The 132,790-nt window shown below is 41.7% G+C and overlaps 3 protein-coding genes across 10 annotated transcripts in view; 2 read left to right on the top strand and 1 right to left on the bottom strand.

Moving 5' to 3' along the window:
• Positions 1-41,385: 41,385 nt before the first annotated feature.
• Positions 41,386-101,800, top strand: LOC308101175 (uncharacterized protein). 6 transcript variants are annotated; one of them, XM_080450540.1, is made up of 29 exons: positions 41,386-41,516; positions 42,256-42,600; positions 46,502-46,672; positions 46,973-46,993; positions 47,102-47,125; positions 56,635-56,685; positions 58,680-58,721; positions 61,295-61,357; positions 61,699-61,740; positions 65,409-65,450; positions 68,219-68,260; positions 78,641-78,690; positions 78,894-78,999; positions 79,385-79,889; positions 81,613-81,758; positions 83,675-83,724; positions 83,928-84,033; positions 84,408-84,912; positions 85,993-86,132; positions 89,230-89,276; positions 89,485-89,590; positions 89,968-90,472; positions 91,607-91,743; positions 95,074-95,120; positions 95,320-95,425; positions 95,802-96,306; positions 97,429-97,568; positions 100,345-100,394; positions 100,734-100,870. In XM_080450540.1, exons 1-29 carry the CDS (start codon positions 41,408-41,410, stop codon positions 100,737-100,739), a joined length of 4,209 nt encoding a protein of 1,402 aa, XP_080306666.1. In that variant the 5' UTR covers positions 41,386-41,407; the 3' UTR covers positions 100,740-100,870. The 6 variants fall into 6 exon arrangements, with proteins under 6 accessions (XP_080306666.1, XP_080306667.1, XP_080306668.1 ...); XM_080450541.1 differs by lacking the exon at positions 56,635-56,685; XM_080450542.1 differs by lacking the exons at positions 97,429-97,568; positions 100,345-100,394 and having other exon boundaries at positions 100,734-101,800.
• Positions 101,801-111,135: 9,335 nt separating this feature from the next.
• On the top strand, positions 111,136-113,148 carry LOC308101184 (nucleoporin 88-like; the record flags this gene model as incomplete). Its single annotated transcript, XM_080450562.1, has 1 exon — positions 111,136-113,148. One exon carries the CDS (start codon positions 111,136-111,138, stop codon positions 113,146-113,148), a length of 2,013 nt encoding a protein of 670 aa, XP_080306688.1.
• A 12,162-nt stretch (positions 113,149-125,310) lies between these two features.
• LOC308101180 (phosphorylase b kinase regulatory subunit alpha, skeletal muscle isoform-like) overlaps positions 125,311-132,790 on the bottom strand; it is a 32,797-nt gene continuing 25,317 nt past the window's right edge. For 2 of the 3 annotated variants that reach the window (XM_080450553.1, XM_080450554.1), the window contains 5 exons: positions 132,538-132,696; positions 131,404-131,533; positions 130,417-130,513; positions 128,888-129,003; positions 125,311-125,448 (listed from right to left, as the gene is read on the bottom strand). In XM_080450553.1, coding sequence (XP_080306679.1) covers positions 128,991-129,003; positions 130,417-130,513; positions 131,404-131,533; positions 132,538-132,696 — 399 coding nt within the window. In that variant the 3' untranslated portion in view covers positions 125,311-125,448; positions 128,888-128,990. Of the gene's footprint in view, positions 125,449-128,887; positions 129,004-130,416; positions 130,514-131,403; positions 131,534-132,537; positions 132,697-132,790 lie in introns of those variants that run through there. The other variant, XM_080450555.1, reaches the window with a different exon arrangement.

The following is a 132,790-nucleotide window of genomic DNA, read 5'->3' as shown; positions in this document are numbered from 1 at the left end:
TGATTTCTGCTTATTTATAGGCCTATAAGATGGCCTTATCTTATCAAGGAATGAATAATATTGTAGCACCGTTTTCTTGAGGAAACTGACCGCGTGTTTTTCTCCATTGCGGCCAGGCAGATGTAGGCTGCTGGTCGAGTTGTCCGTGAGCAGGGCTTCCCCGCACGGCAATGTCACATTGTGATCCGTATTGAACGCAGTTTGTTGACTAAAATGCAGATTCGGGGGCTTATTTTCTTTGCTGGCGCATACGATTTACACAGGGTCCCCACCAGCGCCAATTTACCGGTGTTAATTTAACTCAGAGAGGGTACAAATGGAACCAAATGGACCCATAAGCATCCATTTCCATGCATTTTACGCTCTCGGAGCAACAAAAACACCCAAAATACACAACAACAACAACAAAAATCTGTTGCCAACGCACGACCCCAACGGCACCTTCCTACGACCCCATTTTGGGTCGCGACCCATAGTTGCTGCATTAAACAATGAATGTGAATTTTGGAAGTACATTAAAGTCTGTTTGTTTTTCCTAATTTGCAGAATAATTAATTAAATTTAAACCATGTTTTTATAACAAAAGTAAGCGCCACATTAATGATTATTTGTTTAACTTTAGGCAACACAAGCTTCTATGGTGTAATCAAGCACTCTGATGTCTATGCAAATGGTACAGTATATACTTTTTATTCATCCAATCTAATTACTTTAATTTCAGTTAATTTGGTTTTAATGTGGAATATTTATGTCAGGAGTGTAATTTCTTCAGACTCAGAAGCATCACTTTATTTGTTAGAAATGTTTTAGCCCTCCCTGCTGAATAACTTGGTGGTTTGAGAGGGTGTGCCTCTCTGTTAATTGTCCTGTTCACAGGACAGTTATGTTTACTGTCTGACAGTGAGATTGTTCGGTTACGTTGTAACCTTTGTTCTCTGAGTCAAGAGACTATCTCTCCACCTCGATGTCGATCATGTAAAACCAGTGTAATCACACACACCTGGGCCTTATATACCCGTGCGTGCCAGTACAACTGGTGTGTCTTAAAGAAATATCCACGTCAAGTGAGGTGAGGCCATACATATGAAATATGTTGGGTGGAGAGAATGAATGATTAATGATTGAGGCCAAGTGGATGTTGAGGGAATTTCCAGTGAGATACGTACTGTTGAGCTGAGCATGACAATTGTACTGAAAGAATGACAAAATTCTGACAAACTGAATGAGGGTGCGGTCACAGCGAACTTTGATTCTGCCAATGTGGCGGAGTCTGACAATGCTTTTCAATGGGAACGGAGCGTTTTTTTTGCAACAAACCGCTCCGTTCCATTGAAAAGCATTGGCAGAATCGCACCCTCAGAGGTGAATACATTTTTCCCACATTCCACATTAAGGTAAAGCAGTAGATAAAATGCCAGACTACTGCAAGTTCAATGACACTGTATCCTGTTTTAAATGTTTCCTGTACCTTTGTTTCAGCTACAGAGATGTGTAGGACAGCCCAACAAACATGACACGTGGATAAACACAAATGGATCTTCGCCAAGTAATGCAGTGTAACATTATATAATTATGTTACCATACAAATAGATCTTAACCAATATATGCAGGTAAAATGTAGGGCTGCACAATACTGGAAAGAACTTGCATTGCGATATTTTGTCTGCAATATACAGTATATTGTGATATTAAAAATATATCTTTTAAAGTTTACGAACTAGAGCTGCACGATTATGTTAAAAAGTTTAAGCACAATCTAATGATTGGTCAATAAATGTCTATCTAATATTTTGTGGGGGAAAAACTCTTTCTGTCCTTATTATTCTTATAAGCAAAAACAATAATAAATAGATAATGGAGTTTCTTCTACATTATTTTTCAACTGTTTCTGCTTATATGTTTTTCAAAGTATTATTTTTTAGAATAAATGTTATTTTGCTTCAGTTTGTTAATACAAATGTTATAAGGGCACGGTCACGCCACACTTTTATTCTAGTAGTAGTTTTTTGCAGAAATCCGCAAATGGCAACAAAACGCTCCATTCCCATTGAAATGCATTGGCAGAATCCGCCCTAATAGGTAGAATAAAAGTGCGCCGTGACCGTGACCTAAGTCTTGTATGAATGATCTTTGAATCTGAATAAGGTGCATCAGTTCTCTGCTTGTATCTGCAGTTCAATTAAAATCATTTTGCTTGTACGGTATCTACAGTTCAATTAAAACAATTTAGTTTTCAGGCTGATGCGTAAACTCCTTCCACATACCATCCCAGGACAGTCATGCAATGTTCCCTCTAAGTTTCCAATGGTCTGAGCAAACACTCAGTCCACTGAGCAATACTACTGTGACTTCAGTTATTTTAGTTATTTTTTAAATACTCTTTCACTGGTGTATTTTGGATGCAAAAATGCTGATCCACGCTTTTGTCTGATCACGGCTCGACTATTGCAATGCACTTTTTTTTTCTGGCCATCCAATGAAAAGCAGATTGCAACTTGTTCAGAATGTGGCAATAAAAACTAAGATGAGAGAACTACATATCACTCCAGTTTTAAGGATGTGGTCACACCAAACTTTAATTCTGCCTATGAGGTCGGATTCTGCCGATGCTTTTCAATGGAAACGGAGCGTTTTTTTGCGGAAATCCGCAAATGGCAACAAACCGCTCCGTTCCCATTGAGAAGCATTGGCAGAATCCGCCCGCATAGCAGAATCAAAGTTCGGTGTGACTGCACCCTTAGGGCGCGCTCCCACCAAAACATGGTCGGCTGCTGTTAAACGCAGGTTGTGCGCGGCCACAGTTTTTTGCAGCCAGCGGATTAAAAAAAACGGGAGTGACGCACCTGTCACTCACTTTCAGGACCCTCCCCGTAGCCCGCACCGCCTTCTGCCTTGAGCCATAGACATATAAAGGTAGACGCCTCCTCTGGCTCTGTCAGCTGAACATTTCCGCGTGCGTCACAGAAGGGGGCGTTCAGTAGGCCAATGAGAGGCAGGTGGGGGCGGGACAACTAGATTCTGACAAGTCCTGGAAAAGACGCGCTGTGATTTGCCAGTGCCCGTTCCCCCCATTTCCGGGGGGAACGGGCACTGGCCAATCACAGCGCGTATGGCGGCCACCATACAAAACAGGTCGCTCCAACGAACTGCAGAGGCCAATGAGGTATCTAGGTTTCTATATCTATGCCTTGAGCACCATGGTGCTTCCTGAGTCTTGGGACGGTCCACCTTCGACTCACCCGATTGGACAGAGGGGGAAAACTAGCTCCTGCCTCCAGTAGTTATATGCTTCAAATGGTCAAGTCGTGTAGAGCAGATAAACGCAAGGTCTGCGCGACATGCGGAAAGATCCGCTCTTGCGTGAATCCACGCATTTACATTGACAAAGCATTGGCAGATTCCACCCCAGAGGTAAAATAAAAATGCGGTGGGAGCGTCCGGTGGGCTATCTGACACTTTTCCGGAGTCCCTCCCCCAGAGGTTATAAAACAACCCGGAAAGCGGATGTTCGTTCTCTTGGCTTCCTTCTGCCAACGATGAAGGAGCTTCACACGTATTCAACAAGAACACGTTTCTACAAGATCGAGGTCTGTGGGTTCTACTAACTCTAAAGCGACGGGTAGGATTCTCGGTCCATTGAGAGTTCCCCGGACCTCCTTCTCTCCCTCCTATCCCCGCTGTGCTTTTCCGGACGAGGAAAACACAGCATTCTACGGACGCTAAGCTAACCAGACTAGTTACCTTGGCCTAGCTAAAACAGCTTTAGCTTAGCCTGGCCTCTAGCTAGCTCAGTGGCCTTAGCCTAGACTAGCCTAGCCTAGCCACCAACGTCCTCTACGATGGCTCGACGAGAGCTCAACACTACCGCCGATCACCGCAACCGGGGAGCCAGCGTGGATCCCCCCCCGGCGACGATGTGGCACCCGTTCCTGCTCCCAGCCCCTGGATGAGTGGGACACACAGTCTACCGCACGCGCCATCGTGGACCACCACTCACAGTCCTCGCCACCTTCCCCTTGGGCTCCCCAGCCCTGGAAGAAGCCGCGACACCTTCCCCTTGGGCTCCCCAGCCCTGGAAGAAGCCGCGACACACACACACACACACACACACACACACACACACACACACACACACACACACACACCTGGCTGAATGTGCATGCCCTTGTGTTCCCTATTGTTTTTGTGGCTCGAAATGTTTTTCCATGACAAAGTGTCTGTGTATTAAAAAAAAAAACTCGAGACCGGAGACGCCGCTTACCAGCGCTAGCTGAGATGCGACGCCTCACATAGGAGATCATTCTCCTCAACAATTACTCGGCAGAATGGGCTGGTAGAGTACTCGGTTTGTGCGTCACCCATGGAAGGGCACGGTGGTTCACCACAGATCCGGCAGGTAGGTCCAGCTTGCTTTTCCCAGTCTTCCTCCGCCCCACCCGCTGCCAGCCAGAGGCGAGCAGCGCGACCGGAGGGACAGCGACCGCCTCCCCGCCTTTCAAACCCCACCAAAGAGAGGCCCCTACAGGGGTCTCCCCCGGGTCCCTCTCCTCCCAGACGGGGGATTTGCACCTGGACAAAGTGGCCACGGGCCTCAGTTCCAGGACGCCGAGGAAGAGACAAGGCCTCCCCCGGTTCCCTCTCTCCCCAGACGGGGGATTTGCACCTGGACAAAGTGGCCGCGGGCCTCAGTTCCAGGACGCCGAGGAAGAGACGAGGTCTCCCCCGGTTCCCTCTCTCCCCAGATGGGGGATTTGCGCCTGGACAACATTGGAGCCGGTAGGACGCAACAAGGACCGCTCCCCGAGCCCTGGAAGATGTTCGGACACACACACACGCACACACATGTCAGGGTACAAGTTTACATGACCGTGCATGCCTCTGTGCCCCCCTGCTGTTGTTTGCTCGACTTGTTTTTTTCATGACCAAGGTTTGTGTATTAAAAAACATGGAATCGCAACGAAATACAGCAAAGTCTTCACCGGAGCCAGCGGAGACGGCGGAGGATCGCTCCCCTAGCCCCTGGAAGAAGTTCCGACACACACACACACTTTCAGAAGTACAAGTTTACTTGAACGTGCATGTCTCTGTGTCCGATGTTTTTGTTGCTCAGAATGTTTTTCTATGACAAGTGCTTGTGTATTAAGAAACAAATTGCAACAAAAGTTACAGCTGAAATGAAAATGAGCCAACGATCACCAGCCAATGGTTGGTGGTCGTTGGACGGAACGTAGGCATAGTGACGGGCCTAAACCGTCACATGCTACATGGGTCACGTCAAAATGTTCCTTGGAATATTTTCCTTGGTCCACCAAAGAGTGCCTTACGGTAATACCAAAGATTGTTAATTTAGCAAGAAACACATTCTCCATTGGAGCCACTAGAGGCGAAGTAGTACACAAATCCTACAAATGGTCTCCTAAGTAGGCGTGGTTGTCTTCTCCCCCGACCATCCCACCACCCTCTCCCTCCCCTCTCCCTGGCTGACAACGTCATGTGGATGAACAATGTTTTGGTTGTGCGTCCCATGTTATTGGTAAGGTATAGCGTTTATAAGTGCTGTACGGTGTACATGTCGGTATTTTTAGATGAAGCATAGTATTGATAGTATAGTAAACAAAAACAAAGCGAACAGTGGTGTTTGAGTGTCATGACAAAAGGGCATACTGTAAATGTCTCATTTTAAGGGTTTGCCTGAAGTTGTGCAGGCCTTCAAATTGGAAACAAGTGGACAGGGAAAAAAGAGACATTTTCTACATATTTGGAATGACCAATTTGCAAAGACAATAACAAAGACTTAAAGGGGAAGACCACCCATTTTCAATATTTAACTATGTCATTAATATAGCATAAAGGAGTTGTGTGGAAATAAGAAAATTTTTAAATGTTAAAAATTTTAAATGTTAAACCCAAATTGATTTTGGGTTTAACATTGCAAATTACACCATGATGAGTCATCACGGTGTAATTTGCAATGTTAAACCCAAAATCAATTTGGGTTTAACATTTAAAATTTTTAACATTTAAAAATTTTCTTATTTCCACACAACTCCTTTATGCTATATTAATGACATAGTTAAATATTGAAAATGGGTGGTCTTCCCCTTTAAACAAGTTTCAAGAGGATTTATTTGCCCCATTTGTGTCACCAAAACTGATGAGCTGCCAAACGTTGTTGTGGCAACAATACAATATCAGTGGTGGAAAAAATACTCAAATATTTTACTTAAGTAAAATAACCAATACTGCAATGTAGAAATACTCTGTTACAAGTAAAAGTTCGGAATTCAAAATGTACTTAAGTAAAAGTACAAAAGTATTGGTATGAAAATGTACTTAAAAAATTATCAAAAGTAAAAGTACTTGTTACGCAGAATATGCCATTTCACAAGTTTTCAAATGTAGAAAATCCATACAAATCATTTGGAAATAGCAGATCTGCAAGGCAAGCTCAGCTATAACATAGAATCGCTGTTGTCAGGTGTAACAGCTAATAGGGATCCTAAATAAACTCTAACTCATAGTGATGGTACTGAAATAAAATAAAGAAATCAATATACAAACACAACTTAAATCGTTCATTTGTCTGAACCAGTGAAACATTTCAGTTTCCTACTAGCTCGTGTTCCCTCTTCCTTCAGGTGAACGTTAATTTGACGCAACTCTGCTCCTATCTTGCACATTATACATTTCTCTGTAACTTTTTCTTGCAGAGCAAAGGCATGCTCTGGGTGTGCATGTGTGAGGCCGCAGAAAACGTCAGTCTCTTAGTTCTTGCCTCAGAGTGCTGAAGAGACCGCTCCCCTAAAATGCCATCAAACTCAGAAACAAAATGTACTCTGAGTTCAGGAAATGCAAAAATGTGCAACTACTTGAAAAATGCAGGAAACAACGAAATGTAGTAAACAAAATGGTCAAAACTGCCAAAAAGAATTTCTTAAATGAAAGCATTGAGGCAAACAAAAGCCACCCACAAAAGCTGTGGGAAGCGCTACAGAAATTGGGCTGCAACGACAAAATTCAAACCAAAACTACAAACATCTGCATTATTTCAAGTGGCGTGCTCATTACCGACAAGCAAGCGGTAGCGAACTGTTTTAACAGCTTTTTTACCACCATTGCAACCCAGTTGGTAAGCAAACTTCCTCAGCATTCAGGTTTGTACGGTTCTGACCACATCCATGCTCACTATGACAAACTAGGGGCTAAAAAAGACTCATTCTCATTCAAACCAGTAAATGCTGATGATGTGCAGAAAAAAACTATTCGCCCTCCAGCCAAACAAGGCCACCGGCCTTGACAATATCCCCACCAGATTCCTCAGAGACGCAGCTACTGCTATTGCCCCCATAGTTGCCCAAATCACAAACCTATCCATCAGCCAGTGTCACGTCCCACAGGATGTCAAGTTGGCAAGAGTAATCCTTCTGCATAAAAAAGGAAGCAAATTAGAACCTGGCAACTATAGGCCTGTTTCCATCCTTTGTTCCATCTCAAAGGTTGTAGAGCGATTAATTCAAGAACAAATCAACAGCTACCTCAGCGAGCATAAATTGTTGTTTGACTTCCAATCGGGCTTCAGAACCTCCCATTCCACTGACACATGCCTACTGTATTTGACCGACTACATCAAACGTGAGGTAGACGCAGGCAAATACTGCGGCATGGTCATGTTGGACCTCCAAAAAGCGTTCGACACTGTAAAACCATTCAATCTTACTTGATAAGCTGAGGGCGATTGGTTTTGATTGCACATCACTAAACTGGATGAGATCTTACCTGGAGGGAAGAGAACAAGTGGTTGACATCAACGGAACCATGTCCTCATCCGTCCCGGTGAGCTGTGGGGTTCCTCAGGGCAGCATTCTAGGGCCGTTACTGTTCCTTCTATACATTAACGACATGAATGCTGCCTGTAACTGCAAATTGTTCCTGTTCGCTGATGACTCGGCACTCCTGATCTCGGGAGAGGACAAGTTGCAAGTTGAGGAGGCGCTCAGCTCCGAACTCTCAAAAATCCGTACTTGGCTTACCGATAACAAACTGTCACTACACCTTGGGAAAACTGAATCCATTCTCTTTGGGACCAAACATTCCCTCAGACAGATGGATGTAAATGATTTCAAGGTCAAAGTCGATGACACAATTATCTCTAGCAAAGAAGAGATTACCTATTTGGGTTGTATTCTTGACAAATACCTGACAGGTGAAAGCATGGCGACAAAGGTGGTCAAAAGAGTAAACCAGAGAACCAAATTTATGGGCACAGTTTCCTCTTTTGTCAACCCTCAGGCCCTCAGGCCCTCAGGCCCCTCTCAGGGGCCCTGTTTCAGCCACTTTTTGACTATGCCTGCACCTCTTGGTACTCCAACACCTCAGTGTCACTGAAGTGAAGACCAAGCTTCAAACCTCCCAAAACAAACAGATTCGGCTACTCCTCGGACTGGGGCCCATGACCCACCTTTCTCCCACCCATTTTGCCAGCCTAGGCTGGCTCAGGGTGGAAGACAGGGTTAAACAACAAAAAATGGGACTGGTATTCCCCCTATTCCAGCATATCTGAGTGAATACCTCCAAAAGGTTAGCGACACCCACAGTCACAATACCAGAGGGAGCGTTAACAACAATTTGGTACCACCTACCCATAAAACAAACATGGGCAAATTCTCCTTCTACAGCACTGCCACCCAGGATTGGAATAGTCTAACCCCATCCCTCAAAAAATGCAGTTCACTGGGCTCATTTAAAAGAGCCTTAAAAAAATCACCTTTCAGGAGGCCAAAAGAGGAGGTAGTACCATTTCCCGTTAGTCAGCCGCCCCCCCCCCCCTGTTCTGGTTTTTTTCTTCCCCGTTTTTTTTGTTGTTGTTGTACATAGTGTTATTTTTGTTTTGTATTGATATTCGAACTGTGGTGCCACTGTATATGTCTATGAATTGAATACCAAGGCCCTCATTGGAAACAAGTCCACAAGGACTTTCATGAACGGACCTGTTAGACAAAGTATTTTTAATGTAACTGTGTTGTTTTACATTTTTTGCCTAATAAAATATTTAAAAAAAAAAAAAATCCTTCCAGTGAAATTTAAAGGCTTCGGTTACCCTGGACTCCATTTTCTAAATTGTTTCTCTGAACAGTTTGGATGGTTCTATCAAGTTTGAATCATGTGTGTATCTTTTCCTCTTCAGAAAAGAATTGGAGTCCCCAGAGGTTGCAGAGAGAGAGAGAGATAGTACTCATAACCTGTCAGATTGACCCATCAAATGACGTCACAGCTAAGTCCCGCCCCCCTACCCTTATTTTAACCCCGGAAGTCCCGCCCCCTATTCAGGCGGGAAAAGAAAAGTGCGGGATAAAAAGTGAGGGAACCTGTCAGACCCCCTCGCGTTTGACGACATCAGAAAGCCCTCCCGCTTTATGACTGGCCTTAGTGAGCATCTCTTTTAGGACGGTTAGTACGGCGGGAAAAAAGAAGAGGGTGTTGGGGGGGTGAACACACAGAAACGTTTTACTTTCCCAGCCGGGTCTGATGGTAAAAAAAAAGTGCGGTATAAAAAGTGAGGGAACCTGTCAGACCAGGCGGGAGAAAAGAAGAGGGCAATGGGGGGAACACACATGTATATTTTACTTTCCCAGCCTGGTCTGGAGGGAAAAAAAAAAGTGTGGGGTAAAAAGTGAGGGAACCAGTCAGACCCCCCTCACGTTTAACGTCATCAGAAAGCCCTCCCGCTTTATGACAGGCCTCAGTGAGCATCTCTTTTAGGACTGTTAGTACGGCGGGAAAAAATAAGAGGGTGTTGGGGGGCAACACACATGCACGTTTTACATTCCCAGCATGGTCTGATGGAGATAACAGCTTGACTACATCCTGTATTTATATTAAACATACATTAACAAGGATCAGAGGGTCTCGCCTGTGATTAGAAACCCCCCGGTGTATTGTAAAGCTCTGGCTCCTATAGTTCATAGCTTTTATTTTTTTTAGAACTACCTCATGGCACGCACCTTGATAACATCTGAGAGGGTTGTTAAAAGGTATAAAGGTGGAGAGACCCAGTAGCTTAGAGTCCGTCCGTGGGAGAGGAGTCCTGTTGATCTTCAACACTTGTACGAGACCTCGGGGGTAACCGTCTATCAACTGATCTTCGACTTCTAGAACATCCTCTGGCATGGCAATGATGAACCAGCAGCATTCTATGTATGTATGTATGAATGTTAATGTTATATCATTATGATTATTATTAAAGCACCTTGTGTATCTATGCATGTGTATATCGGTGGCAGTTAGAGGTTGGAATGTTAATTAGATCATGTTACTGTTTTATTTATACAGATATATGTATTTTTTTTTTTCTTCTAGTGACGCAAACCCTGCATCGCTTTTCCACGCACCGGTAAATCATGCACAGGTTTCCTGCACACCAGTAAACCCTGCCGGGATTTTCCACCTTCCAATAAATCCTGTACGGGTTTTACAGCCATCGAGAGCTGGCTGTTATGGTAAAATAAATGTGTTTATTTATTTATATTGAAAACTCATGATGTTTAAAAACGTGTGATGTTTAAAACACAGTGTGTTTAAAAACTCTCTCAATGTCTCTATATATAGATGGTGTGTCCTCTCTAGCAGCATCGAAGATACGGGTTAGGGTGATTGACCCTAACAGGGAGTCTGTCTTTAAGGCCTTACAACCCCTGGGTCCTTGTGTGGAATCACAGTCCGGAGCTTCTGAAGGTAAAAAATATTAAAAAATATATACCATAATAATGTACATCGCAGACTCCTACGGATAGATATATGTTTTGCTTTCTCTGTGTTTTCTCAGACCTGCAAGCTGTGGATCTTACACTGCCCGTTTCTAACCGTGGTGCTCAGGGTCGTGGCCAAGAAGGTATGTCGGGTTAAATACATTTTCACAGTTAGCTCTCTCTCACTCGACACACACACACACACACACACACACACACACACACACACACACACACACACACACACACACACACACACACACACACACACACACAACCATTTCCTCTGTTTACATTGAAAGTAATTATGCTCTATCTCTCTCTAATGCAGTCTTGGAGACAGCAGTACGGCGGCAGACAGTACAGGCCCAGGTCCATCGCCCTGCGGCCTCAACGGTTGAAGACTACGATGTGTCTCTAACTGATGATGATGAAGCGTTGGCAGAATGCTGTGACCTGTTTGAACAACAAGATATAGTGCAGCAGCCGCCTGCAACAGCAGGCCCAGAGCAACAGCTGCAGCAGGCTGAAGTACAGCAGCACCAGCACCAGCAGCAGCAGCCCCCTGCACCACCACTAGGCCCTGAACAACAACTCCAGCACACCCCTGCACCACCAAGACCTCAGCAACACAGGCAGCGGCCAGCAGTACACGGCCTAGGGCGAGAGAGGCAACGGCGGGCTCTGCAGCAACGGCCACAACCACAACAACAACAGCATCAGGTTACAATCTCCCGATCTGCTAACCCTGCACCCCGTGTAATTACTATAAGTGATGCCTTAAAAATAGTTAATGAAACTTATTATGCCTTCCACAATGCCATGACAATCGCAACTGGCCAGGTGTACCACGACTACCTTCACAGTTTAAACAAGCGGCTGCGTCATTGTACATCCGAAATAAGAACTCCCCCTAGAGCTGGAGGTTCTCTTAAAAGAAAGAAAAAGCAATAGAGAAACAAAAAAACCCACACTGTGACACCGTCCCAATCATATGTTAATAAAAATTAATCATGGAGCATTCGTCTCCTGATATACCCCGTGCATTATTGGATATTATTGATAATCTAAATAGATCTGGCAATGAATTGGCTAGTGAGCAGTCAGAACAGCAAAACTCTCTTAATAACCCGTCTGCAGCATCTGAACCCCCGGCTTGGTTACCCTTAAACAGTGATGAGCTAGAGGCTGTGTTAGAAACAGATCATCTAGAAGCATCTATAGCTCATGCGGGTGGGAGTAGGGATGGAGCTGAAACCTTACAATTAGACACAGAAGACAGCATAGAACTGGGAGATGTTGGGCTTGACGGTGTTGTAGATGAAGAAGCGCATTTACAGGCAGGGGGCGGTGGGGGTCTGGTTGAAAGCACACCCTCACAGAGTACTAACGATGAACATAATAACATGCAGGTCATTCAGCGTGAGGCATTTAACAATACTGAGATAAGACAATTTCTCAATTTCCCACAACCGGGAAATGTTGCAGATTTTGCTCAATTTTATGCTAGTGTGACAAATGGTTTGCATGATTCGATTACTCTAGCTTTACAGAGAGCAGGGGTCAGGAGGAATGACAACTCTCTGATTCAGGCGGAGCTGAGAGCAGACAGTTTGCAGGATGATGTTTCAATGATTTTACGTTATGGTGAAGCAGATGTCTCTGACTTCCAACAACTACTAGACAGGTTAGTCCAGAGTAATATGTCTGTTTTTTCAGACTCTAGCCTACAGTTGATTATTCAGGTAGTGAGGCCTCAACAGGGGGGTGGAGGTGTTACTAAAAGGAAATTCGAATCGTATCTGGCCTCCGAAGTTATACACAAAAAAGCACGGCATCTATTTGTAATACCTAATAACAACAAAGCCTGCTTTTCTATTAGTCTAGCCGGCCTTATCAACCCTAATCAGACTGTAGATGAAACATTAAAACGTGGCCATGCAATTCACATACAAGCGGGGTTGAGTCTTGACACCCCTGTCACAATGACAACTGGTGATATTGGCAGATTCGAGCAGCTGTTAAACTGTAAAATTGTCATTTTTTATCGACCTACTGGGGAAAAAAATCTGACCCCCTGGCATACAGACAGACGTCAGGGAGGTCAGGGGGAAACCTTTTACCTTCTCTTACACCAGGATCATTTTTACGGGATCATAAACCTGCCGGGCTTGTTGGGAGTCAGCTATGTTTGCGGTTCATGCTTTAAGGGTTATTCATGTAAAACGCGTCATAGATGTCCCGGGTATTGTAGTGTATGCTTTACAGATTGTCAGAAGGCTGCCCCATTTGAATTAAAACCATGCGCAGAGTGTAATAGAAATTGCAGGAATGCGATCTGCTATATGAAACACAAAGAGCAGACATGGCGTCCTGTAGCTGAAAAATACGCCAGCAACTGTGATTTGGATAAAAAATGTGTGCATTGTAATCGTCTCTACTACACATCCATGACAGACCCAGAACCTCATATATGTGCAATTCAATGCTGCAACATCTGTAAACAGCCCCTTAAAGCTGAAGAGGCTCAGGATGAAAACAGGCCTACAGATGCAGATGCAGATGCAGAGCCCGAGGCTGAACATCAATGTTTCATGCAGCCTCAACCGCAAAAACATGGGGATGAAATGAGTAATAGTATTGTTTTCTATGATTTTGAAACATCCCAAATCAACGGCATACACGTGCCTATTTTTGTACATGCCATATCCCTGCGGGGAGATCCGCCATTCAGTAGGCGCGGTCCTAACTGCGCTGTGGAGTTCCTACAGTATTACAGAAAAAAACAATACAAAGACACGGTATTCCTGGGTCATTATGCAAAAGGCTTTGATCACTATCTTATACTGAATGCATACCTACAGGAAGGGCAAGACCCTTTCATTATAGCACAGGGCAGTAAAATTGTATTGATTAAAGACCAGACATTTGGGTTAAGGTTTTTGGACAGCTACTCATTCATACCAATTCCACTAAGGGAATTTCCTAAGGCTTTAGGATGTAAAACAGAGATGAAGAAGGGATATTTCCCCCACCTCTGGAGCGATATCTCGAAATTTGGCTACAAAGGCAGCATTCCTGCTGTACATTTTTATGGAGCAGATCGAATGTCTGTAAAAGAGCGGGAGAATTTTCTAGAGTGGTATGAGAGTGTTAAGAATGATGAATTTGATTTCTTAAAAGAACTCACGGCTTACTGTGAAAACGACGTTAAGATATTGATGGAAGGTGCTAGTAATTTTCGCAATGAGTTCATAGCCACAACCGCCGTTGACCCGTTTGATTCGGTGACCATAGCATCCGCCGCAATGTCGGTGTATCAAACTAAATTTCTAAAACGTAATACAATCGCAATCCCAGATCCACGTCACTATCGGAATCAGTACAAATCGTTCTCAAATGCATCCATACAGTGGCTTGAATTTACTGCTCGCTCTCGTAACATCTTCATTCAGCATGCTTTGAACTTAGGGGAACGGAAAATAGGCCCGTACTTTACGGATGGATACAGTGATATAGATGGCCATTGCACCGTTTATTCGTATGCGGGGTGTTTTTTTCACGGATGTCCCGAGTGTTTTAACCCGCATGAGACCTCCCCTTTAACCGGAACCTTGTTTGACAAACTGTACGGGGACACTCTAAAAAGGCTTGAGATTCTCAAAACAGAGCACTCAGTCAGGGTTGAGGTCATGTGGGAGCATGAGTGGGAAGATTTGAAAAAGCATGACCCTGAAGTGAAGGCCTTTATAGCCCAATATGTACAACCCTCCGTTACAGATCCACGAGCTGCTCTATTCGGAGGAAGAACCGCTCCCTCACGTTTGCGCTACAGTGTTAAGCCAGGTGAGAAAATTGGCTACGTAGATTACACCTCACTGTACCCTTATTGCCAAAGTCAATTTTCTTATCCTGTAGCTCACCCGGAAATACTCTTCCCGCCTTTCAAACTACCTGTCTCTAGCTATTTTGGCTTAATTCATGCTAAAGTATATCCTCCCCATGACCTTCTATTCCCTGTACTTCCCACGAGGAGTGCTAACGGGAAACTTATGTTCACTTTATGTCGTACATGTGCCGAGATCAACAATCAATCCACAAAGTGTGACCACAACCCCGAGCAGAGATCTCTTACAGGCCTGTGGGTCTCAGTAGAACTGAACGAGGCCTTGCGGCTGGGTTACACTTTAGCCGAGACGTATGAAGTCTGGCACTTTAAGGAACAGTCAGATAAACTTTTTAAGGAGTATATTCAGTGTTTTCTCCAGTTGAAACAGGAAAGTTCAGGTTTTCCAAGTTATATAAATGATGCTAAAGGCAGACGTGAATACATTGAGAAATATGAAGAAAACCAAGGCATCCGTTTAGACCCTGAAAAAATCTGCCGCAATCCTGCTAAAAGACAGATCGCTAAACTTCTGCTAAATTCTCTGTGGGGTAAAATGGCTCAACGTTCTAACCTTCTCACTACCACTCTAATCAAAACCCCCAAAGAGTTATTTGCCTACTTGTTCTCAAACCAGTATGAGATTTCAAGTTTTCATTTTGTCAATGAAACAGTGGCATTGATCCAATGGCGTCATAATTCGAGCTGGGTGTTAAAGCCGGGCCAAGTTAATATCTTCATAGCAGCGTTCACCACTGCGTATGGCCGATTGATGCTTAATCAGGAGCTCCAAAGGCTAGCCGGGCGTATTATTTATTATGACACAGATTCTCTACTCTTTATTTCTTCCCCTGATGATCAATATGAACCTGAACTCGGGGATTACCTGGGGATGTTGACTTCCGAACTAGATCATGACGAATATATAACCGAGTGGGCATCGGCTGGTGCAAAAACCTACACATACCGCACTAATCAATCTAAAGTGTGTGTAAAAGCCAAAGGGATTACACAAAATTATGAAAACTGTGAGCGTGTAAACTTTGACAGTGTCACACAGTTGGTAGAAGGATATATCAAGAACCCTAAAACCATGCAGACCATACCTACACACTACAATAAAATTACGCGGGATATCAAATCATTTGATCTATACACCAAGCAGCGTGAAATTAGATTCAGGGTGGTTTTTGTGTGTTCCAGTATATGGCTCAGGGTTTCTCACTCTGAATGGTCTCCCCATGCTTTAAGAGCTGACAGGCCCTAGATCTAAAAATAGCTGGTGTGTGTGTGGGAATCGGTTGGGAGGGGTGGGAGGGATTGGGTGTGAGGGAGCGGGGACCTGGAAGCCTGTGAGAGGCCACGGGTGGGGGCTATGTGTGTGTGTGTGTGTGTGTGTGTATGTGTGTCTGTGTGTCTGGGTGTTTGAGAAGAGCTTTAGGTTGTCACACATATATATATATGTATATTTAAACCCTTTTATAGTTAACCAGCAAAGGGCTTATGTGTGTGTGTTAAATTAGCTCCCACAACAGAACGTTATGGCTTCGAAGAAGGTTGAACGTGTGATGAAGAGGGTCTATTATGAACCCTCTGATCCGGGGTCATATGGAGGTGTTGAAAGACTGCAAAGAGGTGTACAAGAGCAGACTGGAAAAAAACCTAAACTTGAGCATGTGAAGGATTGGTTGTCGGGTCAAAACGCTTACACCTTACACAAACCTGCTAGAAAAACATTTCCTAGAAATAGAGTGTTTGCTCCGAGACCTTTGTATCAATTCCAATCAGACCTCTGTGATCTCACCTCGCTATCAAAGTATAATGATGGCTATAAGTTTTTACTTACAGTAATAGATGTTTTTTCGAAGAAAGCCTATGTAAGAGCTTTGAAAAATAAGACCGGGTTACATGTGTCACAGGCATTTGCCTCTGTTTTGGCAGAAGCCGGAGCCCCTTTAAAACTGCAGACAGATGCTGGTGGAGAGTACTACAATAAACACTTTGATGCCCTTATGAAGAGGCTTAATATTATTCATTTTGCTACAGGGAGTAATCTTAAAGCCTCCGTGGTTGAACGCTACAATCGGTCGTTTAAAGGGATTATGTTTCGTTATTTTACAGCAAAAAATACACATAGGTATATAGAGGTCCTTCAAGATTTTGTTGATAGCTATAATAACAGCTATCATAGCAGTATCAAAATGAAACCTAATGAGGTTACCCCTGAAACGACCAAGCAGGTGTTTCAGAATTTATATGGCAGCATCCCTTTAACAAATCTATCACCCCGCTATAAATTCAAAGAAGGGGATGTTGTACGTATTTCAAAATACAGAGGGGTCTTTGATAAGATGTATGAGAAATCATACACAGACGAGCATTTCATTGTTACTGAACGCATCGCGCGACAACCCGTTGTATACAGACTTCGCGACGTTAATAATGAGGTCATTAAAGGGACATTCTATGAGAAGGAACTGCAGAAAGTAAAAATTTCTCCAAACGAGACATTCCAGATAGAAAAAATCATAGATACTAAGATAAGGAATGGAGTTAAAATGTTCTATGTCCGGTGGGTCGGATGGTCAAAAAATTTCGATAGCTGGATACCAGCTAAAGACATTATAGATCTTGAAAAGAGGGAGAAGAAGCGGAAGAAGCAGAAGGGGGAAAAAAAGTAACTCCGAGTTCATTATCAGTCCCTATGAAAATGCCGTGCAGACCTAGTCATCTAACAGACTGTTTGAGACGGATCAGAGGAAAGCATGGAGGGGGAACGACGGTCTTTTTATCTCACACTACCATCAAACGCCTGTCATGACATCTTTCCACACAACACTAGTTCTGATTATGCAATAACATTGTCACAACCAATTGAATTACATGGTTCATATGAGGTGGCGTTAGCTGAAATGATGTACTGTCACACATGGAATAATATTGTGAGCCTGGAATGTAGCTTTCATGTCCTAGACCATGGCATCGAGGAACAGCCTCCTCTCTACCTTAAAATTAAAACGGGGCATTATGACAGCATAACGCAACTGGCTGATGAAATGAATGCAGAGTTTAAGGCATCCAGCTTGAAGATACGCCTCGAGTATAATTCAATCCTTAAAAAGGTCGTTGTGCAGGCCACAAATAGATATTCTTTAAAGTTAAAGGCTCCTATGGCCTACATGCTGGGTTTCGAACCGGATGTCTGGCAGAGGCTTCAGAAAGAAACCATAGCAAAACTACCCTCTGACATATATGCAGGTCAATACTGTTTTTACGTGTACAGTAATATTTGTGATGTTCAAAATTGTGGGGAGTTTCAAGCACCTCTTCTGAGAATAGTTCAAAAGCAGGGGTCATTCGGTGACCCGGTCATTGTATCATACAATAAGCTGCACTACGTTCCGGTGAACAAGAAGATTCTCGACACCATTAAAATTGAAATAAAAAGCGATCTGAACAAGTTGATTCCCTTTGCCTATGGGAAAACCTACTGCAAGCTTCATCTACGTCCTATAACAAACTCAATATTCTAAACAGCAAGAATAAAAAATAAAGCAATAATGGACCAGCAAAGATTTGTTTCATATTACACAAGTCAAGCAGGCCATGGCCTCCCGGGTTTCAGCGGGACCCCGATGATGTATGGCAAAGGTTTAGGCTCAATGCTTAGCAGAGCGTTCAGATTCGTTCTACCATTTCTTAAACGCGGTGCGACTCTCGCAAAGCCTCATTTATCTACAGCCGCGAAAGGAATCGCCTCGGACGTCGTGTCGGCTGTAACAACGCGCCTGATGAGAGGATCGGAGCCTCGACAGGAAGGATCTGGGATAACCCAACTATCACGCAGAAAGCGGAAAAGGTCTCAGAGTGCTTTACCCACCGGAGGGCATAAAAAGCGTAAACGCGGAAAGTCTACATCACACTCTCGGCGCAAGACCCGTAAAGGACACGGCAAACACCCCCGAGGAGGAGTCCATAACATATTTTAAACAAAGTCAAGATGGCTCTCGCACACCCTCTATCAACGGAGTGTACAAAATCCGAATTAGACATCTTTGTCGCCCCTATGACACAACTCTCCATAGATCAAACTAGCTATGTGGAAATTACACCTTTAAATGCTATCACTGATCAAGAAGTTCTGGAGTTTTTTATCCCCGGCACTGGTGATCGTTATCTTGATCTAAACTCAACACTGCTCTATCTACGTCTTAAAATTACACATCAGGACGGCAGTGCTCTCAAGGCGGATGAGCCGGTGGGAATTATACAATATCCTCTTAATTGTATGTTCTCTCAAGTAGATGTGAGTCTGAACGATGTGCTTGTAAGCTCCTCTTCCGCTACACATCCCTACAGAGCGATAATTGAAACTCTCTTGAATTTTTCACCGGAAACGTTAAAGAGCCAGTTTTCGGCAGGGCTCTGGTATAAGGATGAAAAGGATATGGATTCTGTCAACGTGGCCGCGGCAGGGCCGAACACCGGGCTGGTTAAACGCGCAAAGTTCTGTCAAGAATCAAATGAGTTTGTCTTAATGGGCCCGTTGCATTCTGATATATTCTTCTCAGAGAGGCTTATGCTCAACAATGTGGATGTTCGTCTGAAATTTGTAAAAGCTAAAAGTACATTTACACTGATGTGTCCTAGTGATAAAACGTATGAGATAAAAATTCTATCGGCCAGCATTTTTGCGAAAAAGGTTGAAGTTTCTCCACCGGTCATGCTCGGACACTCAGCGGCCCTCATGAAAACCAACGCGCTGTATCCTATAAGTCGTGTAGTTGTTAAAAATTACACCCTCCCTGCCCAGTCAAGAGTGTGTTCGCAAGACAACTTATTTCTAGGGCGTCTTCCTAGATATCTAGTAATTGGATTAGTGGATCATGCTGCATTTGTGGGAGCCCGCGACCTGAATCCTTTTAGGTAATTACATTATTTCATATTTAAATTAACTTCATTTTACACAGGGTATAAAAAGCTAGTTCATAGCCATAAAAAATAAAATAAAAAATCACTGTTTCATTTTCTCTTCTCCAGATTTCAACACTACGACTTGGAATATCTGACTCTGAGTGTTAACGGACAACACATCCCTGCTAAGCCATTCCAGCCAAACTTTCCCCTGCACCACAGTGCTCGAGAATTTTACAATCTCTTTCTGGCTACCAACAGACACATGAAAGACTCAGCCCTCTGCATTGATCGTGAAGATTTCGAAAATGGATACTCCCTGTTTGTTCTAAATTTATCAAGAGATGATGAATTAGATAGCGAAGCAATTTCATCAGCTGTCAATGGCACCTGTCGCTTAGACATGCGCTTCAGAACCGCCTTACCACGCACCGCGAGCCTGGTCGTATACGCCTGTTATGACAGCATGATACAGATTAACTCAAGAAGACAAGTTCTGGTGGAGTTCTGATCATCATATAAAGAGGGGAACAGCGAGAGAGGGAGGAAGAGACAGAGAGAGAGCGAGAGATGGATAGCTATCAAATAGAGTCTATTTTAAAACCTATTATAGGTTCTTCTTTTGGTGGTGTTTGGCCATGTGACTTACTACCATCTAAAATTGACAAGCGCCCCTTGTATCTAGTCGTCAACACGGATCCGAAAGATAAACCCGGGCAGCATTGGGTAGGAATAATCTTGGAAACGGATGATGGCAAGGCGAGCTTCTTTGACTCATATGGTCATGCGCCTGATGCTTTTTTCTACCCTCAACGTTTTATGAGCTTCCTAGCGCGGCATGCATCTGAGCTAAGATACAACAGACTTCAAGTGCAAGACGATTTTTCAAGCACCTGTGGAGCCCATGTCATATTCTTCCTATGCCAACGTTTCAAAGGACTCTCTTTTCAAGAAACGATGAGACTCTATTCTGTTAATTTGAGAAAAAATGATCTGTTAGTCAGTCGCTTTATGAAAAAGTTTAGAAAATGTATTAGTAGTTTAAGCTTTGTTAAAACCCCAACTCAGAACGCATGCTCTTTAAAACTATTTAAGGAATGTCACGACTGCGTGTGAAATGAATACCATATACTCTCTTTTGAACCAATAAAGAATTATTTTATTGACACTCATATCATGTGTACAATGCTGTATTATTTTCATCATTCACTGAACTGAAGCCATTGTTTAGGAGACATTGATGAACGCCAGCGGGGGTATTCGGACGCAGCATCTGTAGGGGGTGTTTCAAAAACGGAGTTCACATTTACAGAAGGTGGCGCTGTAGCGTGGACTCTGTCAAATGGATAAGGGACCTCCGCGGAAAGCTTCCGGGTTCCAAGCCGTTTAGTTTTCTTTTTTCTCAGTCTATTCGGAAGTGTTGGAGTTAAGATGCCCAATGGGTTTTTTATATCCTGGAGATGTTTCCGGGCATCAACGTTAGATATACTTGTAAGAGGAATATTTAATTCGGAAATAATATTTAAAAACGCATCCCAGCCTGTTGGGAAATTGTCACCTCGTGATCTCGGCTGCGATAAAGTCTTCATTAAATCCAAAATATGTGATCCCTTAACAACGTGTCCTTTTATAACCACTTCTCCGGCGGGGTTCCATCTCAAACCCCCAGACGAATCTTGAAGCTTTTGTAAAATATACCCGGCGTTTTTCTTATTTCTTGGAGCAACCTGTTGTAGGATTTCATCAATGCTGGCGTCTTTTCCATCAGGCGTCTGTGCGCCTTCATCCTTCTCATCCTCTGTCTCAATCCTCTCATCCATAGAAGAATCAGACATTTTTGTAGGTAATTTCAATACTATTTCACGCTCGTCCTTTTCTCCTCTTCGAATCAACGCTAGTAATTTCTGCAATAGTATATTATAGCGTTTGGCTTTTTCATAAGAGCTGACAGCCGGTTCATTCAACACCCGTTGCATTTTCGTTTCTAGATCATGTTGGGCCGTCGCGCCGATGGTTTCAGATTGTGAGTTCTTCTGGATTAAATTGTCCAGCTGCTGTGCAGAGACCATGAACATTTTGTTGAAACTGGTCATGCTCTCCGCCCCGCGATTAGACTGACAATGAACGGGATCGCAACACTGAGCAATGGGATTAAGAAGCCACCACTTTGTCTCACAACCCGACGTTTTTTCTTCACACTGCTTTTCTTGTCCGCAAAAAGCTTAATAAACTTTTTCTGTTTCTTCAGCCTGCTATATTGCGTTGTGTTCAGAGGTATATTGCCCTTCAATACATTTAAACATATCTCGCATAGAGAAAGTATGAAATCATCAGAGCTATGAGATATAAAACCTCGTCGTTCCGCCGGCCGTAGTGTTGGTAGTGCTTTTAAAATGGCCAGGTTGCGTTTCACCCTTTTAGACATCTTAATTTTTAGGCATGTAAACAGTAGGCCACTCAGACGGGAGTATACCACTCCTCAAGCGGAAACGTTCTGGACACTCCGCCCTTAAATCTATCAATAAATAGGAGTGTGGTTCTTTTGTGGCATCTTCATAGCTTTCCAAAAAGAATTTTTTACGTCCTGGGAACATTTGTCGTGCCAAAGTGCACAACTGGTTCTTATCACGGGGATTCTTAAAAATCACCATGTAAGAGGCATTCAAACTGATCGTTCGTGAGTGTTTGCCTTGATTAAAGAGGTTTTGAACCAGATATAAAACAGATAGGTTTCTATGATGACGATATTGTGTGAAAGCCTTTCCAAGTTCATCACTATTCGAACCAGCGACCATGGAATCGTCAATAACTAAAAGGTTATGTTGATTTGGCGGGAATAGATCCACATCAGTAAAGTTCAATGGAAGACCCTCTATAAATTTTATATCTAACTGTTGTGTCAGTTCATCATACATCGGTTGATAAGATGTATAAGACCAGACGATCCTCCCGGGTATTCTCGAAAATACATGATCCATATTCTGCAGCAGCCTCTTCACAAAATAAGATTTGCCGGAACCGGACGAACCAATAACCATGCAAGAGAACGGTAGCTGTAGTCTAGGGTCGAAATTGACTTCATCCATTTTCAGCGATGGCGCACAGCTGGTTGTATGGTTGTATTTATTATTATTTCTAAGATATATATAAAACAGAGAATCTAGCACCTTTATTATGTCATGTGCCACTATATAATGTGGGGGTTAGAATAGGGATTCAGCACCACGGACAGCACTCCACTAAGGATCAACAGGGTTACTGACTGTGTGGCTTGCTCGGTTGTTCCTTCTAAATGATGCACACACACTGTGTTTATTTTATTTAATTTTATTTCTCCTTCAGCATGTTCATACATGTTCATAGAATTAAAAAAACAATATAGGAGTAACACGGAATAAGATAGCAACACCTTTATGGTTTATAATATGCAAATGCACTACATTGAGTATATGTTCAATATCGACAGTATGAGATCGATTTATCTTATAAACAATAGCATCTACTAGCAGTGTATAGAAACAAAAAAGATAATTTATATTAAAAGCTGGATGCATTATTATCTCGTTCAGAATCACACACACACATTTCTCAAAATCATGAGCTGTGGCTAAATCTCTCACCATTGGTGCCCACTTATACACAGCCCCCTCTCTCACACAGGTTATAACCTTTTCAAAACATAATACACGTTCTGATCTGACTTTACATAACGTATTATATAAAGTTACATCAGCGACCTGATTACCAATTGCATACTTTAACAATGAATTGATATGATTGGTCAGAAACCCTCCGAAAATATAGACCCCAAATGTTGAAATGCAGTTCCCCATAGTCTTATCAATTTGTAGAATCGCACCCTTCTTCTTCTTCCTCTCTACACCCCTTGTACAGCCAGAAGCAGACAAAGTTGTTCATCTCATCTTTCTTCTCCTGGTCTTCACCGACCAGCTCAGCCAAGATCTCGTTGATTTTGTCTTGAATATCAGCGGTGTTCTTCAGTTCGTAAAGAAAAGCCTCGCTCGCTCCTTGGACACGACAGGCTGATGTCAAAAAGCCGCGTGTTTCCAGAAGACGGACAAGGGCAGGGATGAAACGATCAGTCCAAAGTCTTTTCATCAACTCTCTGAACCGGCTGTTGAAGTGGTACGCTGGCAAAGGGTAAAGACATTCATGCTGGGTCTGGCTGGGGTGGTCTGTTATGCAGCCATAACAGTCTTCTTTCAGCTGTTCTCCTAGCACTGTAGGTAGGAGTGTAGCAATAGCGGCTTTTATTGTATCCAGAAAGAGCGGGGCAAGCAGGCCTTCAGGATGATCCAGGGTAAGAGGTGAGTTTAAAGGCGAGGGGATAGATTTAAAAACACCCCCGCTGCTATCAGGGATTTCAGAACTGAGCAACGGTGACGGGAGCTGTCCATTGTAGTCACCTCGTTGATAAAAAATAAGACCGGGATCGTATAATGGCTTGAAAGCCGCTGGAGCGCTAGCTAGCGTGTAGTATATCTGCTCCCCAGGTCCTTCAAGACATGCCTCCTCACTGTAGATGCTCGGCTTCTCCATGTTGAAAAGTTTGGATGTCTGCTTGTTGGAACTCTGGTGGGTATGACTCTCTTATATAGCATAAGGGGGAAGAAAAGAGGCGGGGTCTAAAGCCTGATACGAGTGTTGGGAGGAGCGATGAGGCACAGTCTGGTTCGCTCAGGCTCGATCCGGTTCTGTCTAGTTTGGACCATCAATTTCAAGACCGTCAGAGATAACTATAGATGTTGCTGGAGACCTTGAGAACAATGTTGCACCCGGCGGGTCAACACAGACAGGTTTACACAGACGCACCCGTCGTGCTCTCTTTGGAGGAGCCACAGTGTCGCCATCAACTTCCATAGGACTTAGAGGCGCCATGATGAACCGTTTCTCCAACAGAACCATTTTCCGGATGCTCTCTCTGCGCTCTTCAAAGTAGACCTCAAGTTCTTTCATTAATTGACGGACAATCCAGATGTCATCGAGGTGAAAGGCCAGCTGAATAGGGTATGACTTCTCTTTAGCCATGACTGTTTTGGGGACACGGTCAGAACCACCACCATCCTTCCTAAATCTGACCAGCAACCATCTAAGAGACCTGGAACAGTCGATGAGAAACGCAGGGTCGCCTGAGACACGGGCTGGAGCCTCAGAATCCGTCTCCACCATATCAGAATGTTTGAATTCCTGCCTCAGGAGCACTCTTCCCGCTTCCATGTAATCACAGAACCCGAGGACTGATTTCTTGAACGCTTCAAACTCCGTAGCATACACACGCAGCTCGCTGAGATTTTCATCAAACATGCTCTCACCCTCTTCAAGGGTCTGCAGGGTAACCCATGGAGATCTAGAGTAGAATTTCATGTAATGGCACAACAGTCTTCGCGATTTGACCAGTTGCCATATCTTCTTATCCTCGCCTCGGAAGAGCAGACCATTAGACGACATCTTCTCTCTTATTATTCTGTTACTCCCAGGGTGGACTGTTTCAGACCTTGCACCATCTAGGCATCAGACAGCCCTATTTAAAGAAAAGTTGCCTGAGGAGGTGGGGTTTTGAAAAAAGGTGGAGCTCTGTAAGGGGGACGGATGGATGTGAATGTTTGAATTCTTAACTTACCGCCAAAATCTCTGGCGCCTGATTTTTAAAATCCTCCCGCTCTTTTTACCACACTTTATCCCGCCTTTTCAAATGTTATGCTTTTCTTAAAGAGTATTTAGCAACATCTTTACTCGCTCCCGCCTGCATCTGCCGAACACTGAATCAATGTGGTCCAACATTTCACGAAACTTTGACAAGTCCCCTGTGTTCAAAGCCAAATGGATTGGAAAAAATATTTCTTTTTCCACCGCATTTCGAGGCTCCGACCCCCCTCCATAATTTTTAGATGTATCTCCACATATACGGATCAGGAACCATGTTAACCCACGATCGCCGTCAATCACGTATGAACTGACCCCATCACCACATTCACCACCGATGGAGTTCAACACACAGTTCAACCAGCGTGGTGATCTTACAGTCGTCATATAATCTATAAACCTCAGACATGCACTATAGAAGGAACCATAGCTTTTCTCATCAATTTCAATCTGGCGGAGCTCCGTCAACGGCCGTTTCTCCTTAAACTGCACTGTAGAGATCGTAACCTTACAGCATTTCCCCTCGTTGAAGCGGACACTAATTTGATCAGCTATAGGACTGCTCTCCGACAGAATCCATGTACGTTCAGCAGCAGCTAAATCCATTTTCTTAGATAAAGCCATTTTCTATTGTAACACACGGTGGAGATAACAGCTTTATATACTTTAATGCTTCCCGCTTTTTTAAACATGACATAATGGAACAGCCTTGTTTTTTAAATCCTCCCGCTCTTTTTATCCCGCACTTTTCTTTTCCCGCCTGAATAGGGGGCGGGACTTCCGGGGTTAAAATAAGGGTAGGGGGGCGGGACTTAGCTGTGACGTCATTTGATGGGTCAATCTGACAGGTTATGAGTACTATCTCTCTCTCTGCAGAGTAGTTGTGGTCACTGGCATTGATATGAACCAGCAGCTCCTCACATTTGCAGCAGGACAAGAGAAGTGGGTCTTGCTGCACCTGTCTGACCAGCCATCCAGAAATTTATGTTAGCACATTTTTGATGCAGTCTGAAGCTACAGTCTCCACACTCACCGCTGTCAGGTCTTCACACTCAGGAACATACTGTAATATAAGCACAAGTTGAAACAACTTGATGAATTTAAATTGTCTGAATGGACAGCAAATAGAGTTAGGTGATTCGTTTTTAAATGCATTAATTTCTTTACTTGACTAGGAAAGAACGATTGAGTGTAAGAAGCCCATTTTCCAAGGAAGACATGCACATTTGGCAAATATAACAATTATGTTCACAAAATACATCACCATATTTGGAGTCTGCCATAAACAAATCTGTATGTTATGCACCCAGGTGAAAACAGTGCAGTGCAACAAAATACATGTTGCTGTTGCCAATTAGTATTTTTCAGTATGTCCAGTAAATGCAATTGTAATTGTCTCCGCCAGGCCGAAAGGCATGGCGAGAGAGTATGTTTTGCCCCCTGTCCGTCCGTCCGTCCGTCCGTCCGTCCGTCATTCTGTCTGTGGACAGCTAATCTCCGGCACCGTTGGCTTGCTCGCAGTGAAACTGTGCACACACACTTCCTGGATGCCACAGCAGAACCTCTGCCCCAAATTTTTCACATGGGCCTTTTATAGCGCCACCAGGAGGCCGATTTGTGCAAAACATATTTTTTGACAGTACTCCTACAGATTTTGTCCAAAAATCCCGCAAATCGGTACACAGTATCTCTGTAGTCATTAAACAAAACGGGTCTTTCGGATTTTTCATATTTCATCCTGATTGGCTAAAAATGGCTTCCAAAGTTTGCAGGAGCGCTCCGTTTTGAACAAAATGCCTCAAATCATGAACACAGCATGCAATTTCCTTGAAATTTTGCACGCATATTTCCCCTATGCCGAGGAAGAAATGCCACTTGAACATTTTCAAATCAGCCTCATGGTGGCGCTATAACAGGCCGATTCGTGTTTTTACCTATAACTGCACCGATCTGTGTAAAACTTTGTAAGCGCACTCCCTAGAGGTCAAGGAAAAACCTTTGCCCTGCATTTTTCACATCTGCCTTTTATAGCGCCACCAGGAGACCGACTTATGTAAAACAAATTTTTTTATATTACTCCTTCCGATTTTATCCAAATTTCACGCAAATTGGTACACATGATCTCTGTAGTCATGTGATCAAGATGGATGTGTTTTATTTTTCATATTCCATCCCGATTGGCTAAGATTGACATCTAAAGTTTGCAGTAGTCGCTTGTTTTGAACAAAATTCCGCAAATCATTCTTTTCACGCACATTCACACTATGTTGAGGAGCAAATGCCACCCTTTTAACATTGGCCTGTTATAGCGCCACCAGCAGGTCTAAATTAGCAAAACATTTTTTTTGATCAAATGCCTCAAATCATGAATGCAGTGTCCGATTGCCGTGCAAGGCCTAAGAAGAAATGGCACCCTTTTCACATTGGCCTAATATAGCGCCACCAGGAGGCTACAATAACCTACCTGACCTGGCGGAGACCTGTGCTCCGAGGAGCACTTTTTCTAGTTTGTCAATTGTATTTACACTAGGAAGCTGTATATTCTGCCAAAATTCTAACTTAAGGTGAGCAAATGTCCAAATTTATTTTCAACACTCACGTCGCAGGCAGCATACACAATTGATTTGTGTTGATACACACCTTTGAAGTAGATGCTGTTGGGGGGTTGGAGACATCAGACTGGTCAGTACATGGTGGATTGATCTGTTCAGCACTGAACAAAGGGACGTCATTATCCATGAGACAGTTGCTTCCCATGCTGTTTGTCAGACAAGCAACAGAGGCACTTTTGAGTGCTGCAGCAAACTCAGTGCTCGTGGGATTGTACCGATGTTCACCCTTGCCACGGATCACAGAGAACTAATTCTGGGGGTGGGGGAGACATGAAATGGCTTAGAGTAAAATATTAATTACCATGTTTATTCATAATGTTATTCTTACTTATGTTCTTACCTCGAGGCAGTCCTGATTTAGCTTGGCTGTGCACAGGAATTTTATGTCTCCAAGTTCATTCACCAGATGCTGCACAATGTGGAGGACACTTCGGATGCTGAGAATTAAACCTCGCTGGCAAGGGGGAGTGAATCCTAGCCTGGGACCAGACAAATCTGCGAGTGCAAAAAAAATTGCACTCTGCGATTTGGGTCTGGCACCGCTCCATAGAGAATCCATTTCCTGCTCCAGAAGACGTGGGTAACCAATCAGGGCCCAGTATTCGAATATGGGAGACTGTAATTGGTAGTTGGTTGTAGGTCTAACCAATTGCGTCGAGGGCCATTGTTTTGATCCCGCCCCTTGGGAAAAAAAACGTCCTCATGGAAGCACCAGACTCATATCCACGCAGTGATATAGTCTAACTACGCCAGGCTAAGTGAATCCAGGCCTGTATAGTAATATTACAGAGAACTCAGTGATCTATTGGATGAATGATTATGATGATGGCATACTGTCAATCAATCACTGTACAAATCTAGATGTGTCCAATACTCTGAGGACTATTTCATGGAAATATACTGCATACTTCCACTTACTCAGAACATGCAATTGATAAATCTTATGAGAATGAAAGAAAAATTACATTTGTCCATTGCCTTTTTCTGATCACACCACATGCAGTGTGTTCTAACCAACCTGAAGGTCCAAGAATAAATCCATTGAAGGCTGTCCGTGAGGACCTTCATCTGTTCATCATCACCTCTTTGTCGGAGGGGTCGGCACCAAGGGTTGGAATGAGAGAGGCTTCTGAAAAGTGTTTGCTGATTAATAAAGATATCAAATTTCACCTTCATTGACTAATATTAATAAAACAAACAATACAAATTTGTGATGATCAGTAGCCATTTAAAATAGAGTCAGAATTAGTACCTTGAATTCAGTATGTCAAATAACCTGTTCATGTCCTCAAAGAAGTCTGCTGTCTCGTGTGCCTCACTTGGTAGCCTTTTTAAATCAATCATGGTCTTCATCCCTATGATTGTTTGATTATTACATTATGTCTTGTAATACAGGTGAATGTGTTCCAAACTCAAACTCATCTGTACCCAGATGCATCATAAATTGTTTGTCGATTACCCACCTGCAGCCACAGTGTGACTGAAAACTTGAGTTGCAAGTCGAACACGCATGTTGGTGAAAGGTGGCAATTCGATGTGTTTCTTTGACAACTTTGGAGCCAGGCGGACACAGTTCTGCTTGTCCTGAGCATAAAAGTCTTCCAAGTGTTTCCACTTGACTTGTTTTGTGCCCATCTGTAACACAAGATGGAAGTTGATGTGATACATGTGGTTCTTAGCGATTGTCTTTACTATACTTCAATTTCATTACAGTGCCAGGAATGTCTGTGACATCACCATGGTAATTCAAATGTACTCAATTTATGTCCAACTTGTATTCCCAGTAATACCACAGTAGGTGATAAACAGGTCTGGGAATTAGCTGAATCATGAATTGTATTTGATAATGAAACTAACCTGCAGGCCATGTTTTTTAAGGTTGTTGCGAATTGACCAAGATGAGGCACATCGAATATAAGTGGAATTATTTTCCCCTCCACTAATATACAGTGTGCCACATATGTTGCATCTGCTGAATCCAGGCTGGCTCCCAGCAACTTCAGTGTCTTCATATTTGTTGAAGATTGGTCACAGACCACAGAAATGACCTGTTGTGAGACACACAGTGTATGTTAACATAATCTATGTAACATTTATGTGGAGTATATACATAAAATGTAAGTATCTACATAATATGTGAAAGACTTACTGTGAAACCAATTGCTGTTAGGCGCCTTACAGCCTCTGGCAATATTGCTGCCAACTCTTCTCCAGAGAGAGCAGTTTTGCCAAGGAAGTATCCTATGGTCTGCAGTGAGTAGATGAAGTGTACTGTATATTAATTTGTCCTGAACACACAATCATTCCATAACGTCTCAGCATACTGTCTCTCCAATAAAATGAGCCCTTTCAGTGAAATTAACTGTATCTTGTTAGTGGTCACTTTCTCTAAGCAGTATAGAATTAACATCGACTCACCTGCTTCCACCTCGAGGCCACTCTTCGAGCCATAAGTACCATGGCTTCGTTAGCCAGCTCTCCTTTTGCTGTGAGACCATTTACACAATCCAGTGCCCTATTGTAGTCGACATGTTGTTTTATTGCCATCTCATCAAAAACAAGGGAAACAGCAAGCTCACTTGGCTTTACCATTTTCCCTAGCTTTTCCATGTGGATGAGGACAGCATCAAGGAAACCTGGCTATAAAATGAAGGAGCAGTAGCATGTTAGTGTAATGGAATGACAAAAACATCTGGAAGGTCAATGCAGGAAGGACACATTTTCATAGATGTGTTATGGCTGAACAAAAGCACAGCAATACTGGATATGTTATTATGAACTGCAACACACATAATTTTGTCATGATCCATTCTTGAACTACTTACATGGAAATGGCTGAAATTACTATTTATGAAGCATCTCAGGGTTGTTGGACATGTGTGTATGCTGTAGGCATTGGGGCTGTGATGCAGAATCTTCACACCCAGCTGTTTGACAGATGTTGGGAATGCCTTTCCTCTCTGGTTTCGGCCACAGGTTTTCAATTGATGGTCTATGAACTCAGCAGTCACTGGAGGAAGAGCTTTCAGGGCATAAGAGACCTTCTTTTTCGCTTTATAGCCTTTTCAGCTGAAAGCCTTGAGAAAAAAAAAGGTTTTCTTTTTAAAGACAGGAGGAAAGTTAAGATAAAAGGTTAAGATAAAAACACACAAAGCACATCAGCTCTACTGTAAAGGAATGCCTTCTGTGCTTTAAGGCTTTTGACTTTGGCTTGCAGTCTCTTTTTGCTGGCCTTTTCCCGATTAAGCTGTGCTCTGTGCTCTCATCCTCCTTTTCTGCTGTATTTCTGTGTTGACTTGTTCTTCAAGGACAAGTCTTCGCTCCGTTTCCAGTGAGAGTTCTGGCCGTTGCTATTGTTAAGAAAGGAGCATTGAAATCCATCTTACAAAATAGCAATCTTAATTCTAGTGTTATACATTGTATTCTTCATTTGTAACACCATTAAATGGCAATGTTTAGTATTTCAAATGGACTTATTTAACCACCTTACCTCAATCAGTAATTCTTCCTGTATTGGCTCCTGTATTGGCTCCTGGATTGGCGCCTGGATTGGCTCTGGGTTCCCAGGTCTGGGGCAATTTAAAATAAATAATGCTGATAATAAGTAAAGATGGCAAGTTCACCTTTATAAAACGGCATGGGTATAATGATGTTTTTTCTGCGTTTGTATTTTTTACAGGTGATGCCAATATTGGTCTGGCCCACTTCAACCCTTAGGTCCCTAAAAGATGGAGATAGAGCCTGTACTCCACCTAATCTATTGATGTTTGTAGGAGCCATGAATTGGTTTATTGTTATTATGATTATGTTTGGTTATTGTTATTTATATATTTGGTCAATGCCCTGTCACTGGTGTGTATGAGTGGATGATTGAGTGACGGGCATAGGGGAGGATACCTGGTTACCTCAAAAGCACCACCTGACCACCTGCTGAGAACAGACAGAGAGAGAGAGGGGGTGTTTGGGAGCCTACTTTTTGTTGACCGCTTTATACTTTATTTTGCTTTATTGTTTTGATTACTGTGATCGCCTTGTTATGAGTTTAAGCACCTTTAATTACGTTCTTTTTTGTTGCTTTAATAAACCCCTTAAAACGCATCGTTTGGATCCAGTGAATCTCCTTTTGTTTGTAGCGCGTCACACAATAGACCTGGCCCATCTCATCGCCTCTCGCGACTTATTTTAGTTGATTTCTGTGCAGTCGCATACATTGTCAACAAAAAACGGTAATATTGATAGCATCAAACAGCAGAAGACGCACAGGATCAAGATCGGATCAAGTGGACATGAATTAAAGACGATCGGAGACACAGACGGAGGACAACAAACATTTCATGAGTCACGGTCAAAGTCAACCTCAAAGTCAGGTACGATTGCGGGCTGTATAATAAAGGAAGGAATACAGTTTGCATATTCTTTAGTCCATTGGGGACGATGGAATGCCTGCTCACAGGTTGAGTTGACAAAGCTAACTGAATGATAATAAGGAGCCGCCCTCCGTGCTGCGCTGTCAATAAAGGAATCTCCGCTGGCCCTTTAAATCCGCTGCTCCGTCTATTTAAAAATGCTGCTGCGCTGCTGATGTATGAATTGAATAGGCTACATACCATAGGCGCCGGAGGCGGGGTCACACGGTCCTCTGTGTCCCCCCACTTTTCAGCTATCGACTTCTTTTTTTTATATATAAAAAAAACTTTTGAAAAAAAAAAAAAAAAAAACATTGTCTTTTTTTTTCTCTACCGGCGCAGTAGCTCCGCAGCCTCCGCCCAGCCTCCGTTCGCATTGTCAAGCGGCCCCAGCCAGACATGCTAATTGCCTCTAATAAACAAGTCTTGATCACTGTGGCTGTGCTAAACATGTTCTGCAGGTTTTGGGGAGGGTGTCATTATTGTCATTATTGAAATGAAGGGTCGCTATGCTGTGTCCCTCAACTCCCTCGTCCTGTGTGCACTAACAGTCACTCACTGCATGCACTGAATACCAGTGGTGGAAAAAGTACTCAAATGTTTTACTTAAACAAAAGTATCAATTCTGCGAAGTAAAAATACTCTGTTACAAGTAAAAGTAAGGTATTCAAAATGTACTTGAGTAAAAGTAGAAAAGTATTGGTATCAAAATGTATTTAAAGTACCAAAAGTAAAAGTAGGCTACTCATTATGCAGAAGGTCCCATTTCACAAGTTTTCAAATGTGAAAAAAAAGTTTTCTAACCCTTGATACTTTTACTTAAGTAAAACATTTGAGGATGGGACACACTGGGATGGGTAGAGTGTTGTTAACTGTTTTATGGTCATTTCATGAATTAATTAAGCAAAAAAAATCGCGTACATGCCCGCAACGCAGTGGGTGGGGGCGGGGGGAAGTCATGACGTCGTCGCTGTCCCCCCACTATTTAACCCCTTCCGGCGTGCCTGCTACATACCGTAAATGTTTTCTGGATAAGTTTCCTTTCAATCTGTGGAATGTGGATGTGTTAAATGGCACAATTAATTGAGAAGGAAAATTAAAAGGAAAATGAGTGATTTAAATACTGAGGAGGTTACCAGTTCTCAATCTGAAATGGAACGTGGGAAAAGAGAAATCACACTCACGGCAAAGGCCATGCTGAATAAAATTGAAAAGCTTGAACGGGAACGTTCAGTGTCTGTCAATAAGATGAAAGCACTCATACCGCAAATAAAGTCCTTAATGGAAAAAAGGGGAAATGTTTTGCGAGTGGAATCTCTACTGGTGACTTTGAATGAGCATAATGCAAATGCCATAATGTCTCATAATGGGTTATTGTCTATATTACCCGAAGAGGAAGAGGAAAAGGAAAGACAAAACGAATGGTTTTCCAGCATTTCAAAATACAGCAATTTATTTAAAGGTGAAGTGGAAAATTGGTTGAATGAATCAAATGAAACAGGACATGTGTCTGGTGCGCAAACTCAATTTGTTCCTGTTGAAATGAGTTCACAGTTGGAAGTGGGAAATGTTGGACTGAATGAACAGGTGGCCACTCCCACAACAGTGGATAAAACTCACTCGATAACACAAGCTGTATCAATAATCATGACACATGACCTTCAAGATGATGTGCATCCAAATGACAGTGTGTCAAACTTGGGAAGGAATTCCAGGACGCAAAATTCTGATACAGGAAGGAAATCAACTGCTTCTAAAATTTCCTCTGCATGTCTGAAGGTCCAAGCTGACTTGGCAGCACTACAGGTCAAACAAAACCTATTAAAGGACAAACATGCACTCGAAGCTGAGGAGGAAATGCTGCGCAAAAGAAAGGAGCAACTGAAATTGGATGAGGACATTGCAGCACAAATGGCAAAATTAAATGTGTTAAAATCTCAAAGTGTCATAAGTGGGAGATCCTCTAAAACAAAACATGCAGATGGAATGAATTCTTATGTGGAAAAAATGCAAGGAAAAGCACAAACCCTCAGTGCTAATGCCAATCCATTTACACCAAGAAGGTCACAAGATCACGTGGACACAGGAACAAAGCCTAAAGACAAAAATACCTCTCAGTTCATTCATTCATTTCATTCACAATCACAGCCTCTGTCAGTTATGCACTCTGGACCTAAGCCACGCCCACTTCAAAGCAATCATGATAATACACCAATGCAATATGTCTCAAATGTAACTACCACTCATCATGGAAATGCAAATGTTAATTCTGACAGTGTTAATTCGGGAAATGAAAATGCAAATAATGGTCAAAATGACATGCTTGATATTATGAGGAAACAGAATGAAATAACCACACTGTTAATACAGCAGCAATGCATCTCATCTTTGCCAAAGAGAGAGGTACCAATCTATGATGGGGATCCATTGAAATATCATGCTTTTATAAGGGCTTTTGAGAATGGAGTGGAAAATAATACTCAAAATTACAGTGACCGTCTATATTACCTGGAGCAGCAGACAAAGGGTCTTCCCAGGGAATTGGTTAGGAGCTGCCAGCACCTGGACCCTGCAAGAGGGTATGCTAAAGCTAAGGATCTATTGAGAGAGGAGTTTGGAAACGAGCAGAAAATAGCATCTGCATACATGGACAAGGCTCTTTCATGGCAACCCATTAAGAATGAAGATGTGAAAGCTCTTCAAGAGTACAGCCTTTTTCTTAAAGGCTGCTGTAACGCCATGGAAGAGGTGCAATATTTACATGAGCTGGACATGCCTGCAAATATGCTGACCATTATAATGAAGTTACCATACAAATACCGGGACAAGTGGAGAAATGTAGCCTGTGACCTACAGGCAAGGCACAAACGAAGAGCTACATTTATGGACATCACTGATTTCATTGGGAAACAATTGAAAATCTTAACTGACCCAGTATTTGGAAACATACAGGATGTTCCATCACTAACCACAACTAAAAGTGTGAGCAAGTACACTCCACAACCTTGTTCCGGAATGAAAGGAACTAGCTACGCCACTACTGTGACCCCTGTAAAACCTATGAATCAGCTTGGAGTGGAAGAGAAGGAACATGTTCAAGGAACAATGGAAACATGTCTTTTCTGTGGAGAAGGACATATGTTGGATTTGTGCCCCCAGTTGGGAAAAATACCACACAAAGAGAAGATAGGCTTCTTGAGAGATAACCGTGTCTGTTTTGGCTGTTTGTGTATTGGACACATAAGCAAAGTTTGCAGAAAACGGATTACCTGTGAAAAATGTGGTCTCAAACATCCAACTGTACTTCACATCACTTCAAAAGAATGGGACAGAGAGTCTGACCAAGCTGAGAGGAAGTCAGGGATATCAGTGGATGGCACAGTAGTATCGAGTGGCCTTACTGGGGCTGGTGACAATAACTGTAAACTGCCTATTGTTCCAGTACAGGTTAAGTCCAATAAGGGGAGCAAGATTGTTACCACCTATGCTTTCTTGGACCCAGGAAGCTCTGCAGTATTCTGTACTGAAGCTCTAATGCACAAACTGGACCTTACAGGGAGGAAGGCGCATATTCTCTTGAGGACAATGGGCCAAGAGAAAGTAGTTTCTAGTCACATTGTACCAGGACTGGAAGTCGCTGGCTTGAATGAGAAGCGCTTCTGTAAACTGCCCAAGGCTTACACACAGGTGTGCATGCCTGTCCATAAAGGGAACATTCCCAGACAGAAGGATCTTCAGAGATGGCCTCATTTCACTCATATTCATCTGCCTGAGATTGATGCTGACATTGAGCTGTTGATAGGGACAAATGTTCCTGAGGCTTTAGAACCACTGCAAGTCATTAGCAGTCTAAATAATGGTCCTTATGCCATCAGGACGATGCTGGGCTGGACTGTGAACGGACCGCTAAATGGAGGCAGCGATGATTTATTAGTGAATAGGGTGTCTGTTGTGAACTTGGATGAACAGCAGTTTAAGACAGATTTCCCCGAATGCAGTGCTGATGAACAAACTGGCATGTCAAGAGAAGACATGGAACTGGTCATAAAATCACCTGAGAGTGAGTGGCCTGTCAATTCTGATGATGCTCATCAACTACCATCAAATGACCCGGAGGTCAAGAAATCTGTTGCAGTCAATGCTGTACAGGCCGGAGAGGAGGTTGCTGCAGTGATTCACATGATCCATTACTTGGACTCTTGGACCCGTCTGATAAAGTCTGTATCTTGGATCTCGAGGTTTAAGACCTGGATCTTGTCTCTTTGTGAGAGGAGGAGGCAAGTGAAAATCAACCAGTCTGACTTGGATGTGGACAAAAAGAGCTGTTCAATGGAAAAGGACATGGAAACCTTGAAGAGGAAAACCGTTTCAAGTTGCCTGTCAGTGGAGGAGCTTGAGAAGGCAGAACTGGAAATCAGGAAGTTCAGACAACTGAAGAGGATTCCAGAGGACTTCTCCAGGCCACACAAAGGCAAAAATGTGAAGGAGGATAGTCACATCCACCTACTTTGCCCACTGATGGAAATGGAAAATAACAAAGAACAGCTGCCTGGATCGCCCAATAACCAAGAGCTGCTTGATCCAGGAGGTCGAAGAGGACTAATGCTTGGACAATGTCATGACCTGTAGGATTCAGGTTGAAGATGGATTACAATTATTTCTTGGATTACAATTATTGCTTGGATTTTGACCTTTTTGACTTTTGACCCTTTTGACTTTGCGACGAGAGTGTTTACTCTGAAAATGACTATTTGCGCGGGAACATCTGGCCTTACGAACAATGACTCCTTTCGCGATCGGCTGAAAGAAGATTTTGTATTATGTGAAAAAAGAAAAAAGTTTGGGACTCTGATTACTGTTATTTATTTCATGTTCTCCTATTATGCATTTTGATGTAATTATTAAGTCATAACCTAATAATTAGGGGCTGGCGTGTAGGAGCCATGAATTGGTTTATTGTTATTATGATTATGTTTGGTTATTGTTATTTATATATTTGGTCAATGCCCTGTCACTGGTGTGTATGAGTGGATGATTGAGTGACGGGCATAGGGGAGGATACCTGGTTACCTCAAAAGCACCACCTGACCACCTGCTGAGAACAGACAGAGAGAGAGAGGGGGTGTTTGGGAGCCTACTTTTTGTTGACCGCTTTATACTTTATTTTGCTTTATTGTTTTGATTACTGTGATCGCCTTGTTATGAGTTTAAGCACCTTTAATTACGTTCTTTTTTGTTGCTTTAATAAACCCCTTAAAACGCATCGTTTGGATCCAGTGAATCTCCTTTTGTTTGTAGCGCGTCACACAATAGACCTGGCCCATCTCATCGCCTCTCGCGACTTATTTTAGTTGATTTCTGTGCAGTCGCATACAATGTTATTACTTGCATTTACAGAATCTATACTAGAAAGGAGATTAAATTGTTTTACTGTCACCCGTTACCTACCAATGCTATGGAGGAGTCCACGTAGCACACGTCTACCAGCAGCTGATGGTGGAGGATCGGCACAATTTAATGTTGGGGTGGCATCGTCTGTGAGACGTTTTCTCACTTTCTGCAAAATAATATTCACATGAGGACCTCTCGTCTTCACACTAAATATTCTTCATTGCACTATTCCATTCCCCCCAAGAATGATTGTAGGATATAGTGAATATATAGTGAATGTACCATTTGGACAATCATGTAATTTTCAAAGTGGTCCTCACAGACTCCATAGCCTCCTTTTCGGAGGGCATCTGGAGACAGGATGGACAGGTCTGGTCTTCTGATGTTGACCAGCCATCTCTTTCTCCTATGTAATTAGATAAGATGGTATGGTAAGGAGAAGTTTTTGTCTTGCATAATGTCACCTATCTTACTTTGCTCATCATGTGCATTTGTGTATTTTCTTCATTAAAGAAAATAAATGCTTTACATGTTTGAAAGTGCAGTTATTGGCAAATATGCTTTTAAGAAAACCCCCACAAACACACATGTATTATTCAGTCTTATGCTAGATGTGCTCCTGTTTCTGCACATTGTAACAGGGCCTTTTATTTATAATGTATATATTTAACCACTATAGACTATAGTGTGTTTAGCATGTTCATGAGTAACCCCTGTTGTCATGGAACATAATTCATAGTTCATTCAGGTCTACATATATGCAGCTAGTATGATGTGACAGTGGCCAGCTAATTTATTACTTACCTGTCAGCCTCCTTTGGGAAGGAAAACACAGATTTATTTCTATTATTACAACCTACTGCTGCACAAAGTTTTGGCATTGTGACTGACTGAACAGAGACTTGCATGCTGACAAACTTGTCTTTATATATAAAATCTCGCGAGAGTGTGTTGCATGGGATAGAGAAAAGTCGATAACAAAGTAGATTTTTTCCTAATTTGTGTCATTTTAGTATGAAAATCGTGCATATTGTGTGTCTTGTGACAATCGGGTCCTTTAGTTCAGTGACCATGGAGCTAAAGAATAGTTCAGAAGCTGTGTTCACGTTCACTCTTCCATTGGAATCAATAGACTCCAACTTGCTTCCTGTCTCCTAAAAAGGTGTCCACCTACGTCACGCAGAAACGGGAAGTAAACCGGAGAATGCGACTCCATTTCCCTCTCGTCGTAGTTGCGTTTTTGCTTCACGGCGGCCTCCTGCAGCTGTTCCCGGGCGAAGCGATGGGCTGAATCCAGGCGGTCCTGCAGCTTCCTGGCATACTCCGGCCCTGCAGGGACCGCCGGAGCATCAGGTGGGCGACCGAAGATCAGCTCGGCCGGGGTGCGCAGCTCTCTTCCGAGCATGAGGAGAGCCGGTGTGCACTCTGTAGACTCCTGTACCGCAGAGCGACATGCCATAAGCACCAGGGGCAGGTGTTTGTCCCAGTCTCGCTGGTGTTGGGAGGTGACAATGGCCAGCTGATCTCCCATGTTCCGTTGGAACCTCTCCACTAACCCGTCACTTTGAGGGTGCAACGGGGTAGTGCGGGTCTTGTGTATGGTCTTGTGTATGGTCTTGTGTATGCCCTAATTTTGTGCGTTCGCACATAATTAGTCCCCCTGTCACTTTGGATGGATTCCATTACTCCAAACCGACTTATCATGCCCCCCACCAGGGCATCAGCGATCGTCTCCGCTTCTTGGTTTGGGATGGCATATGCCTCCGGCCACTTAGTGAAATAGTCAATAGCGGAGAGGACGTAGCAGTTGCCCCCGTCGGAGCGTGGGTATGGCCCCGTAATGTCAATCCCCACCCTCTCCATGGGGCACCCCACAGGGAACTGTTGGAGTGGTGCTTGCGAGCGCCCAGTGGGGCCTTTGTGGGCAACACAGAGGTCACAGCGGCGACAGAAGTCTGCAACGTCCCTCTTCTGCCGCCCCCAGTAGAAGCTCTGTCGCAGACACCGAAATGTTTTGGTGACCCCAAAGTGCCCAGACCCGCCCGCCCCGTGCATGCATGGCTTTCAGCACTGCATCTTGCAGGCCCCTAGGGACCACCACCTGCCACTGCTCCTCCCCGGTGGCTGCTGTCTTGAACGCCCGCTGCAGCACCCCACGGAACAGCCACAGTGAGTCAAACATGGCCCACAGACCCTTTGTCGCCTTGGAGAAGGGCGCCACCACCTCCTATGGTGGACGCTGCCGGGCCTCCACCCACTGCAAGACAGGCTGTAGATCTGGATCGCCCTCTTGCTCGTGTCGCCATTCAGCGTTCGTCACTGTCTGCAGCTTTGACCTGGAGAAGCAACAGCAGGAACAGCTGAGACAGCTGCTGGTGGAGTTCCAGGACAGTTTTGCAAGGAGCGAGAGTGAGGTGGGGAGGACTCACATGGCACAGCATGTGATAGACACTGGACATGAGCGGCCCATCAAGGGCCACCCACGTCGCGTCCCTCTCGCTCGTCAGCAGGCATGTGACAAGGCCTTAGATGACCTGCTGCAGGCAGACTTCATTGAGCCGTCCGACAGCCCCTGGGCGGAGGGGACATGGGGCAGGTCTCATAGGGGTAATAAAACATTGGGGGGAAAAATCACTTTGGACCACTTTTTTTCTTGGGATCATCAAAATCCCTATATTAGAGGTCCTATGGATGCCAAAAATCAAAACTATAAAAAATTTAAAAAAAAGCAGTCGCGCGTGGACCCCTCCTAGGGCCTCTTGGTGTCATTGAAATGTAGATACATTTCTGCCAGTGTTGCCAGATTTTGCAAGAGAAATAAGCAACTAGGTCTATGAAAACAAGCCCAAAAGAAGCGACTATAGGCCACATGAGCATTTGAAAATAGCAGATCTAAGTGTTGTGAGCTTGTAGATCTGCTATTTAAAAATAATATATATATACATATATATATGAAAAAAGTGAAATATTTTGAATATTTTTTTGAAACATTCTAACAATACAAATCTGGTGTAGGGGTCACAAAATACTTTTAGATGGAGGGGTCCGTGGACAAATACATATTAATCTGGGGGTCCTTGACATGAAAATGAAAAACAACATTAGGAGACAGATATATACTTTATTAATCCCGAAGGAAATTTGTTTTGTTCAACAGCTCCAGTGCAATACATTCATACAGATCGATGGCAATAAAAATAAGCATGATGAACCTTAAAAGACAATACATCAATGGGAATGAAATGCAATACAGGAATAAAAAACTATCAGTTATAAGAAGTTAAAAACCTAGGTTAAAAAGAGAACATAGCTACTCACAACTACACAACTTTACATAAAAACAAGCCTTCTAGAAGTAGAACACATTAAAACAGCGCAGAGCCACAGGGACCTCTACTGGAACACAATTGAATAGCCTGGGATCAATACCATTTTCGCGTTTCTGATCCGGTTTTGAGCGGAAATAACTTTACGTCATCCAGGAACATATGATCAGAACAACCGGCGCCGTGCATCTCCAAAATGATTCCCCAAGTTTAAAATGTGTTTAGTTTGGTATAATCGTTTTGTTTCTTTTGGTATAATAATGGTTTGGTATGTCCACCTTTCATTCTAACTCGTAGTGAGACTAGCGAGACTAAACGAATTGATTAGCATTATTTGGCGAACAACAACAATGCAACACCAACCGGACACACCACCGGAACACGATTCTTTTTTTCTAAACGGGATCACGCGAGGTTACAAGTCAAACCGAAAGTAACTAACTAATGATCTGAAGAAGGAATTATGTCGGCTACAGATTTCCAAGTCAGTGTCTTTACTGTAAAGTCCTCTCTGTGGATTTATTTCCATGTATTCCTGGTATGGACCAGCTGCTACATCACATCTGTGACAGGTAACATTAACGTTACATTGATAACTTATAAACCTTTATTTACTGCGGAGTTACCGACGGGTAAGGGTGGGGCTGCAAAAGTTGAATGCTGGGAGTGAGTAGCTACTATAGCTAATAACTTTATGATAAGTTCATCCAGTCATTTTCTTATATATTATATATTATATATATATATTAAAAAAACGTAACTATACTCGTCCAGGAAACTGTACAGTTAGATGTAGGCTATGTATGTTAATTTCCGCTTTGCATTAGTTAAGTGAATGACAGATGGAGTTAACATAAAATATGTAGGTACTTATCATGCTAGATAGAGTGTTTGTTCAGGGTCTCCAGCACTTTAGTAAACAGAAAATGCATTACCAGGTCAATCAGGAGAGATAACTCATACAGAATACAGGATAAACAAGAGAAATTGGAAGACATGGGGGGAAAATACTGACAATTTTAGAACTGGAATAGGGCAGGCCTACTATAAAATTGATGCTGATGAATAGGTACTCTCCCAATTAGCTGAAATTGGCATCATGCCTGAAAATGTATTTTCAAGAGTTGGATTGATGGGGAGACACCTTGTTGTTGAACAAACACTCTATAGCAGTGATTACTATATCAGAATATAGAGATTTAACTTTTTTTTAATGAAAGAGTTAGTTTCAAAAAAAAAAAATCACTTACACTACCTTTAAAGATTAATATCACTATAGGCTACACTAAAAATATTTTGTTTTATCTTAAGGAGACGGAGAGCAGGTGATAGGGTCATCCCAGGCCGTGCTGGCCAAAGTGGGGGATGATGTGGTCCTTCCTTGTCACATTGAGCCCTCTGTCAGCGCAGCCAGGTTGACAGTGCTGTGGTCGAGACCAGACTTGAAGTTGGATTTCGTGCATCTCCTCCAAGATGGACGTGAGCAGCCTGATGTTCCGAACCATTTTTACAAACGGAGGACGTCCCTGTTTGCTGAGGAGCTGCCTCATGGCAATATCTCACTGAAGCTGTCCAGGGTGCAGCTCTCAGACGAGGGGACGTTCAAGTGTAATGTTCCGACCCTGAGTAGCAGCAGTTTGATTCAGCTCACTGTTGGTAAGTTGTAGGAAGAAGTAAATGATGAAACCGTTTTTTGATATGCCAATACATCTTTTTAAAATGCTAAATCCCGGACCCTTACACATCGTTGTCATCTCTGTATGACAGGGCAGGTCTGACTTCACTATCCCATCGTAGAAGGCCTCATTGGCACATTTTCCTTTATAAGCCATCATTGGGCTACTCCCTTGCTATCTAAACTGCCTTTTTAATTTAAAAGATAAAACAAAAAACCTTACAATCTCCGCTTGTTAAATCTGCCACTTTTTACCATCCCTAACCCATCAAAGACATTTGGGAGGATGGCTATTAGTTAATGTTCCATCGCTCTTTAATGCCTTCAGGAACCTCTGTAAACATATCATACTGTAAGACTGTATTCAGTCTATACATTCTGTACATACTCCAGTGAAAAGAACTAAAAAGACTAATATTATGGTGCATTAAAGTAGAGTATCTATTATTATTAGGGGCTGTTCATTATTTATCAAAGGGGAGGATGGTGCTAAACAGAAGTTTGTATTTAAAAAATATTTAGTTTTTCATACGTGTTAATACTCACCTATGTTCTATATCAAGTTTACCCTAATCTGAGTTCCCAGAAGTTTTTCGCCTCGCATACAAACGGGAGCGGCGAGGAACTTCTGGGCCAGAGCGCTGGTATTTGTGGGCGGGATGTAACTTACGCTCAGAATCTGAGCGGACACGCCTCTTACCGGTCTGAGAGCTGTGCAACTCGTCTAAAAAGTCAGACGAGAGGCAAACAGCAGTACACAACAATGGCGGCCGCAATTTCTCAAGGGGAAATTGCTTCCCGTCGCTCCTATTAACATGCAACACCCACTGCATGTGGATCCCGCCCCCTTTTCTTCATTGGCTGTTGATTTGAATCAGAACTCAGTGGCCGCGCCACTGTTGTTCAGGCTTTGAGCCGAAGCCTCCCAGACTAAGTTTACCCTGGCTTGTATGGGGATTTGACTTGGTATTTCCCACTTCTGTTTATGAAACTTTATGTCCCACCAAACCGTTCATTCATTGGATGCAGTGAATTAAGCAATATTACACGAGAGGGTGTGCTTTACCGTCATTATTGGCACGCCAGTGATGCGGTCAGGAACGAGGTGAAGCCGAGTTCCGCGAGCATCACTGAAGTGCCAATAATGTAAGGTAAAGCACACCCTCGAGTGTAATATTGCGATTATACAACAGTTACCAACAAAACACATCCGAATGTATTCATATTGTGGGGCAATTAATAATAAAAATGTTTAGCTATTATCCGTTTCCCTGTAAAGAGAAGAGTTTTTGACTGAGAGACATTAAATAGTCCCTGTAGCAGCGCTTTGAGTTTGAGCCACCGTCTCATCAACACAGCTGAGCTATCAATGCTTGCGCAGTGGAATGAATTCCAGTAGGCTATATGCTCCGTCGTACGACTGTGTCACGTGGCCAAAATAACTGATCTACAAGCTGACAACGCGTCGCGATGGCGACGCGTTGTGAACTTGTAGATCGGCTATTTTCGCCGTGCGATACCTTCGTACGATACCTTCGTACGATAAAGTATAACATACACTGGACTGTTAACGAAATGGGAGTAATTTTACTTTAACACAGGAGGATATTTATAACCTTCTAACCATTGATCAACCGTAAGTCCACCAAATAAGTCAAAATTAACAACATAGTCCATTTTGCATAGCTGTTTGTTCTCCGGTGGCGGCAGTGGGTCAGGGCCAGGCTACTGTGCCATATATGGTCTATTCAGGTGCGGACTGCAGTGCGGAGTGATTTATTAATGTGATTAGGCGTGGTGATGCTGGTTTGAAGCACGGCTAGATAGCTATTTCAGCCAATCAGATTGCTTGGTCGGAACTACCTGTTATATAACCACGGTTAACGTCAGTCCCGGGCTCATATTCTTCACAGTCTGTACAGGAAAGACACCTGCCTTTCATGGGAACACTCATTTGGTTTTTCGGCCCACCCCAAAAATAATTAAAAAATAAATAAATACATATATATAATTTTTTCTTTTATTTTTTAATATCATATATAAAAAACGCTAAACACCGCAAATTCGTGCATGCGTGCCCACACGCCCCTGCCTAAGCCCAGCCTATGCTAGCGTTTTGGTTACGCCACTGCAACGATGATTACATTTCATGAAAAGTAGAACATAGTTGCTCAATCTTTCTTTTGTTGGGGATGTTTTTGTAACCTAAAGAGGGCACATAATGGAACCAGATGGACCCCCAACGTCAAATAGTGTGCTAATTCACCTATAATAAACGTTGGAAAAGAAGTTGGTGTGAATATAAAAAAATGGTTTATGGAGGTCAGGGGGTGGAAGGGGGGTCAAGGAAGAAAACAAAAACCAAGTCACATCCGCACCATACCCCCCCTTAAATAAATAACAAGCGGTCCCTTGCTGGTGAGTTTCTCAATGGTGAATACACAGCAACACTGTCTGACAACAGGAAGTATGTCTACTTTAACACAGCGCAATGTTACTATTTTTAGCCTCTATAGTATTGTTTGAAACTTTTGTTAGTTATTTAATGATGCAGGTTTGTGTTCTGTTCATTGTGATAAGGAATGTGTCATTACTGTAGCAATATTTACATGCAACCATTTTGTAGCAGAATCAGACTTCAACTTTATATTTACATCACAGGTTTAAGTGTAAAGAAGTGGGTGAAATTAGTTTTTGTGCAAGCTCCATTGTTTTGTTTTTTTGGGGGTTCTTTTTCAGAAAGAGAAAAAGAATGGGGGGGGGGTGGAGGAAGAGCGAGGAGGAAAACTATCAAACAGTAGATAATGTCAAGGAGAGGCAAAAATGTAAACACATTTTGCCTGCTATTTTTGCGTATTTGTATTTAACATTTAACAGGTTCAGTTAGCCATATAGCATCTGTCACTGCCATCCCTTGGGCTTTAGTTGTACTGCAGTTATGTACCTTATCACATTTGTTCTGCATCCTTTTTGTCATGCCCAAAATGGAAATAATGTTTGGTCAATATACATGTAACTGTACCCACGATTGTCAACCAGTAAACCATTTGCCAAAATTATGTGCTTGAACCTTGGCTACGTACAGTAGCCATCTTGTCAACACGTAAATAACATGCAACTTACTAGGGCCAGGTGATGACTTCAAATCCATATTGCAATTATTTCTAAACTTTTGCTTGGATTAAGATTAATGAATTTAGACACTTTTTTTACACTGCACTCTCTGACAAGGTATGTACTGTAAATATTATAAGTGCAACAGTTAATCACACTGTATTGATTTAATCGATTTGAATGAATAAACGGCAAGACTAGCAGATCTACAAGCTCACAACACATCACGATGGGACGCGTTGTTAGTTTGCTATTTTTGCACGACATCGTTGTACAACTAAGGGCTAAAGTGGTTAATCAGACTAATTTAGTTTTGACTGATTTAGTCTATCATTAAAATATATTAGAATTTTTTTGTCGATTCGTTGATATACAAGAACAAGAAAAAGCTGCTCCTCGATTATTCAATAAACTGACATGAGCAAGATTAAGTCAGTGAGAGGTTCTAATTCTAAATGTTGGTTTCTATACATTTTAGGTTAATTGCCCAACTTACAATGTCAACAACTACGTCAGGTTGTCATCTCATCACATTTCATCTACTCTGGACTCAGAACAAAGGAGAAGGATGTGTTTCGCAGGGATCCTTGATAAGCAAAGAAAATGTACATTTAACCAGTGTGACTTACTGTACCGTGTAGGACTCATGGCTGTTAATGGGGACCAGGCAGGACTTCGGACAGTGCCTAGAACCATTTAAACACCACTGTTGATTTGCTTTATTTCATTTTATAATGTTGATTTTTGTCATGTTTCACTGTCTTTCAGAGGATATCACTGGAACCGGAAAGTATGACCATAAGACAGAGGGTGGACTCACTGGAGGAGCGAGTGCAGGGATTGCGATTACAGTGACTGTCTTATTGATGGCAGCAATACTGGGATATTTGTATTGGAAAGGCTGTTTGGAGTTACCTTGGAAAAAGCAGAAGAAACCTGGTAAGTCTTGAACTGATTTCTCAACAAATACATTTTTCAAATGTATATTTTGTTATATGCATCCATGTTTCTATAATGACAACAATGTGAAGATCAAAATGATAAGTGTCTCCACACTGATAAATCTCACATCTAACTAAGCCAAAGACAAGTGTGTGTGTGTGTGTGTGTGTGTGTGTGTGTGTGTGTGTGTGTGTGTGTGTGTGTGTGTGTGTGTGTGTGTGTGTGTGTGCATTTGACTGTGTGTGTAATTGCATGAGTTATACACAAGCATGGTATTATAATTCCATATTGTTTCAGGTCAAGAAGAGGAAAACCTGGGTGAGAGACTGTTACTTCAATATATTGATTATATTGATACAAAATGTGTTTATGCAAAAAAGGGTAGATTAAGAGAGTTAACATTATGTGTAACATTTCCCCCTACAGCCATGATTGAGGATCAGCGTGTAGGTAAGTAGAACATCCATGATGTACTTATATGCTGTAGCAGAGTTCCACTGTATGCACTGCATCTGCCATTGCTCTGGTTAAATAATGGTTAAATGATAAAGAAAAAAAAAAAAAAAAAAAAAATATATATATATATATATATATATATATATATATATATATATATATATATATATATACACACACACACACACACACACACACACACACACACACACACACACACACACACACACACACACACACACACACACACACACGTACAGTATCATCCATCCATCAAACGTCCATCCATGTTCAAACGCTTATCTGGGTCGGGTCACGGGCGCAACAGTATCAGCAGAGAGTTCCAGACTGCCTTTTCCCGAGCAACATTAGCCACTTCCTTCTGGGGAATCCTGAGGTGTTCCAAGGCCAGTGTGGAGATATAATCCCCCCATCTGGTCCTTGGTCTGCCATGGGGTCTCCTCCCAGTGGGACGTGCAGTGAGGACCTCCCTACAGAGAGACGTTCGGGAGGCATCCGTACTAGAATTCGGTCACCCTCGCGGATGACCGAATTTCTCACCCTATCTCCGGTCACCCGTCCGAAAACGAATTTGGTCCGCTTGTATTCGCAATCTTATTCTTTCGGTGACCCACACTTTATGACCATAGGTGAGAGTAGGAACAAATATTGCTCGGTATATCGAGAGCTTTGCCTTCTGGCTCAGCTCTCTTTTCGTCACAACAGTGCGGTACAGCGACAGCAATACTGCTCCTGCTACTCCGATTCTCAGGGTGAGCCTACCCTCACTCATGAACAGTGTTGGAAAGTAACTAAAGTAATATGTAACTTAAAGTAATATTATTACTTTTTCCCAGTAACTAGTAACGTAACTAATTACTTTCACGTTTTGAGTAATATTATTACCTTTACTTTTTTCCAAAAAGTAATTTATTACTTTTTTTCACGAGCCTTGGTGGTACTCTGGGTTTGAGTGTGTGTATTTGATCCTGTGTTGTTTTTGGTCAATTGATATAATGGTAGACTGGTTGGGATCCAGTTGCTATGCAGGCTGCTTGCTGATCCGGTCTAGAGCGGATACGGAAACGTTGCGCACTTGTCTATGTGTGAATTATCAGCTGCGGAAGGGCGGGCCTTAAACCGGATCAAACAGTGTTGCCATGTCTGCTTATTATAAGCGACTTGTTAACCAATGAAGACGCGCCGTAAGCTTGTAGGTTGGCTATTTTCAATATATATATATATATATATATATATATATATATATATATATATATATATATATATATAGAGAGAATACATTTTGTTTAATAAACAACAGAAGTTGTTCAAAGATTGTGTCTCATGATGAGTCATTATCTGTTTGAGCCCAGGTGTTTGAATTTGAATATTTTTTTAGGCAAAGAAATACATGAAATACATTTAAAATACTTCCAAAAAAGTCCTTTCGGTCTTGTTTCCATTGAGGTCCTTAGTATTCAATTCATAGTCAAATGGTTTTCATTTAGTCTGTAAGTTATGAATTCATACACAGTAAAAGTCTTAGTGTTAATATAATTGAAATGAGTGTACAAATAGAACCAAATGGACCCGTCATGTGTACAGAACACTTTTCAGAGTTAAATCAACAATGAGGATTTTACAATGTAGGCTGCAGAAAAGAGAAAAAAAACAACTGCTAATGTTGAAAATGCAAAGTCAGACTTTTGGGGAGAAAGGATGCAATTACTGGGGGCGAGAAAAAAAAAGTAACTAAGTAATAAGTAACTAGTTACTTTTGGCAGGGAGTAATAAGTAAAGTAACTACATTACTTTTTAAACAAGTAATATGTAATAAGTAACATATTACTATGTTGTAGTAACTATTCCAACACTGCTCATGAACAAGACCCTGAGATACTTAAACTCCTTCACCTGGGGCAAGTCTCGTTCCCTACTTGGAGTGCACAATCCATTGGCTTCCATCGGTGCCATAATAAATATATATATATATATATATATATATATTATGGCTGTCAAACGATTAAAAATTGTAATCAGATTAATCACAGCTTAAAAATGTATTAATCATGATTAATCACCATTCGAGCTATGTCCAAAATATGCTCTTTCTATATTCTATAATATTTCTTTCTGTATATTGTTGTGGGAATAGAAGGATAAGGCGGATATAAACATTTAACATACTGTATCTATGTATGTATGTTTCAACTCCATAAAACCGTCTTTGTTTTGGTGAGTAGCGAAAGTGTATTTTTTATTTTTTACTAAAGACGAGAGGCTGCACAGCCTGCGCTACCGGGGGTGTGCGTGCAACGGCTGGAAAGTAACATAGCGTTAAGGAGAACTCCTAAGTTCTAGGCCGTTTCAGACGGGGAGCGAGTGACGCGAATCAGCGGGGATGTATGTAGTGCCCGAGTCCTATACTTCATGGGTTCCCAAACTTTTCAGCCCGCGACCCCAAAATAAGGCGGCCATTGACTCGCGACCCCACCTAAACCTGGAGGTAATTTATGCACATAAACTTGCACATTCGGTGCGCATTTGAAATGTATTAAAATTGTAAAATGTACTATTTGTAATCATTTTAGGTTGTATTTCATCCATTCTGTTGATTTTTTTTAAATTGGGGAACCCCTGCTATACTTGAGGTACTACTGGTTGCAGAGGAAGTTCAGAGGTGTGCTCAAATAACTGATGTCCAAAAGTGTCTGTTGAGTTCATAAACAAACAATATTTATTCTGTAGCCGATCTGTCACTTCAGCATACAATAAATACATAAACAAATAAACAGTCAAAACGCACAGGATACATACCACCAGCTCTCAAACAGTCAAAAACTGTTTGTCTCTGCCACTGGCAACACCTGTGCCTGATTAGGGACAGGTTAAATACCTAGGCAACCTTGGCCTTGACCAAGTCCTGCAGTGACGTCATCAAATAAGAAACAACAATCATATATATAGCCCATATAGCACACTAGCCCCAATATGCTACTGGCAGAAAACAGAGCAATTCTTAAAACATAATAAAGAGCCATAAAAACGAAACAAAATTGAAATACAAGCTATTTTCAGCTATTAAATAACTCAGGCAATATATTATATTCAAAATTGCAAGACCAAATTCAAATTGAATCTGTACCTTGACAAAAGGCAGATTTTAGTTACACGTCTTTCTTCAACCCACATTTAATATTTGTTCTCCCTTCAGTTTCCTTTTCGTTAGTGTCACTGGCACTGTCGTTTACTAGAGAGGGGGAAGATAGTCAGAGACCTGTTTAAGCTCCTCAGGTGTCTTCTGCTTTTATCCTTTTCTTTCTTGAGCTCTGCCATCTTCCTTTCCTCCTCTTTCTTGAGCTCTGCCATCTTCCTTTCTTCCTCACCTTAAAGCTTTTAGCTGCTACCTTCTTGACAGTAGGCTTTTTGTCTTTCTTTGCTGTCACCTTCTTTGGCTTTTTAGGCACGGCAGTTTCTTTGTGCTTTTCTGCACTGAGTGGCTCTTTCACCACTCTGTTCAGTTTGGGAGAGCCAGATGCGCCAGTACCTTTGGTCTGAACTAGAGTGCCTTTTGCTACCAGGGTCTTGACGGCGACTACATAGTAGTCGCCGTCCTTCTCTACATAGTAGCCACCTTCTCCTTCTCTACATAGTAGCCACCTTCTCCTTCTCTACATAGTAGCCACCTTCTCCTTCTCTACATAGTAGCCACCTTCTCCTTCTCTACATAGTAGCCACCGGCAGCCAGAGCTTTCTTGACCACAGCCAGGGACACACCGCTCCGTTCCTTGGAGTCGGACACGGCCTTGACGACAAGCTCAGTGCCGCTAGGGCCGGTCTTCTTGGGTCGTGAGTCGTGGAGCTGCTGCCTTCTTCTTGGCGGCCTTGGTGGTGCGACTTCTACCTGCATCTCCTGCTTCCTCCTCAGAGCCTCAGCTCTCTCCTCCAAAGCATGCACCTTTTAAAGCGCAGCAGCACGAGCCATGAGTGTGGCTTTATCCACCTCTGCTTTGATTCGTGCAGATGACCTTTTGCTTGCCTTTGAAGCAGTGGATCAACATCAGGGCAACTTTGAACATAGAGCTACCTCATTTCCTCAATAAAACCATCAAAACTTGCTTTGTACCATATTTGATGAGCATTTTTGGCCTCATCATACACACTAGAGATGCGCGGATGGCCTCTCACGTCATCCGAATCCGCATGAACAAATTAATTATCCACCCTTTATCCAACCGCAATAATTATATCATCCAATTTAAATATCCGCACCATCCGCATTTTCTGTATGTCAAATTATTATTATTATGTTCTGGTATTCCCCGTTAGTTTTAGTCTTAGTTGTGTGATGCATTGATTTAGCCTCTGGAATGTCGTTGCGTCTTTTTCTCTGCTGCGCTGAACATGCAGAGGCCACTCTAAACCTATTAGACTATCAAATAGGATTCTATAAGCGCAGCAAGGCACAAACAGCTTAATTTCACTGACTGTATGAATTTAAACATTTTGCTTAGAAGAACACAGTAGACTGCTAGAGGTATTCCCCGTTAGTTTTTTTCTTTTTTTTTAACCGATGGTGCTCTTCTGCGCTGAACATACAGAGGCCACTCTAAACCTATTAGACTATCAAATAGGATTCTATAAGCACAGCAAGGCACAAACAGCTTAATTTCACTGACTGTATGAATTTAAACAGTTTGCTTAGAAGAACAGTAGACTATTAGAGCACCCATGAACTAACTGTAGATCCAGGCCGATCATGTCATCGATGAATATCATGTTGCGCACTTTTCACAATCAGGAGGACATTTCTATCGTAACCACATGAGAATATTATACAACACAGAAGTACTCTGGTTTTAAATAAACACATGTTTATTTATTCAAAGTGATTTAGTTCAATCAAAATGGCAACAGACGTAGGCCTATGTCTCTAAACACAGGCTGGCATTTTTTTTAAATGTAGGCCTACTACAGCTTCTCGTAAAACAGAATATTTTCCACAAATAACTTTGCCTAAAATAAAAAATGTCATTCTGCCGTCCCAAGTAAACACAGACTGGCATATTCAAATATAATATCTCTTCAAACAAATAATGTCACGGCACAGCATTATTGCAACTTCCCGAACACACAAGTGCCGTGACTTTCATTAATTAAAGTGCCCAGCCGTTACGGCTTATAAAACTATTATAATAGCCTAGCCTTCCTTAACACAGGCTGACATCAATACTGAAATAGGCTATCATCACTGTCACTGCAGCTTATCGAACACAACTTAACCTAGACTAGTAGGCTACAATTGTCACACACAAAATAAGGTTTGGCTGATGCACAACATAAATAATATAATAACAAAAATTACGGTATTGTTCACCAAAGTAAAATAAAATGTCCAATGTCACTGCAACTTCCCGCACAAAACAAAATCCAGTGGCCAGCATTAACAAAATAATATGGACAAAATTGGGCATATTAACTGCTCAGCGTTATAGCTTATGACGCAGCTTAAAACCAAAACTGGTGCCTGTGCCTATAGTGGTCTATTTTTTAACAGACATTGCCTTCTTCTTCGCACTGTGCAAAAATAAGATCGCATCCACTGTGCCTGGATTGAGACGATTACGCCTCGCTTCTATTATGCGCCCTGCTGCACTGAAGCACCGTTCACTCGCAGCACTTGTTGCAGGAACGCAAAGGATTCTCTTAGCAAGCCGCTGCAGTCGAGGGAATGAGCGGCCTTGTTTCTCCCAGAAAGCAAGCAGGTTTTCATCTGACTCCGTCAGTTGAAATGTTGTGGAGCAGTATTCATTCACTTCATCTGTGTCTGTGGGGGTGTCGTCTTCCCATTCGGAGAACAAGTCCACCTTCTGTTTTTTTGCAGACAGCGGACAGCTGCCAGGTCCACCTATAACAGGACAGGCTCATTAAGGCACTGTGCGTAATTACGCGCGAGGCACAGCAGCATGATTTAATCTATTTAAATCTACAACACAGCAACATGATATGTTACACGCTTCCCAAAATACTAAAATATGTTAAATGTATTATTTACCTTGTTGTGCTGCTGCTGATGGCTCGCTGTCTGCCACTGGGCCCGGGGTTTCTCCATCTCCTACATCCTCCTCGCTGTCGGTGACGGTGTCAGCAGTAGGACCAACACATTCACTCAGAAGGCCACGCACTTGTCTCATCACCTCCTGTCTGTCCGCTGGAGGCAACATCTTCAGAGATTTAAATCTGGGAGACAGAAACGTGGCGACCTTGTGGGTGGTAGACAGGATCATCTTATCCTGAAGCAGGCTCGCTGCACGAACACGGAGGAGGCCCATGTATGGTGGATCTCCAAACCTGGGCTCGCAGTGCTTCTTGAGCTTGAAAAACCAGAGTGTCACTGTGTGAATTGTCGGATATTTCTCTCCTTCTAGATCGGTAATGGCAGATCTGAAAACTGCGAGGAAGTCGATCAAGTGCTTCATTTGATCTTGGAAAACGCCCTCCATTCGATCCAGCTGATCTTTTTTTTCCAGAATCTTCCTGATTTCACTGTACTGTTTCAAAACAGATTCAAGCATGTTTATCTTGCTGTTCCAGCGAACTTCACATTCTTGCATCACAGTATTGGCTAAAGACGCAACAGCCCCCGATTTCTTCAGATATGTGACAAGACTTTTACACTTATCCAACATTTGCACTACATCTTTGATCGGTTCTGGTGCATTCTTCTCAGAGAATGTATGTCTCAACACTGTGTTAAGAATGTGAGCAGAGCACGGGAGCCACTGGTAATGTTTAAGTGCAGCCTTAACGTTAGGACCAGAGTCGCTGACAAAAACAATTTTCTCTGCTGGTATGCCATAACCTGTCAACACAGTGTCGATTTGATCCCGAATATTATCGCCTGTTTTTTTTAGGTTAGGATCGAAATCAACCGTAGTCAAAATCCGACTCTCGAGGTGCCACTCCCCGCTGTTCTCATCCACAGCCACATAGTGACATGTAAGGACTGTATATGCCCGCTGATTAAACTCATCTGTCCACATATCTGTGGTCACTGCAAGTCCTCCGTCTTGCATCACTTTCTGGATGTCTTCAGAGAGTTTCTCTTTATCTTTCGCAGCCTGATCCTTCGCCCTGTCACACACAGTTTGCCGGTGGGGTATGATGGAACCCACGTCAATAGCTCCGTATTTAGCTCCAATGTTGACAAGCGTCTGAGCCACCTGGGTGAATCCTGTGCCGCTGACAATGTCAAATGGCCTCATGTCCACGCAACACAAGTCGACACAGTCATTGACAAACCTTGATTTAACATCTGATGGTACAACTTTGCTGTCACGACGAACGAAGGATGTTAAGGTGTTTGTCTGTGCTGCTGCCTGGATTTTCCCTTTAGCACACAAATGATGCACCATGTTTGAAGTGCCGGTTTTGTGGCTATCGTATATATAAGCCGTCCCGCAACTGTTGCAAACCACATATCCAGCACTCGAATCATCAGCATGAACCACTTCGCTGAACTTGTCCCATGCTGCACTTTTACTCCCTTCCTTTTTTTTTTTTTTAATTCACCGCTTTTTAGTTTCTCTCGCACTTTGGCAAGTTTAGCTGCTTTGCTTGCCTCCATTGTTTTGAAATGGAAGGACCCTTGTGATCAGCGTTGCCATGTCTGCGTATTATAAGCGAGTTAAAGCGACGTTGCTTCCATGCGTTGATAGCTGCTTATTTCTCTCGCAAAATCCAAACACTGGCAACGCTGGGCGCAACAGTAGGTGCCGGTGGCTAATTCTGCACTGAAAAATCACGTTACGTTACAAATTATACAAAATAACACACTGACACAGAGACAAGCACGCAGACATTTTGCTATTTTATGGAAAGATATATTATATGTCATTAATTTATTTACCAAATTATTTCACCCGCGGTTTATCCAATATTAATTTATAATGATATTTGATTGACCCAAATCCACCCAAACTGCGGTTAACTGCGGCACCCGCGGCTAAAACCGCCATCCGCGCATCTCTAATACACACCCATCAATTCACAAAATGTACCTTTTGCCTCATTTAAATATCGTTCATCGTTCATCAAGGCAGCAATGTCTATGGGGTTAGACAGCTTATTCAATTTAGCTTTTCGCTCCCTCTCCAAACTGTCTATTTTGTCCAACAACGCTTTGGGTGTCATTTTGACCATGCGTTTTCCCACAGCCCCATCGCCACCAGACTCAAGTTCAACCTCTTAATCAGCGCAAGTTTGCGCCTCCCCTTTCTCCATAAAGAAAGAAAGAAAGTCAATGTTCCGTGTTCAACCCGCAAAACAGTCTTGGGGTTTGGCACCCACACCCACTGCAAAAAAATGTGGCCGTGCACAACCTGCGTTTAACGCTAACCGAACATGTTTTAGTGGGAGCGCGCCCTTATTCTGGATTATGTGGATTTACCTATGAGAACTGTGGATTTACCTTTCCTTCTTGCACAAAGACCTATGGGCGCCTGAGTTTGTCTTTGCATAGGGGTGCACAAAGAGAGTCACGCATGTGCACCTTTTTTATAAAAAAATAAAATAACATTTTTATTCATTCTTATTTTTGCCCTCAAAATATAAAGTCGGGTGTCTTTGCGCGATTTCACGTTGGCCACGTTACCCACCTCCAGCCAATGTCAGTCAGTTCTGTTCATAACCAGTGGTGGAAAAAGTACTCACATGTTTTACTTATATATATATATATATATTTATTTATAGTAAAAAATATCAATACTGCAATGTATAAATACTCTGTTACAAATAAAAGTCCGGAATAAAAAAAATATTTGAGTGAAAGTACAGTGTTGGTACAAAAATGTACTTAAAGTACCAAAAGTTAAAGTTCTGCATTGTACTTTTACTCACAATTTACATTGCGACGCATTGTAGATCGGCTATTTTCAAATGGCCGAAATGTATATAGGGCTGAAGATCTACAAGCTCACAGATCTGCTATTTTCAAAAGATTTTTATACATTTGAAAACTTGAAATGGGACATTTTGCATAATGAGTACTTTTACTTTTTATACTTTAAGTACGTTTTATACTTTTGTACTTTTACTCTTGTACATAAGGCACGGCGGCCAATTCTGCACATTGATACATACATTACTCACCATACTGTAGATGTCCCTCCAACGTCCAGTGCTACGTATGTCTTTATGTCCCATAACAGATACCCTGCTCTAGTGAACTACACCTGCTGTTACTTTTAATCTCACCTCATGGTGGCACGTTTATGTACACATATGCATGACACTATTGTTTTAAACATCATGTACATGCCTGCTACTCCACATGCTATTTGTATACAGTATATGTATATATAGTTTTTATTATTTGACCTGTTTCTATCCTGTTTTTCTCCTGCTCCTACTCTTAATCTATCTCTATCCTCTATTTCATCTTCTTTACACCTGTAATCCTGTGATGTGACAATAAAGTTTTGATTCTGCTTCTGTTGTTTCAGAAATGACACTATTGATGGATGATTCATCCACCCAGCCTCCGGCGTCTTCAGGTGAGTCTTTTGTTTTATGGATGAACAGATATTAAACTAAGAAAGGAAAATTCGAATTGTTTTAAAAAATAGTGAAAATAGCCATCTACAAGTTCACAACATGTCGTGATGCAACACGTTGTGAGCTTGTAGATCGGCTATTTCCACTATTCGTCGTACAAGGAAGTATATAGGACATAAAGGAGCACTTCACCCATTTTCAACCTATCTTCCTAAGTAATTGGTCCACCCATAAAGAAAGAAAGTCAATGTTCCGTGTTCAACCCGCAATACAGTCTTGGGTTTTGGCACCCACACCCACTTTTGAGCAGATTTTCTGTCTAAAATGAGTTAACTAGCAAAATTGGAGACAGACACAGCCCCAGCACAAGTATGTCCTGCATTTTAGATCATGCACCATAAATAATATACATAAATAGGGCTCTTAAATGTTCTTCTCTCTCTCATGTACTATCAAGTGCCAGAACACCTGATTTCCAGGCTGGCCTGCTGCACTGGAATACTTTCCCTTATGTTGGACTAGTCTCATTATTCTGGATTATGTGGATTTACCTATGAGAACTGTGGATTTACCTATGAGAACTGTGGATTTATGGATTTACCCTATGTGGATTTACCTTTCCTTCTTGCACAAAGACCTATGGGCGCCTGAGTTTGTCTTTGCATAGGGGTGCAAAGAGAGTCACGCACGCGCACCTTTTTTATAAAAAAATTAATTACATTTTTATTCATTCTTATTTTTGCCCTCAAAATATAAAGTCGGGTGTCTTTGCGCAATTTCACGTTGGCCACGTTACCCACCTCCAGCCAATGTCAGTCAGTTACAGTTCATAACCAGTGGTGGAAAAAGTACTCGCATGTTTTACTTAACACATTGGGTGCCCGAATTTTATAATAACAGATTACGTTCGGCGCCAGAAATCTCACCGTTGCGCTGCGCTGTGCTGTTTAAAGCTGTAGACTCCACGACGAGCAATCCATGAAAAACAATGCATGTGTGAAGGGTGCGCGATGGTCCTGGCTAAAGCCTGGAACAACAACATGTCACCGTTGCAGAGCGATCGCGCATCGAGAATGACTCGTTTTGCCCACTGTAAAAAGTTAAGGAGATAGAGGTTTTTAGCAAGGAGATAGAATGGAAGCGGATGGGAGCCAGATTTTTTGGCACGGTGATCCATCTGTCCCTTACTTCTTAGAGTGTTCATGGGTGATGATTCCAGGGCTGCGCTAGCCCCCCCCTTGTGGAAAAGAAACGATTGTATAAATACTCAAATAAAACTTACAAATAAAAGTCCGGAATAAAAAATGGATTTGAGTGAAAGTACAAAAGTGTTGGTACAAAAATGTACTTAAAGTACCAAAAGTAAAAGTTCTGCATTGTGAGTACTTTTACTCACAATTTACATTGCGACGCATTGTAGATCGGCTATTTTCAAATGGCCGAAATGTATATAGGGCTGAAGATCTACAAGCTCACAGAGCTTGTAGATCTGCTATTTTCAAAAGATGTTTATACATTTGAAAACTTGAAATGGGACAGTCTGCATAATGAGTACTTTTACTTTTTATACTTTAAGTACGTTTTATACTTTTGTACTCTTGTACTTACGGCACGGCGGCCAATTCTGCACATTGATACATTCTGTGCTCACCATAGATGTCCCTCCAACGTCCAAACATCTCCTAAATGAATAATTTCCAGTTGATAACATGCTATCTAAATGCTACTGCCAGTGCTACTGGCAGAGTACGATTAGCAAAATGTGACAAAACAGAATAATAAACTCTATCAATTTAATGCTTCGTGGGGTGAGTAGGCCTAACTGATGGGGGGAAAAAAACATTTTGGGGTTGAAATACTCCTTTAATATAATGATTCTGCATTTTATTCTGTGTATCCAGTCTTTTACATTTTCTCTTAATGTGTGGCCTCACTCTGTTAATATTTAAGATTATTTAACTGACTATTAAAGTTTTAATTCATGTGATTACAGCCTTGCAGAAGGAGGTGTCGGTCCTGAAGACAGATAACTCAGGTGAATTCATCTCACATAAACTTTAATAAACATAAAACAAAAAGTTCATAAATGTGTAGGATTCCACTCTAACAGACTTTGGTTACTGTAATCAGTGTACCACCATGTACCGTCACCCCTTTTACCCCCATTTACCGCCATGTACCCCCAATGTACCCCCATGTACCCTCATGTACCCCATGTACCCTCCAGTACGCCATGTACCCCCTGTACCCTCCAGTACGCCTTGTACCCCATGTACAATGGGGACCTGGGTTAGGAAACTCAAAACAAAAGTCAACAACAATAAGCGAACACACATGTTTCATGGACACAACCCACACACTCAGCTGTGCTGCTCATTCCACAAACGGGGCCATTACAAATGAGGCTCCATTTAAAAGAGAAAAACTATTTACAATTTACAATATAGACATTTAGCAGACGCAAACTATTTCACTGCCAGACTTATTTCTGGCTGCGTTTGCCCACTGCCAGCAATTTTCGTTTTTGTATCCTTTCAACTGGCCACAGATTATGATCGCTTGTCTGACTGTCTGTAATCACACACGGTACGCGTGTGCGTCGCCCAGAGAAAGATATTCCATACGGAACATTCCCTTCTCCTGCAGCAGCATGTTGAAAATAGGATTTCTCATGAAATACAGGGGGAAAAAAAGTCAACTCATGATAGAGCCATTTTAATGAAAAAGTGAAACAGGAAGTGGAAATCTTCGGATGACGTTATTTCCAGATCCGGGTGAGTGGAAAGTGAAACTGATCACTCGGGTGACAGAGAACAGCGCAATCTTTTATAAAACGATTAAAAAACAATAAGTTGTCCTTGGCAGTGAGGGCGTTTTGCGCGATGTCTCGTCATAAGTCGTCCTTGGCAGTAAGAGAGTTAATCCAGAGTGATTTACAGTAAGTAAGCCAACAGTATGAAAGCACCGGCTTCGAATGCTATCAATGCATTGAATGGGAGATTATCACGTTTTATCAGACCATTGAATGGGCGAGAAGGCGACGAGTACGATATACTGACCTACCCGCGATTTGTCAGACCATTCATTGGGCGTAATCAGGAGCTACTGACCTACTTGGAGGCGGAGCAGTCCCCACAACATTATTTACGATTCTGTGCCTATCGGTACATAACTCCAACGGCGCTGAGTAGGCTCAGGCGAACGTCACACCATTCAAGACGGCAACTCGGTCGCTTTAGCTCCCTCGGTGGTCCTTCACGGGGTTCCAGTTCGCCTGAGACTGCGCGCCTCCGTCATGGTCCGAAACCAAAACCAAAACCGAAACTGAACTATTTAAAGGTAGGGTAAGTGATATTTTTTGGTTAAAACAAAAAGTATTTTGTTAAAATGTTAAAATACTATATTCTGATAGTAATCATTGCTATAGAGTGTTTTTTCAGTAACAGATGTCTCCCTGTCTCTCCAGCTCTTTAATAAACAGAAAATACATTTTTCGGTAGGTGTCAAAATCTCAGCCAATCAGGAGAAAGTACCCATTCTTAAGCTTAATTTGTTCCAGTTCCAATTTTGCCTGCTCATTTCTTAGTGTCATCACTTCCAATTTCACTTGTTTAATCTGTATCCTGATTGAGTTCTCTGTCCTGGTTGGATAAAATTGGAAATGAAACTGAAACTGAAACGAAAATGCATTTTCTGTTTAATAAAGAGGTGGAGAGACAAGGAGACTCCTAATACTGAACAAACACTCTATAGCAATGAGTACTATCAGAATATAGAGCTATTTAACAATTATTTTAACCAACGCAAATCACTTACCCTACCTTTAAGTCATCTCCGTTGGTAGGTCAGTATGTCTTGATAACACCCAATGAATGGTCTGATAAATCGCGGATAGGTCAGTATGTCGCCTATTTCGCCCATTCAATAGTCTAATAAAAGGTGATAATGTCCCATTCAATGCATTGATAGCATCCGAATCAGGTGATGAAAGTTACTACCAAGAAGCATTGTGTTACACCATAAATATTATCTCCCAAACCTTTCGTTTTATGTGTAGATGGTTCTGTTGAGAACAACATGATGTGTATCCAGTCCAGTGGCATCATGCCCTTCAGAGCCGTCTGGGAGAAATGCGGGGCCCGGTGCGAAGTCGCGCGCGCAGCGCGCGTGCCCGCGATTTTTTGGCGGTTTTGGGTGGATATTTCCGGTTATTTCTTTTTATAACTCTTAATAAATGTGATTCTGTTCATAAAAAAAAGAGAAAAAAAAAGAAAAAAAAACGTTTTTTTGCGGGGCCCCCCCAAGTGCGGGGCCCGGTGCGGCCGCACCGCTCGCACCACCCTTCCTGCGGCCCTGATGCCCTTTGACACTGAGGGGGAAGGTGCCCATGACCCCCTGATTTTTGGGCTGCAACTTTATTTATTTATGTTTTTATTTATCTAATTTTACAGTAGGCTGTATTTTATACGTGGTTATGAACATTTTATATCATCGTTCAAACGTACCCCCCCCCCCCATCCAGTATATATCATCTTCCTCTTAATGTGTGGCCGTGCTCTGTTTGTTTGATTTAAATGATTATAAAAGTTTTAATTCATGTGATTACAGCCTTACAGAGTACCATTACAGCATTAAAGGATGGTGTGTCTGCCATGAAGAAAGAGAACTCAGGTGAATTCATCTCACATAAACTTTAATAGATGATTCTGCTGAGAACAACATCATGTGTATCCAGTCTTTTTGTCTCTGCCAAAACGTGGCAGAGTACGATTAGCAAAATGTGACAAAAAAAAATAATATATTCTCATAAATTCAATGCTTCGTGGGGTGAGTAGGCCTAACTGATAGGGGGGAAAAGTCATTTTGGGGTTGAAATACTCCTTTAATATAATGATTCTGAATTATATTCTGTGTATTCAGTCTTTTTCATTTTCTCTTAATGTGTGGCCTCACTCTGTTTATATTTAAGATTATTTAACTGACTATTAAAGTTTTAATTCATGTGATTACAGACTTGCAGGAGGATGTGTCGGACCTGAAGAAAGTGATCTCAGGTGAATTCATCTCACATAAACTTAAATAAACATAAAACAAAAAGTTCATAAATGTGTAGGATTCCACTCTAACAGACTTTGGTTACTGTAACCAGTGTACCGCCATGTACCGTCACCCCTTTTACCCCCATTTACTGCCATGTACCCCAATAGAGCACCGAAGTCCTGATGTCACTCGTTCATCCCCAGGTTTGCGGAAGTAATTTCTCTATGGAGAATAACATTGGGTCATCTTAGAATCGTCTCATATAAGAATTGTGGTCCAAAAATAAACACCGCGTGTCGGCGTTATTGTCAGGGAGGAGGTTCTGTATCGTTTATGATAGTCAGTCACTTATATTTGATACAGTCTGTTTCTGGCGAAAATGTAACTAATTCGGCGGAAGTAACATTAGCGTTTTCTCACCGTCAGTTGATGCTTCATATCCATAAGAGTCAACCCGCCGGGGTCATTTGTTTATTTTTGGAACACAGTTCTTATTTGACGCGATATTAAATACGTCTATGGGATTCAGAACGGGGGTGGAAAACTGCGAACCAGGTAGACAAACAAAGGATGTGTAAATGACGTCAGACTTCGGCGGTCTATGTACCCCCATTTACCCCCATGTACCCTCATGTACCCCCATGTACCCTCCAGTACGCCTTGTACCCCCATGTACCCCCTGTACCCTCCAGTACATCTTGTACCCCATGTACAATGGGGACCTGGGTTAGGAAACTCAAAAAACAATAAGCGAACACACATTTTTCATGGACACAACCCAACCACTCAGCTGTGCTGCTCATTCCACAAACGGTGCCATTACAAATGAGGCTCCATTTAAAAGAGAAAAATTTACAATTTACAATATAGACATTTAGCAGATGCTCTTAATCCAGAGTTATTTACAGTAAGCAAGCCAACAGAAAGTTACTTCCAAGAAGCATTGTGTTACACCATACATATTATCTCCCAAACTTTTTGTTTTATGTGTAGATGGTTCTGTTGAGAATAAAATGATGTGTATAGCATGCTCTATAGCAACAAGTATTGCCAAACAGCGCCCAATAACTGCTATGTTTGTCCACTAACACGGTCGCGGAGGCTCTGCTTTTGCCCAATGACCAATTTTAATAAGCTTCGCTGGGCTTACACACCTGAAGCAAACAAATTAACGAGTGGAGCAACACGCGAGCACTGCCGAGCAGCGCTCGGTCGCAACGAGACACACTCAGTCTCAGGCACAGACTGGCACAGAAAATCGGCCCTGGCATTTGTGATCTTCACCGGCCCATAGCGGGGCGCCGAAAATAGCGGGGCGCCGAAACCCCGCACGTGCGCGAAAAATTGTGGTTAATTGGTGGATTTTGTTAGTTTCTTTTCGGTTTCTGGTGACTTTATTTCGGTTTTAGGGTTAGGATTAGGGTTAGGTTAGGGTTATGTTATTTAATTCTTATTTTTGCCTGATTTTACTTTATTTGTTCTACTTTATATTTTATTTTAGGCCATATAGGTTTACTGTTTAAATAACATTGCAACAGTAATACTAGTGTGTTCTAAATATATATAAGACAAAACGAAAAATATAATTGTGTTAGTTGTATTTTGATTATTGCTTGTCAAACGTTTTAGCTAGCCTATCCTGATTAGTTACTAGACCAATTTAAAATGGTAGATGTTTTTCTTTTGAAATAATCCATGCTAATTATTATTGAACCATTGTAGATGTTCATATTTCACGAATATACATAGGAACCTATTCTTTACTATTACTCCATTTATAGGTCACGTCGTCAGTAGCTCCATTTTACGGCGATCTAGTCACAGTCCAAGTTTAATGTCATAGTGCTCACTTGTCTATCAAATGATCTACACATTGCATATATGCATACGATTATTTGTTACACTTAATATACAGCTTCACACTCCACAGAGAAACACGCAAAACCAGCCACCAACAACTGCCCGCTGCGGGCAGTGTTGCCAGGTTCTATGAGAGAAACAAACAACCAGGTCTAGGAAAACAAGCCCAAAAGAATCGGCTATTTGAAAATAGCAGATCTACAAGCTCACAACGCGTCACGAATCACGATGCGACGCGTTGTGAGCTATTATATCTGCTATTTTAAAATAAAATCTTGGGGAGAACTTAATAAGCCGACCTGACAACACTGGCTGCAGGCACCATAACTCACATCAAGCTGCAGCATCATCAAATAAGGCCACACCGAATAGTTAAACTCTTTAGTCTATTACAACCAAATTCACCCTGAGACAAAGAGCAGGGCACGGCGGCCAAAAACACAATAACTGTAACGCACACACCAACATTGCACTGCGTAAAGACGCACAGCAGCAGCTGCCCAATTAATTGACCAAAGCACAATAGAATAGAATAGAATAATAAACAAGTACTGTAGGCTATGTTCTACCTTATTGAATGAGGAGCTGTCGCATCAGTGCGCTTTCGGTCGATGATGCAGTCCTTGTCCAAAGACCCAAGAGTCTCTTTTTCAATTGCCATCAGCATAAAGGCCTCGAGGTGTTCCTGTGATGCTGTGCTCCTCAGATGGTTTTTGATAATTTTTTATATGGGAAAGCTTCGCTCACATGTAACTTGAGTCACATCTTCGGTAGCAGCGGTGCTACTAGTGCTCGCACTGACAGCAGCACTATGGACCGACATTAACACTATTTTCAGCAGACTGCTGCTGGGCAAACATCTTTGTTATTTTTAAACATTTCCCCGCATCAGCCTCCAGACATTTTCATTTTTTAGCTCGTACTTTCTCCGCAGAATCCATCTGCTTACATTCTATTGACGTATTCCCGCCCGGCTTTTTTTGAAGTGGTTTACGTCAAACGTACGGAGCAAACCACTTGAGCGGGGGCCGGGGGGAACAAAGTCTCCACCTCCCCTCCACCAAAGTGTCACTATCACTTCAACCCCCCTATGACAATGTAGTGAATGGACCGGGCCGGCCAATTTCTCTTAAAGGGCCGGTGGGCGGTGGCCCGGTGCAGGGCTGGGTGTTTTTTTTGTCTTTCCTCTTTTAAAATTTGTTTAAAATTATTTTTTGCTTGGCTTGGCTTGGTCGCGGCCCGAGACTGCCCGGCCCTTCTGGCATCTGCCAGAAGTGCCAGACCGTCCAATCCGGGCCTGCTCAGTCTCTGTCTGAGTGAATGAGAGGCAGCGCGCACGTCAAGGTCTGAACACCATGTGAAACCCGACACCTAACCCCCCCCCCACCACCACCCCACACACACACACACACACACACACACACACACACACACACACACACACACACACACACACACACACACACACACAACTCTTGAGTCTCAGCAGCGAGACACAGAGGCAATCATTGGCTGTTCACATCGGCGCAATTTTGATATCGGACCGATACCGATTAATTAAAAAACAACTATATCGGCCGATATATATCGGTTGGCCGATATATCGCACATCCCTACTATCAATTCAATGCTTTGTGGGGTGAGTAGGCCTAACTGATAGGGGGAAAAAGTCATTTTGGGGTTTAAATACTCCTTTAATATAATGATTCTGCATTTTATTCTGTGTATACAGTTTTTCATTTTCTCTTAATGTGTGGCCTCGCTCTGTTAATATTTAAGATTATTTAACTGACTATTAAAGTTTTAATTCATGTGATTACAGCCTTGCAGGTGGAGGTGTTTGACCTGGACGAAGAGAACTCAGGTGAATTCATCTCACATAAACTTAAATAAACATAAAACAAAAAGTTCATAAATGTGTAGGATTCCACTCTAACAGACTTTGGTTTCTGTAACCAGTGTACCGCCATGTACCGTCACCCCTATACCCCCATTTACCGCCATGTACCCCCAATGTACCCCCAATGTACCCCCAATGTACCCCCATTTACCCTCATGTACCCCATGTACCCTCCAGTACGCCTTGTACCCCCTTGTACCCCATGTACAATGGGGACCTGGGTTAGGAAACTCATAGCCTCGATCTCCAGGCTTTTATTGTTTAGTGTTGCTAAAAAATAAAAGCCTGGCCCAGCGCGTCGGTGTACTCGGTATGAGGAAGTGTTTCACTTCCCAACCAACCAGAGTGCAGTGGGCGTCGCTCGTAATGTTGTGTTAACGGGGCGGGGGTTGACGGACAGATCGGTGAACCAATGGGATCAGCCGCAATCTCTCGCCGGCTCTTTACACCCGCCCCTCTATACACGAAATCAGGAGCGTTGGGGCAGTCTAGGAAACTCAAAACAAAAGTCAACAGCAGAATCAGCGAACACACATGTTTCATGGACACAACCCACACACTCAGCTGTGCTGCTCATTCCACAAACGGGGCCATTACAAATGAGGCTCCATTTAAAAGAGAAAAACTATTTACAATATAGACATTTAGCAGACGCAAACTCTTTCACTGCCAGACTTATTTCTGGCTAAGTTTGCCCACTGCCAGCAATTTTCTTTTTTTGTATCCTTTCAACTGGCCACAGAAAATGTATATCCCTTGTGATCGCTTGTCCGACAGTTTGTAATCACACACGGTACGTGTGTGCGTCGCCCAGAGAAAGATATTCCATACGGAACATTCCCTTCTCCTGCAGCAGCATGTTGAAAATAGGATGTCTCACGAAATACAGGGGGAAAAAAGTCAACTCATGATAGAGCCATTTTAATGAAAAAGTTAAACAGGAAGTGGACGGAGGCGGAAATCTTCGGATGATGTTATTTCCAGATCCGGGTGAGTGGAAAGTGAAACTGATCACTCGGGTGACAGAGAACAGCGCAATCTTTTATAGAACGATTTAAAAACAGTAAGTCGTCATAAGTCCTCCTTGGCAGTGAGGGCGTTTTGCGCGATGTCTCATCATAAGTCATCCTTGGCAGAGTTAATCCAGAGTGATTTACAGTAAGCAAGCCAACAGTATGAAAGTTACTTCCAAGAAGCATTGTGTTACACCATACATATTATCTCTCAAACCTTTCGTTTTATTAGTGTGGTTGCAACCAGACTATAGTACTCTTCCCTCTTTATTCTTCTTCTAGATAAACTTTATTTTGGCGCGCTACTCCTCCCACAGTTTTTTTCCCCAATTTAGTGCTATATGTCAAAATGCTAAGAGATTGGTTGCATAGTTTAATTGATATTGATTTATTAGTGCATTAAATTTCCCCATCCACTTTAACGGGAAAATGAAAACTTGATTTCAAGTATTTTTTTCTCAGAAACCGTAAGGGCTACAGTTACAAGACTTGGAGGGGAGGTTCATAATTTGGTCCGAAATTATCAAAAAAATTATTACACCAGTCGGCCTCATGGTAGCGCTATAAAAGCCCCCTTTACGTTTTGGCCTATAACTCTTGAACCGAAGGTTGTAAAATAAAAATCATTTTCCCCTAGATTCCTTGGGTCAAGACGCAACTCCCAATATAGGCCACGCCCATTTGCGTCAGATTTTCCGCCATTTTGAATTTTCTTCAAAACACACTTTTAGCTCCTCCCACATATTTTGTCCGAATTTCATAAAAATCGGTACACATGATCTCTGGGCCGATGCGATAAACAAATCCAAACGGCATTTTGATAGTCCTTACCGTTCGTCTGTAAATGGCTTCCAAAGTTAGTGGGAGGGGCCCGTTTTACCAAAAACGCCAGAAATCACGAACGAAACGTCCGGTCAATCCCAAATTTGAATCACATGTCAAGGGTGGTTTACTCAACGAATAAAAGCATTTCCACTTTGATCCATAGGGGGCACCACAAATGCACAAAACGTAACCGTTGGATGCAAAAACATGATTTTTGGGGGGATCCTCTCAAAATGAAATAAAAGCGATATCAGGAGTGACGTGACAATATGATTGGCCCGTTACATGTGTGGGAGGGGCCTATTTATTTAGTGGGAGGGGCCTATTTCCTAAAATCAAGACGGCACGTATCACGAAAGCAGGATCCGATCGGCACCCGATTCGAATGGCACGTCGCACGGCCTCCGACGGTATTCCTCCCGGCGTATCCCTCGAGTCCCGGCGGCCGCGACCGGCGTCGGCGCAAACACACTTTGCAATTTCCCAGAATTGCGACGCGTCTAGTTATTATTACTGTCCTGAAGAAAGAGAACTCAGGTGAATTCATCTCACATAAACTTTAATAGATGATTCTGCTGAGAATAACATCATGTGTATCCAGTCTTTTTGTCTCTGCCAAAACGTGGCAGAGTACGATTAGCAAAATTAAAAAACATATTCTCTATCAATTCAATGCTTTGTGGGGTGAGTAGGCCTAACTAATAGGGGGAAAAAGTCATTTTGGGGTTGAAATACTATATAATGCTTATACTTAATATAATACTTTAATATAATGATTCTGCATTTTATTCTGTGTATTCAGTCTTTTTCATTTTCTCTTAATGTGTGGCCTCACTCTGTTTATGTTTAAGATTATTTAACTGACTATTAAAGTTTTAATTCATGTGATTACAGACTGGCAGGAGGAGATGTCGGACCTGGACGAAGAGAACTCAGGTGAATTCATCTCACATAAACTTAAATAAACATAAAACAAAAAGTTAATAAATGTGTAGGATTCCACTCTAACAGACTTTGGTTACTGTAACCAGTGTACCGCCATGTACCGTCACCCCATTTACCCCCATTTACCCCCATGTACCCTCATGTACGCCTTGTACCTCCATGTACCCCCTGTACCCTCCAATACGCCTTGTACCCCATGTACAATGGGGACCTGGGTTAGGAAACTCAAAAAACAATAAGCGAACACACATGTTTCATGGACACAACCCACACACTCAGCTGTGCTGCTCATTCCACAAACGGTGCCATTACAAATGAGGCTCCATTTAACTCATTGAGTGCCATTAACGTATTTCACGTGTTTTAGCGCTATGGTGTGTCAAAGGGGAATCTGTACTGGGTGCTCAAAAACATAAATACATAATGAGGCAAAGGCAACAATTCAGAATTCCAAGTATGAGAGATTTTACTCGAGTAAAAGGAGCAAACTTTACACAATAGCATCATGCAATGGAAATCCAGTTTGGCTCACTGAGGTCATATTCTACCTCTGGTTAAATAGGCCTGTTTCAGACACACCCCCTCAACACCTAAACACAGACAGTTTTCACATAGAGATGTTAATTTAGTCAACAAACATGATGACAAAACAAAATAATTTAAATGTTGCATAGGTGCCAGCTTGTCTCATAGAAGCAGGGTGGGGTCAAGCAGAAGAACATTTTATCCCATTAGTTCATTTTAAATGTTTATCTTCAAATATCCTTGACATTTCCCCCATTTTAACATTTAAAAAACCCTTACACAACAATACTCATAGCATATCGCAGGAATAGGCGAAAAACCCATATTCAACTTCACAGGAAAATTCCTATCCAGCCCAGCTCAATTAGCCACGACCACCCTTCCGGCCAACGACATGTAGAAGTTCAACAAAACAAAAATGCACAGGGAGAAAGTCCATTCATGTACAGAAAAATACAGTTACAAAATACAGGTACAGATCATAAAAGAAATAAAGCTCCGAAAAGGTCCTTCTTCATGGCCTCAAAGTACCATAGTCCATTGTTCCACTAAATCTTGTTTCACCAAAGTGATAGCAATGTCATTCTCTTGCCGTTAATGGAATGGGCATCCACAAAAAGAGTGATGCCGTCAACTGTAGCAAAACTAATTATGACAACGCCAGGATCCGGATGGCGAATGTCCTGCGGTGTCCTCTCAGAATCCTGCGTAGCTCCTCGTTCTTTCATCCTCCCGTGGCGTTTGCCCCGTCCTGCAATGTGAAGCGTGGTTCCAGGTCGTTCCTAGTCCAGAAGCCGGTCCTCCTGTTCAGAGTGCTCTTTCCTCATCCACTCAGCCAGTCCATCCCCCGTTGTGAACACCAGGGCTGAAGACTCCATAGGATCCTTAGCAACACCATCATACGCCATTCTTGAAAAAGAAACACAAAACTTGTATAAATAATCTCATCAAGGGTTCAAAATGTAAAATCACAAAATTCATTAAAATCACATACAGCATACTTTAAAAATTTCGCCAACATCTATCATATACAGGAATACATAGGATTAGATGAAATCTTTTCAAATAGTGTAGCTATACACATAATGTACCTATATATATATCATATGATATTTGACTCTGCATATGGAAAAACAAATATCAATGTTTTATAGCAAACCACGATACTTAATACCACACAAGCCGTAGAGATATTTAGCACGTTGTCATCATCTGTTATTCCTCCTCTCACAAAACAGTTCCACTGCAGTTCATAAGTGGACCTGAGAATAAACACTCACAACAACATTATGTAACACACCCTAACTAAACCACATGTATGGCATTTAGTCATATATGGCACTTAGAGGCACACCACTAGCTATAGTAAACTAATCTTACTGTCATGTTTAGAAATCCATTCTCAAACCAATTATACTAGTTACCAATTACCATAAAATTCACTAGATTAATATTGCTATTTAGTGATGTGGTCCTGCAGTCCTGTGTCTGTGTCACTAAGAGAGAAGAAATCATTTACTATAAAAACATCTTAAAAAGAAACAAAATAAAACATGACATGAATTAGCATCATTCAATACAAACCTAAGCACACACAGAAACCATGTGATATGTTTACACAGCCCTTATGCTCAATTATTCAGTAGGAAAAGCACTAGGATACTTCAGATCAGAATAAACAATTGTAACAATCAAAATCAGAATAAACACCATACATTACCCCCCGTGTTTCGGATTATTGGACAATCCAGTGTTCCCGGCTACCAGAAAAATTGAAAGTAATACATTCGACGACGCACGTCTCAATAGGTCAGTTATCAATTAGTTTGTTAGTCGTGCTATTAGTCACAAAATACACGTGGGATAAAACACACTCATTATACAACAACATGAAATCACATCAAAACATTATGTTAGCCTCCCATAGAACGACACCGATCCTAAAAGAAATTGGGAAGGAAACAACATTATCGAGAGTAACTTTCCCACAAGCCCAAAACTCAGAAAAGAAACCCATATTGGTATTGTCGGATTCCTGCTGCCATGGCGTCCCAATGGAGCAGAAATCCTCAACCCAGACCCTGAAATCACATTTTCAATCACTCATCCCTAAAAATAATGGCACTTCCATTGTAGTGTCAAAAGGAATGGTTAATCAAATCACCATAGTAGCCAAGGTACAGGGCTTAATCCAACAACACCTAATTCCAAGTGTCGACCACCTGCTGTGAGGGAAAGAAACTGAAACACTCGTAGATCTCTGTGCTTTTACACACTACATAAGTATCTTACAATCAGTAGGTTTTACTGGTAGCAATACCAGATTCACAATCTCCTAAAATGAACCACAAATGTATTATTTTTTGAAAGTAATGAAGTAGTTCACACACTCTATTTGAGCAAACATGTTGTCTCACTTTCCTTGAGTACCTGGCAGTAACTTGTCAACAGACCACAAAACTCAGACTGGCGACTGGTGTATCAATGGGCTGATTTGAATATCTACACAGGTCTAAGCCCAGTCCTTTCAAAGAAAAACTACAGGTGCCAGTTGATATGATGACAAAACAAAATAATTTAAATGTTGCATAGGTGCCAGCTTGTCTCATAGAAGCAGGGTGGGGTCAAGCAGAAGAACATTTTATCCCATTAGTTCATTTTAAATGTTTATCTTCAAATATCCTTGACAGGTGCAACGTGCCATTAACGTGTTTCACGTGTTTTTGAAAAAAATCGAAGAAAAAAAAGAAGAAAAAAAATTTAAAAATCTTTTTTGAACCCAAGATATTATTATCTGAAGATTTGCAGCTCCATCCACTCCTTGTTTAACTTATAACTGAAAAAGGCTGTATCTCGCTTCCTAAGCACCTTTTTTTTACTTTGAAAAAATAAAAATCGTAATGGCCAGAAATAGATAATAATAATTTGGGCACTCAATGAGTTAAAAGAGAAAAACAATTTACAATTTACAATATAGACATTTAGCAGACACTCTTAATCCAGAGTGATTTACAGTAAGCAAGCCAACAGTATGAAAGTTACTTCCAAGAAGCATTGTGTTACACCATACATACAGTATTATCTCCCAAACTTTTTGTTTTATGTGTAGATGGTTCTGTTTAGAATAACATGATGTGTATCCAGTCCAGTGGCATCATGCCCTTTGACACTGAGGGGGAAGGTGCCCATGACCCCCTGATTTTTGGGATGCAACTTTATTGATTTACGTTTTTATATATCTCATTTTACAGTAGGCTATATTTTATACATGGTTATGAACATTTTGGTCCACTCATTATGAGATGGCACCAGTTCTGTTTATTCAGTCGGCTGTGGACAGTTCATAAACCTGCCTACAATCATCAATAGGCAGGTTTGGTCATTTTCAATCTGGGAATCTGAATCTATTTCGAGAGATTAGGTCATTTCAAACAAGATTTTAAACTTTGTATTTATTTGTATTTATTTGTATTTGTGCTAACTTGACTGCAGCTGTCATCTTCTCCTATGTGAATGTCTTTTTGGGGTCTTGGCGACTCGTGTCTGGCTAGGTAACAGGTAATTTCGTACATGAACTGCGTTAAACATAGTTGTTGTAGTTATTATAGTGTCCTGCACCACAAGGTGCCCAGCCTGTAGTTGTGTCTGTCAGTATAGCATGCTTATAGACCAATTATTTGTTTACCAACATTGAGACTGGATGCACAGGTGATTGTTTCATGCAATCAATTCTCAACCTGTTGTTTTGGGGTGCGCTTGTTTCAGCACACCCCAACCCCCTCATGTGTGTTGGCTAGTGCTGCGCGCCCTAGCGAGACCTGACAGAATGGGTTTCATTTGCAACCAGTATGATGCTTGCAACCAGCGTGACGTCATCTGTTAAGGGGTCTATACTTATGACCATTTAGGGAAGACTTCTTTGTGTATAAAATGGCAGGGTCCCCACGGTCATGAAATTCTTGGAAATAATATGAAATTATAAAAAACTGTTTCCAGTCCTGGAAAAGGTTTGGAATTTATCAAGGGCCCTGGAATGTATCAAGGGTCCTGGAGAAATATTTGGCTATTGATTTTGTTAATAAAAAACATTTTCCAAGGCCCATATACCGGATGTGACAAAAATAACAGATCTACAAGCTCACAACGTGCTGCTGCGTGATGATACGTAGTTAGTACATTTGGCACGAAATTTGGAATGGAATTATACAGTACCATTCTATATTCTATGCTTTATATTTTTGCACCCAACTGATCATTACACCTCGTTACGTTAGCGCTGTGCTTCTTTCCACTTTGTCACAGATACGATCTGTTCCTGTTTTTATAGTTAACTAAATAATATCTAATCTACTCCATCATGCAGAGATGTCGCTTACCAAAAAACAACTGAATAAAGTGGCCGTGAGTGAACTGAATATGCAACCTTAATATGCAAAACCTACAGCTTTTGTTTAGTTTTGTTATATCCACGACCCAATATCCACGACCCATACGAGTTTGGGTTTTGACGGGTTTTATTATCGTCAATTGGGTCCGGCTTGAGCGGAGACTGGAGACCCCGGTTCTGTTTATCATAACACCTGAGCAAACCACCCGTACGCAGCGATGATTAAGAGGAGACACAGCTGTGTAAAGCTTCATTTGTGCTTCGCCGTATATCTGTGTTGTTGCGTATCGAAAATAGCAGACATACAAGCTCACAACGTGGCGCGTTGCGACGTATTGTGAGCTTGTAGGTCTGATATTTTCAACGCGCAACACCAACTTACTAAGAATAGGCTGATCTATCAGATAACTGCAGTGCAGAGCGCACTGTCTGAGGCACAGGAGCAGCAGGCTGTCGGGAACCCACACTGACATTGTCAGATCATGATAAAAACTTTGATTATGATGGGTTTTAATAGTTGTACTACTTTATCCAAATAATAATATTAATAATAGGTTTAAATTATAAAATTGCCTATTAATAGCATTTTCCAGGTGGCCAGTGATGTTTTTAATTAACGGCCAATTAAACATTTTCAATGGCCGGTAAATACCGGCTAACGGAAACACTGCCGCTGTCACTGCTCTCAACTGTTACAGTGTGTATGTATCCTGTTGCATTTAGTTGCCAGTCCCTGACAACGACACCCTACAGTATGTAGCAGTTCTTCTGGCAGCCTTCGGCACATCGACATGAGATTGTCTTGTTCATCGACACAGGCTAGGCTGGCTGTGTAGATGGAGCTGGAACTGCATTTCCATTATCCACAGACCTTCCACATTCTGTGCATGAAGGAATTTGTGGCTTGTGCATTCTTGTCAATGATGGATGCCAGATCAGCCCTTTTCAGGTGCTGGAGAAATGCTTTCTCTGTTGGGGGTAGCTTTAGAGCGTTGATCTGTTCAAGAACTTGCTGTCAGTTTGCCCGGATCAGATTCCTCAAAATGATCAGCTGTCTGTGAGTAGCGAACGTATAAAGTTTATTTTGACAGTGTAGACATTGTGCACCCATTCAGATGGGAAAAATACACGTACAGTACAGTCTAGGGGTTTCACAGAATAGTCGAATATTCAAATATCAAAAATCGATGGTGTATATTTTATTTTTTGTTTAATTAACTAGTAGCAATATATCTACAGCAGACATGCAGCTGTGAGCTCTGGTGTTGGTAGTTCTCGTAATCCATTCATGGTCAATTTGTCAAATAATTTCAAACTGTGCCATATCACTCAATGTAGTTGGGGTGCTAAAACAGCAGCTAAAGAAGCAGAAAGAACATGGCTCTATGCTCAATGCTGACAACAGTGTGTAAATACTTTACTTTACTTACTATTGGTGAGTTTATTACTGTATTAGATTGGAGACACACATGCCGTGACGTCCAGGGTAGCCAAGTGGTACAGTAGCAGTCACTCATTCCTGTTGCCAAGTATATCCACTGTTAGTCTTGGATCAAGACTATCATATTTTATGGAGTCTGACTTTTGCTTTCGTATCTATGATAGTCTTGGTCTCTATCGCCCCTGGACGTCCGGTATTACACTTGATGTAAACAGGATTTTAACGAGGAAATAAAATGGCGTTCAGCAGGGCAGGAATTTCATGGCGACCACTTTGGCCGTGTGCCCCTCGAAAGATTACATGCCCTACGGCCACAGTATTTTATTATTTATGTTATTCCTGACTATAATATACTGTACTTTAATTTGCACATTTTCATTTGTGTTTTGTTATTAACTTCAAAGGAAGAAACAGCTTTTCCACAGGTGGACTATATCCTATGTAGGAGGGAGAATGCAAGGTGATAGCAGGTGAAAGCGTAGCAAGGTAGCACCGGCTGGTGCTCTGTAGGATGACCCTGGAGTGCAAGCAGGGGAAGGCAAAGAAAAAGGTGGTAGAAATTGAAGGAGGAAGAATACTGGGTGGAGTTCAGGGAGGAGTTAAGACAGGCACTGGGTGGCGTGTGTGAGTCAGCAAGAGGATGGAGATTAGATTAACAAAATGGATTCACATTACAGTGTAGAGTCTACACTGTAGAGTAATGTGAGTTAGAGTTTTGTTCATGTTCATCCTCTCTTTTATTCCCTCTCAAGTTGATCAAGGAAATGTCAACGCAGCAGGTGTGTGCGTGTATGTGTGGATGCTTGCGTGGTAAATTTAACTATACCATCACAATGCTCTGTGCTTTTGTGATAGAGAGCGTGGTCAATTAATTTGTACAATTCTGTTTGCACAAGTTTTTCAACAATGGAAAATCTAATGATATTATATTATTATAAAACAAATGTTCAACTCTGATATAAATGCATGATCTGTGTACCTTCCGTTCATTCTATTTCCGATCTGAACAATAAACAAAATAGGAAATTGAAAATGTACATGTTTTTTCAATATTACGTTTCCAAAAACAAATGAAAACATGGACAACATCTTCCCATTTCTAATATTGTGCTCTGAATTAAGAATTTCCATCTGGCACAGAACTGGTGTGACCGGGAAGTGAATTGAGGTTGCTACGCGACAGCTGTATGCTGTTTGTAGTTTGTTGTCTGTCCAGACTAGGGCTGTCCCCGACTCGGTGAATCGGTGAACCTAGGTGTACGCAAAGATGATTTTAAACTTGCCGCGGTGAAACCTGATGAGGTGTTTAAAAGATTGAGCGCACTTCAACCACACAAGGCCACTGGCCTCGACAATATTCCCTCCAAATTTCTCAAAGACTCAGCCGCCTCCATTGCTCCAATCATCACCCACTTAGTAAACCTCTCCATCAAACAGGGACGGGTTCCCCATAATTTCAAAATGGCGAGAGTAAAAGGTCATTACACACCGGCGAATATGCGAATATACGCAAAATTCGGACTCGTTCCGAATAATTAAAAGACGCTTTTTCGCTTCGCTTTTTCGCTCCATGTAAGCTTGCATTGACTTTATAAGGTTTAAAAAAAAACGTATTATTCGCATGAAAAATTCGCCCCTGGTGTGTAAGGGGCATAACTCTTCTGTACAAAAAAGGACGCACATTAGACCACTGCAACTACCGCCCTATTTCTATTCTAAGTTCCATCTTGAAAGTCATGGAAAAAATTGTTTATGAACAGGTTGAAAAATATCTAAACCTAATTTACAAACTCCAATCTGGCTTCAGAAAATCCCACTCCACTGACACATACCTTCTCTACTTGAACAACCACATCAAACAAGAGGTGGACCAGGGCAGATACTGCGGCATGGTCATGCTGGACCTCCAAAAGGCTTTTGACACCGTTAATAACTATTTTGATTGGTAAGCTAAAAACTATTGGTTTTGATTGTACATCAGTGAGCTGGATGCGATCCTATCTGGAGGGGAGGGAATAGGTGGTGGAGGTGAACGGAACCCTGCCCCCCCCCCCCCCTCCTAGTGAGCTGTGGTGTTCCGCAAGGAAGCATACTGGGACCTTTACTGTTCCTAATAATTTATGTAAACGACATGTCATCAGCTGGTGACTGCAACCTGTTCCTGTTCGCGGATGACTCAGCTCTGCTGGTCTCGGACAGGAACAGGCTGCAGGTTGAAAAAGCTCTCAGCTCTGAACTCGATACGATCCGCATCTGGTTCACTGGCAACAAACTATCATTACACCTGGGAAAAAACGAATCCATTCTCTTTGGGACTAGTTTTAACCTCGGCAAAGCCGATCAAAGTAGGTGATGATGTTATCACAAGAAAAGAGGAAATTACCTACCTAGGTTCCATCTTAGAGGCAAACCTCTCCAGTGATAAAATGGCAACAAGAGTCATCAAAAAAGTCAACCAAAGAACACCTTTTTTGTATAGGATGTCCTTTCTAGTCAGTAAGAAAACTCTGAGGATTCTAACAGGGGCCCTCATCCATGGTCACTTCTATTATGCATGCACCTCATGGTACCACAACACCACAAAGGCCTTAAAAACAAGGCTCCAGACATCCCAGAACAAACTGGCAAGGCTAATCCTTGGCCTTTCATCTACATCTCATCTAGCCCCTGCTCACTTTGCTAGGGTCGGATGGCTCAGGGTAGAGGACAGAGTACAGCAACTTGCAATGGGCCTGGTGTAGGGCTTTCACCGACTAGTCGACTAGTATAACCACTAGTCGACCTTGTTGGTACTAGTCGAATAGTTTAAAAAATATATATATATATATTTTTTTTTAATGCCTAGTAATGGCCCATCTTACTATTATTATTATCCTCCTGACTTTATTTTTTATCAAAAGGGCGTCAAAAGTATGCCCAATAAAAGCCTATTATTGGGCAATGGGGATCCTTGGAGACGCTGCTGTGGTGCTGTGCTGCTGTGCCAGAAGCGCTTCCCTTAAAACGCCATAAAAATAAGGGCAGGGGGATAATAATAATAGTAATATAGTAGGAGTATGGCATTAAAACAATGCCCCCCCCTAAAAAAAAAAAAAAAAAAACTTTATATTTATTTTTTTAAATATTTGTTTTAATGTTAATTTTGACTAGTCGACTACTCGACTACCACTGGGTCAAATTAGTCGACCTGTAAAAATCTCTAGTCGTGAAAGCCCTAGCCTGGTCTACAAGATACACCATAACATTAAGATACCCATGTACTGGTCTGTCAAAGTACTTCAAAAACATAAATGAAGTCCACAATCACAACATTAGAGTTAGCTCCACTGATCACGTCCAACCCAGATTTGGCACAAACAATGGGTTGAATTCGTTCTCCTGCTATGCAACAGAAATGTGGAATGCCCTACCAAAAGTAGTGAAGGAATGTAAAACCCTACTCTCCTTCAAAACTGCCCTAAAACAGTAGGCCTACCTTCAGGTGACTGCAATTCGAAACTGGCCCCCGTAAAAAGTCATAACCCAGCCCCCCCCCCCCGCCATCCTATTTATTTGACCTTGTATTTTAACTGTACTTTCATTTGCCTTTTTCTGCAAACTACAAAATAAAGTATTCAATCAAACAGAAAAGATGCTGTAAAAAACACAGAAAATGCTTGGTCTGAAAAATATAACGTGTGCAAACGTGACTGACTGTCGTATAATTTATATTTTTTTATGTGTGACAAATTGTGGATGAAAAATACAGATCAGTGTGCAAGCTGCTTTAATCTGCTATGTGCATTTTGAAGCGTGTGTGTGTGTGTGTGTGTGTGTGTGTGTGTGTGTGTGTGTGTGTGTGTGTGTGTGTGTGTGTGTGTGTGTGTGTGTGTGTGTGTGTGTGTGTGTGTGTGTGTGTGTGTGTGTGTGTGTGTGTGTGTGTGTGTGTGTTTGTGCGTGTATACTGTACATGTGCATGTGCGGGTTGAAAATCAGCAAGTGTTGATCCGTAATCTTGTTTATTTATTTTTTCACCCAGTTGGTCCTGACCAAATCAACATCGGCATACTGAAGGAGGTAAAAGTACATGTAAGTAAAAGTAGTGAAACATTCACAGAAATGTTGAAAAGTAACAGTACTATAAAAAAACTCCCCTGGCATACAAAGTAGTTATAACTTGTTCATTTCCATCACTGCGCATAGTAATACTGTGTTTATTAGTACTGGAGCAGACATTGTAGTGTATAACTGGGTGTTTGTTAAAACTCTAAATCTGTCTCTGATGTTTTTAGGCGGAGCAGTATGAGTTGAAGAGTAAACCTCCAAGTCTCTGTTTGGTCATGTGCAATGATGAAGTTCGCTCACGACAGGTTATGCGCGCAGCCGACGTGGAAATTGGTATGAATGTTGTCTCGATACTATGACATACTGACTGCTAGTTGTTTGTAATGTTGGTTATCTACACATTGAATATCACTGTATGTCTGCACTTTTAATGAATACCTCACGTTTGTCAACTTACTTGACAAATATTTTTTTTTAAAACACAAACACTATTTTATACTACGCATTGTGAAAATTGACGATCTACAAGCTCACAGCATGTTGCATATCAACGTGTTGTGAGCTATAGTAGTTCAGCTATTTTCGCATTTTTTTATTCATTTTTTATTCACTTTTTTGGACATTTTTTTTAACAATGTCGCTTGCCCAAAATCGGGATGCCAGGTAGGTTGAAAGTAGGCCTAGTTAATGAATAAAGTATGCGTTTCCTCCCCTGCAGATCAAGTGACACGTACATTCAGCTCGCTGGGCTTCAGGGTGTTGAGTTGTAGAAACAAAACCAAGAGACAAATGAAGAACATACTGGAATATGTCTCTTTGAAGGTCATCACTCTACAGGAGACAGTACAGGAATGGTCCAGGGAGGTCTCAGAGTTCACTGACCTTCATGTTGAGGAGAATCCTCTACAGCACGGAGATGCCTTTGTTTGCTGTATCATTGGTCGAGGAGAGGGTTGTATTCAAGGGGCCGATGGGGATCCCCTCCTCATCAACGACATAATTACGTTTTTCAATAGAGAGAACTGTCCCGACCTTGAACACAAGCCCAAAGTGTTCTTTACCAACAGCGACCACCCGTCGAGGCTGGTAGATGGGCCCAATAAGAATGAAGGGGATTTCCTGGTTACCACGGCAACCAGGAAGGGTTTACCTAGCTATAGTAACAGAGAGGATGGTGGCTGGTTCATGAAGTCTGTGTGCAAACAGCTTAAAGGCTCTCCCAGGTAACTCTCAAAATAATAATGATGTAAGATATGAAACAAAAATATATCATTAAGGTAAATTAAGACAAACTTGGTCCACAATATTTGTTAGACCTGACCTAGCCTGGTAAACCCTCCCTCCGGAAATCTCAATTCCATTTCATTTCAGGAGTGAGTCTGGCCTGATCCGCCTGTCTGCAATATTGGCTGTGCTGGAGTTGGGCGGGAGTAATACCGTTGACTGACAACCCCTTCAGCCAATGATAATTTTTCCCCTTCAGCCAATCAGCAGTTCACCAGTCTTAATGTGACGCGACGGGACTTTTGAGACAGCCATACCCAAAATGGGTTGCCTTTTTCGGGTACAATGGTGTCACTGCCCGCCCCTACCGGTTCTCTAATTATTATTTTTTAAATAGGCTTTGTCATGATTAATTGACCACATATATGAAGTTAAACAACTAAATTCTATCCAAACGATATCTTATAAGTAAATTCCGTGCCTCAAAATAGAAGTTAGAGAGCTTTTTGAAGTAAAAAAATAGCGGAGAATTGGCCGCACAAGAAAAAGATGGCTGCCGTTCGTGTTTTGGGCTCACTCGAACTCGCCACCTGATTGGCCAACGTAAGCTGTCAATCACAGAACAATGAGCGACGACGCTGATAGGCGCGGCCGTTTGGCATACACAGCCAATATTGCAGAGAGGCGGTTCATGCCAGACTCACTCCAGGAATCAAATAGAAATGAGATTTCCGGAGGGAGGGTTTACCAGGCTAGACCTGACCACCAAATTGCCACCATTTCTGCATGTTAGGGCTACAACTATAGATTACTCTTTCGGAGTAAGTGATATGTTTATGCAAAAGTGTTTTTTTTGGCTTTTTATGCCTTTATTTTAGAGAGGGATAGGGAAGGTAGGCTGACAGGAAATGGGGAGAGAGATGGGGGGGTGACACGCAGCAAAGGTTGTCGGGAACGGGAGTCGAACCCGCGACACGCTGTCAGGCTGGCATTGCAGCCTAGGGGGCCGGGACCGTCATGCTACGGCCCAGGCCAGCAAAACGTTTTTATTAATACATTTTCTGGTAGACATTACATTGCATTTCTATAAAGTGTTTGTTCAGTACAAGGGCTCCCCCCGTTTCTCCAGCTCTTTAGTAAACAGAAAATACATCTTCAGGTGGGTTGCCCATTTCAGGCAATCAGGAAAGAGTACCCATTTATCAGCTTCAGTGTACCAGTTCCAATTTTTATCGTCTCATTTCTTTGTGCCGTCACTTCCAATTTCTCCTGTATCCTATATGAGTTCCTTCTATTGATTGGATAAAATTGGTATCCTGTACTGACCTGAAAATGCATTTTCTGCTTACTAAAAAGTTCCAGAAATGGGGAGACCCCTGTTACTGAACAAACACTCGAAATGATTACGATCAGAATATATAGCTATTTAACACTTTAAAAAATATATAATTTGACTTATTGTATTTTGTATTTTGTACTCCGTCGTATTGCAATGTTGTGCAAAAATAGTGACAATATCAAATCTACAAGCTCACAACGCACCACAGTGCAATGCATTGTGAGCTTGTAGATCTGAAAATTGATAATCGCAATATTAAAATTGATTGTTTATAATCGATTAAATGCATTAGGCTGGCTACTACATTGTTTAATTGACTGCAATTCAATCAAGTGTCATTTTTTGTAGTGGTAACTTAATGTGTTGTGAATGTTGTGTTACAGGGGTGATGACTTCCAGAACATTTTCAATCGGGTCATCAAGGAAGTGAGCGAGAAGAAAGAACATGGTGTCCAAGGGCCGCAGATCCCTGATGTTGCGATGGACACCCTGAAGAAAAAACTGGTGTTCTCACCGATGTCACCTGAAGGTAGGCCACTCCAATCTGGCTTCAGAAAATCCCACTCCACTGACACATGCCTTCTCTATTTGAACGACCACATCAAACAAGAGGTGGACCAGGGCAAATACTGTGGCATGGTCATGCTGGACCTCCAAAAGGCTTTTGACACCGTTAATAACTATTTTGATTGGTAAGCTAAAAACAATTGGTTTTGATTGTACATCGGTGAGCTGGATGTGATCCTATCTGGAGGGGAGGGAATAGGTGGATACCTATTCCATACTGGGACCTTTACTGTTCCTAATAACTGCTAAAAAAAGTTTGGAAACTTAACTTCGGTCAATTATATCCCCCCTTTAACTCTCTCAGTGCCACACAACGAGATATCCCGGGTTTTTTCTGAATGCCCTCAGTGCCAAAACGAGAAATCCAGAGTTAAAAAAAATATATATATATATTATACATATATATATATTTTTTTTTTATGTTCAGAACCCAAGATATCATTATCTGAAGATTTGCAGCTCCATCCACTCTTTGTTTAACTTATAACTGAAAAAGGCTGTATCTCGCTTCCTAAGCACTTTTCTTTTACTTTTTATTTCATTGGCACTGAGAGTTAATAATACCAATTAGTACTGTGTTTTATATCATTTTTATTGTTGATTAGTCCCCTTTACAACGAGGTACAGCCTGTAAGGATCGGGCATTCGTGGAATGAGCAACACAGCTAAACGTGTGGGTAGCGCCTCCAAAAGAATTGCCAAAACCACCCAATATGCTTCTGTTGGTAATCGCTCTTGTTTTGAACAACCTGCCAGCACACACCTGCTGAGGTGTGTGCCAGTAGTCACAGGTGTGTGACTGCCTCACAGGTGAGTGACTGGCACCTGAACATGGGTTCTGCAGCTTGTTTGAGTTTGTGTATGCTCCAAGCAGCAACACTGCCCCCATGGAAAGATGCCACGTTTGTCCCTTCAGGATATGGCCTGTGCAATAGGGCAAGTGAAGCTGGTGTTCCGTTACGCAGATTACGCATTATTTGATGTCAGCCCTGGTACCATTTGCAGGCAGGTGTGTGCCAGTCACAGGTGTGCGACTGGCACCTGAGCATGGGCCCTGCAACTTTGACATCTGTCTTTGGTACCGTTGTGCAAATCTTGCCTGTAAATCTATGGTTCCTCAGTGAAGCAAGGGGTCTTGGGTTGTTGTCTTCCTTGTTGACTTCACCAGTCTCACAGAACTTGGTCCTAAGTTTGGAAATGGTACCAGGGCTGACACCAAATAATGCTGTCACTCTGCATAACGGAACATCAGCTTCACTTGCCCTATTGCACGGGCCTTATCCTGAAGGGACAAACGTGGCAGTGCATGGGGGCAGTGTTGCTTCTTGGAGCATACACAAACTCAACAAAGTTGCAGAACCCATGTTCAGGTGCCAGTCACTCACCTGTGAGGCAGTCACACACCTGTGACTACTGACACACACCTCTCAGCAGGTGTGTGCAGGCAGGTTGCTCAAAACAAGGGCGATTACCAACAGAAGCATATTGGGTGATTATGGCAATTCTTTTGGAGGCCCTACCCACACGTTTAGCTGTGTTGCTCATTCCACAAATTCCCGATCCTTACAAGCTGTACCTCGTTGTAAAGGTGACTAATCAACAATAAAAAGTATATAAAACACAATACCAATTGGTATTATTAAAGGGGAGATATAATTGACCGAAGTTAAGGCATATACAGATCAGTGTGCAAGCTGCTTTAATCTGCTATGTGCATTTTGAAGCATGTGTGTGTGTGTGTGTGTGTGTGTGTGTGTGTGTGTGTGTGTGTGTGTGTGTGTGTGTGTGTGTGTGTGTGTGTGTGTGCGTGTATACATGTGCGGGTTGAAAATCAGAAAGTGTTGATCCGTAATTTTGTTTATTTATCTTTTCACCCAGATGGTCCTGACCAAATCAACATCGGCATACTGAAGGAGGTAAAAGTACATGTAAGTAAAAGTAGTGAAACATTCACAGAAATTTTGAAAAGTAACAGTACTATAAAAAAACTCCCCTGGCATACAAAGTAGTTATAACTTGTTAATTTCCATCACTGCGCATAGTAATACTGTGTTTATTAGTACTGGAGCAGACATTGTAGTGTATAACTGGGTGTTTGTTAAAACTCTAAATCTGTCTCTGATGTTTTTAGGCGGAGCAGTATGAGTTGAAGAGTGAACCTCCAAGTCTCTGTTTGATCATGTGCAATGATGAAGTTCGCTCACGACAGGTTATGCGCGCAGCCGACGTGGAAATTGGTATGAATGTTGTCTCGATACTATGACATATTGACTGCTAGTTGTTTGTAATGTTGGTTATCTACACATTGAATATCACTGTATGTCTGCACTTTTAATGAATACCTCACGTTTGTCAACTTGACAAATAAAATGTAAACAAACACTATTTTATACTACGCATTGTGAAAATTGACAATCTACAAGCTCACAGCATGTTGCATATCAACGCGTTGTGAGCTATAGTAGTTCAGCTATTTTCTAAATGTTTTATTCATGTTTATTCACTTTTTTGGACCTTTTTTTTAACAATGTCGCTTGCCCAAAATCGGGATGCCAGGTTGGTTGAAAGTAGGCCTAGTTAATGAATAAAGTATGTGTTTCCTCCCCTGCAGATCAAGTGACACGTACATTCAGCTCGCTGGGCTTCAGGGTGTTGAGGTGTAGAAACCAAACCAAGAGACAAATGAAGAACATACTGGAATATGTCTCTTTGAAGGTCCCCACTCTACAGGAGACAGTACAGGAATGGTCCAGGGAGGTCTCAGAGTTCACTGACCTTCATGTTGAGGAGAATCCTCTACAGCACGGAGATGCCTTTGTTTGCTGTATCACTGGTCGAGGAGTGGGTTGTATTCAAGGGGCCGATGGGGATCCCCTCCTCATCAATGACATAATTACGTTTTTCAATAGAGAGAACTGTCCCGACCTTGAATACAAGCCCAAAGTGTTCTTTACCAACAGCGACGGGTGGTCGAGGCTGGTAGATGGGCCTAATCAGAATGAAGAGGATTTCCTGGTTACCACGGCAACCAGGAAGGGTTTACCTAGCTATAGAAACGGAAGGGATGGTGGCTGGTTCATGACGTCTGTGTGCAAACAGCTTGAAGACTCTCCCAGGTAACTCTCAAAATAATAATTATGTAAGATATGAAACAAAAATATATTATTAAGGTAAATTAAGACAAACTTGGTCCACAATATTTGTTAGACCTGACCACCAAATTGCCACCATTTCTGCATGTTAGGGCTACAACTATAGATTACTCTTTCGGAGTAAGTGATATGTTTGGTTTATGCAAAAGTGTTTTTTTTGGGCTTTTTATGCCTTTATTTTAGAGAGGGATAGGGAAGTTAGGCTGACAGGAAATGGGGAGAGAGATGGGGGGGTGACACGCAGCAAAGGTAGTCGGGAACGGGAGTCGAACCCGCGACACGCTGTCAGGCTGGCATTGCAGCCTAGGGGGCCTGGACCGTCACGCTACGGCCCAGGCCAGCAAAACGTTTTTATGAATTAATTAATTTTCTGGTAGACATTACATTGCATTGCTATAAAGTGTTTGTTCAGTACAAGGGCTCCCCCCGTTTCTCCAGCTCTTTAGTAAACAGAAAATACATCTTCAGGTGGGTTGCCCATTTCAGGCAATCAGGAAAGAGTACCCATTTATCAGCTTCAGTGTACCACTTACAATTTTTATCAGCTCATTTATTGGTGCCGTCACTTCCAATTTCTCCTGTATCCTACATGTATATGAGTTCCTTCTATTGATTGGATAAAATTGGTATCCTGTACTGACCTGAAAATGCATTTTCTGCTTACTAAAAAGTTCCAGAAATGATTATAATCAGAATATATAGCTATTTAACACTTTTAAAAATATATAATTTTACAATTATTGTTTTTTTTATCAATGTAAATCGATTAGTTTATTAACTGCTTCAGCCCTATTTTGTACTCCGTCGTATTGCAATGTTGTGCAAAAATAGTGACAATGGCAAATCTACAAGCTCACAACGCACCACAGTGCAATGCATTGTGAGCTTGTAGATCTGAAAATTGATAATCGCAATATTAAAATTGATTGTTTATAATCGATTAAATGGATTAGGCCGGCTACTACATTGTTTAATTGACTGCAATTCAATCAAGTGTCATTTTTAGTAGTGGTAACTTAATGTGTTGTGAATGTTGTGTTACAGGGGTGATGACTTCCAGAACATTTTCAATCGGGTCATCAAGGAAGTGAGCGAGAGGAAAGCAGATGAAGGGCAGCAGATCCCTGATGTTGCGATGGACACCCTGAAGAAAAAACTGGTGTTCTCACCGATGTCACCTGAAGGTAGGCCACTCCAATCTGGCTTCAGAAAATCCCACTCCACTGACACATGCCTTCTCTATTTGAACGACCACATCAAACAAGAGGTGGACCAGGGCAAATACTGTGGCATGGTCATGCTGGACCTCCAAAAGGCTTTTGACACCGTTAATAACTGTTTTGATTGTACATCGGTGAGCTGGATGCGATCCTATCTGGAGGGGAGGGAATAGGTGGTGGAGGTGAACGGAACCCTGCCCCCTCCCCTCCTAGTGAGCTGTGGTGTTCCGAAAGGAAGCATACTGGGACCTTTACTGTTCCTAATAACTGCTAAAAAAAAGTTTGGAAACGTAACTTCGGTCAATTATGACATCTCCCCTTTAATAATACCAATTAGTATTGTGTTTTATATCATTTTTATTGTTGATTAGTCACCTTTACAACGAGGTACAGCTTGTAAGGATCGGGCATTCGTGGAATGAGCAACACAGCTAAACGTGTGGTATAGCGTCTCCAAAAGAATTGCCAAAATCACCCAATATGCTTCTGTTGGTAATCGCTCTTGTTTTGAGCAACCTGCCAGCACACACCTGCTGAGGTGTGTGACTGCCTCACAGGTGAGTGACTGGCACCTGAACATGGGTTCTGCAGCTTGGTTGAGTTTGTGTATGCTCCAAGCAGCAACACTGCCCCCATGGAAAGCTGCCACGTTTTTCCCTTCAGGATATGGCCTGTGCAATAGGGCAAGTGAAGCTGGTGTTCCGTTACGCAGATTACGCATTATTTGATGTCAGCCCTGGTACCATTTGCAGGCAGGTGTGTGCCAGTCACAGGTGTGCGACTGGCACCTGAGCATGGGCCCTGCAACTTTGACATCTGTCTTTGGTACCTTTGTGCAAATCTTGCCTGTAAATCTATGGTTCCTCAGTGAAGCAAGGGGTCTTGGGTTGTTGTCTTCCTTGTTGACTTCACCAGTCTCACAGAACTTGGTCCTAAGTTTGGAAATGGTATCAGGGCTGACACCAAATAATGCTGTCACTCTGCATAACGGAACACCAGCTTCACTTGCCCTATTGCACGGGCCTTATCCTGAAGGGACAAACGTGGCAGTCCATGGGGGCAGTGTTGCTTCTTGGAGCACACACAAACTCAACAAAGTTGCAGAACCCATGTTCAGGTGCCAGTCACTCACCTGTGAGGCAGTCACACACCTGTGACTACTGACACACACCTCTCAGCAGGTGTGTGCAGGCAGGTTGCTCAAAACAAGGGCGATTACCAACAGAAGCATATTGGGTGATTTTGGCATTTTTTTGGAGGCCCTACCCACACGTTTAGCTGTGTTGCTCATTCCACAAATTCCCGATCCTTACAAGCTGTACCTCGTTGTAAAGGTGACTAATCAACGATAAAAATTATATAAAACACAATACCAATTGGTATTATAATATATTATTAAAGGGGAGATATAATTGACCGAAGTTAAGTTTCCGAACTTTTTTTTAGCAGTTTATGTAAACGACATGTCATCAGCTTGTGACTATTCACAGGATGACTCGGCTCTGCTGGTCTCGGACAGGAACAGGCTGCAGGTGAAAAAGCTCTCAGCTCTGAACTCCATACGATCCGCATCTGACTCACTGGCAACAACTATCATTACACCTGGGAAAGACTGAATCCATTCTCTTTGGGACTATAGTTTTAACCTCGGCAAAGGAAATTACCTACCTAGGTTCCATCTTGGAGGCAAACCTCTCCAGTGATAAAATGGCAACAAGAGTCATCAAAAAAGTCAACCAAAGAACACGTTTTTTGTATAGGATTTCCTCTCTAGTCAGTAAGAAAACTCTGAGGATTCTAACAGGGGCCCTCATCCATGGTCACTTCGATTATGCATGCACCTCATGGTACCACAACACCACAAAGGCCTTAAAAAAAAATCACACCCAGTGTGAAATGAGCAGTGTATATCACAGTGCTGGAAGCTCACTTCAAAAAAATTATAGTAATTCACAAAAAATATATATTAATTATTTTGAAGTGCGTGGTGCTATTTATAGGTTATGAATTTCATCATGTGTCTCGCTAGCCAATCACAGTACTGAGCAAAGGGTCTGAATACTTATCAGCCAATCACAGTACAGGTTATGAATTTCATCATGCATCTCGCTAGCCAATCACAGTACTGAGCAAAGGGTATGAATTCTTATCAGCCAATCACAGTACAGCAACCCCAACCCCACTTATAGGAGCAGCTACACCGCTCAACAAGGCTCCAGACATCCCAGAACAAACTGGCAAGGCTAATCCTTGGCCTATCATCTACATCTCATCTAGCCCCTGCTCACTTTGCTAGGGTCGGATGGCTCAGGGTATGGACAGAGTACAGCAACTTGCAATGGGCCTGGTCTACAAGATACACCATAACATTAAGATACCCATGTACCTGTCAAAGTACTTCAAAAACATAAATGAACAACATTCACATCCACAATCACAACATTAGAGTTAGCTCCACTGATCACGTCCAACCCAGATTTGGCACAAACAATGGGTTGAATTCGTTCTCCTGCTATGCAACAAAAATGTGGAATGCCCTACCAAAAGTAGTGAAGGAATGTAAAGCCCTACTCTCCTTCAAAACTGCCCTAAGACAGTAGGCCTACCTTCAGGTGACTGCAATTCGAAACTGGCCCCCGTAAAAAGTCATAACCCAGCCCCCCCCCCCCCCCCATCCTATTTATATGACCTTGTATTTTAACTGTACTTTCATGTGCCTTTTTCTGCAAACTACTAAATAAAGCATTCAATCAAACAGAAAAGATGCTGTAAAAAACACAGACATTTTAACTTTTAATATATTAAAAAATGTTATGTGTGACAAATTGTGGATGAAAAATACAGATCAGTGTGCAAGCTGCTTTAATCTGCTATGTGCATTTTAAAGTGTGTGTGTGTGTGTGTGTGTGTGTGTGTGTGTGTGTGTGTGTGTGTGTGTGTGTGTGTGCGCGTGTGTATACGTGTGTGTGTGTGTGTGTTTGTGCGTGTATACATGTGCATGTGCGGGTTGAAAATCAGCAAGTTTTGATCCGTAATTGTGTTTATTTATCTTTTCACCCAGATGGTCCTGACCAAAACATCAGCATACTGAAGGAGGTAAAAGAACATGTAAGTAAAAGTAGTGAAACATTCACAGACATTTTGAAAAGTAATAGTACTATAAAAAAACTCCCCTGGCATACAAAGTAGTTATAACTTGTTAATTTCCATCACTGCGCATAGTAATACTGCAATGTGTTTATTAGTACTGGAGCAGACATTGTAGTATATAACTGGGTGTTTGTTAAAACTCTAAATCTGTCTCTGATGTTTTTAGGCGGAGCAGTATGAGTTGAAGAGTGAACCTACAGGTCTCTGTTTGATCATGTGCAATGATGAAGTTCGCTCACGACGGGTTATACGCGCAGCCGACCAGGAAATTGGTATGAATGTTGTCTCGATACTATGACATACTGACTGCTAGTTGTTTGTAATGTTGGTTATCTACACATTGAATATCACTGTATGTCTGCACTTTTAATGAATACCTCACGTTTGTCAACTTGACAAATAAAATGTAAACACAAACACTATTTTATACTACGCATTGTGAAAATTGACGATCTACAAGCTCACAGCATGTTGCATATCAACGCGTTGTGAGCTATAGTAGTTCAGCTATTTTTGCATTTTTCTATTCATGTTTTATTCACTTTTTTGATTGTTTTTGTGAAAATTTTCGCTTGCCCAAAATCGGGATGCCAGGTTGGTTGAAAGTAGGCCTAGTTAATGAATAAAGTATGTGTTTCCTCCCCTGCAGATCAAGTGGTAGATACATTCAGCTCGCTGGGCTTCAGGGTGTTGAGGTGTAGAAACCAAACCAAGACACAAATGAAGAACATACTGGAGTATGTCTCTTTGAAGGTCCCCACTCTACAGGAGACAGTACAGGAATGGTCCAGGGAGGACTTAGAGTTCACTGACCTTCATGTTGAGGAGAATCCTCTACAGCACGGAGATGCCTTTGTTTGCTGTATCATTGGTCGAGGAACGGGTTGTATTCAAGGGGCCGATGGGGATCCCCTCCTCATCAATGACATAATTACGTTTTTCAATAGAGAGAACTGTCCCGCCCTTGCATACAAGCCCAAAGTGTTCTTTACCGACAAAGACGGGTGGTCGAGGCTGGTAGATGGGCCTAATCAGAATGAAGAGGATTTCCTGGTTACCACGGCAACCAGGAAGGGTTTACCTTGCTATAGAAACGGAGTGGATGGTAGCTGGTTCATGAAGTCTGTGTGCAAACAGCTTAAAGGCTCTCCCAGGTAACTCTCAAAATAATAATTATGTAAGATATGAAACAAAAATATATTATTAAGGTAAATTAAGACAAACTTGGTCCACAATATTTGTTAGACCTGACCACCAAATTGCCACCATTTCTGCATGTCAGGGCTACAACTATAGATTACTCTTTCGGAGTAAGTGATATGTTTGGTTTATGCAAACGTTTTTTTTTGGCTTTTTATGCCTTTATTTTAGAGAGGGATAGGGAAGGTAGGCTGACAGGAAATGGGGAGAGAGATGGGGGGGTGACACGCAGCAAAGGTCGTCGGGAACGGGTCACAGTCGAACCCGCGACACGTTGTCAGGCTGGCATTGCAGCCTAGGGGGCCTGGCCCGTCACGCTACGGCCCAGGCCAGCAAAACGTTTTTATTAATTAATTTTCTGGTAGACATTACATTGCATTGCTATAAAGTGTTTGTTCAGTACAAGGGCTCCCCCCGTTTCTCCAGCTCTTTAGTAAACAGAAAATACATCTTCAGGTGGTTTGCCCATTTCAGGCAATCAGGAAAGAGTACCCATTTATCAGCTTCAGTGCACCAGTTCCAATTTTTATCGGCTCATCTCTTTGTGCCGTCACTTCCAATTTCTCTTGTATCCTATATGAGTTCCTTCTATTGATTGGATAAAATTGGTATCCTGTACTGACCTGAAAATGCATTTTCTGCTTACTAAAAGGTTCCAGAAATGGGGAGACCCCTGTTACTGAACAAACACTCGAAATGATTACGATCAGAATATATAGCTATTTAACACTTTTAAAAATATATAATTTTACTTGTATTGTATATATCAACAAACAAATAATTATTGTTTTTTTTATCAATGTAAATCGATTAGTTTATTAACTGCTTCAGCCCTATTTTGTACTCCATCGTATTGCAATGTTGTGCAAAAATAGTGACAATAGCAAATCTACAAGCTCACAACGCACCACAGTGCAATGCATTGTGAGCTTGTAGATCTGAAAATTGATAATCGCTATATTAAAATTGATTGTTTATAATCGATTAAATGGATTAGGCCGGCTACTACATTGTTTAATTGACTGCAATTCAATCAAGTGTCATTTTTAGTAGTGGTAACTTAATGTGTTGTGAATGTTGTGTTACAGGGGTGATGACTTCCAGAACATTTTCAATCAGGTCATCAAGGAAGTGAGCGAGAGGAAAGCACATGATGCCAAAGAGACGCAGATCCCTGATGTTGCGATGGACACCCTGAAGAAAAAACTGGTGTTCTCACTGAAAGGTAGGCCACTCCAATCTGGCTTCAGAAAATCCCACTCCACTGACACATGCCTTCTCTATTTGAACGACCACATCAAACAAGAGGTGGACCAGGGCAAATACTGTGGCATGGTCATGCTGGACCTCCAAAAGGCTTTTGACACCGTTAATAACTATTTTGATTGGTAAGCTAAAAACAATTGGTTTTGATTGTATATCGGTGAGCTTGATGTGATCCTATCTGGAGGGGAGGGAATAGGTGGTGGAGGTGAACGGAACCCTGACCCCCCCCTCCCCCCCCCCCCCCAGTGAGCTGTGGTGTTCCGCAAGGAAGCATACTGGGACCTTTACTGTTCCTAATAACTGCCCAAAAAAAGTTTGGAAACTTAACTTCGGTCAATTATATCCCCCCTTTAATAATACAAATTAGTATTGTGTTTTGTATCATTTTTATTGTTGATTAGTCACCTTTACAACGAGGTACAGCTTGTAAGGATCGGGCATTCGTGGAATGAGCAACACAGCTAAATGTGTGGGTAGCGCCTCCAAAAGAATTGCCAAAATCACCCAATATGCTTCTGTTGGTAATCGCTCTTGTTTTGAGCAACCTGCCAGCACACACCTGCTGAGGTGTGTGCCAGTAGTCACAGGTGTGTGACTGCCTCACAGGTGAGTGACTGGCACCTGAACATGGGTTCTGCAGCTTGGTTGAGTTTGTGTATGCTCCAAGCAGCAACACTGCCCCCATGGAAAGCTGCCACATTTGTCCCTTCAGGATATGGCCTGTGCAATAGGGCAAGTGAAGCTGGTGTTCCGTTACGCAGATTACGCATTATTTGATGTCAGCCCTGGTACCATTTGCAGGCAGGTGTGTGCCAGTCACAGTTGTGCGACTGGCACCTGAGCATGGGCCCTGCAACTTTGACATCTGTCTTTGGTACCGTTGTGCAAATCTTGCCTGTAAATCTATGGTTCCTCAGTGAAGCAAGGGGTCTTGGGTTGTTGTCTTCCTTGTTGACTTCACCAGTCTCACAGAACTTGGTCCTAAGTTTGGAAATGGTACCAGGGCTGACTGACACCAAATAATCACTCTGCATAACGGAACACCAGCTTCACTTGCCCTATTGCACGGGCCTTATCCTGAAGGGACAAACGTGGCAGTCCATGGGGGCAGTGTTGCTTCTTGGAGCATACACAAACTCAACAAAGTTGCAGAACCCATGTTCAGGTGCCAGTCACTCACCTGTGAGGCAGTCACACACCTGTGACTACTGACACACACCTCTCAGCAGGTGTGTGCTGGCAGGTTGCTCAAAACAAGGGCGATTACCAACAGAAGCATATTGGGTGATTTTGGCAATTTTTTTGGAGGCCCTACCCACACGTTTAGCTGTGTTGCTCATTCCACAAATTCCCGATCCTTACAAGCTGTACCTCGTTGTAAAGGTGACTAATCAACGATAAAAATGATATAAAACACAATACCAATTGGTATTATTAAAGGGGAGATATAATTGACCGAAGTTAAGTTTCCGAACCTTTTTTTTGCAGTTTATGTAAACGACATGTCATCAGCTTGTGACTGTTCACAGGATGACTCGGCTCTGCTGGTCTCGGACAGGAACAGGCTGCAGGTTGAAAAAGCTCTCAGCTCTGAACTCCATACGATCCGCATCTGGTTCACTGGCAACAACTATCATTACACCTGGGAAAAACTGAATCCATTCTCTTTGGGACTATAGTTTTAACCTCGGCAAAGCCGATCAAAGTAGGTGATGATGTTATCACAAGAAAAGAGGAAATTACCTACCTAGGTTCCATCTTAGAGGCAAACCTCTCCAGTGATAAAATGGCAACAAGAGTCATCAAAAAAGCCAACCAAAGAACACGTTTTTTGTATAGGATTTCCTCTCTAGTCAGTAAGAAAACTCTGAGGATTCTAACAGGGGCCCTCATCCATGGTCACTTCGATTATGCATGCACCTCATGGTACCACAACACCACAAAGGCCTTAAAAACAAGGCTCCAGACATCCCAGAACAAACTGGCAAGGCTAATCCTTGGCCTTTCATCTACATCTCATCTAGCCCCTGCTCACTTTGCTAGGGTCGGATGGCTCAGGGTAGAGGACAGAGTACAGCAACTTGCAATGGGCCTGGTCTACAAGATACACCATAACATTAAGATACCCATGTACCTGTCAAAGTACTTCAAAAACATAAATGAAGTCCGCAATCACAACATTAGAGTTAGCTCCACTGATCACGTCCAACCCAGATTTGGCACAAACAATGGGTTGAATTCGTTCTCCTGCTATGCAACAAAAATGTGGAATGCCCTACCAAAAGTAGTGAAGGAATGTAAAACCCTACTCTCCTTCAAAACTGCCCTAAGACAGTAGGCCTACCTTCAGGTGACTGCAATTCGAAACTGGCCCCCGTAAAAAGTCATAACCCAGCCCCCCCCCCCCCCCCCCATCCTATTTATATTACCTTGTATTTTAAAGGGATATTTCACTTTCAAAAAAACTTTTGGTCATTTTGTCGTCTACTCAGGTTTTGTGAGCCCCCCAGACCGTTTTTAAGTTGCTTGATTTAGAATTTAGATATTTGATAATCATTTTATCAAGACACGCCCCCTTCCTATACAAACACATTAATACATGATACATTAAATACATTAAAAATACATGAAAAAAGTTATCGAAAAAACACGGCCCCCTCGCGTATTAGGAGGGCAGGGTGAGTCACCAGAACCAAGGACGGGTGTTTTTGACAAATCTAACATGTTAAAAATGGAGTTTGAAGTTATAATAATAATAATAATAATAATAATAATTTGTATAGGAAGGGGGCGTGTCTGATAAAATGAATATCAAATATCTAAATACTGAATCAAGCAACTTAAAAATGGTCTGGGGGGCTCACAAAAGCCTGAGTAGATGATAGAATGACCAAAAGTTTTTTTGAAAGTGAAATATCCCTTTAACTGTACTTTCATGTGCCTTTTTCTGCAAACTACTAAATAAAGTATTCAATCAAACAGAAAAGATGCTGTAAAAAACACAGACATTTTAACTTGGTCTGAAAAATAACGTGTGCAAACGTCGTATATATTAAAAAATGTTATGTGTGACAAATTGTGGATGAAAAATACAGATCAGTGTGCAAGCTGCTTTAATCTGCTATGTGCATTTTGAAGCTTGACGTGTGTGTGTGTGTGTGTGCGTGCGTGCGTGCGTGCGTGCGTGCGTGCGTGCGTGCGTGCGTGCGTGCGTGCGTGCGTGCGTGCGTGCGGGTTGTAAATCAGCAAGTGTTGATCCGTAATTGTGTTTATTTATCTTTTCACCCAGATGGTCCTGACCAAAACATCAGCATACTGAAGGAGGTAAAAGAACATGTAAGTAAAAGTAGTGAAACATTCACAGACATTTTGAAAAGTAACTACTATAAAAAAAACTCCCCTGGCATACAAAGTAGTTGTTAATTTCCATCACTGCGCATAGTAATACTGCAATGTGTTTATTAGTACTGGAGCAGACATTGTATTGTATAACTGGTGTTTGTTAAAACTCTAAATCTGTCTCTGATGTTTTTAGGCGGAGCAGTATGAGTTGAAGAGTGAACCTAAAAGTCTCTGTTTGATCATGTGCAATGATGAAGTTCGCTCACGACAGGTTATAGACGCAGCCGACGTGGAAATTGGTATGAATGTTGTCTCGATACTATGACATACTGACTGCTAGTTGTTTGTAATGTTGGTTATCTACACATTGAATATCACTGTATGTCTGCACTTTTAATGAATACCTCACGTTTGTCAACTTGACAAATAAAATGTAAACACAAACACTATTTTATACTACGCATTGTGAAAATTGACGATCTACAAGCTCACAGCATGTTGCATATCAATGTGTTGTGAGCTATAGTAGTTCAGCTATTTTTGCATTTTTTATTCATGTTTTACTCACTTTTTTGGATTTTTTTAAAAAAAATGTCGCTTGCCCAAAATCAGGATGCCAGGTTGGTTGAAAGTAGGCCTAGTTAATGAATAAAGTATGCGTTTCCTCCCCTGCAGATCAAGTGACACGTACATTCAGCTCGCTGGGCTTCAGGGTGTTGAGGTGTAGAAACCAAACCAAGAGACAAATGAAGAACATACTGGAATATGTCTCTTTGAAGGTCCCCACTCTACAGGAGACAGTACAGGAATGGTCCAGGGAGGTCTCAGAGTTCACTGACCTTCATGTTGAGGAGAATCCTCTACAGCACGGAGATGCCTTTGTTTGCTGTATCATTGGTCGAGGAGAGGGTTGTATTCAAGGGGCCGATGGGGATCCCCTCCTCATCAATGACATAATTACGTTTTTCAATAGAGAGAACTGTCCCGACCTTGAATACAAGCCCAAAGTGTTCTTTACCGACAGCGACGGGTGGTCGAGGCTGGTAGATGGGCCTAATCAGAATGAAGAGGATTTCCTGGTTACCACGGCAACCAGGAAGGGTTTACCTTGCTATACAAGCAGTATGGATGGTAGCTGGTTCATGAAGTCTGTGTGCAAACAGCTTGAAGGCTCTCCCAGGTAACTCTCAAAATAATAATTATGTAAGATATGAAACAAAAATATATTATTAAGGTAAATTAAGACAAACTTGGTCCACAATATTTGTTAGACTTGACCACCAAATTGCCACCATTTCTGCATGTTAGGGCTACAACTATAGATTACTCTTTCGGAGTAAGTGATATGTTTATGCAAACGTTTTTTTTGGCTTTTTATGCCTTTATTTTAGAGAGGGATAGGGAAGGTAGGCTGACAGGAAATGGGGACAGAGATGGGGGGGTGACACGCAGCAAAGGTCGTCGGGAACGGGAGTCGAACCCGCGACACGCTGTCAGGCTGGCATTGCAGCCTAGGGGGCCTGGACCGTCACGCTACGGTCCAGGCCAGCAAAACGTTTTTATTAATAAATTAATTTTCTGGTAGACTTTACATTGCATTGCTATAAAGTGTTTGTTCAGTACAAGGGCTCCCCCCGTTTCTCCAGCTCTTTAGTAAACAGAAAATACATCTTCAGGTGGGTTGCCCATTTCAGGCAATCAGGAAAGAGTACCCATTTATCAGCTTCAGTGTACCACTTACAATTTTTATCGGCTCATTTCTTTGTGCCTTCACTTGCAATTTCTCCTTTATCCTATATGAGTTCCTTCTATTGATTGGATAAAATTGGTATCCTGTACTGACCTGAAAATGCATTTTCTGCTTACTGAAAAGTTCCAGAAATGGGGAGACCCCTGTTACTGAACAAACACTCGAAATGATTACGATCAGAATATATAGCTATTTAACACTTTTTAAAATAATATAATTTTACTTGTATTGTATACATCAACAAACAAACAATTATTGTTTTTTTTATCAATGTAAATCGATTAGTTTATTAACTGCTTCAGCCCTATTTTGTACTATTGCAATGTTGTGCAAATATAGTGACAATAGCTAATCTACAAGCTCACAACGCACCACAGTGCAATGCATTGTGAGCTTGTAGATCTGAAAATTGATAATCGCAATATTAAAATTGATTGTTTATAATCGATTAAATGGATTAGGCCGGTTACTACATTGTTTAATTGACTGCAATTCAATCAAGTGTCATTTTTAGTAGTGGTAACTTAATGTGTTGTGAATGTTGTGTTACAGGGGTGAAGACTTCCAGAACATTTTCAATCAGGTCATCAAGGAAGTGAGCGAGAGGGAAGCAGATGAAGGGCAGCAGATCCCTGATGTTGCGATGGACACCCTGAAGAAAAAACTGGTGTTCTCACCGATGTCACCTGAAGGTATGTCACTCCAATCTGGCTTCAGAAAATCCCACTCCACTGACACATGCCTTCTCTATTTGAACGACCTCATCAAACAATAGGTGGACCAGGGCAAATACTGCGGCATGGTCATGCTGGACCTCCAAAAGGCTTTTGACACCGTTAATAACTATTTCGATTGGTAAGCTAAAAACAATTGGTTTTGATTGTACATCGGTGAGCTGGATGTGATCCTATCTGGAGGGGAGGGAATAGGTGGTGGAGGTGAACGGAACCCTGCCCCCCCCCCCCTCCTAGTGAGCTGTGGTGTTCCGCAAAGAAGCATACTGGGACCTTTACTGTTCCTAATAACTGCTCAAAAAAAGTTTGGAAACTTAACTTCGGTCAATTATATCCCCCCTTTAATAATAATTAGTATTGTGTTTTATATCATTTTTATTGTTGATTAGTCACCTTTACAACGAGGTACAGCTTGTAAGGATCGGGCATTTGTGGAATGAGCAACACAGCTAAATGTGTGGGTAGCGCCTCCAAAAGAATTGCCAAAATCACCCAATTATGCTTCTGTTAATCGCTCTTGTTTTGAGCAACCTGTCAGCACACACCTGCTGAGGTGTGTGCCAGTAGTCACAGGTGTGTGACTGCCTCACAGGTGAGTGACTGGCACCTGAACATGGGTTCTGCAGCTTGGTTGAGTTTGTGTATGCTCCAAGCAGCAACACTGCCCCCATGGAAAGCTGCCACGTTTGTCGAGTCCGCGGCCGTCCGCGCAGTTGAAACGTGACGTGAGCAGACCTGATTGTATGGGTAACACATTTAACAAACGTGAATTAAAAATAAACTCTGATTAATGTTGTTAGTGGTGTAACATGCCAACAAAAAAGATACTGAAGCCTGCTGCAGGGCAACAGAAAATAGCAAGCCTATTTAGCTATTTTATATAGCAAATTTGTATATGTATAATAATACTGTAATATACTATTTATATAACCGTTTTTATATTTATATTTTGCTATATTAAAATAGCAAGCCTATATTGGTGCTATTTAATTTACTGTATATACTGTTCTATGTTTGCATAGAACCATATTAATACAACCATATTATAACCATATAAGATGAAACACGAGTTAAACGCTTTGAATTTTTTTGGGACTCATAAAATGTCCCTGGGACCCATCTAAAAGACCACCCTTGGGTTCCGGGACCCATTACATTGAAAACCTAGCAACATCACTGCAGGCTGCAGGTTGAAAAAGCTCTCAGCTCTGAACTCGATACGATCCGCATCTGGTTCACTGGCAACAAACTATCATTACACCTAGTAAAGTTAATAAACTTGAACCTTGAACCTTGAACAAACTATCATTACACCTGGTAAAAACTGAATCCATTCTCTTTGGGACTATAGTTTTAACCTCGGCAAAGCCGATCAAAGTAGGTGATGATGTTATCTCAAGAAAAGAGGAAATTACCTACCTAGGTTCCATCTTAGAGGCAAACCTCTCCATTGATAAAATGGCAACAAGAGTCATCAAAAAAGTCAACCGAAGAACACGTTTTTTTTATAGGATTTCCTCTCTAGTCAGTAAGAAAACTCTGAGAATTCTAACAGGGGCCCTCATCCATGGTCACTTCGATTATGCATGCACCTCATGGTACCAGAACACCACAAAGGCCTTAAAAACAAGGCTCCAGACATCCCAGAACAAACTGGCAAGGCTAATCCTTGGCCTTTCATCTACATCTCATCTAGCCCCTGCTCACTTTGCTAGGGTCGGATGGCTCAGGGTAGAGGACAGAGTACAGCAACTTGCAATGGGCCTGGTCTACAAGATACACCATAACATTAAGATACCCATGTACCTGTCAAAGTACTTAAAAAAATCACACCCAGTGTGAAGTGGGCGGTGTGGTCATCACAGTGGTCATCATAGTGATGGAAGGCAGCTCACTTCAAAAAAATCACACCCAGTGTGAAGTGGGCGGTGTGGTCATCACAGTGGTCATCATAGTGATGGAAGCTCACTGAAGTGCATAATCCTATTTATAGGTTATTAATGTCATCATGTGTCTCGCTAGCCAATCACAGTGCTGAATAGAGTCAGCCAATAGAGTCAGCCAATCACAGTACAGCTAGGGGTGTACTAATGGGCCAATCACAGTGCAGGAAACTAATACTAATGAGGTGTCCCAACCCCACTTATAGGGGCGGCTACACCGCCCAAAAACATAAATGAAGTCCACAATCACAACATTAGAGTTAGCTCCACTGATCACTTCCAACCCAGATTTGGCACAAACAATGGGTTACCTTCAGGTGACTGCAATTCGAAACTGGCCCCCGTAAAAGGTAATAAGACAGCCCCCCCCATCCTATTTATTTGACCTTTAACTGTTTTAACTGTACTTTCATGTGCCTTTTTCTGCAAACTACTAAATAAAGTATTCAATCAAACAGAAAAGATGCTGGAAAAAACACAGAAAATGTAACTTGGTCTGAAAAATGACTGACTGTCGTATATATTATATTTTTTTATGTGTGACAAATTGTGGATGAAAAATACAGATCAGTGTGCAAGCTGCTTTAATCTGCTATGTGCATTTTGAAGCGTGTGTGTGTGTGTGTGTGTGTGTGCGTGTGTGTGTGTGCGTGTGTGTGTGTGTGTGTGTGTGTGTGTGTGTGTGTGTGTATGTGTGCGTGTGTGTGTTTGTGCCTGTATACATGTGCATGTGCGGGTTGAAAATCAGCAAGTGTTGATCCGTAATTTTGTTTATTTATCTTTTCACCCAGATGGTCCTGACCAAATCAACACCGACATACTGAAGGAGGTAAAAGTACATGTAAGTAAAAGTAGGCTTTTGACACCGTTAATAACTATTTCGATTGGTAAGCTAAAAACAATTGGTTTTGATTGTACATCGGTGAGCTGGATGTGATCCTATCTGGAGGGGAGGGAATAGGTGGTGGAGGTGAACGGAACCCTGCCCCCCCCCCCCCTCCTAGTGAGCTGTGGTGTTCCGCAAGGAAGCATACTGGGACCTCTACTGTTCCTAATAATTGATTGTTTATAATCGATTAAATGGATTAGGCCGGCTACTACATTGTTTAATTGACTGCAATTCAATCAAGTGTCATTTTTAGTAGTGGTAACTTAATGTGTTGTGAATGTTGTGTTACAGGGGTGATGACTTCCAGAACATTTTCAATCGGGTCATCAAGGAAGTGAGCGAGAGGGAAGCAGATGATGTCAAAGAGCCGCAGATCCCTGATGTTGCGATGGACACCCTGAAGAAAAAACTGGTGTTCTCACCGATTTAAGATCGCTTCCAAAATACCCAAAACACACAAAGCATTCAATTTAATACAAACCCAGTTCCATGACCTCCTAGTCGAGGCTAAGGAGGCTCAATGGATTTCGGACATTGATTTTCAATTCCAGCTGGTAGATCATCATATGCTTGCTTCTTTTTACCTACTACGCACCATGGATGTTCAATCTTTATATACCAATATCGATCATAATGATAAAAAAAAAAAGGTAAATGGTCTGTTTATATAGCACTTTTATCCAAAGCGCTTTACATAGATTGTGCATTACATTCACCCATTCACACACACATTCATACACCGATGGCAGAGGAAACCATTGGATTGGAGCAGGGATTGTGTTATGGAGATTAATATGTAGTGTCTTGCAAACAGGGGTCATCAACATGTCCGTACATGGACAAACATGTCTGTGGCAAGACTTGTCTATGTCCGTGGCACTTTTTTTCTTTTTCTTTTTTTACGAAAGATATTGTCTATAATTTGTTCTCTTTTTTTTATATTCACAATATAATCTTAAAAAATGTGTTTGAATAATTGTGGTGACTCATAAAGTGTCGGGATGACATGCTCATTAACCCTTGCATTGTGTGCAAGCTAACACTTGTGGTGTTAGCGGGTCAAATTTGACCCGTGATTTAACTCAGCTATTTTGTTTTATTTTAACTCACTGTGCAGAGGTGTGTCATTATCAGTCACCATGGCAATCACCACAGGAGAGGTGTGGCATTGTCCGTCTCCATGGGAACCACCACAGGGGATGGTTACCCATTTATACTTGGCCTTGGGTGACGAGCCCCAGATGTGCAAGGGGAAAAAGGCCAAACAGTTTTTGACCGTGTCGTGAAACGTGAACATGTCGCCACGCTGGTCGGCGTTCAGTGTTATTGGTTTGAGTGATGTATAACAAGATATGTTAAATAAATGGATTGACATATCCGACCTGATACAAACTCTCTGGACATTGAATTCATGGTGCACGCGTCTAACTAAAAAGCAACCCAGTTGCCCCTCGCAGTGTATAGCTACAGGTAAAGGCTCTACAGTTAGGGTTTAATCTTTCAATATATCTCGTTTTCAATTATATTAAAATTCACTCATTACATTTCCTATAATGAAGAAAATGGATAATGATGTTATCTAGCTATAATAGACTAACATTAGAACACACACAAAAAAATGATTGATGATTTTTAACTTTAAAAAATGTTAATATTAATAAAAATAGTGACACTTGGTGTGTTAGGGTCATTTTTGACCCGTATACCATAGAAGCTAAAAAGTCATTTATTTTTCATAAACTCAAACTTTTTTTAAATTGACAATTTGGGGGGAATTGAGCCACACTTCTCTGCCGGGTCATTTCGGACCCTAACACCGTCCACAAGTGTCACTTTTTTTATAGAGACCATCAGAATGAATTAAAATGATGATAAATACTTTTGTTGCGTTAAAATGGCCATTTCTGAGGATATCATGAAGCCTCGTTCCAATAAAGAAATGTAAAGGGTACTTTTTACCTATTTAAACTTGAAAACGGGTAAAAAATGACCCTACAATGGAAGGGTTAATATGTTGCAGGGGATTTGTGGTATTGTACATGATACCTGTGCCACGTACGTTGTACGGTATGTCAGTGGTATGACTTTTTGATTTTGATTTATTTATTTTATTTATTTATTCGCACAATAATAAACATTACAAAGGTAACATTATTAAAAACAATACAGAAATAAGTGCAGGTGAGAAATAGAAACCCATAAAGGGCTTATAAAGGGTTCTCACCTAAAAAATTATAAACAAGTAGTTAAACATAATAATCAAGTTAAACATAATAATCAAACATAAGACATGACAAACAACAAATACCTAGTGTGCAGTTGAGTGTGTGTGTGTGTGTGTGTGTGTGTGTGTGTGTGTGTGTGTACGTGTGTGTGTGTGTGTGTACGTGTCTGCACATGTGTGTGTGTGGTTGTGTATGCAGAAAGTTACGTCATATGGTAGAAGAGGCTTGATTCATCAGGCTGGCCCTCAGTCTATGTTTAAAGTTACTGAGTGAAGATGAGGAGTTGGCAATGAGTATGTGTGTATTCCAAAGTAAAGAACCTCTCTCTTTAATGGAGAACTGGCTGTGGGTGGTACGGCTGAAGGGAGGATGGAGATTATCAGATTGTCTAGTATTATAATTATGAACTTGCGAGTTGGTCTTAAAATAATCTTTAAAAGGTGTAGGAAGCATATTTGATTTGAAAGGTACAGTAGGTGCATTTATAGATGAAAGAACAGGACTGAATTGTGTTAATATCATAGATAGACAGTAAATATAGTTTTTTAAACAGAGGAGCAGATGGAGCCAAATAGTTAGAAGTCGTAGCTATTCTTACAAATTTCTTTGTAATGAGTAATGTAATGAGTAATTTGTGTAAATTAGATGGATATGTACTTGCCCAAACAATATTGCAGTAAATGAGATATGGATAAATTAAACTGTAATAAAGGGTTAAGAGGCAAGCCTGATGAACCAAGCCCCTGATTCTTCTGATGATACCAAGTGATCTTGAAACTTTGTTGGTTACTGTAAGTATGTGCTCTTTCCAAGACAATTTTTCATCCACCAAGACCCCTAGAAATTTGGTGGATGAAACTTGACTAATTTCAATCCCACCAATAGAAATCTTAGCTGTATGATGACAGTATGTTTTGTTTTTACTTGTAAACACAATAAAGTTGGATTTCTTTACATTTAGTGATAATTTATTTGCAAGAAACCATTCAGAGAGCATAGCTATGCCAGAATTAGCTTCCTTAATGAGTGAATCAAAATTCTTGTGAGTTCAAATCAAATTCGTATCATCAGCAAACAAAATCGGTGTAAAGGATGAGGATACAGCAGCAAGGTCATTGATATAAATAAGAAATAATAAGGGTCCGAGTATCGACCCCTGAGGAACTCCACATGACATCTTAACTTTGGATGAAAAACAACCATTAGCATAAACATATTGTTCACGATTATAAACATAACTAGAGAGCCATTTAAATGTTATACCTTGAAAACCATAATTATGTAATTTATCAAGTAATATAGTGTAATCCTCGGTATCAAATGCTTTAGAAAGATCTAGGAATATGCCAAGAGCAAATTCTTTGTTATTAATTGCTGAGTAGATATTTTCAACCAGTTGTAATAAGGCCATATCTGTAGAGTGATTTTTCCTAAAACCATACTGATGCTCATATAAGATATTGTGTTCATTTAAGTGGTGCAACATTCTGTTGTAAACTAGTTTTTCCAATATTTTAGAAAAACATGGCAACACTGATATTGGCCGATAATTATTAAAAAGTCTTGTATCTCCAGATTTATGCAGAGGAATAACTTTGGCTATTTTTAAATCAGTTGGAACTTCCCCAGATTGCAGAGATAGGTTGAATATGTGTGTAAGTGGTTTAATAATAGAAGAAGATACGGATTTGATCAATTTAGCACCAATATCATCATGACCAGCTGCTGATATCTTCAAGTTAGAAATTGATTCCAACACCTCTGTTTCATTTGTATCTTTAAACTGTAAAAGAGTAGGGAAGTTACCCTTAATATAATCTAAATGATTACTATTGGGTTTTCCCATATCTTTTGACAGAGATGAACCCACATTTGCAAAAAAAAGTGTTGAATTCATTTGCTATAATTTTAGGGTCACTATAAGTCTTTTCACCATCCTTAAACTGAGACGGGAGGGGAGCAGTACACTTGTTTTTGTTGAGAACTTCATTGACAACCTTCCAAGTAGACCTGGGCCCTATTCCTGGAAAGGTGAATTAGAGCTAAAGCCTGGCTTTAACAACTATCCTGGCTTAATTTAGCCAGGATTAGAGCTGAATCGGTTCCTAGAAAGCTGAATTATCTTGAAGAGTTTAGCCACACCCTGGCTAAGTTTAGCCATGACTAGATTTCACAAAAGAGAACTGAAGCAAGCCTACCTTAGTTACCATGGCAATTTAGCTGTGAAGTTAGCCTGGTCAGGAGCAGGCTAACAGCCAAGCTTACTTAATCCAGTGCCTTGTTCTTCAAGTTTTTCCAGTTAATTCAAAACATGTGTTTGTATATGGACTCATTTTAATGACCCTGCATTCAAATAAAATGAAATAAATACAATAAGATATAATCAAATTAATTATATTACTGAAATAGTGTGTGACCAGGAATCATAATCATAATTGTTTCACAATGACTCATGTGATATGTAATTGTCACTCTGTTATAGTTAACACTATAGTTCATATTGTTTTTAGATGTTTGATAATATATTACCATTTTTTTTTTAATATTATAAAAAAATTCTAACACATACATATACATATACATATACATATACATATATATATATATATATATATATATATGTATATATATATAATATATATATATATAAATATATTTAAATATATACAAAAATATTAGGTACGGGTTTAAAGGAGCCTCTTTGTAAGTCAATAAGGAGCATATTTTAAATTATCAATTTCTAGTCAATGGATAATTTTTTTTTTATTTCTTGTCCACCTTTGGAGTTACATCATGATGGCAAGGTAACTACACAACCCAAATCTCTACCAAAGTGGTCTTGCAAATGTGGGGTTATTGCGTGTCTCGTCCCGTCCCCCGCTCATCCCGTCGCGGTCAACCCCCCCGTCCCGTCCCGTGCGTCCCGTTGCGGCCCCCGTCGCAGTACAACGCCCCCGTCCCCGTCCCGTCCGTCGCAAACACACACACACACACACACACACACACACACACACACACACACACACACACACACACACACACACACACACACACACACACACACACACACACACACACACACACACACACACACACACACACACACACACACACACACTCTGTGTGTGCTTGCAATACTTTGCCACGCTTTCTCCCTGGATCTTTTCCTCCGAGGTGGAAAGACTGGTGACGTGAGGTTACCCTGGATCTATTTATTGCGGTCGCGTTTCCTTTCTTGCTTAAATACATTTTACTTCCTTGTATGATTTCATGAGCTGCTGCAGTGCTGCTGTTCAGCCACAGAGAAGAACGCCGCTCCGGTTTTGGACTCCGTGATTGGTCAAGTTCAAGGATTCTGCTATCGACTTTCATGGTCTTTTATAGAAATACATGAAGCCTGGCTTCATTATCCTGGCTCGACACAGCCTGGCTTGACAAGGTCTAGCTCGACAAAGTCGCTCCTTTTCAGCCTGACTTGGCGTTCCAGGAACCGAATAAACCAGGCTATACGGACCCGACTTTGTCAAGCCTGGATTTTACTTAAGGCCAGGCTTATTTAATTCACCTTTCGAGGAATAGGGCCCAGATGTCTGATGATTCTCAGAATTTATTTGAAAAATAGCTTTTCTTTGATATCCTCAATAGATGAATGAATATATTTTTTATAGATTGCAGAATTAAGTGGAGTGGGATTTGTGAGGAATTTTTTATACAATTTGTTTTTTAGAATAGAGGATTTTTGGAGACCTGTTGTAAACCATGGTTTCCAAAGACCTTCACCAGCTTTCTTCCTGGGTTTAACCAAAGGAAAGCAATGATGAAAGGCTGAATTAAAATAGTTCATGAATGTCTGATAAGCATGCTGCACAGCAGAATTCTTATATACATCATCCCAGGAAATGTTGCCAATGAATCTCCCAAACTGCTCCGTATTCCTAGAGTTAAAGATTCTAAATGTATAACTATTATTTGTTCCCACATGTTCACTTTTGTTTGGCAATGAAAGATGGAATACAGGAAAGTGATCCGATATATCAGTTAACAGAATACCTGATTGAGCTACATTGTTCAAAGAATTTGTAAAGATATTATCAATAAGAGTGGCAGAAGAACTGGTCACTCTTGTTGGTCTGTAAATCACAGGATAAAGAGAGTTAGAGTACATGGTATTTAGGAAATCAGCAGTTGATGCATGATCTTTTTAAAATAAATCAATGTTATAGTCGCCTAGTAGGAAACATAACTTATTTTCTTTATTAATTAAGTCTAGTGTTACTAAAAGAATATCATTCAAATGTGTTATATCTGTATCAGGGGGTCGATAGATACATCCCACTATAACATTCTTGCCATCAAAAAGCGAACATGAAGGATTTCAATAAAGAGCGATTCAACCTCAGTTGAAAGACGCTCAAAAGCAAGATCATCCCTTACACAAAATTGAAACCTGTTATGAACACATGACCACATGACCACAGTGGAAAAGAGCAAAAACATGGCATGTCATCTGTTCAGAAGGAGCTATTTGCTACCAAGGCAAAGAAGGGCAGAACTGGACAAGTAAAGCTAATTTTCATCAGTTGAGAGAAAGTGTTCTCAAAGTGTCCAATAATAGCAATAACAACTAAAGTATAATAACACTCAACAAGCATATAAACCCTTGATCCACAAGTTAACCTCACCATCGGACCTCCTCCTCACCTCTGATCAAAGTTAGGCACCTTTGCATCAAACTATTGTGACACTGCATTCTCTTAAATCCTGTCATGCCCTTCATTAATCACTCATCATGTACATAATTATCTGTTTTGACAGTCTTTTTCCTTTGTTCCATCCGCATACTTTCTCAACATACTACAGTACCTGTTTAATGGAAACCACAACTATTGAAGCTACGTTGACAAACAAAAACCTGGAAGTTTAGCTGGAAGAACTTCCTGTCACCTCCTGTCCTCAAGTAACACTGTCCTCTGAAAAGCCATCTCTACATACTGTAATAACCATATGAAGTATTATACGCATTACGCACCCATTCACCTTTGCAGCTAAGTGGCCCTTTTGCTCCTGCAATGTAAAATGGAAGCACTGTCTGTACTGATAAGACCCAATTATTGAAATCCCAAACATGGAATACACTTGGACCATACCACATTTAAGGCCTGTCTCAGGACTGCCACCTGCCAGTATACAGTGGATAACTTCGCAGTCAGTATAGCTAACCACTTTAAGTCTGACATCCCAATTTTGGGCATGCCATTTTAGGCTAAAAAGAAAAGAGAATTGCTGATCTACAAGCTCTACAAACAAAACATGTGATGTGTGATAAGATGGCTGAAAGAGTTATCAAAAAGGTCAATCAAAGAACACATTTTCTGTATAGGATCAACTCTAGTCAGTAAGAATACCCTGAAGATTCTCGCAGGGGCCCTCATCCAAGGTCATTTCGACTATGCATGCTTCTCATGGTATCGCAACACCACTAAGGCCTTAAAAACAAGGCTCCAGACATCCCAAAACAAACTGGTAAGGCTACTTCTTAGCCTCAATCATACAACCCATCTAACCCCTGCTCATTTTGCTAGGGTTGGATGGCTCAGGGTTGAGGACAGAGCAAAGCAACTTGCTATGAGCCTGGTCTGCAAGATTCGAAACAACATTGGGATCCCCCTGTATTTGTCAAAAACACTTCCAAAACGTCCACGATCATAACACCAGAGGCAGCTCCACTGATCATGTTCAACCCAGATTTGGCACAAACAAGGGAATGAACTCTTTCTCATGCTATACAACAAAAATGTGGAATGCCCTACCTAAAGGAGTAAAGGAGTGTAAAACCCTACTCACTTTCAAAACTGCCCTAAAAAATCACCTTCAGGAGGCTGCAATTCCAAACTGGCCCCTGTCAAAGTCTTAACCAACCCCCCCCCCCCCGCTCCTCCTCCCATCCTCTTAAAACTGTCTATTGTACATATTTCTTGTTTTTCATACTAGTAACCTGTAAGCTGATTGTATGACGTTCTGCATAGTAGTGAATATTTGTATGTCTTCTTAAATGTCATCATGATTTGAGTGCACGGGGATCTCATTTTAAATAAGCCATTGTGCTTTTATGAGCGATCCAGTTTAGAGGACCTTGTATTGTGAATTGCACTTCCATGTACTGTTTCCATGTCTTTCTAAATAAAGTATTCAATCAATCAAAAAGCGTTGTGAGCTTGTAGATCGGCTTTTCGCCAAAAATGATTTAGATATCTTTTATTTATTTTTTTGATAAGTGGCTTGTTTTAAAATGTGCAGCGCAGTGGAATAGAGTAGTACTGTATACATTTGGGGCTAGGCTTATGCTTTTCTGGTATTATTATTGATCACTTGTTTTGCATTTCCGTGGCAAAAATACATGGAAACATGGAAATGTCCATCACAAGCTGGCATGGTGATGACCCCTGCTTGCATATCAGTCACCTATTAAGTTATGTTTACATGTGTGTATTCATGTTACATAATGACTGATATGTGTAGATGTATTTTAACTGCATTTAAACTTGGTGTGTATGCGTCTGTCTGTATGTGTTGTTTTGTCACAATAAAATATCTTATAAGGTTGTTGTACAACATAAATGGCTGATTCTTTGAATAAACAAACCACAGAACTACAATAGACCTGACTACTAGGAATGTTGTTGTTTTTTTGCAATTAGTATTGTAAATTGTATTCTGGATGCTAATTGTAAATTGTACACAAGGTCAAACAGAGAATAAAATACACATATCTTGGGGGCACGGTGGCGCAGACGGTAGCGCTGTCGCCTCACAGCTAGAAAGTCCTGGGTTCGATTCCTGGGTTTGTGTCATCAGTGCCCATACCCTAGGTGGGGTTGGCGAAAGGGCCTTTCTATGTGGACCCCTAGACAGAAACATGCAGTAATCCTGGTCTCTATACTGCCTCCCCTTGGTCAACCGGGGCGCCTGATGGAGGGGAAAGGAACTGGTTTGAATACCGCGTTCCTTCCACGCGCTACGTCCTACTGGGGAAACTCCCCGCTGTCAGGTGATAAGAAGCGGCTTGCTAGCTCCTCATGCATTGAAGGAGGCATGAGCTCAGTTGGGCTCTCCCCAGGTTGGCAGAGGGAGAGTAGCGCCCAGCATAACATAGGCAATTGGCACTGGGTGAAAATATGGGTTACAAAATCGTGGGATAAAAAGGTAAAATCACATATCTTCAAGCCCTTAAATTTTGCTTCCGTAAAATGTTATCACTCCTACTCCTACTCCTGCTTACTTACTAAACACTCATTTAGTAGTATGCAATACATTATCGTACATTAATATTACCGATAGGTCCAAGACAAATTCAATGAAAGTGTCTGGCTGAGATCAAGCGGTTTTATCAATATTTCTTAGATATATTCTCTGTCCACTAATACGTCTAGTGTCATCTAAATTCAAGGTAGAGTTGGTAGAGCGGCCGCTGACAAACCTACGCCAACTGCTTTGAAAACCAATCCTGTCACACCCCAATATGAAGGACAACACTAATATCTTTGCAATGGTTCTGCAAAGCATTTGTTGCGTTGCAATTTTTGCCAGACCCAAGGGGTCGGGCTTACATGAGGCTTTGTACCTGTTTCGTCCATACATGGGCATGGTCACTTTGTCCTCCGGCCCCAGCCAAAAAAATGTCTGTCACTTTGTCATCCGGCCAAAAAAAAATCTGTCCCCCAAAAAAGTCTGTCCATACATAGGCATAGAAGGGACACACGTCGTGCGAAGCCCGGCCATTCAAAAGTCTGTCCCCTTTTCGTCCCCTTTCGTCACAAACTATTCATGACATCATTATTATGCCACAAGTATTTAATTAAGTAAAGCTGCCAGACCCAGACTTCATTCTGGGTCTGGCAGAACCGGTCTCCTGGTCTTGTTTAAAATGTCTGAACTGTTCATCGTTTTTGCAACTACGTCACCAGACGTATCAGAATGTCAATGTGGATCGACACATCTATCAGCTTGTGTGATTGTCATTACTCGTTGTCACTTGGTGTACTTGGAGGCCATTCTATGATGTCTATGACATCATTACTATGACGGCAGCGCTGTATGTTTCTGTGTATTTATGTATCGTACCCATTGTCTAGCATTGCAGGGGCAATGCCAGTCTATAACGTCGGTACTATGACGTCTATCAGTACCCAGTGTTGCCCAGGTTATTGCGTGGCACCTTGAGGCCAGCGTATGCCCTCAGCCATCTATGATGGCGGAACTGTGACATCAGGACTGTGACGTCACAACTTCTACTTTATAGAATAGCCCATCAACCAGACAGACGGAAACAAAACGCGGGTGAAATGATGGCGTTTGCCACGGAACAATGGCAACGTGAGCTGCTGAGACACTCTATCTTCAGCAAACTGCGAGAGAACCTCGCCTCCGAGCCCAGTGCGAGCAACAAAGGGGCCAGCACGAGGAACCTCATGTTCAGTCTGAACGGGGACTTGTTCGTGTGGGACGACACAAGATGTGTGTTTTACACCACCAACCTGAGACAACTCAACTCCGAGGAGGAGATCCAGGGAGGCAGGACTCATCACCACCAGACCCTGATGTGCATCAACCCACCCCGCTTCGCAGTTAGCCAGGTTCTGCTGAGTCCGACACAGCACTACGTTGCACTCGTCGGCCAGCGGGGAGCCACCGTGCTCGAGCTCCCGCAACGATGGGGAAACAGATCAGAGTTCGAAGGCGGACGGGCCGAGATAAACTGCAAGACCGTCCCCATGGCTGAGTGCTTCACCAGCTCGGCATCTGTGAGCCTGCTGCAGGCGGCCTGGTACCCCAGCGAGACGGAGGAGCCTCATCTGGCACTGCTCACCTCGGACAACACCATCAGGTTCTACAGCCTGAAGTCACCCCGGATCCCGGCTAAGGTGCTGTCCCTCTCCCAGTCAGATGAGGACAGCGGCATCCAGACAAAGCGTTCCTACGCTGCTTCTCTTGGCGAGATAGCAGTGGCGTTCGACTTCGGGCCGGTGTCGAGTGTTCCTCGACAGCACACGGGCCAGCGCTCCAAAAATCTGCTTGTCCATCCCCTGTACATCCTCAATGAGAACGGAGAGACCTACTTGAGCTACGCCAACCTGGCAAATGGTATGAACCTCAGCAAGCTCACGGGTCCTCTGCCCATGTACCCCGCAGCTGAAGATAACTATGGCTACGATGCCTGTGCCATCCTCTGCCTGCCCTGTGTGCCCAACATCCTGGTCATCGCCACAGAAACAGGGACTCTCTATCACTGTGTCGTCCTGGAGGTGGAGGAAGAGGAGAAAGAGACGAGGGCGGTAGAGTGGTGGAACACCCGGTGTTCCCAGGCAGTGCCGTCTCTCTACGTGTTTGAGTGCCTGGAGCTTGAGCTTACCCTCAAGCTGGCCACCGGGGAGGGCGAGGACCCCCAAGTGTCTGACTTCACCTGCCCCATCAGACTTCACAGAGACCCCCTGTCCCAGCACAGGTACCACTGCACCCATGAAGCCGGCGTCCACAGCGTGGGTCTCACCTGGTTCAACAAGCTCCACAAGTTCCTCCAGTCGGATGAGGAGGATAAAGACAGTCTCCAAGAGCTGGCAGCAGCAGAGCAGCGCTGCCTCGTGGAGCACATCCTCTGCACCAGGCCTCTCAGTACCAGTGCGTCCGCGCCGGTGCGTGGCTTCTTGATCGTGTCAGACCTGTCCTTGGGCGCCACCATGATCTGCATCACCAGCACGTACGAGTGTCTGCTGTTGCCCCTGCTGAACTCCATTCGTCCACCCTCTCCGCCCTTGCTGTGCTCCCGTTCGGGCGCGGGCCCGGGCAGCTCCCCCCTACACGGGCTGACCCACGACTCGACAGAGCAGCACGTCCGCAACATCCTGGCACGCAGCTCCACCAACCCCCTGATACTGAAGGCGGGTGACAAGGACACATCGCCCCAGCCCGCTGAGTGCCTGCAGCTTCTCAGCCGTGCCACGCAAGTCTACAGGGAGGAGTACATCCTCAAGCAGGACATGGACCGCGAGGCGCTGCAGAGGCGGGTGAAACTGTTGACGGCCCAAAAGAACAAGCAGCAGGAGGAGATGATTCTGTCCCGCGAGGAGAGGCAGAGCCTGAGAGAAGCAGCCGAGAGGCTGGCAGACAAATACAAGGACGGCAAGCGCCGCCAGGAGGCCATCATGGGCCGCATGAGGAGGGTGCTGGGCAGCCTGCACCGACAGCTGCCCGTGCTGTCAGACGGCGAGAAGGAGATGCGGAAGGAGCTGCAGTCCATCAGCGACCAACTGAGGCTCCTGGAGAGCAGCATCAAACAGGTGCACACCAAGATGGAGTACCGGAGGAAACAGGCGGACAAGGGGGGAACCACTGCGGCCAAGACCACCGTCTCCCTCGACGTGCAGCAGAGGAAGTGCGTCCAGGGCTTCCTCAAAAAGAGCAGGGGGAGCAGATCGCCGACATGATGAAGCATATCAAGGATGTCAAGAAACATATCAGCTTCTGAAGCGAGTGTTAAATGTTTAAATGTAAAAAAGAAAATCCTTATGGGTCCATGTTTTACTATCTCAGGGCTTCATTTCTTCATGTGACTTCTAATAGAAACATTTCTTGTTACTATCAGGGCTTCTGTCTCTTACAATAAATGTCTTTGGAGTAAAACAAACAAACACTTTATACAATAGATAGTCTGGAGCTGTGTAGAAGCCCATATTTGGGCAAGATTTAGCTACTTAAGGCCACCCAGCCTGATGGAGATACAGTAAGTATGTGCTCCGCTAAGCGCTGAGCGTTTCTTGTTATAAACGAATTTCAGTATTTATTTTAAAATATTTTCTGAAATGCATATATAATAAGTGGTTGTGCCACCCACACCATATCTGGAGCCCCTCTGCCATGGCTGGCTTCAAAGTAGTTCCATGTTGCTCGTAAACACCTTGTAAATTCTTAAAATGTAGTTGTCACATCCGGGCATCTCTGATGTCCCTCAGGTGTTGCCATATGGCAGGTTTTCCATTCGAACAGGATGCCAATGCAGTGCATAAGAAGATGAGGATGCAGATTTACGTACATATAGCAAACACCAGAATGCAAAGTGGTGATGTACCAAAATGCTTCATCGCAGTACTGACTTGCAACTATAGTTCTCTGAGAAGTTGGTGTGGACTACACGTTCGTTTGCAGGGAGGTTCAGCATCAGGGCCCCATGACAAAGCATGTTGCTGCCTGGTGTTACAGAGATGCCTGTGTTTTTTTCCCTTTCTTTTCATTAAAAAACATCAACAAATCAACACCAAACAATTGTAATTCATTGTTTATAATCGACAAAATTAATTAGTCTGATTAACCACTTTTTGCGCTATTTTATAATTTGGTGTCACATCAAATTAGCCGATCTACAAAGATCCCAACGTGTCACATTATGCTATTTTAGCATTTTTTAATGTTTGACCGCTTTCGCTTTCAGTGACATCCAACATAGGGATGCCAGGTTGGAAGTGGTTATAAGCCATTTTGGACGTCAACAGTCCATTTATCCTATACTTGTAACTCGACAATTCGATTATGATTCTTAATCAATTAAATTAATTACCACAGGACCACAATGGAAGCCCTTAGGGCTTTTTGTGTTATCCTTTTGTATAATCGTATCACTGTACTATTTGCAAACTGTTAATAAAGTATTCAATCAGGCTCTCTAGTGGCTTTGTGAGTGGATAAGGTATTCTAGGTGCATTCTTCACATTACCCATACACAGCTTGCTTTTTAAGTCAAACCTGATGGCTTGTGTCAGGCTCTCTAAATCACTGGTTCTCAACGTGGGGTCCGGGGACCCCCAGGGGTACTTGCGGAGAGTCCAGGAAGTCCCCAGCTAAATGAGGAACAGTTTAAACGCTTAAACTTAAACCCTATTTTATTCTTCGGCTATTCGATAACATTGACAAATCTTGGTCCATGCTGGCACAAAATATTTTCAAATGGGGGTCTTGCAGCCAAAGTCATATCAATTTTGGGGTCCTTGATATGAACATTTTTTAGAACTACTGCTCTAAACTGGATGTGTCAATGTTGTGCATCTGGTGAAGTGTTTTGGTAATAAAGATGAGATGTTTTTACATGCATGTTTCACTATTTACCAGTTATTGGATGCACAACCCAGTAGGGGCAAAGTGTGAAGAACAGTGATAGACGGAGGTCTCAATGTCTTTTTAATTGTACAGCGATGCCACACTTTTGTTACTGGCTTCATCCGAAATGCCATACTAACATAGCCTATCATGTAATATGCCAAATTAGTGAGCCTTTTTAGTACGTTTGAAAGCTTTGTAGCTACTTGTATTGCGAAATTGCATATACTAAATTCGGGAGATATTACAATATGCAACAGTGGACACTATGCTAGTATAAATGTCCCACAATGCAATGTGGTAGCTGCAGTTTCTTCTTTAAAACCATTAAAAAAAAGTTTTCATAGTGATACATATGATAGTGATACAATAAATAAGAACTTAAAGTAGGCTATCCTACGTTGGTTCCATTGATCCAAGCCGGAACACAAATGATTGATTGATTATTAAAATGAGCATGCTCTTAGAATGCGTGCAACCCACCCGTCTGACCACTTAACACTGGTCAGACGGATGGGCCACGAATCAAGTGGGCCGTGCCCGTGATCCAGAAATGGTATGGAACCACTTGTAGTATATTGATTTCAGACACAGCATCTTGTCTTGTTAATCTAGCTTGTTAACCACTTAAACCCCATACGTTGTTGAGAGGTGTCCCTCAGGGCTCTACTAGTGTATTTTCTGTTTTCGCCCTACATTAAATATCTTCACCAAAAATAGCCGATCGTCAAGCAATCCACTATTTCCTGACAACGTTTTCGCAGATTAAAGATTCTGGGGTTTAAGTGGTTAATGTTGCAACAAGTAGTCTACCCGGATAAGATTACTCAACCATGTTCTTCAGACCACTTGAACAGAGAGGAGTCAGCAGTTACGTATAAAAAGAGAAGTGGAAGGAAATTAAGGACATAGAAAAAGGAAAGCTGAACTGAACAGAAAGGCAAAAAGGCTGCAGTGTGACAGTGCGAGGAAGAGGGGTAATGACACTTACGGGAAACTTAAAGGATCAAACTTCCAGTCAGTTCAGATCCTCCTTTCAGGCCAGAAATGCTAGTCAGTCCAGAATCTTTGGTCTACCCATGCTGTTAGTAAATAGCTTGATGCCATGTGAATGTCAGTGACAGGGTTCTGTGCTTGTTGTTCACCCATAAGTGCATAATTACTATTATTTATATACGTTGATTAAACCCCTATTTTATACCTGCATTTTCAAAAATAGCACATATACAAGCTCACAACACTTCACATCGGGACAGGTTGTGAGCTTGTAGATATTTTTTTAAACATTTGACACATTTTGAAACATATCACATTATATTTTGATGCCAATACTTTACTCAAGTAAAAGTTTTAATACAGGCATTTTACTTGTAACAGAGTATTTCCATATTGTGGTATTGCTACTTTTACTGAAGTAAAAAATTAAAAGAAATCTGAGTACTTCTTCCATCCCTGCCTGGTCCTCAGGAAACAATCTCCTGAGTCGAGTTTGTTTTATTTTATTTTCAACTATAGGCCAACTAGTGTCTTTGTGTGCCTTTGCTGTCAGGGCTCCTCGACGCTGGAACAACCTGCCTGAGGAGCTCAGGTTTGATAAATCGCTGTTTTCTTTTAAATCACTTCTTAAAATGTATTTTTATTTAAAGACCTTTTGAAATGTTATTGTTTGATTCTCCTGGTTTATTTCTCACTACACTTTGTATTTTATACATGTTATTGTGTTTTGATAAGTGCTCTATGAATAGCTATTATTATAATTAAAATATAACTGGAATATTACAGTAATTATAATCTTTCGTGATTTAGTTTTAGAGCTTGTAGGCATGTAAAACATTCATTTTGAATTTCCTTTTTTAAGACATACTGTATATACACAGGATGCAATGCACTCTAAATTATTTAAAACTCATGCAGATTCTGAATATTAGTCTTAATTGCATGCATTTCCAAACAAGTATGAGGAGAGCATAGTCAGCATAACAGGTTTTGACTTGTGAAACACTATTGTCTGCACAAGAGAAGATCAGAGCACAGGATCACAGAGTGGTGTGGAGGTCTAGAGCTACATCTAGTGGCTGAATGTTGTCTATATTTTACATTGTTTTGGCAATTTTACGTTTTAGACATAATATGTCTAGAATCTATCCACCACTGTACTATGGCATGGTACTGGTAAATATTATTTGCCATGCCATAGTACAGTGGATAGTAACTAAATACATTTACTCAAGAACTGTACATGTGTACAATGTTTGGGTATTTTTACTTTACTGGAGTATTTCCAATTTTCAATAACTTGACTTCTACTCCACTACATCTCAAAGGCAAATATTGTACTTTTACTCCACTACAATTATATGAAAACCTTAGTTAGTTACTTTGTAGATTTTGATTATTATTATTAAAACACATTAACCACTTCAGCCCTATATATATTTTTACCATTTGAAAATAGCTGATCTACAAGCTCACAATGCGTCGCATCGATTGGCTATTTTCAAAATATTTGTTTATACATTTTTAACTTGTGAAATGGGACATTCTGCACAATGAGTACTTTTCCTTTTGGTACTTTAAGTATGTTTTGATGCCGATACTTTTGTACTTTTACTCAAATAAATTTTGAATTACAAGCGTTTACCCCACGGCCTAATATCTACTCACTGCTACCAATGACCCGCCCATCTTCTCCTCCACCAATCCAGCGAGGACAGACAGCATTTTGAATACGGGACTTTTGATGTGAGTACTTCTTCCATCACTGACTTTGACATCATCTTGGCACTCGACGTTTTAGGCATATTTTCCATACCTTAGTACATGTTTGCTTGGTTTTTATTTTTGATATCCCCCCAGAGAAAAATGCACTGGTCAGAGGCCAAAACCTCTACCACTCACAGTCACATACAGTAGGCTAATTGAAGTGACCAAGAGCCACATATATATATACATATACTGTACCCTGTCACAACAACTCACTAACTTCAACAACACAACATATACAGCCTAGTATACGTATACTGTACCCACTCTTTACCCACCAATAACCACAACACAATTGTTGGTAAAATGGGTCAAGGCATTGCAGTCACAAGAAAGTGTTCATCTTATGTACCTGCTGACATCCTGGGTCAAGTGTGTAGATCATTAATTTTGTGTCACTTGGGACTATATGGTGTTCAGCAGTTTGGTCATCTGCATCCAAAAGCAATCTAGCAAAATTACAGGTCGCGCAAAACAGGGCTGCTAGACTTGTTCTAGGCTGCTCTATTAGAACTAGCACTGAAAAGATGCACTCCAGTCTGTCATGGCTCACCATGGAGCAAAGGATTTCCTCAAGCGTGGCCACTTTTTTTTCTGTTGCATTATTAACTCAAAGATGCCTTTATTTTAGTTTGAACAGGTAGTTTATTGCAGTGACACACACAATCACAATACAATATTTGCTGGTAATGGTCATACTTGCTCAATGACTAACTCATTGAAAAAAAAACTGTTATTTATAGTTGGTTGGAATGATTTGCCACTTTATATTCATCAAAAAGTAATTATTCTGGGGGCGTCCGCTGGTTTAGCGGTCCAGGCGCATACCACACAAGCTGGTAACCCAGCATGACAGCGTGTCATGGGTTTGACCTGTTCCCGATGACCTTTTCTGTATGTCCCCCCCCCCCATCTCTCCCCATTTCCTGTCAGCCAACTGTCCTGTCCAAGTAAAGGCATAAAAGCCCCCAAAAATATCTTTAAAAAATACAAAATAATACAAAATAATAAATTATTCTTTAAAAAAAACTATGCAGAGGTATTTACAGGAATGCAGAAGACAGCTGTATAAAGGATAATTCCTTTTAACAGGTCGTTCATGAAAGTCCTTGCGGTCTTGTTTCCAATGAGAACCTGTGAGCAATTGGGGTTAAGAGTCTTGCTCAGGGACAAATTTCATATCATCGGCACATATGCTGGGATAGCCTGGAATCGAACCTGGGGCAACCAGGGCCAGCTGGTTCCCTAGGCGGGCTCACTAACCACTCAGCTATGGCCGCCCCTAAGTTGTATGAGTTGTAGGTATTTTGAGGGTTAAATTAAAAAATATATATTGTGTCTATATTGTGTTATTTTCATACTAGTGTTTATTTTATTGAACTGTTCTTATATGAATGTATATATGCATAATTGTAATGTATATTCATGTAATTGAATGTTGTTTTTATGCAATGTGTTTAGGAAAGTGTTGGTCTGGACCGCAGTAAGACTAGCTGATTGCTATGGCATCAGCTAATGAGTATATCCTTTTTTAAATAAATAAATAAAACGGACAATGAAGATTCACATCAGCCTTCTATTCCAGAACCTTTTCTCATTGCCACCCAGTCATTGAGTCAAATTAGTTGGCTACACAGCATACAGCACAATATGACACCAATAGAACAGCATCAGAATCACATTAGTACACAGCATACAACACAAGCAGTAGCAGCAAAGAAAACAAGGAGAGAGAGAGAGAGAGAGAGACCATGAGGAAAAGCCCTAAATATACAGAGGTGTTGCCACCAAGCCAATCATATTAACCAATACATCCACCCTGTCACAACTCACCACCTAGTATACATATACTGAACCCTGTCAGAACTCACAACTTAAACAACAACACAACATACACAGCCTAGTATAGGCACACTGTACCGTGTCACAACAACCTCCAACAACAGACACAACACACCAGACAAACCGTAGTGTACATTCACATCAGCCTTCAATTCTGAAGCCAGAAACAGTCACTGAAAACATTTAATTGACACCCAGTCATTGAGTCCTAATATGACAACAATAGAACTTGAATCACATTAGTACAACACAATATATTATATGACAACTAAAGAACACCAGCTTGAATCACATTAGTACACAACGATAGAACACAATATGACGACAACAGCTTGAATCACATACACACTATACAACACAATCAGCAGCAAAGAAAAAACAGAGGTTCCTACCCTGCGATGTCTTCATGGCTTCATCAGTTGTGTAAGAGATGGCCAGGGTCAAACTATGGATCTCATGGACTAATATGATTGTAGACGCCCCTCTCTCTAGTATAGGTCATCCTCAGACGAGCTCTTTAGTAGTGTTGTCTCCAGTCATCTCCATCCTCCATACATCTGGCTAGCTCGCCAGTACTTTCCTCCCCTGCATCTTACTTTAGCACGTCCATACAGTAGGTGTGGGATGCCCTCGTGATCAATGTGTAGCACCAATCCAGGGACTTCTAAATAGGCTATACTATAGCCGCTATAGGGTCCAGCATTCACAGCCTTGAGTATCTGAAAGAAAGAAAGAAAGAAAGAAAGAAAGAAGAACATTTTACCAAGAGACACAGTTGGTTTATATTGGATAGTTTATATTGGATAGATATTCAACCATAGAGTTACTTAGGGACCATCAACAATGTGCTCTGCAATATGTGTTCATATAGTAGTATTAGTATTTAGTCATTACTATTTTCAATATCTTCTAAACCAAATGATATGACCCTGAGAAAAAAAACGACATAGTGCAGGGGGTGTATCTGTGCACATCCTTTATATTACAATTTTTTTTAAATATTTTACAAGAATATTGTATTTTACATTTTATGTTTTTAGTACTGTAAATGATGTCATAATTACTGCCATAACGGTAAAGAAAGTGATAATGCTGAGATTACACAGATTTTTTATTTTTTGTAAGCTCTACACAAGAGATCTGACAATGGTATACCAAAGTAAATTGACATTAAATAAAGATCTACTCATTTTAATCAGGTTTTAAGACTTGCTCCAATATCAAGTTAATGATATTTAAAATTAATATACTGACAATATAACGCAGAGCAGTGTGAAATATTTGTATCTTATATTCAGTCATTCAGGCCTTCTAGGGGCCACCCCCTCACTGTGGAACTCACTCCCAGCTCACTCCCCACCCTCACCACGTTTAAACCACTCAAAACCCACCTTTTCAGACTTGCATTCCATACATGAAATCCCCACATGATGAACCTTAGCGTCCCTATTCTAGACCAAACATTCAGTGAAACTAGCCAATCTACAAGCTCACAAACTGATGCGTTATGAGCTTGTAGATCAGCTATTTTTGGCTAGTAAAATAAAGGTGTGAACCAAGTAGAACCCTGGGTTAGTGGTTAATGAGAAATTGGCCTGTTGAGCTACTGTACTTCAGTTTCCACTAGATGGCAGCAGAGTATCAGTCAGCTGATGAGATACTCTACTTTCAGTGGTTCTCAAGTGGTTTTCAGGAGACCTCTAGGGGTCCTTGACAGGGTTCCAGTTTTTAACCACTTTAACCCTATTATAATACTTCAGATATTCTAAAACAGACAGCGCGTTGCAATGCGATACGTTGTAAGCTTGTTGATCGGCTATTTTTGAAAAATCTTGAAAAAGAAAAGAAGAAGTGGAATAGAGAGGGTCCACGGGCAAATATGTTGAAGTATGGCCTAAATAGGACCAGAGCACCTTACTGGCCTGTTAATTTCATCTGTCTGGCCTCACTCACTCAGTGAGTCACACACACACACACACACACACACACACACACACACACACACACACACACACACACACACACACACACACACACACACGGCTACAGTCTCTCATTGGTCAACACAAGACAAGCGCTTTATTCCTGCATGTTGCACAACATATTCAATTGAATTCACAAAACACAAAGCTAAATATTGTATCCCGTCTAGTTTTAAGTAAAATAACAAAAAGTTAAATGACACAAATCAGCTCTATTGCATGGCAATGCTATTGCTAAGCAGCTAAACTCACCTGAATAATCCACCCATTTGGAATGAAAACGAACAGCAGTTCCTTGTGAAGATAATTAACTTCTCTTTCAGCTGTCAATAAAGATGTGGTTTAGTAGTTTTAACTCCCTGACAGCACTGACAACTCTACTGTACTTTCATGTTGTGTAAGGTTACATTATAAGTTGTTTATTTCACCATTTCAATGACAAACATAAAGGAGTTTGTATCAAACACCTGTTTCCTCTCCTGCAGGTGTGTGGGGAGGGAGGGGGTGGGAAAACCTGAGGATTTAAAGAGGCTGCCTGAAGCTGCTGCTAGTCTACTCTAGGGCATTGGCTTTAAAGGTGGGGGAGCAAAATGTGTTAATAATATAGCATCACTATAATTTCAACCACTTTAACCATATTTTATACTTTGTCTATTCAAAAATAGCAGATGTACAATCTCATACAGCAAGTCAATTTCAAATATTTTAGAATTTCTTAATACAAATCTTCTCTTCTGGGGTCCCCGGCACAAAACATTTTCAGAAGGTGGTCCGCGGCCAAATACATCTGGGGGTCCTTGAAATAAAAACAATTGAGGACCACTGCACTAGGGAGTATCCACCAATACCCTGAATTCATGGTAGCTTCTAGTATCTGACAACAACACCTTAATAATTTGTGTCTTAATTCGTTGTTTTCATGTTTTTGTTTTGGAGACTTACAGTAGGCCTAGGGTGTCCTTTTGGATGTTGGTGCCCCCAGGTGTTAAGTAATAAATAACAGAGAAAGACGTTGTCTTAATTGAACAAAGTGAGTTAAATTCTAATAGCTTGTATTCTAAAGAGAACTAACCCTAACCCTAACTCTAAAGAGAATTCAAGTAAAAATGAGAAAATAAACCATAATAAACTATAAAGTATGATAATAAAAAATAACATCATCATATAGGCAAGTCAATGGAACAGTAGGTCTGCTACACTAACTTATACCGTATTAAGTTTAATAGCTGTGACTTTGTTTTAACAGAATATACATCTCGTCTTGTCTTGAACAGATAGTAACATGAGAGACCCAATGGTGGAAAGTAACAAAGTAGTTTTGAGGTAATGTTACGTTAGGCCTACTTGAGTACTTCCATTATTATTTTCACACCCACACAAAGCAAATATTGTATGTTTTACTCCACTAAAATTATTTAACAGCTTTAGTTACTACTGTAGTTACTTTGTAGATATAGTTTATTACAAAACACACTGTGCATTAGCCAATCAAGTCCTATTTTCTGTTTGGGAATAGGACTTTGGTTGCATTGCGACGCGTTGTGAGCTTGTAGATTACTTGAATGTATTTATGAACTCATTGTCCAGGCTCTGTTGTTTATAGGTATAGAACAGGTACATTATAACATCGAACAGCCTATAGTTGATTAGATTGAAATCTTTTTAACCATGTACCGTAATTTTTAAGGTCCCTACTTTGAGCAAGTTACTGTATCAGTGACACAATTTAACTTCAACAGATTCTATCCTGACCTGAAAACAGAAGGTCAGATATTACTGATGTTCTTCGTGAATCATACGCAAGTAGTTGTGCAAAATAAGCCTTTTTTTTATTATAAAAAACAACAACATGAGATCATGGCAAGTTTGTTATTCAAGTCCAATATGACATTTTAACATCAACAACATATAAACAATGGACAATTGTGGTTCAACCACAGGTAAATATTACCAATGCAGCTTCTACAGAACGATCCACCTCTGGTACATTTAAAGGTGGATGCCAAATATGTTGTCATGGAAAGAAGCAAAAACAAAACAAAACAAAGTCCAGGCCAACATTAATTCTCACATGAGACCCAGGATGTCAGACATATGAAGACAGAACCTTGCATGTTTGCATGCTTTCAACACAGATAACTGGACATATATCAACTATCATATCAACTATATACAATTTAACAGCAGAACAGTGAATTGGTCCTAATAATTGGATTAGCGTTGTTTGTCCCTATAGGACAGGATAGTGTTGTTTGTCTCTGAAAGACAGTGTTGTTTGTCTCTGCAGGACACACAGTTAGCGTTGCTGTCTCTGTAGGACGTACAGGCAGTGTTTTTTGTCTCTGCAAAGACAGACAGTGTTTTGCCTCTGCAGGACAGTGTTTGTAAACGTTTAGATGTGAACAGGAATGTGAGGGCGCTCGTCCCTTAGTGCACGCGCACACACGCACACGCGCACACACACACACACACACAAGTTGAGGAAGATTTCTATTGGCTGATAACACAAACACGGACATAAGGGTGTTTGTCATGGTTTTGGGGGGAACAGAGTAAATAAGGCATTGCGGAATAAGGAATTCCTTGGTTTCCTATTGGTCAAAAGCAGAAGTAAGGCACTCTCATTGGCTGACATATTGGCCACTTTAACAGTTGACTATTCTCGTCTTTTCTCTTCCGTCCACATCTTTTCATCCCGTTCATTCATACTCATCCATCACAGGGCCTATGCTAGGCAATTTGGCGCCCTAGGCAATATTTTTCCTGGCCCCCCCCCCCCCCCCCTAGGGGCGCCCTAGGCAACTGCCTACTCTGCCTAATGGGCGCGCCGGCCCTGAATCCCTCACTCCACAGAGGAAATAACATCACCTCTCGTCTCCTACCCTGTTGTATCTCATGTCTACATCCTTCTCTCCTCCCTTCATACATCCATCAGTCGTCTGTCCCAGACCTCCGTCTCAAATGCCTAATTTATGCTCTGTCGTACAACGCTGCCATGCTTTGTGAGCTTATAGATCGTTTATTTTTCGCAGCTTGAAGCCGCCGTACGACCAAGTATAAAATCAGGCTTAAGGAGGCCGGGTTTGGACGGAAACAAAAAGTACCCACATATTGTCTTTGTTCTCCTCACTCTCTCCACTCTCCTAGCTTACAGTGTACAGGAGGTTTTTTACAGGAGGTAGCTAGGTTAGTGGCTGGATCGAGGACAGGCACTGTTTCGGTCTCCCTCGCCCGCCCTCTCCCTCTCGCTCCAATCCCTCCCTCCCTCGCTTATATTGCGTAGCCAGAGGATTGGAGATTTCCTCCTACCAAAACAACAGGGGACATCTAAACGCAATGTTGGGTCTAGAACAACAGAGACATACTGAAACTGAATTGAAATTTACAGTACAGTATTTTATTTCTTTAGATATTTTACTATTGTAGGATGTATTTTCTGTCTTGCCTCTTTTTTTCTGTACCTTTTTATTTTTTAAGCTGAGTCAGGGAGCTATGCTCAAGAATTCCAATGCACTCGTGTAAATACACTGAATCTTGAAACCTACGCCCACTGCTTTGAAAACCATCATATAACTTTTTTAAACCTCTTAATTGCTTCCACCCAGTTCTAGGCCCTACAATGAACTTGGATGTCACTAAAGGCTTTGGCGGAGATCTCCGATCATCCAGCTACGCGGCGTGATTTATTGTGCAACAGCGTTTATTGTGCAACAGCATCGAAAAAAAGCAGGTCTGTGAGCTCACAACACGTTGTGGACAGCAACGCCTTCTGAGCTTGTAGATCTGCGATTGCTACGATCTTTAGGCTAGCGACACCCCTCCTCATGCGACGGAGCATAATTTGGCCACACCCCTTCCTCCCTCGTTAACGTGCCGTCATTCGTCTCTGCCTCCCTCCACCATGCTGTATCTCTGCGTACAGCAGTGAGGCAGTGACACGGGCCAGGAGAACACCACGGGAACGCTCGTCTGGACGTTCCTCTCCAGGAAGTTGAACACAGGGTTCCACCAGGTCCTCGACAGGTAGTTGTTAGGTGTCTGTCGCAGTGCCTGAACAAAACAAAACAAAACGAGAAAAAAGGAATTAGCTATAACAAGTTATGCATTTCACAAAGTATAAAACATTATGTGAAAAGCAGTTTGTGAGATTAGCGCCGGACACACACAGACCCTCTTATAGATGGTTAGCCTCCTGCATATCTACGCTGTAGTAAAATGTACTGTACAGATAGTATAATATATTGTCACTGTCGGGTGGAAACCTTGTATGTCCAAAACCATAAAGAATAAAATAATTCCAATGGATCCAATGTTGTTAATATTTAGTCACAAACTCTGGTTAATACTTTTCATTGGTTACATTTTTATAAAACCCACAGACACACTTTTAAAAAATAATAATTACCAGTAATTTACAAAAGAAAAACACAAAAAGTTGAAATATTGAGGTTTCTGCCAGACAGCAACGATATGTATATGACTAAAACAATAACTGCAATCATAATCATCTTCATCATAACATTACGTTTTGGGTGTAAAACAGCTTCCATACTGCAGCCATTTGTTTCGTCTGGTTTACCCTGTATTGTTTATGCCTGTTTATTATTTTTATTCTGCTATTTTTATTTTATTTATGTGTGGTATTGGTTTTTATTCGTCAGAGAACACTGTGGACCCTATTTTCGCCAGTGCCTTACCCCATTATCCCTTAACTTCTTTGCCATTCTTTACTATTTTTAAACACATTTTCAAATAGTTCAAATAGCCAATCTACAAGCTCACAATGTGTCAATGTAGATCGGCTAGTTGAACTATTTGAAAATGTTTTAAAAATAGTAAAAAATGGCAAAGAAGTTTAGGGATAATAGGTAAGGCACCAGCGAAAATAGGGCCCAGAGTTTAATATCATCACACACAACAGTCTGATGGTTTATGTTCAATGACTGTTTCATCCACTAGAGAGCAGCATAGGTACACATGATAATACTACTGTATGTAGGACAGTTTGACAGAGAAAGTAACCTGGCATCACCAGTCTTTCCACCTCGGAGGAAAGCCTGGTATTGCCTGTGTGATCCGGTCTAGGCTACTTGTTTTTGGTTCCCCCTATTTGTTTCCCCAATCCCTATTTAAATGGAATAGAATTTCCCCGTGGGATAACAAAGGTAGACAGACGCTAAATAGTCTCTGGAAAGTACACTCACATTTATATCTATTTTTTATTTTAAAAATAAGCTAAACTACGCCGCATCAAGGATGTTATTAGGTAGGCCTTATTACAATGCCCTTGATCGCGGCCGGAGTGACCGGAGGGTGAGGCTTGCAGGTTCCGCCTGATGACACGGATGACGTAGGTGACGTAGGGTTAGTTTCCGCTCCCAACCAGATCATAAACCCGAAAAAAGGTATTGATCCCAGGCTACCCAGCACTATCGGTATTTTTTCCCTCTTTTTCTTGTGTGCTTTTAACCCCCCTTTTTCTCCCCAATTTAGACGTCATGCCAATTGATTTCTGCCCACACACATTTTGTGTGTTGTCACTGCTGTTGTATAAATGGTAAATGGTGCATTTATATAGAGCTTTTGTCCAAAGCACTTTACATAGATTGTGCATTACATTCACACACACATTCATACACCGATGGCGGAAGAAGTCATGCAAGGCACCAACCTGCTCATCGGGAGCAATTAGGGGTTCAGCGTCTTGCTCAAGGACACTTCGACACTAAATCTGGGGGAGCCCCCCAGCCCGGGATCGAACTGGGAACCTTGCGGTTTCCAGTTCACTCTACCCGGCCACTCTACCCCTGAGCCACTGCCGCCCCAGTACAGTGACAATTATCACCCTCCCTGAACACGGGCCATCATTTAATCAAAATTAGAACAAGGTTTACATCCAGGGTGAATTAACACCCAGACACTACTCCATTCAGCTTTTTCATTCATGAACTAGTCCATACCCAGGTATGCGTTTCCCCCGACTACGTGCCGATTTCTGGGGACTTTCCAAAAATGCTAATTAACAGCTTAACCCATTAAAACCAGGAAAGCATCTGTATATGCGCTTTAACCATATTTTATACGTTGGCTATTCAAAAATAGCAGCTATACAAGCTCATATTTGTGCCGCGCTATGAGCTTGTAGATCTGCAATTTTTTTTAAACATGAAGATTTGTGCAAATCTTTGAATATACATATTTCTTTAAGTGAACATTCTTAACTCAAATCTTTGCTTCTGGGGGTCACTGGAACAAAATATTTTGAGATGGGGGTCCGCGGCCAAATACACATAATTTTGGGAGGTCCTTGACATGAAAAAGTTTGAGAACCACTGATATAGCAACATAGGCTTTTCAGAAAACGGTTAGACATTTGTAGAATCTGCCTCAGGTCTTAATGGGTTAAAATTGGGGGAAATTAAAACATCTGCTTCGTCACTTCCTACCTATGCCAATGCTCACATGCAATTTCATATTGATTGGCAAACCCATTGAGGAGACAAAGGGATGCAGACTGATCAATTTGATTGGAAGGATTTCATATAGTAGGATATCACCACCAACAGCATAGTCTGTGGGGTTCACCGATTACTCTCATCAATCGACCGATTCATTTCCTTCATTTGAAATGATCTGTAATACCGTTGATAAATGCATGCACTATCTAATACTCTAGTTGTTCCTCCTCAATGCGTTGTCACCTTACTGATATCTGGCAGAGACAATCTTTGTTCCAGCTGCAAAGAGAGGTCCGTTTGACAGTAAGGATGAGAGAGGTTACAGTCTCTGTGTGTCACGGTGGCAGTAGGAAAGCATTCAGTAGTTAGGGCTAGGCGATATCGCATTTAAATCAATATCACGATTATTTCAAACTTTTGCCTTGATTCCGATTAATGAATGATGATTATTAAAACAAACAATTAATAGCAAAAGTAGCCAATCTACAAGCTCACAACGTGTTGCATTGTGACGCTTTGTGAGCTTGTAGTTATTTTAAAAAAGTCACCTTTGGACAACAAGTATAATATAGGGCTTAAAGGGTTAATCAGAGAAATCAATTTAGTCGATTACAAAAATATATTGAAATGTTTTCATGTTGATTCATTGATATATAAGAATAAAAAACATATTACTAAAAAAAAACGTGTTTCTCGGTTATTGGATCAACCTATTGGTTCTAAATGTTGGTTTCGATATATCTTCGATTAATTGCCCAGCCATAGCTCTAGTGTAGTGACAACTGGTGTGTGTGCACCCACTCACCAAGCCACACACACACACACGTGTGAAACAGAGAGAAAGACAGAGTCATTATGAGAAAGATGCAGAGAATGTGTGAAAAGGAGAGGAAGACAAAGTGGTTAAAAGACAAAGAAAAAAGAGGTAAAGAATGAGCGTGAAACATTAACAGGAAACAAAACATCACCACCCAACATACGCACCCGCACGCACACGCACACACGGCACGCATGCATGAACCAGTTCTTACCAGTTTCATGTCACTTTTCAGTTTGCTGAGGCCAGCTCTCTCACTCTTGGTGGCTCCAGCTTGGCCTATTTGATGGATGGAGAGGGAAGAACTGACGCCAGTATCAATCTCTCGAACTGCAGGAGAAAAAAAATAAATAAACGCATTTAAACACGTCTGGTTCAGGAATAATAGATAATAAAGAACTCATACAATTTGGTTTAATAAGTAAACAATAAGAAACACAGCCAAAAGTACAGTTGGTTGTGATGGTCACAAGGCTCCAGATTAACATTTTCACCACCGTCCCAGAACTACAAAAATACAAATTTAGCTGTTCAAAAGTGAATGTAAACCGTACCAAAAAGAATCAGGTTTCTTCACTTTGTCTTTGTCATCTGCTTTGACTGCTATTGGCATAAAAACACCATTCAAATGCTTAGGAAATTAATGTACAAATGTATGGTCACATTCTATTTTTTTTGTTTGTTTAAAGGCTATGTTTATATAGTGAAACATTTTACACTTTCTTTTTACACCAGAAAAAGTATGTTCCAGCTTTCACCACAAGATGGAGATTCCTCTTAGTGAGACAGGGTGTGGTACACTTTGAAAGTGAGTGAGCTGTTGTCTTTAGTATGAATGCGGAAACAATGCGAGGACAGCTCAGTGCCAGTGATCCACTGTTTACTGGGTGCACGGCTCAAAAGAGTTCAATATCAGCTAAAGAACTGCCAGCACTCACAGAAATGTTGTTCGGGCACTTTTATTCAGAGCTAGGCACGGGCAAACCTCAGCTACTCGCCTTCAAAAAGGATTTACTTGAAGGGCAAAAGTATCTAGAAGGACATTTCTGAGAGTGCTGGCAGTTCTCCTGCTGCTTTAGCATTATTAAAACATGTAAATCTGACACGAAGTATCACATTTCATTGGATGATGTCAGACCTTTTCATTGGATCTGGTTATTTTGTATGAAACTGGAATGTTATTGGTAATGTTGTAGGAGACTAAAAAAAGTTAAAGTGGTTAAAGTAACTAAGTACATTTACTAAGTACTGTACTTAAGTACAATTTTGAGGTAATTTTACTTTAGTGGAGTATTTCCAATTTTCAATACTTTTACTTCTACTCCACTACATTTAAAAGGCAAATATTGTACTTTTACTCCACTACAATTATTTGAAAACTTTAGTTACTAGTTACTTTGTAGATTTTTATTATTATTACAAAACATACATTAACCACTTCAGCCCTACATTTCGGCCATTTGTAAATAGCCGATCAACAAGCTCACAATGTGAGCTTGTAGATCTGCTATTTTCAAAAGAGACATTCTGCATAATGAATACTTTCTACTTTTGGTACTTTAAGTACATTTTGGTACCAATACTTTTGTACTTTTACTCAAGTCAATTTTGAATTCCAGACTTTTACTTGTAACAGAGTATTTCTACATTGCAGTATTGATACTTCTACTTAAGTAAACAATGTGAATACTTTTTCCACCACTGCTAGAATGTGATTGGCTGTATTGTGATTGTTTGACTGACCACTCTTCTGCACGCCAAACTCTTTCCCGCTGAGGATGTGATGAAGAAGATTCTTCAACTCTGACGGACTGAGACTCATCAAACTCTCTGTCGCCTCCTGTCACACACACACACACACACACACACACACACACACACACACACACACACACACACACACACACACACACACACACAACGTGAAAAAGAGAGGAGGACAAAGTGAGAAAATGAGAACGATGGAGAGAATGTGTGAAAAAGAGAGCAAGACAGTGGTTATAAGACCCACGCACACGTTCAACGTGTCACCATCAATTCTCACGCTCTGTTCAGACTGCAGGCCAATGCATGTTTCTCATATCTGCTCTTCATGCCCACACTGCTATTAGCAAGGGATCAGATTTGTCTGCACTGGTTGCTGTGTAATGCTTCATGTACACCATACACCATACATGGGCACATGTGGCCCCCAACTTCACTTAATGCGGCCTGCAGGCATACTGATATCGGAATACTGATATATTTTATTGATTTCAGCTGTTACAATTCCAAACATGCAAACATGACCCGCTTTAATTACATTACTTCAGTCTACATTAGTAGGTTAATGAGTGTGGAGTGAGTGTGGATCATCTCACTCATCATCAAAGTTGCCCACCGCTGATGTACACCGTAGTACGACAATGTCGCTCGCGTGGTGAGCTTGTGGATCCGCTATTTTTGGCAAGCGAACTATAAACCTGGCCTCAGTGTCCAGACACACATCTTTAGAGATCAGATTTAAATTGCATTTCAAACTACTTAGGAATGTGGTTTGAATCTGATTCACAAAAATCTTCCATGATCATGTTTCCATGATTGTGTTTTGTTTGCTGTCCAGACTTGATAAAAAAATATATCTGATTCCAATCTGGAAAGGGCAAAAATCAGATTTGCGCTGCCAGTCTGAAAACAGCCCAGAGTCACTCTCTGCTGTGTGATCTTCATCGCCAGTCCATGTGTCCTTACCAGAGCAGTTGAGTGACTGGGCCAGCACGGTGGTCATGACCTGGATGATGAGTCCAATCCTCAGTCTCATCATCTCACCGAACAGGCTGGGCTGAGTCCGGATGTTCATGGCCAGGAACACCATGATCTCCTAACAGACAGACAGACAGACAGACAGACAGACAGACAGACAGACAGACAGACAGACAGACAGACAAGACAGTATAAGAATGACAGGTGTGTGAATGTGAGAAGGTAGGTTGATGATTAATTTAATTTTGTTTATTTATTTTTGCTATTAAAGCTGCTACAGGTACTTTCATGTTTAAACCCAAGTCCCCCCCTCCCCCTGAGAGTCCTGAAGTTTTTACTGTTGAGCAATAAAAGTTTGCGCTCTCGACACTTTTTTATGCAATACCTCTTGTCAACCAGTAGGTGTCTCAGAGGAAGAGTTGGGAGACCACCTCCAGTTATATTGTATTAACATACTCCATACAGATTTGCTTTATTCTTACCAAAAAAATGAGGATTGTGTGTATATGTGCATGCGTTTTGTACAACAAAAGGAGCTTGAAAATGTGTCGAAGCTGCAGGAGTATATGAACCAAGGATGTGGTTTGAGAACTCTTTGAGAGTGCACAGACAATCACATGCCTCCTCCGATATACATGTAGTCACTAGCCATTTATTTTCCCCTGACAGTGAAAGGGAGTTTATAACATGTCGAGGAACACCCTATCCCTCCAAGTTCTGCTCCCTGCTGAACAGTTGCCCCTAACAACCTTTAGAAGTCGCTAGTGCAGTAGTCTTGTGTGGCCAGACTGTTGCCTCCCACAATGTTCACACAAATGTATCCTAATATAAAACAAAATCATCTAAGCATATAACTACCGGTAGCTGCTTATCAGAAATGTTTTTTTTCGTGAACGGAAATGACGAACAGATGCCAGTTTCCGTGTTCGGATTTTGGGAGGTGTAGTTCCAGACTTCACATTGTGATTGTGGAATAGTTCTCTGGCCACGAGAGACTACTAGTGCAGTAGCAAAAAACTCCACGGTAGTGGGCAAGTACTTTACACCTGCACATGCCTGGAAGCCAGTGCAGTTGCGTTTTTATATAGCCTGAAACGGTCCCTTTATCAGTGAGTGACCCACCTGTGTGAGTATAGCTATAGTTATGTTGTTCTCGCTGGCTTCGTCTATGAGTTTGACCAGCTGGTCAGGAGGGATGGGGGCGGTGATGGTCTTCTCTCTGGGCTCTGGAGGCAGACCCACCGTCAGGTGCTTCTGGTGGGCCAGCAGATCAGAACACGCCTAGGAAGAGACCACAGCTAATGACAAAGAGCTCTGGAAATATTACATGAATCATAATCTGCACAAATACAAATGAGACTTTGTGTGAATTTAA

This window comes from Gymnoscopelus braueri (assembly GCF_963280865.1).
Source record: "Gymnoscopelus braueri genome assembly, chromosome: 15".
Lineage (NCBI taxonomy): Eukaryota > Metazoa > Chordata > Actinopteri > Myctophiformes > Myctophidae > Gymnoscopelus > Gymnoscopelus braueri.
The sequence above is the reverse complement of the archived record's forward strand: the minus strand, read 5'-3'. Positions and strand labels throughout refer to the sequence as shown.

Bases quoted from the DNA above. Each gene is read 5' to 3' on its own strand.
- LOC308101175 (XM_080450540.1), top strand. From the start codon at position 41,408: ATGTCGGCTACAGATTTCCAAGTCAGTGTCTTTACTGTAAAGTCCTCT. The intron at 56,686-58,679 runs GTGAGTCTTTTG...ATGTGATTACAG, and splicing joins CCAGCCTCCGGCGTCTTCAG to CCTTGCAGAAGGAGGTGTCG. The intron at 89,591-89,967 runs GTATGAATGTTG...CCTCCCCTGCAG, and splicing joins CGCAGCCGACCAGGAAATTG to ATCAAGTGGTAGATACATTC.